General features: G+C 32.0%; 13 protein-coding genes across 25 annotated transcripts in view; 7 read left to right on the top strand and 6 right to left on the bottom strand.

The window, feature by feature from the left end:
* LOC137929533 (1-acyl-sn-glycerol-3-phosphate acyltransferase alpha-like) overlaps positions 1-3,425 on the top strand; it is a 3,902-nt gene extending 477 nt beyond the window's left edge. The window contains exons 2-5 of the mRNA XM_068772529.1: positions 667-800; positions 1,384-1,565; positions 1,655-1,823; positions 2,017-3,425. Of these exons, the coding sequence (XP_068628630.1) occupies positions 667-800; positions 1,384-1,565; positions 1,655-1,823; positions 2,017-2,189 (658 nt within the window). The 3' untranslated portion in view covers positions 2,190-3,425. The remainder of the gene's footprint in view (positions 1-666; positions 801-1,383; positions 1,566-1,654; positions 1,824-2,016) is intronic.
* Positions 3,426-7,318: 3,893 nt separating this feature from the next.
* On the bottom strand, positions 7,319-29,490 carry LOC137929582 (1-acyl-sn-glycerol-3-phosphate acyltransferase alpha-like). Of its 2 annotated transcripts, none has more exons than XM_068772602.1 (8): positions 29,298-29,490; positions 26,125-26,218; positions 25,591-25,679; positions 18,116-18,249; positions 16,326-16,504; positions 10,637-10,802; positions 7,822-7,988; positions 7,319-7,438 (listed from the first exon to the last, which is right to left on the bottom strand). In XM_068772602.1, the coding sequence occupies exons 2-7, from the start codon at positions 26,212-26,214 to the stop codon at positions 7,825-7,827; spliced, it is 822 nt and encodes a 273-aa protein (XP_068628703.1). In that variant the 5' UTR covers positions 26,215-26,218; positions 29,298-29,490; the 3' UTR covers positions 7,319-7,438; positions 7,822-7,824. The 2 variants fall into 2 exon arrangements, with proteins under 2 accessions (XP_068628703.1, XP_068628702.1); XM_068772601.1 differs by having other exon boundaries at positions 29,314-29,490.
* Positions 29,491-31,295: 1,805 nt separating this feature from the next.
* LOC137929770 (leucine-rich repeat-containing protein 57) lies at positions 31,296-32,289 on the bottom strand. The gene has a single exon (XM_068772864.1). It carries the CDS (start codon positions 32,127-32,129, stop codon positions 31,413-31,415), a length of 717 nt encoding a protein of 238 aa, XP_068628965.1. The 5' UTR covers positions 32,130-32,289; the 3' UTR covers positions 31,296-31,412.
* A 1,150-nt stretch (positions 32,290-33,439) lies between these two features.
* Pcl (polycomb protein Pcl) lies at positions 33,440-48,146 on the top strand. 3 transcript variants are annotated; one of them, XM_068772713.1, is made up of 12 exons: positions 33,440-33,744; positions 34,345-34,407; positions 36,419-36,631; positions 38,038-38,319; positions 39,392-39,537; positions 41,293-41,391; positions 41,479-41,561; positions 43,108-43,303; positions 43,758-43,925; positions 46,109-46,209; positions 46,300-47,218; positions 47,625-48,146. In XM_068772713.1, exons 3-12 carry the CDS (start codon positions 36,532-36,534, stop codon positions 48,021-48,023), a joined length of 2,493 nt encoding a protein of 830 aa, XP_068628814.1. In that variant the 5' UTR covers positions 33,440-33,744; positions 34,345-34,407; positions 36,419-36,531; the 3' UTR covers positions 48,024-48,146. The 3 variants fall into 3 exon arrangements, with proteins under 3 accessions (XP_068628814.1, XP_068628812.1, XP_068628813.1); XM_068772711.1 differs by lacking the exon at positions 34,345-34,407; XM_068772712.1 differs by lacking the exon at positions 33,440-33,744 and having other exon boundaries at positions 34,395-34,476.
* A 9,341-nt stretch (positions 48,147-57,487) lies between these two features.
* LOC137929742 (bromodomain-containing protein 3-like) lies at positions 57,488-79,346 on the bottom strand. Of its 5 annotated transcripts, none has more exons than XM_068772815.1 (21): positions 78,862-79,346; positions 76,951-77,007; positions 76,735-76,879; positions 76,572-76,628; positions 75,077-75,247; positions 74,794-74,988; positions 74,182-74,463; positions 73,000-73,098; positions 72,776-72,925; positions 72,518-72,697; positions 72,100-72,347; positions 71,585-71,928; positions 71,163-71,402; positions 70,797-70,955; positions 69,996-70,118; positions 69,084-69,200; positions 64,443-64,513; positions 63,277-64,299; positions 63,045-63,187; positions 60,530-60,716; positions 57,488-59,281 (listed from the first exon to the last, which is right to left on the bottom strand). In XM_068772815.1, exons 3-21 carry the CDS (start codon positions 76,777-76,779, stop codon positions 59,216-59,218), a joined length of 3,900 nt encoding a protein of 1,299 aa, XP_068628916.1. In that variant the 5' UTR covers positions 76,780-76,879; positions 76,951-77,007; positions 78,862-79,346; the 3' UTR covers positions 57,488-59,215. The 5 variants fall into 5 exon arrangements, with proteins under 5 accessions (XP_068628916.1, XP_068628920.1, XP_068628917.1 ...); XM_068772819.1 differs by having other exon boundaries at positions 72,100-72,272; XM_068772816.1 differs by having other exon boundaries at positions 76,572-76,632; positions 78,862-79,345.
* Positions 79,347-80,845: 1,499 nt separating this feature from the next.
* On the top strand, positions 80,846-87,903 carry Ctr1A (Copper transporter 1A). 4 transcript variants are annotated; one of them, XM_068772604.1, is made up of 7 exons: positions 80,846-81,061; positions 81,555-81,682; positions 81,934-82,026; positions 82,102-82,214; positions 84,041-84,163; positions 84,262-84,291; positions 87,528-87,903. In XM_068772604.1, exons 1-7 carry the CDS (start codon positions 81,031-81,033, stop codon positions 87,727-87,729), a joined length of 720 nt encoding a protein of 239 aa, XP_068628705.1. In that variant the 5' UTR covers positions 80,846-81,030; the 3' UTR covers positions 87,730-87,903. The 4 variants fall into 4 exon arrangements, with proteins under 4 accessions (XP_068628705.1, XP_068628707.1, XP_068628706.1 ...); XM_068772606.1 differs by having other exon boundaries at positions 80,846-81,002; positions 87,528-87,902; XM_068772605.1 differs by having other exon boundaries at positions 80,846-81,183; positions 87,528-87,902.
* On the bottom strand, positions 86,508-89,368 carry LOC137929587 (zinc finger protein 679-like). Its single transcript, XM_068772610.1, has 2 exons — positions 88,892-89,368; positions 86,508-88,812 (listed from the first exon to the last, which is right to left on the bottom strand). The coding sequence occupies exons 1-2, from the start codon at positions 89,137-89,139 to the stop codon at positions 88,500-88,502; spliced, it is 561 nt and encodes a 186-aa protein (XP_068628711.1). The 5' UTR covers positions 89,140-89,368; the 3' UTR covers positions 86,508-88,499.
* Positions 89,369-89,857: 489 nt separating this feature from the next.
* Positions 89,858-92,206, top strand: Coq4 (Coenzyme Q4). The gene is made up of 3 exons (XM_068772603.1): positions 89,858-90,442; positions 91,452-91,614; positions 91,682-92,206. Exons 1-3 carry the CDS (start codon positions 89,960-89,962, stop codon positions 91,762-91,764), a joined length of 729 nt encoding a protein of 242 aa, XP_068628704.1. The 5' UTR covers positions 89,858-89,959; the 3' UTR covers positions 91,765-92,206.
* csul (protein arginine N-methyltransferase 5) lies at positions 91,952-98,537 on the bottom strand. The gene is made up of 9 exons (XM_068772588.1): positions 98,094-98,537; positions 97,447-97,725; positions 96,397-96,576; positions 96,074-96,257; positions 95,436-95,603; positions 95,196-95,349; positions 94,239-94,477; positions 93,243-93,500; positions 91,952-92,251 (listed from the first exon to the last, which is right to left on the bottom strand). The coding sequence occupies exons 1-9, from the start codon at positions 98,492-98,494 to the stop codon at positions 92,096-92,098; spliced, it is 2,019 nt and encodes a 672-aa protein (XP_068628689.1). The 5' UTR covers positions 98,495-98,537; the 3' UTR covers positions 91,952-92,095.
* A 537-nt stretch (positions 98,538-99,074) lies between these two features.
* On the top strand, positions 99,075-101,652 carry LOC137929581 (surfeit locus protein 6 homolog). The gene is made up of 4 exons (XM_068772600.1): positions 99,075-99,298; positions 99,406-99,768; positions 100,852-101,066; positions 101,434-101,652. Exons 1-4 carry the CDS (start codon positions 99,184-99,186, stop codon positions 101,602-101,604), a joined length of 864 nt encoding a protein of 287 aa, XP_068628701.1. The 5' UTR covers positions 99,075-99,183; the 3' UTR covers positions 101,605-101,652.
* LOC137929580 (zinc finger protein 98-like) lies at positions 101,648-105,112 on the top strand. Of its 2 annotated transcripts, none has more exons than XM_068772598.1 (2): positions 101,648-102,056; positions 102,336-105,112. In XM_068772598.1, exon 2 carries the CDS (start codon positions 102,350-102,352, stop codon positions 103,496-103,498), a length of 1,149 nt encoding a protein of 382 aa, XP_068628699.1. In that variant the 5' UTR covers positions 101,648-102,056; positions 102,336-102,349; the 3' UTR covers positions 103,499-105,112. The 2 variants fall into 2 exon arrangements, with proteins under 2 accessions (XP_068628699.1, XP_068628700.1); XM_068772599.1 differs by having other exon boundaries at positions 101,731-102,052.
* Positions 105,113-108,199: 3,087 nt separating this feature from the next.
* On the top strand, positions 108,200-109,867 carry mRpL51 (mitochondrial ribosomal protein L51). The gene is made up of 4 exons (XM_068772613.1): positions 108,200-108,338; positions 108,414-108,533; positions 108,809-108,953; positions 109,653-109,867. Exons 1-4 carry the CDS (start codon positions 108,277-108,279, stop codon positions 109,794-109,796), a joined length of 471 nt encoding a protein of 156 aa, XP_068628714.1. The 5' UTR covers positions 108,200-108,276; the 3' UTR covers positions 109,797-109,867.
* Positions 109,868-111,883: 2,016 nt separating this feature from the next.
* On the bottom strand, positions 111,884-126,563 carry LOC137929575 (glucose dehydrogenase [FAD, quinone]-like). Of its 2 annotated transcripts, none has more exons than XM_068772590.1 (7): positions 126,343-126,563; positions 116,868-117,772; positions 115,797-116,013; positions 114,764-114,965; positions 113,836-114,047; positions 113,117-113,266; positions 111,884-112,195 (listed from the first exon to the last, which is right to left on the bottom strand). In XM_068772590.1, the coding sequence occupies exons 2-7, from the start codon at positions 117,749-117,751 to the stop codon at positions 111,983-111,985; spliced, it is 1,878 nt and encodes a 625-aa protein (XP_068628691.1). In that variant the 5' UTR covers positions 117,752-117,772; positions 126,343-126,563; the 3' UTR covers positions 111,884-111,982. The 2 variants fall into 2 exon arrangements, with proteins under 2 accessions (XP_068628691.1, XP_068628692.1); XM_068772591.1 differs by having other exon boundaries at positions 112,018-112,211.
* Positions 126,564-144,179: the final 17,616 nt, after the last annotated feature.

Genomic DNA, 144,179 nt, shown 5'->3' with positions numbered 1-144,179 from the left:
ATTTTTAACTTACAAGTTAATATTGAATTGAAATTAACATAATTTTGCTTAGTTTCCTTTTTATTAAGTATTTGGTAAGATTTTATTGTGTTTTGTTTGAAAAATTGTATAGGATATTGAAACAATTACTTTTAAACAATTAATTTAAATTAGTTACATGTTTATAACATAGTTATTATTAATAACTATTATTATTTTACATTTAGATAAAAATATTACAAACATTTATCTACATTCACTTATAAAATTATTACTTATGAGTTTAAATAACACAAACATTGTCATATAGATAATAATTTTTCACTTTCAAAAATATTTGAGCATAGTTTTTATTATTTCTATTACTTTTTTGAAGATAAATTTTATTCTCTTCATACTTTTAATTTTCACTATTTTTAAATAAATGTCTTGGAAATTCAATCATATCTCTATTAGTAAAGATTTAATGTTTTGTTTCTTGATTTGAAATTTTATTCTTACAATCAGCTTAGATTGATTTACTTTGGTTACTTAAAATATATTTCATAACACTACAAAGTTATCGACCATAGTGTTGTCATATTCTAGCACAATTATTATTTTTAACAAAGTAGGTTAAAACCTGTGTAAATACTATCATTTCAATGCATCAGTAACTATAAAATGTAAGTGTTCAATGTTTTACAGATTTGGTACACAAATTATAAAACATGTAACCAAAGTTATTGAAGTTAAGTGGTTTCTAAGAAATGGTAAAGTATTAGCAGAAGATAGAGGAGCAGTGATAGTGTCCAACCATCAGTCATCTTTAGATATTCTTGGTAAATAAATTATTTTATGAATGTATACCAAAAAACAGAATTTATTATCTGATGTAGTGACCAGCATTTGATTTCCTATATCTGTAATATCTTTTGTAAGAAATATTGTATAGTATACTAATATATGTATAAATAGTATGTATATAGAGTAGTTAAATCTGATTGTTTTATAAAAAAATTGCTTTTTTAAATGTTGAATATTACTATTTTGTTTTAATGCCTTTACTTGGTAAGCTTTATAGTTTAATTCCTTCATAACTTAATGTATTCACCTAAATTTTTCTATTTTAACCAGTTATTAGGTTATTGCATTATCAATATTGAAAATTAGACTTATCTTTACAGTAATAAATTAAAATAGGAATTGCCTGTTATTAGAGTAATTAGGGTATTAGCATTATAATTGCAGCATTAATTTTTAAAGAGGGCAACAATTAAAATGAACAAAAATGTTAAGATCTCTTTGTCAGTAATTTATTTTAAATTATGCATACTGCATGTAATACATTGGTTTATATCTATAATTATTTTTTCTTTTGTTTTCATGGATTTTATACTTATATACTTGTTATAAAAATTTCAGGAATGTTCAACATTTGGCATGTAGCTGTAAAAATTGCAGCAATAGCAAGAAAAGAAATATTCTATGTATGGCCATTTGGGTTGGCAGCATATCTTGCTGGAGTTGTATTTATAGACAGAAATAATTCAAAAGATGCGTATAAACAACTAAAGATTACTTCAGATATTATGGTCAAGAATAAGGTATTCATTTAAAAGATAATATTGTTATTGATATTCAAAATATGTACAAAAATTTTTTAAGTGATTAAATTAATAATTATCAATTCTAGACAAAAATATGGGTATTTCCAGAAGGGACAAGAAACAAGGACTTCACAAAATTATTACCATTTAAGAAAGGTGCATTCAACATTGCTGTTGCTGCCCAAGTGCCAATACTGCCAGTTGTCTTTTCACCATACTATTTCATTAATTCGAAAAAATTCATTTTTAACAAAGGTAAGAATATTGGATGTATTTTTAATGAAAAATTCAAATATAGCATGTTTGTTAAATATAAAACTTACATGAATGAATAATAAAAATCCCTGTATTCGTTTAAACACATTAATAGTAGATGTATTTTTCAATAAAATTGAGACATTTTTATCACTTATTGTAAACAAGCCAATTAATAATGATAACTTTTTAGGCCATGCCATAATCCAGTGTCTAGAGCCAGTGCCTACAGAAGGATTAACAATGGAAGATGTTCCAGATCTCATTGTGAAGGTGCGAACTATGATGGAAAATGCCTATAAAGAGCTCTCCAAAGAAGTGCTCAGTGCCTTACCACCAAATTATCCTCTAGCAACCATGGACTGATAAAATTAATCAGATACAGTAAAATGGGGTTCTCTTATAAAATATTTTTAGAGATTTGTGTATTTTTAAAATAATATTCAATGTATTTTCTAAAACACTTTGATTTAGAGAATTTAGTTATATCGAAATATATCACAGAAGCACAAATATTTCATGAAGTAAAGCGATAAATTCTATTGTTTTTCTTCAAGAATTACATTTGCTACTGCCAGACAAAATAAGCACCGCAATGCAGAAAACATTTATTATAATTTGTCCACATAATTGTTTAGTGTAAATGTTATTGAGTGTAGTGTTATGATAACTATATATCGCTAAATTATATAGCTATAAATATTCTTAAGTCAAAAAAATTATAATACAGTTTAACATTTATATTAGCGCTTTTTAATAATTAATATGTATTAAATGAAACTGTCCACCATTTTGAATTACATACATAATCTATTAGATATTTGCTTTGTGATAATAATTTTGTAACTAATTAACTTTAAGTGGCGAACTAAACATCCGTGATTATTTAAGTTAAAATGTTTAATCTTTTCTAGAATTTATGTAAGGATTCGTATTTCGAAGTTTAATTTATTTTTTTAAAAGGATCCTCAAGTGGGAAAAACAACATAATTCACGGAGGTTTATTTATTACAGTCAACTCTTTAGTATTCTGTTACAAGACAAAGCTTTTGTTGCAACAATCCGTATGCTAGGGCTACCAGACTTTTTATCTAAATAGTAGGACACTCAAATTCCAATGTTTTTTGTATGTAGCATTAATCTAAGTCATACTAAAGCGTTCAATTTGAACATATAACAACTTTACTGCTACTTAAATAACACTTTAATTTTAATTGACTGTAATAATTTTTATATCTTATATTAAGTACCGTAACGCATGGAAACCCTATTAGTGACAGTAAAACTTTCATTAGATCGCATGTTGCAATATGTAAAGTCAACAAATTCGAACAGAATACAAAACACGGGTTCGACATAATTTGAACCAATTGAATACAATTACAAAGTCACGTTAGGTCATCTAAATTAAACCACTGTGTCAATTCTATGCGATATATATTTCGAGACATATTTTTTGTGTCACTTTTTTATTTTTCCAGTGATATTAATTTTCGTTAATGCTATTATGTAATAAATATTTTTATTTCGCTTAAAAATTAATTAAAATGAGATATTGTCATTAAATAAGTTTTCAATAGTGACTTAAATCTGACATATATATATGTGTGTGTGTGTGTGTGTGTGTGTGTATGTATATATATATGTGTATATATACATATATATATATAAGTCATGTGTACCGATTTGTGGTCGTGAAACGAATAACTTCGATTAATGTATGAAATAATTTATCAAATAATGTTAAATGCCCAAGTATTATTTACATGTTTTTAAAGATTATTTTGAAAACTATCATGTGCAAATATTAATGTTACTTGAAAACCGGTATTACCATTAACTATTATATATCATTGCTCCACAGATCACCAACAAATTTTTAAAATTTAGTTTTATTTTTAAAAAAGAAGAAATTTTAAAATAACTTAAATTTTCATAAAATATTCATGGTTCTTTAGTTTAAGATTTCTTTTTCTCAAATTACACTTAAAAACATCCGTCTATTGTTTACACAACTCATTATTTTTTTAAAATAAGTCAATTTTTCGTCTGATGCAAGTGGAATCTTAAATGAGCTTTAAACGACGTGTAACTTCGTGCCATAATATTTTACTCCAATCGCTTCTTCTTTTCAGCTGATAGACCCCCACTGTAAAGCAATGGCTCCCCTCAAAGATCGCCATAATGACCGGTCTTGCGCTACCCGCACCTAATGGTGGGTCAACTCAAATCTAACGGCTCGTATATGCAACTCGAACACTCCCTTTCAGCCCTTCGGTTACAAGAACGACGTCCAGCTATGTCGACAGCCTATCCCAATCCCTTATTTATCATGAACCGAGTTGATAAACTTGAATCTCATGTTATTATCTATTAACACTAATGGCACTTTTTTCTTAACACGGAATCAATATTCAGTCTCTTTGAAGTAGTTTCATACTATTTAATTTATGACGGGTTTAGTAGGTTTTTTTTTTTCATTTTTTAATATTTGCACTTTACGTAATTTGTTTTTATCACATCTCTATTATATTCATTGATGGACCTATATCAAACATTCTTATGACAAAATAAAAAAAGGGGAATCATAGTTTTATATTAGTACCTTAAATTAATTATAAAATATTTAAATACTTCAAAAATTATATATTGTAACTGAAAACAATTATTTCCGTTTTATAGATTGAATTCCAATGAAAAATGTTCACAAAACACTTTAGTAGCTTGATGAAACGAGAAATAACTAATCCTTACACTTTGCCATTCACATATTCTCATACACTTGAAAATAAATTTCCATGTTTTTAACATCTGCACTTCCAGCCTTTATATTCATCAAATTATATGTATGTATGTAAAAAGGACTGGAATACCTTTCTAGGCCAGTGTAACCCTGCCAATATGTTTTGGCTATTCTACCAAAAATAAGAAATGTATGGCGTGCATCTGACTATTAACGCCATATATTTTTTTAACTTAACTTTGAATAAAATTGCACATTGTTAGATTTGTGGATTTTATAGCTTCATCCTACTTATGGCTCATCAAAGCGCTAAACTATATAATGTTATATGAAGAAGTATTATAAATATAATAGTCAAAGTATAGATTTAAGCAACATCTAACTTTTTTAATGTATAGCTTATAATAAACAATGTAATACTTTAATTTAAAAAAAACCTAAATGTTATAGCATAATCATTTATTATTAAATTAGGCTACTTTTACTCTAAATGATTAAAAAATTGTTCTGCAGATTATTTGTATCAACCAATCAAAATGGATATCTCGATGAACTAAATATTAAAGTCTGTGGTCTACGATTTATTTGCATGTAATAACTTCACAGTGAAAGGAGCCAGATATTAAGCATCCAAACCACAATCGTGTTTAAATAAGGAAAAAATTCTCTTTTGTCGTTTTTTGATATTGACAAACATTCCCTGCAGTTACTTTTGCGAAGTGGTAAAAATTGGGACATGAGAAGAAAAGTGATTAGTGTAATGAATTTTAAAATAAAGTTGTTCTATAAGCCAGCAGTGTCATTAAACGATGGGGCAAGTCCCCGGTTTTAATAACTTTAGTAAAAGACAGCGTTAATTGTGCGTACTGTATTCAAATTCCTATAGCACATTATATAGCCGGACTATATTTAGCGTGAATTTAGTTTTTATGGTGTTTTAAAATAGGTTTTTAATTCTTGACATTGAATTATACTAACACTGTAGAGAAAATGTAAATTAAAATTCTAAAGTAAAACATATCTATTGCGGCCATCAATTTAGAATAATCAAGAATTTTTATGTATATATATATTTTATGACATATTTTTTCTATGTACCCTCGGTTATATTATCTAAATGACTCCTAAAATTTGTTTTAGTTTACATTACATGGGATTTTAAATATAAAATGCTCAACTCTTTACTGGATGTGTAATAAGTAAATATTTTATAGGCATATAAGTTGATTAAAGTTTTTACTTAAATAATTATTTCAATTAACTAAACCAGTACTTATACTGCATTTTAATCTATTTACTGAACCTTGCATTTTTTTTAATAGGGGCCAAACAATAAACTTTAAATTTTATCTTGTAAAAGGATAAATTATTAGTTTATGACATAACTTATAATTTTATTCGATAAACCTTTACTCAACTAATGTCCCATCTTGTTTCATTATATTGATGAGTAACTATAGCTATTGAAGTAATGTATTAGTAACAAAGAACGACTGCTCCTTCGCGTTAAGAATGCAGTGGATAATCTTGTACACCGGCTATGCCACGTGTTGGGATCTGATATGCTTTTAACTAGTCACTGTAATCTCGACTTTCTTATTTGGAACGATTTGATTGGTGGATTACTGCATTCTTAAAGCAAATGGTCTATTTATTGCAATAGAATGTAATTAACCACTGTCTTATGTTTCTAATTAATAATAATTTACTTTATTAATATATTTTTAAATGATTCATAAAGTTAATATGAAGAACCTTTATGTATTTCAAATATTACTTAATGAAATTTATATATACCCTCATTTATAATTAAACTATATTTCACATTTTATATTAATTATTACGTGTGTATTTGATACTAAGTTATTATAGTCCCGTAAATTAGGATCTTTCTTCTATTATTATAAATTAATATGTAAAATTTATATTGGTGTGAAGATTGAAATCTCAACATTTTTATTTAATCATTATACAGTTTATTTTTTTAAATCAATGGATTTGATGCAATAAAAATTAAGTATATGTTTTAGAAATCATGAATGTCATTTCTTCTGAACAATATGCATTGTGGACATATAATATTGTGTATGTTGACAATATCATAGCGTGCTTGAATTGCCTAAATATTAATTTAAAGCTTTATTAGTTCAGTATTGATTTAGTTATGTATACCTAGTCTATATTATGGAAAACTGCTTATTCTAATTATTAGTATAATACTTTCATCAACAAATTAAATTTAATATGAAATTCCTTTGTATTAGTGACTTTAAAGTCGTTAATTTTTAATGCCATTTTATGTTACTTTTGACTGTGATTACTTTATAAATCAAAATTTAGTTTTTAGATGTCAAGTATAATTTTAAACCAAATACACGATTGTTTACAAATGTTTAGTGAAATTATGTTAAATTTAGTTACTTACATAGTCCTGCCCTACGAAATAGAACACAGTCTAATGGCAGAAGTCATTAGAACATTTATGATTTAATATGTCAACCAGCACACGCCTCAACTATCTTGTAATATAATCTCGAACATCCTAGAAATGTAAGCATATAACCTATCGATGTAATATTTTGTAAGACATATTCTTTACAAAAAATGCTTGTTCGAAATATTGTGATACGTTTTAAGATATAGTTTGTGTCCTATGTACCAAATGTATTTTCGTCTATTTTTTCAAATTTTTCATAATATTCTAAACGCCTTGTAATAAAAATTTAAATCAAAGACTGTGTTTTATTTAACTTTTTTTATTTAATAAATACGTATTCGTTGTAAATACATGATCTGTTAATATTATAAACTAAACCACAAACATTTGAAATTATCACAGCCCCTTTTTACATAAATAAAAAAATTATATTACCTGGAACAAGATATATAACCGTTAATAACTCTAGTTATAATGACACTTCAAATGTATAAATATATTTTACTATCTATGTATTGATTTCAAGTTAACCTAAATTGGTCTGAACACATTTAATATGTTCATAATTTATATGATTAATATATGGTTTACATGAATGTTAAATAAGGCTATATGGAAATTGCGCCTTTAAAATCATGTAATTATTGTTGTTTTAATTTGTTTTTTTTTTTTGTTTTCGACCAGATGAGAGATTTAATTAAATCATGCATGGACAGTAAAAGTGATTTGTAGGCTTTTTATATATGCTCCATCGATGTACTCGTATAGAACTAAGCCATTGATTTTGTCCTAGTAATTAAATGAAAATATTCACTTACATTTTAGTCGTCTTTATTTTCTACAGAGAGCCTAAGTTTCGTCTCGGCCGAGGTCTTTGTAAATACTTCTTGCATTATCATCTGCGTGCTTTCCATCAAAGCGGGAATGTCTTCTTTGCTCAGGTTTTCAGTCTCGATCTTGGGCAATATTGTAATAATTGCCTCCCCTGAAAATAAAATATTGCATTTATTTACAAAAATCCATCATTAGAACATAATAACACAAATTGTATTTATTTTAAAAAAATCAAACAATATGTATGTAATAAAAATCAAAAACTAAAAAGCGGTAATTATTAGAGTGTCATTATTATCTCATGTGTCCTACTGTGTCAGTACAATTAGTGCTGAACTTTGGAAAGACAGGTCTCCCAAGGCGCCCTTGGATCTCTTAGATACCACACCGCGATAAAAATGTTTCTAGTCTACAAGTTATTGAGATTCGTTTTCAAAAGATTACGTTTTGTATAAAGAAAAATTACTTATTTAGAGACTATACTTTTGAGGCACGTTCTTGTAAAAACTGATTAAGGCAAGTTTCTGTTTACTTGTTTGGAAAAATGACAATTCATACTAATTTAGAACAAATGCTTGAGTTATTTTTAATGTAATAAAAATACTAAAAATCGAATATTGAAATTAAAAAATTCCCCTCTCTAAGACAACCATATTTTGGTAAAATATGACAGAAATAGAGTCGTGGATCCCTCACAACAAATAACTGCATTCATCTGACTTTTAAGGATATCATTATCGGAGTATTGTGATACACGAGAACTCTTGGTAACCCCTTTTGGTAACACATTTTTTTTTTTACTTTTTTCTTCTTTTCTGCCGATAAACGCCTTCTGCAAGCCATGACTGGTCTTTCGCTGCCTACATACAACGACTTTCCGCCACCCTAACTATCTCGTCGGTCGCATGCCGCGTCTACTCGTGGTCTCCAATCGAGAACCTTTCAGCCTCAACGGCCATCGGTTGCACGACCGATGTGCCCTACCCACTGTCACTTCAGACGAGTAATTCTTCGAGTTAGATTGGTACCCTTGGCTCTTCAGCCGATCTCCTCTTTTCTAATTCGACCTCGCATCGATACTCCGAGCATGGCTCTCTTCTTTGCTTTATGGATAAGGTTCAACCGTTTTATAAGGCCCACTATAAGCGACCACGTCTCATCTCAGTAAGTTATCACCGGCAGCACACAATGGTCAAAGACCTCTCTTCAGGCATTGCGATATTTTGGACGATATGATTTTTGAAGCTACCCGATAGCTGCCCATCCGAATTGGATTCAGCGAGTGATCTCTTTATTGGACTTACCAAGCTGAACAGTTTATCAAATGTATATATAATTCTCTTCAACGTCGAATAGCGCTTCCTGCAACTACTTCAGTAAGTATGACATTGACGTTAGTCATAATTTATACATTTACTTGAGTAATATTAATGAAATAAAACGTAATATATGACGCTTTATTTTTATTTCATTATTCCCCGCAACGAAACGATTACAATTTTAAGTAACGCTGCACAATGTTGTATTGTAATGTGTATTTCTGGTTTGAGACAATAGATGGCGGAATGCGCTTAGTCTAGACTTGTAATAAAAACGGTTATACACTACTGCACTAAGCAGCCTCTTACAAAAAAAGGATCAAGATAAAATTATGAAGTCACCACGTAGTTAAAGGCGAATCAGAGCAAATAAACACTATGCAGTTCAGAAAATAGTATTTTTACAGACAAAAAGTTGTTAATAAATAAAAACACTGTCACAAATGTGAAATAGATCAATTTTATTTTTATTTCCCAAAAGTCTTTTTTACTTATAATATCTGATAAATTAAAAATTATATCTTCAGTCTACATAAAGCAAAACTGTGAAATAAAGTACATTTAGATAATGCTTCATACCTATCACGCGTCATAAAATAATATGTAAACAAAAAGATATACAGCTTAAAAGTTAATAAATTGATTTATCTATAGTTTTTGTTTTTACTTCTTTAAAATCCATTGTTTAAAACTCATAACATATCATCATTTAAACAAAACAAAGATTGTTGTTTTATAACTAAATAAAAAAAATAAATATATTGATTATCAAAATGAGTATTTAGTCAAATTGTTCTCTTTTCGTCACACAGTGCGCATAAACATGTTTATCCGACCAATGAAAATTATCTATTATCCAAATTTTTATCATGCGTCGTCAATAACGCACATCTATCGCCATTCGAGATAAGAAGCATAACAACTGTTCGTATTAGAGAACGCCACTCCTAAAAGATAAACTGCAAATGAGGGGCAGCGGCGGAAGTTAGTGTTTTAGCAATAACAAATGACTCTTATATAACCTATACGTTCATTAAGATAAACTTAGTTTGTTATATGAATAACACAATAGATTCGTATGTTTAATTTTATGTAAAAACCGTCAACGCCATTTCAGCCATAGAAGTCCCCATTTCTAGACATAGGTCTCTTCAATAGATTTGTGATGGTCGACTTTGTGGGCTGTACTACTTTAGGCCCCAGAAGTTATCCTCTCTGTGAGCAACGTAACCTACCTATACTTCTAACTACCAATCCGCTGGGCTATATCGATTTCTTTCGTTCGTCTATGGATCTTCTCATTTCTGATTCGATCTTGTATAGAAATATATTGTATAGCCCTCTTCTTGGCTCATTGAACTACAATAGCTCATTTAATGACAATTAAATTTTTTCAAGGTTTCTTTTGCAAGAAGATGCCTGAATACCTATTTTTGAGCATGCGAACTTTATCTCTTAACAAAATAAATAATAAACTTACCAGATCCAAAGCGTAGACGTTTTTCATCCAAAAAATGATATTTGGAGACAACCACTGGCTGGATAGGGGCACGAGCTTCCACTGCCACGTGGAATGCGCCTTTGCGGAATGGCAGTAGCTTGTCACCGAGATGGCGGGTGCCTTCAGGGAAGAGCAAGAGTTTCCGCTAGAATTTGTTAAGAACTAACATTAAAATAGTGAAAAGCGAACATATTTCAAATTGGTGACGCAATGAATACAGTTATTTTCCAGCTTTAACAATTTATAACTTAAGTTAAAATTCTGATTGACATCTCTTAGAACTGTAATCACTACATCCCACAAATAACCATAAGTTTTCTCAAATACAAATTACACTTACACAACATACGTACTCTCTCCGTAACCTTCGTCTCTCTAAATAATAATTGTTACGTATATATGTGCGTCTTTTCTGATAATATTAATTAAGTACATGCAATGCCCACAATACGAATTATAGGGGGCAGGGGGGGGGGGCGTTGCTACTCGTACAATATTTATTTTCTGTCCACGATAACGTCAACGCGTTCTGAACCGGGCATAAGTTTTATTGAAATTCGTGTATTTCGTTTTATGGAAATAAAGCAAACGTTTTTAAGAAAAGAATGGAAACTTGTCAATGGAGAACCAATTTGCTCGTAAATAATAAATACGGGTGTCTGATGGCAGACATTTTTTTTTTCAAATTTAAATTAAAAATGTAATAGTTATTTTAATAAAAGCTTTGAACGATAGAATAAAAACGCGAAATTCATTTTTAAAGAGTACGTCATTCAAATGTCTTCCCTCGAGTTGCACAAAAGACGAATATTTACTTTTAAATCCGCAATAGTTCGGGGATTGTTATTGTATATCTCTTTGAGGTAGTCCCATGAAAATCAATTGGAACTAAGTCGAGTGACCTCGGTTGTCACAGGAAATTTGGAAAGCGCCCGATCAGTTCTTGGTGAAAAGCTCTGGCCGTGTATGTAGTCCTGTTGGAACTACGTGTATGATGAGAAAGTACGATAGATAAGCTCGCAAATTCAGCGAAAAAAACCCGCAATCATACGTCGATAATTCTCATTATTGACTTTTGTCGACTGGCTTCGAGCATTTTGAAAAAAAAAAAAGAGTCCTATTATCTCATTCGTGGATAAGGAATACCAAACAATTGCCCACTCTGTAGCAATGCAATGGTTTTTTAAGTTACAGTCTATGGTTGGGGGTCTTGGAAACCAGAAATGGCAGTTTTACTTGTCGACATTGCTAAGCGGAAATGAGCCCAGTCGCTTCAAAGACTAAGAAATTTGTTTTTTTTTTATATTGCGGCTTAACTATTACATAATATATACTTAGATGCTGTAATATATTCATACCAAAATTAATTTGGCAGTAAGAATTATTGTGGACATAAATTTCAAATCGATCAAGTAATATCTCTGACGTCAAAGACAAAAAAAACTTTTTACTGTTTACGTCAATGTTTCCTGTGATTAGTTCCATTAAAATCATACGCGTTGTAATCTACACACGATTTCAGAATTTACATACCAGAGGCTATTTACGAAGGCTGCTAATGGACGCACTGCGTATTCTTGACATTTATACAAGAAACATTATTTATGAATATCAATAAAATACATTTGTTTAAAATAAGAAAAAAATCTTAAATAATTTCATCATATCAAAAATAAATTGAGAGAAAGTCAAATTTTGAGACCGATAAATACATTATCCTAAAGTTAACAATATTGCTTACAATTTGAAGGTAATGAAGTGTATACAAGTAAACAAAACTGATAAAGGCCGATTTATTTTTTTTCACAGCAAAACGAATTTATCAAAGATTACTATAACTGTAGGACAATGGTTATATTTCCATTGAATGGCTTAAAAAAGGCAAAGAAAAAAAGTGAGATATTTACAAAAAAAAAGGTTACAACAGTAATTATTTCACTGACATTATTATCAATGTCGACCTCACATTAACGAGTTATCGTGCATGTCTAAACATTTGAAGGAATTACTATCTGTATTCATAGCACGAATCGCAGATCCTAATGACGCTTTCTGAATAATAAATATCACACGCTGCGACTTGATGACCCACCGTGATAGGAAATTGCCCGGTTCCTAAAGATTAATATTAACTTTACTATACAAAAAAAAAACAAAGATTCTTTCTTTCATGAATACTATTAAAACTCGTTGCCTTGACTACAAATCAAACTAAAAAATATATATTTATACGCACAATATGCTTAAGTAAGTTTTAATAAGTTTTTTTTTTTTTAATTTTATATGTTGTTATCGTCTGTCGTTAGGTTTTATAAAAACACAGCGGTTTATTAAGTAAAAAAATGATTGTTATTTATAAGATGCGTGAAAATATAAAAATCGAAATTGTTTCTTTCCGTTGCATTTCTCTATTTTTATCGGTTAAACATTAAGGTAAATTAAAAACAGGTATGTATTAGGAATTTTATGCTGGACAGAGTACACTAAAAGGAGTCCGTCAAGCCGCGCCTTTGAAGTCTGTACACATTGTGAACGATTACGTCACACATGTGTAGATATACGGTCCAACTCGGAGCACCTAGGCAAGGTTAAAGGATACACTGAGTACCAAGAGGAAAACGTGCCAGTGGAATAATTCCTCTAATATTAACTTTGACACATGTGCATTCGAAAACAACGGCCGACCCGGTTTTAAATAGTCTTTACTGACGTGTACGGGCATTAATACAACTGAATTGAGTCACTCATATGCTATTGCGAAACATTCACATTGCATATTGCGCAGAAACACTTTGACAATCAAGTTCAAAATACATTTGGTAATAAGTACATACGTTTTATAACCTTATAAAGAATCAAAGTACTTTTACGAAGGGCTAAAAATAAAGTTCAGCGGTTGAACTTGGCCTTTATTCTTTAGGTTAATTATAATTGCAAACAAAGCCGTTAATGTGAACTTAACAGTTTTGTTTTATAAAATTGAACACTCTTACATTTTAATTTCATAAAATTGTCATTTCTTTAAACCTTTATTATTAATACTCTAACATATTACTATTACGCGATCCAGCCCTCGAAAAAAACTTGTAACTAGGAATGTTAAAAAGTTATTGATCCATATAAACAGAGATCTAATGCAAATTTATCTTAAGGCAATGATTGGGCTTACAGAAAGCAATTTTGTTGAAATTTATTAATAGAAATGTTACGTCGAAATAATAGTGGACATCCATATAGCGCGCTGAATAAATGCTCGCTGGGACTTTAAGTTTGTGGAGTGAAGACCACGCATCGACCACAAGGTGAACAGATGACCCCTTATTAAGATCGTTGAAAGACGCTGAGTGCATGTCGCTTCTTACCGGCCCTATCGTAAACCTATGGAGGATACCTATGTCCGGCAGTACACGTCCTATGGATAAAACGACTATCAAATAAAATTACATATACATTAATTCACATTAAAGTTTGGGCTATGATAGGAAAAATTTTTTAATAGAACAAATTCCGAGATCATTGAATTTAAGACTTCCACTGTGAGAGTTAAAAAAACATTATTAAAAATAGGCAAATAAGACGGTAATTATATATATCAAAGAAATAACCTTGACCTTTTTATGTTTTTAAATAGTGTGCGATTTCTGGTTTGCCGATCGTTAATTTAAATTTAGTGATTATAAGCAACTTCTTATAACAACAGTTACGAAAACTTTTCTTTTATACAACCAGTGTAACAACGTTTTCAAAACTTTAAACGCTCTGACAGTTCTAGCGCCAACAGTTCATTCCTCGTGCCTTAGACACGAATTAGTTTATACGCACCAACAACATTTGCAAATATTTGTTCATCCTCAATAATTACGTTCTAAAAATATTTAGACAATAACTAATTTATACCTTACAGTAATACATTTTCCACAAATATGCGATTTTAGAATGTTGTTGCTTGTTTACTACCCCGCATTATTCCGTACAAGTTTTTCTGCGCAGCTAGGAAATTCGAAATAATATACATATATATTATAGTAAAAAGTGTCCTTTTGTTAAACTATATATACCCTCAATGAAACGACCTCCATGATTCATTAACGTAAAATAACTATTTAAATAAGTCTCAGATAGACTGTAAAAGTGAAATAAATTAGGTGCTATTTTATATTTATTTAATTACTTTCCACTTAAAAACATCTACATTAACGACTTGTATACATGTGAAGAATACCAGAAGAACCCAAATCGAAAGAAACTTGAATTAGATTTAGTTCAACAAGTATCAACTTATAGCTACAGATGTTCCAAATGAGCTCTGAGAGTCCACACAAACTCAGACGTTTGTTTAAATATATCCTTGATAAACATATTTAATAATATACCTATAAGGTATGACTCATTCGTTATTCACGTAAATAAAATCAGATTGTTTACACCAATTAATAAGATTATGCGATTTAATAATAATCGAAGTATCAAGGTCTACGGGGCCATGACATCAGGGTTAAATTCATTTCCTCGTTGTACTTAAATTGTGCTTTTTTTCGCCGATAACTTTTTAAAGACCCTTTAGATAATGAGATTATTATAAGCTTCGCACAGATAATCAAGGTATTCTAACAGAATTTATGATATAATTACAACTGTAATTCTATACTAAACTTCTGTAATGTAAAAGGCGGAAGAAGGCCTTGATTTTAAAATTTAAATACTTAGTTTTTTAATATTAACTATTTAATTTCTTTTACTGTATTTTACTTAAATTTTTCCTAAGAGAATACAAAAAAACGTTCCGCTCCACGTTTGACTAGAGGACACAGCCGCATTCACAGTTCGAAACAACAATATAATAAACAGTCGATATAGATAATCTACTTATTTATATTGTTTATTGCTTCCAGTATCTGTTTTGGTGCGTCGTAAATATTATGCTTATAGAAACGCAATTGGTTTTAACTCCTCATTAGACATACATTACAATATCTGTGCATTGTGCGGTAAAAATAATGCTAAAAAGCAAAATCCAACCAGAATTTTACTTTTCGGCGCAATATGTCAAATGAAATGCCGCGTGTACACCTAGAGATAACATGTTCGGGCATTTCATACCAATGGGATGCTACATAGAAATATGCCACAAAGGTGTGTTTTTTGCGGATGTCGAAACTAAGATAATTACAATAGTTTCAACACTCGCAAAAAAAACTGTAATGTTTTCGGCTACGGTTGAGAAATGCATATGCTAATAGGTGACAGATATCGATGCTGTGACGGTACCAACCTTGACCTCTAGAAACAGAGACCTTCTTACGTCCATAAGGTTCACATGAATTTACTTCGGATCATTTATAATGACCACGCATGAACGTCATGAGTAGAATTCTAGAGGAACTCAATATGATAGAAACTAAAACAATTTGATTTTCGTCCATAATGACTCAAAATTAAAGCTTCGAGGGTTTTTAACGGATCTTGAATCGAAAAAAGCCTACTAATTAGTCGGGTTTCTTTTGTCTTTTTTTTAATAATTCGCCTAATATCTTTTTACACACTAAGATTACTCAATCTTTTTTTTTTATAAACTTTTTAAATTCCATCAATAAAGCTGGCAAGTATCCTGTGTATCAAAGTAGAGTTATAGACGGATGGCAACTTTAATTGTTTTGTATGTGTTTACCTTGTGATCCTTTACAGCGATGCTCTGTTGTCCAAGAACGGAGTGTGCTGATCGGGCTCCACGGTCGATGAACACCGTGCCCCAGAGCCAAGCGGCAGTGCCAAATGGTGCCAGGTACTGGAGCTCCCTTTTAGACACTACTGTGCATCGTGCCATAAGTGGCCAGAGTTGTGCCAACACTTAAAATAAATTAAGAAATCAATTTAATTTCATGTAATACCACCAACAAAAAAAATTAAATTTTCAAAAATAAAGTGTCCTAGTTTCAAAGAAAAAGAATCCATGGACAAATGACGAAGGCTAAAGATAAATAGTGCATTGATTATTGAGATGTTTTGTAACTTTGTTCAGAAATTTTGAAACGAAATTTTACATTATATATCAACTCACGGCTCACGTACCTAATGCGGCTTTTTAACGATTATTTGTGGCTCTCGTTAAATGTATCCGAGTGCGTTTTTTATTTCAGCGTTATATATTTTAAATTACTAATAAAAAATAATTATTTACCAAATTTTAAAGAAATTTGTTTTTCAACAGTAATGACTTTAATATTTTTTATCAGTTTTTTGTACATAAGTTTCATAAAATACAATTTTTGTTGACTTTTTAGTAACTTTAACTTCGCATACATTAAAACACGCCAAAATTTGCATACGGTTCTTGAAAATTTTATTTGTGGGAAATGGCTCCAAGTATCCCTGTTATATGTATCATAAATATAAATAATTTTTTTAAATTTTGACTAACAATTTAAATACACTCATTTAGAGACAAAAAGTGAATAAAGGGTATTTACGTTAAAAACACAATTCAATATCAATAATTCTATTATAACCGTAGCAGTACATCATATTGCTATTACCACATTCTCTAGGTTTTGGAAGAACGCTAGAAAGCACCACATCAGGAACCTCGAAATGTAAAATTACTTATTTCACCGTACTGGGACACCAAACTCTAGAGTTCCTTCCACGGATGTTTCATGTTTAAGTGAACTATCATTAAATATGCCATTGAAAGAATAAATTGAAAAAAAAAATCTACAAAGCAAATTACATACAATGACAGCAAAGGATTCATTGTTACAGCTTGTGGTACATCAATTGTTTACGACAGAGCAATCACCTACTTAGCGGCAATGCGTTTAGATATCAACTCTGTACATAAAGTACTCATGTTTCAATTGCGTCACTTTACATTAACAATACACAACATCTAGGAACATAAATTTGTCTAAGTACAAATAAATTATGTTTAGGTACTTATATTATTATTTTTACCACAATAGATTCTTCTTCTCTTATTTCTGTTATTAATACTAAAAATTATAAGTACATAGATGTGTAATTTATTATTTATTATAAAACTCGAAAATAAACAAACAAAAACGTTTGTTATTTAATTAGAAAAATCACAGACATTTAAATATGTTTTATTTCGAACGTAATAGCTATAAAGCTTATACCGGTAGCCCAAAAAGACCTCCAAATAAAGGTCAAAGCCCTCGGAAATAAGAAAGTCGGAGACAGTTAATTGGTAAAACTGGTTTAATTCCTGCCAAACTTTCATAACTCTGTTATTTTAATTGTTTAACTATTATACTAAGTACGTGTAATATTTTTATTATCACTTTTGTAAAAAGTAATATATAAAAATGATAACTGTAGTAGGCCTTTTCATTTATTATCATAAAAATAATTTATCATTGCGATATGATTGCATGATATCATTGATATTAAAAATTTTAATAATCGTAATAAATACTTGGTTAAGGAGGTTATATTCACCGTAAAGGTCGATACTGCTCTGATGATTAATCAGCACGACAGCACCTCGTGAGTCATCCACATTTTCCAGACCACGGACCGTCCATCTGATTCCCAAGAGTCTTGAAGTTAACCTTCCCAATGCTGCTGGTATCCTACAGGAATAAACAGCATATTTATAAAGCATTCGTTACCAAACAATGAAGAATTTTTCTCCGAATACATGTTAAAAGTAAACCTATATGTATATATATAAAAGTACATAAGAACTCTAGTGTAAATTGTTAAGTTATACAAATTTTAATTTATAACTAAAACTAAATATTAAGGTCATGGTTAAAGTGACAGGAAATAATGATATGTTCGGCACGTTTTCCTTCTGTGACACAATCAAACCATAAATACTACTGTTTTACCTAACCAGGTTTAAATTACATTTGAGAAACATTGTATCTATTTATATATATTTTATATCTATGTGATTTGCAACAATATATTTCTTAATTTTAATACGTGAATGTAATGTACCCAAGACTTTGTAAAAATTATGAGATTTGGTTCTTGTAATCTGAACGAACACAACAAGCTTTGCTTATAGAGGATAAAAATTATGTAACTTTATTCTTACAAATAAAGAAAACCAGAAATGAAAGTCGTTTCTGCCGACATATTTTACAGAAAAACCGATTAATATTTACCTCTCCGGCATTGAAAATTTGTATACTAGACTGCAAAAGGTTGTTGATAACGAAGGTGATTATATTGTTGATTAGAAATTAAAACTTGTCAAAAATGTAGTCGTGTGAATTAAACTTGAGAAAGGGACATTACTTTCGTCTCCCTAATATAAACATTGACTTGACATATGTTTATACCAATTAACTAAATTCGTAACTTTTTTGATAGGAAATTTTTGCACTTTTTGATCGTTTATTTTCAATGCTGGTTACGCCCTTCCTAAAAAGCCTTTCTCGAGTATTCGACGAATTAATTCCACAGGTCTCTATGACCTACTTTTCTGAGGCCTTCCATTATTGTGAAGTCCGTCACCACTCCCACATAGTCCGACCATGGGATTGATGATCACCCTTTTGTTTTCTTTATCACTAATCGGGACTCTAGACAACTAGGTAATCGTGACTAGTTGCCTGCCATTTTTAAAACATATAGTCTTAAATTATATGAATATTAAAGAAAACCCTAATTTGATATAAACATAAGCAGTATTCATACTATATTAAAAGAAATATCAAAATATCCTGTTGTAATTTAATCTTAGATTGCAGGTGTTTTTCTTAATATTACTGATTAAAATTAAGTCGTTGATATTTTGCGCGGCCTTGGCCATTTTATTAAAGAAGATATTTCATCAGATAAGTAGTAATAAAATGTAGACAGAAATCTATATCATATACACACTTATATACAATGTATATATATGTATATATATACATATATATGAAATTAGAAAATTGAAAACCAAACGCTAACAATAAAAATAAACGTGACATAGTCATAAAACACAGCACATACACAAGTATTGCCAATAAGCAGTCATGTTAAAACTTGCTTTCATTCTGGCTTCATTTAATTATTTGAAGCTTACCCTTACCCTTCTAAAGGTTATAGAATTCATAAGATCTATCTTTTCAAACACGTTCTATTAATCAAATCATTCTAGTTATTAGTTATACATAATATTATTATATAAAAAAAATTACTCAAAATCAAAATGGCACGCCAGTAATTGTCAACATTATTAATAAAGGAATAAAAACGTATATTTACATACGTTAACTTAGAACAAAAATGACCGACATAACCAAGCATATTGGTTAATTTAAAATAAGCAGTAGGCTGTTTACATAACACTGTAGCACTGCAGCACTGGTGGCTGCTGGAGCCTTAATGGTGGCCTGTTTCTAGAACGATGACTACGGATCACCCACAAGATGTACAACCTTGTTAATATCATCGAAAGACGCTGGATGCACACCGCTTAGTCTCATTCCTATTGAAAATCTATGAGAGAGGTCCGTGTCTACAATTACAAATAAATATATAAAAAATATCAATAACCATTCGCAAATTATAGTTACAAAAATTATTCAAGACTTATAATATCTCCCTATTACTTTAGTTCTCGATGATGTTAAATTTAACTAATTTATTTTTTAACTTCACGTAAACTTAAACTACAACATGAAACTGGTGCGTGTCTTATGAGTATAATATTTATGCAAATTGAATACTAAAAATAAAGTACAATATCAAACAAACAGAATAATTACAATTCAAGATGAAAACCAAGAGTAGATTAATCGATGGTTAATTCACAATCAGAAATAGTGCAACCAGCCTGCCTCGATCAGCTGCATTGTAGTTAAATGTTGTATGTATTAGCATAGTATGTACATTTGCTGTTTGTACTCTTAATACTAAAGTCCATTGTGTACATGCTCGCCCATATCAAAACAACTATTTACTATTAATTGTAAAACATCTTTCTCAGTAAGTTATTATTATAATATTATGAGATATAAAAGATACATAAACTTTAAACAGTTCGTTTTGTTAATTTATCTATATGCGACTTATTAAACTCGCACCTACCACCACCACATTTCCAACTGGACCAGTAGTAATTGGTTTTTTTGATTGGACATTCAGCGTCTTCTAATGACTTTGATAAGATCGTCTGTCCACCTTTTGGGGGTGACGTCCTAGGATGTGGCTATCAGTCCGTGGTTTCTACTCCAAAACCTTATGTCCTTAACGGCCCTCTACTCTGCGCGTCATTAGACTTGACTACCGCCACTTCTAATTGCCAATACGCTGGAATGTGTCGTTTATTTCGATCATCTAGATAAAAGCCTCGTTAAGCGACTGTTAGCTTGCAAATAAGGTCCAGAGTGAAATATCACATTAAAAAAAAATCGTTAAATATGTATTCGAATATCTACTCGTATCTGTAGCTGTTGCAATACTCGATGTATTGATGATTCAACCGTGATAGATCCTCAGACCTCTGAAGTATCCTTAACTGGGAATCAGATTTTATTAAGAAGTGATCAATTAATGGGACCATATTAATAGGAGCGGAATGGTAACCTTTGTTTAGTAAAAACGCTCCACGACAAGTCACTTTAAGTAGTAAATTTATTGTAATTGCTCTGTAATTGTGCGCCGTGTCAAGTGTTCGCACTTGAGTACAATTATATAGGCATGTGGGCGCGCCAGTACAGCGTAACTACAGAACTATAAAATATTTATTTTACAAATCAGTACTATCTGTAAAGAGTTTTACCTTTCAAGTTTCACTAATCATATTAATGTATTAATATCAATAAATCTAAAAACACAGGTGTAGGAAGATTTGTTTTAAGAATACAACGGTGAAAGGAAACAAATTTCATCAATCAGTTTTATTCACAAAAAATAGTGCTTAGCTTTTATATAATGAAAAACTACCAAAGATAAAAAAATTCTCATATTACTAGTTAGAAATTATCATTTCGTGTTCGGTGAGCAGTATCTTTGTCTTTCAACTTTTATTGTTGTTTTTTTTTTTACATTTCAATTGGATTATTGGTTCTCAATTATAAGATTCTATGAAACCGTAACACTAAAAACATTGATATTAGAATTAATATTTAACATAACTATCGATATGTTGCAATAAAATCTAAAGGCATAACCTGCGCACCACATACATATTTTTTATTATTTGATTTGCATTTTTTTATATTTTCGATGCGCTATCTTTCTTACTGGCCTATTACCAACCACCATTTTTCGATTCAAAAGTGTCTTTGATAATCATGTATGTATAATGAACCGACACTACAAAATCATGTCAGCCAGTAAACGCCTACTGCATGACATAAACCTCCTCCAAATTTCGCCACGATGATCTAGCAACTTCCCGCGACCTTGAATATGTCGTCCGTCCTCTTAGTTGGGGACAAAACTACAACTTTATGCAAATAAGCATCCGAGTGATAACTCTTTGTTAAAACAAAGCTTCCCCACCAGTCAACAGTGGACATTTTAATTTAATGACGGAATCAATTGTTGTTTTAGTTCAGTGGTGATATAGACTAAGGTAATAATAACTTTTAATACAGTTAAAATCGTGTATGTAACATTTAATTTTCGATAGAACAGAAGCTGTTCGATGCCAAAGAAAATTATAGATTTTTTTTAATTACTTCACGATTTACTTTATTATCGGGACCCAATGAGTCCCGGTAGCAGATAACCAAACCTAAATTAACCTTCGTAAATATTTCTCTTTTGAAATTATTAGTCAAGTGTATATATACATAAAAATTAATTCCTTTTTCTCTTGGCCACGCCATAACAGGAATACTTTACCGATTTTAATTATTCTTTTTCATACAAATTTCTTATTTAAAAAAATTCGAATACGCAATTTAGAGTTCGCTATTAACTTTGCAAAATCACGAACTGCAATTAAATATTGTGGTTTAGTAGGTGCAAGGGCTACTGTTGTTTACTGTTGTTTCAATCACAAAATTTATTTATTTCACATTTAATGTATAAAGACTCAATTTGAAATAGGTTACATTAATTTAATTTCTCCGTTAGAATGCAGCAGGTCAATAACGTCTAGCAGTAAACTGTAGGGACTGCTTGTAAAGTATAAATACTTCTTATTATTAATAACACATTAATTTTTGTTCTGGCCAACAAATATAAAAAAAACGAAAACCATTTTCGGCTAAATAAAATACTATATTCCTTTAATGTTACAATAATAGAAATAAAATTTCTGTTTCAAGGAGAGAAACTTGAATCATGCATTCATTAAAAACCAAAACTCGTTATAATAAAATATATTTTTCCTTATTAGGATACATAATAAGTTTCTAGCCAAATTATTTTATAGTGCTGGAATCAAAATAATTTATGACTTATAAAAAAATACAATATGAAGTTACATCATAAAATTACATAATAAAATTTTATTTTATTTGCTTGTATATCTAATTATGTATATATCTAAGCATCATTGAAAATTATTACTAAAATAATATTGAATTAAGTAATCAGTATCTTTCAAGGAAATGCATGCCCACAAGTTGACTAATAAAAAAAAACAGTAGGTTTAATGCAATCATGCAAATAAGTGTTATTGTCTACGTAGCGAAAATCCAATTACGCATTCTATTGTTATTATAGGTATATAAAAATATTACTTTGTGTTTCTAAATTCTATACAAATGTACTTTTTCGTAATAATTTAACGATGACCTATTTTAATTAGTTCACTTACTTTTAAAAATTGTCAACTACATTTTATCTTTGTACAGAAACGTTTTATTATCAATGTTTAATATCAAATTATCATGTCACTATTTCCGTGATGATTAAGAAACACTCCGATGATGTGATAATACTGATGAATATTCTTTGGAATAGTAAAAATAAAGTTTAGCCGCATAATTTAAAACTCGTGTATGATGAACTACTAGCAGTTATGATGATGAATGAATCGTCATCGTAATGTCGGCCGATAGACGCCCACTGCAAGGCATAAGACCTGCTCAAAGATCGCTACGATGACCGATCAGGCCCTGCCAGCATCTAGCAACTTCCTGCGACCTTCACTATATTGTTGGTCCACCAGGCGGTGGACCCCCCACTAGGTGGACCAAATAATGTCAATTAATTTCAGAAAGCAAAAAATTAATGTATTGGCTTTTATTTTATTCTAACTTTCTGCCTTTGCATTGTAAAATTAATATTTTACGACACATATGGCGTCATACCAGTAATTAAAAACATCTGATAATTATAGAAAAATAAAATATTATAATGTGATAGAAATCTTCAAGCTTTGTTCTCAGACTTTGTAAAAAGTTGTCTGAAGCACTTGAGAATTTTATACGGTGTACAATTGTTCACTACGCTTAACATGTTTCGGCGCACAAAAATCACAACATATTCAATAGCTAATAAAAAATAATGTAATAATGTTTATATATATATACCATCATCATTATTATTTTAGCCTAGGACGTTAACTGCTGGAAGTAAACCTCCCATGTAGATTTCCAACAACGCTAATTGGAAACCGACAGCATCCGGTGTCTTCTGATGATCGTGACGTAGATTACTTTCGGTTACACACTACGTGACTCTCTTCGACCGACAAATCCCATGGAAGTAATCTGTCAAGTATCTCGGAGTCACTGTCGACTCAAAGCTCCACTCCACGTCATTTATCGAGAACGTAAGAAACAAAACCGCCTTCATATTGGGTAGACTAAAGTTGTTTTTCAGATAGGTGTCAAGAAGATACTTCAAAGACGTCGAACACCATTCTTATAAACTAACTGTCACAGAGGCCAATTAAATACAAAGGTTTGCTCTATACTTTACTACCTTCCTACAAATTAAACACACAAAAAAAACTAGACACACCCATGAAAGCGAGCTACTAGAAAGAAGAAACCCAAGAAAGAAGTAAATTTTAACAACGAGTGCTGCAGAAACCGCGAGGAACGAAGACTGCTCTTCCAGATATAGGATAATACCAGAAAGGACTATAAAACAGTGTACCCAAGTCGCATAGACGCGGGCACAGCGTCTTTCAACCCCACCTCCGCGCATAGCACAGGCGATCCGGAACTCGTAACCCACCTTCGATCGCCGAGTAGTCCTCGCTTTAGTCTCACATTATACCTTCGTGCAAATATATTCGTTCATTGTTGCGAAATCGAGTTAGTTTCATTTTGTTAACTTCACGGACCCTTCAATTCCGCGAACTCTTATCTGATCAAGCTACATAAACTTGCCAGGGCAGCATTAATATTAATAGACACAATATGGATGCGCCACATAACATCTAATAATAGGAGAAATTTATCTTCGATGACTTTCGTTCATCTCTGGATCTCCTCTTTACCTCATTCTTTCTCCATGGATCGTTGAACGAATTACTCGTATATGTGTAAAATTTAAAAATTATGAGATACTGTAAGAATTATAACATACCGCATTCATTAAATTACGCACATTTAAAAATTGATTTTAATTACCGTCATCTGATTGTAGCTTTAGGTTATATAGCGAGTATTAAAAATTAAATGACAAAAAAAATTTTAACTCTGTCATATATTACGCCGTTCATTATTTTCCACTAACTATTGCTAAGTCACGTAAAGTAAACAAACTTATTATAAAAATCATTTCTAACAAAATGCAAATTTATTATTAACAGCGAATATTCTATGACGTAAATAAAATAAGGAATAAAACTACATCTCACTGACAGAATTGCCTTACTCACGCTATGCTCTGAGTAAACATTCTGGACGTACCTTGTGTTTGTAAATACATTATATTATATATTGACCGATTCGAATTTCATCATTAAATATAACTTGTAAATACGTATATAATTAAATGGTAAACGTAGAAAATTTTATTTAATTAATGAACAAATAAAAAAATTAAAGAATACTTACAAAGCATTCCTGGGATCAAATGGACGAATTAACATAAATGGTAAAGGTAACGAGGCCGAAAATAAAGAAAGCACGATGAACAAAGTAAACTGCAAAAGAAGAAATTAAAATGGATTGTGATTAATACTTTCGCCGAGTCTTATAATCATATCATATTTAATAAAGAAATACCTTTCGGTTTTTTTTTATATTTATTGGAAACAATCTATGTTGCGTTCATTGTATATTATTGTTTCATTAAAACAAATTCTATTTAGGTTCGATGCTAATTTATAATTTGTTTTAAACAAAAATATCTCTAGAAAAAATAAAAAACGCGAAACTTTCATTAAGTTTTTTTAGTAAAAATCGTATATTTTTAAAAACAGATGAGCTCTCAATGTACCACAGAACTGCTTAAAAACTTTTCACATTTTATATGTTATTTATATACAAAATAACATGGCCAAAATAATTTATTATAAATAAAATTTTTCAATAATTAAAAGAAACAAAGCAAAAGATATGCTTTTAATAAAAAAAAATATATTTTACCTTTATGTAATATCTGGCGATAGAGCTGATTGTGAACAGTATAATGATTAACGCCATTATACAACCCAAAACAACATTAAAGGCCGCCATTGTTCTGTAAACAAAATACAAAATATCAAAACGTTTAAATTTGGAACGGAATACATTAAATTAAAAATTAAGTTGAATGCTGAATTCGATCTGCACAATTTTTGTATCTTGTGCACATGTATTACTACAATTTGCAGACGGAAAGTAATTTTTCTCAACCTTCAACCTGATGCTGACGCTGACATATGCGTTATTGTATACCTGTTTGTAGAAAGTAAACGTTGGAGACCAGTACCTGACTTTCACTTTCATCTTAGTTGCTTTTATACTTCGGCGCTTACACAAAGCAACTTGTATGTTTTTTTATTAAAATTAAAATATGAAATTAATGAATGAATAAATTATGATAATAAAAAAGAAACAACTACAATAATAGATGAATCTTTTCAACAATACCGTTAACATTACGACACGATAATATATAACGATTTTTTTAACAAACTTATATTGTAATTTACATACAATTTATTGACAGAAACAATAAATAAAGAAGATTTAAAAAAAAAAACGTTGGTAGCCAACTGACGTGAACGAATTAATAATACAGAATATTCGGTAGGTTCACAAAAATACATTTTAATTTAACAAGTTAAATTTTTAATGAAGTATTACACTGGTATAATAAAAAAAATTGTCATTTTATTGTACCGACATACACCTGCTTACTTTCAAAATCAAAAACTATGTGTATAAGAATAGATGAAGTAGTCTCTCCTGATTTTTTTAATTTGTGACGAATACTGCTTGTTTGTTGACATACATAGCTTTATCGGGTATGGACTAGCAGACGGTTTAATGTGCTGAGTTTAAATATCTCTGCAGCAACTAGAGACAACTACCCTCTAGTAATAATCGCACGGCCTAACGCAGTACGAGTTGTTTTTTTTTGCTTGTTATTTAAAAATAAGTTTTAGGTCAACGTCAGCCATCGTCCTTCTTTAGAACAACTAGGTTAAAAAAACAACCGAGTATTCAATGTGGATGTGGAATTGTTGGTTCATCCGTACGTATCGACTTTGACTTTGCGGTTTCAAGATGCGGAAAAAGTGGTGGCAGAGTTCAAAAATGCGTGTAAAAACACTGCTTCTCACAATGGTTTATAATACGATGCATACATTTTCTAGGGGACTACTTTGAAAAACAATTAATCATTTACAAGTTCATAGGTTATACTAAACAATGCCCACGAAGTACTATAGCGCTGTATGACTATTATTTAATAATTATTATAATGGGAAATTTTATTTTGTCGTGTTTTATTTCTAGAATTTTATTTTAATATAATTGTATTACATAATACAGGAACTACCTTGAACAATAACTCTTATAATATAAGGAATTTTTACAACTACAAAGTTGATTACAGCACTAGTTACAGTTTTTAGTAACGGAAATGTCATATGAGTGGAAACCGCGACAAGTTCTACCAAATTATTTTTAACTATTTAAACATAGTAATTATCAAGCACATGAATTGCCAAAGTGGTCCAAGTGAAACCCCAGGGGTCCTCAACGGAAGACCCGACGGGGAGAGTTGAAAAAACGGGGGTCCACGAAAATGTATCTGCTTTCGATAGTTACGAACCCAAATGATGGCTTGACTTCAATAATCGAAGTAGGCAGATAATATTTTAAGAAGCTTAGCGACTATTACTTGTTAACTTTTATTTCGAGGTATGTATTCAGCCGCAACGCAAATCTCCGCAGATCTAATCTTCACATTTTTTTAAATGTAGCTGCGGGTGGTCCACGGGAACCAGCAAGCAGCTTATCCACGAGAAAAGAGTCTTGGAACCTCTGATTTAACATCCTATATATATACATATCAGTAATTTTATTGTTCAAGTAAAACAAATACTCAAACACCAATATTCCGATCTGATACACCTGTTAGAAATACTTCTTTTGATGCCTTTCTTCTTCAACCTTTATTAAATCATAATAGTAATCTTAAATCCTGCGTAACTATTATAGAGCAATCTGATATTTTTCTAGTTTTGTATATAAACCTTACATAGTATATTAAATGAAATTATGAATATCTTGGTTTAAGCGTGCATGCATGCATGATGCAGATAACCTATATAACGGAGTTAAGATACGATAAAATCAACATGCTAACAAAACGTACTTTCCGGCATGAATAATAAATTGCATATTTTCTCTCATTTTGATATTTCACTTTATTACTAAACAAAATCTTATCTTTGCATTTTATTGTTTTAAGGAAGCATTGCTTAAAAATATAACAGAAGTATCCACAAGTTCAAGAATAATAATAACTCAAGTGTAATAATTTTTATACTGAAAAACCATCATCATTGACCAATAGAGATATAAAATAGCCGTATCCATTCGTCAGACTTCCTTATCCCGATTTAAATTGACCAACGTAAGATAATTTGCCGACGTCGTCAGCAAATACCTCTAAAATGAAAAATACGTGTTTGTCTTTGCTTTAAAAGTATTGGCATAAATTTAATTTACATATTATTTTATTACAAACTAGGTTTATCCCCGTTCACACATTGCTGTGTATATATTTCGTGTAATATTGCAACGTACAATTACATGTAATTAAAATCTGAACAAAGAGGCAATTTTGATATTTCAAACATAAACTCAAAACAAATTCACGGCGATTGGATGTATGGTTTTTTGAATTTATCTAGCACAGACAGACAAACAGATACATTCATTTATAGACAGATAGATGGATAGATAGATTTCTACTTGTCGAGGGATTTACACCGCAAAAAATTTGTTTTAAACCCAAAAATTTTCAAAACAATCATTGTTTTTAGACGATTTGGAAACAAAGATATTAAAAAAATTAAAAGTAACGTGTAGATTTTGAAACTCTAAAGGTTTTTACAGAAATATAACATAGAATAACTGAATACTCTAAATAAAAAAATATAAACAGAAATTAATAATTTTAGACAGTTACGATAATCTACTTATTTGGTTATATCGATGTTTTTGTTCCAATTCGGATGAATATTTTGTCATGAACGTGTTAAAAATCTTTATCATAATCCATAGAACAAAATTATACTGCCGCCAAAATTAAAAAAATTTACCAATTGTCATACTCACTAATTTGCGAAATCTCCACTGTTCTGTAACTTTTTAATCTTAATGTAACAATATTAATAACATTTATTATTTAAAAAGAAGCTGTTTTAATATAACACGTGACACGAGTTACTATTTTGACCATCTACCACAATCCACCAACTCGACCGGTGGAATGACATCGACTAACTAATGTAACGCCGTTGCCATTGCGCGCCTATACCGCCGTGCGCGTCATCATTCGAATCTACGATAACTTATGATAAATACCAGCGCACACCAAGCTAGTGTTTTTTCTTACAATGCGATCGATGCACTTCTATAAATTACCGTTTATCACAGAACTTTGGATTTTAGATATTTATTTGATAAGCATTGATTATTATACAAAATATCTAACCGATAATCTGAGCGATGAAAAATAATAATTTTAATATTTCTTTAACAAATTTATCTATATTCTATAAAAACAATGTTATTCATCAAAATTAATATATATTAATAATATAAATTCATACACAAATTAAATATTGAAAAATTAATTTTTCGCCAGTACAATATACTTAAAACGAAAATATATTATATACCTTTGTTATTTCAAAATGTTTACGTCTACTATTTTAGACTTGACAAATCTTACCGATGATTAAACGTTTTTACTAGCAATAATATTTTTAAGTGCTGATGGTGTAATGTAAAAACCATTGCTTTATCTAAAACTCTTTAACGAGTTGAAATTACCAATGAAGCATTGATGATATTTAAAAAAAAAATGAGTCAGTTTATAAAAAAAAATTTCTCTTTTCTAATATTAAATAGTGCTAAGGTACCTAGTAAGGTACCAGGTAAGCTAGTAAAATTACTTTACTAGTGTTACAAAACTGGGAGTAGCAGAGATCATTGTAACAGACATTACGTTAAATTTAGTTATCTTTCATCATTACCATCACTTCAGCCGTAGCCTTTGCTGGATTGCCCCATAGATTTTCAATAGGAGCGGTAGGAAGTGGCCTGCATCAAGTATCTTCCGTCCTCAGTAATTTGATCTACTACCACTACAACTTGCCAGTCTGCTAGGTTTTGTCGGTGTTACTTTCGTTCATCAACAGATTTTACTGATAATACGATACGCAATAATGTTAAAGACAAAAAAGAAAATTTACCGCGAAAACAATTTAAGTGAAAACGGTACACTAAATTAGAAAAGATAGTAATTCGAAATTTTTGTTTACATTTAATGGAAAAGCAAAAATTAATGGAAATGATAACTGGCATTACAGTAACATAGTTTTAGATTGTGCCATGTGATCCACAAAGCTGTCTCTTACTTTTTAAATTCTTTATATTTATAAACTATGAGATGTGTAAAATATGATGCATCAACAGAATCTCCCAATAAAAATACAGTAGTGAAGCATCACCATGAAAGGCAAATATTTAAATAACTTTTAAGGAGTAAATGTAATTTTCTTTTAATTATAGTATCATGTTTCCCTTAATATAATAGTTATGATTTCTAACTTTGCCTACTATGATATAAGCTATAAATCTTCAAAAAATGTTTATGTTGTTGGCATAGTAAGCAACCCTTAAAAGATTTTTTGTTATAGCAACAATTGTAGAAAAAGACTTGACTATTTCAACATCTGCACTTTTAGTTAAACTCAATCTAAATATGAAAAAATAATAAACTATTAAATAATGTATAACTTTGTCCTACCATAAAATAATAGCAATATTGTCTAGCGTCAAAACAGTCATATCAATATGGCCAGATAAAAATAAAACTTTTTGTTTCTGGAATTAAGGGTGAAAGATTTTTACCTCAGGGATATGGTAAAAATTTATTGTATGTTCTGATACATTTTTCATCCTTTTTTGACACTAAATTACATAAATTTTACACTTTTGTTCATATAAAATATAATTTTACATTAATTAAATAATAAGAAAAACATTTTTTTTGTATAACACTTTATAAATAGAATAAAATATCTTTTACATTTAAGTGATAGAAAGTTACAAGCTTGGAAAAATGTGAATAAATTGTGCTTCTCTTTTTCCTAATTATGCATGAAATTTTGGATCAATTTATGTTAAAATATATAACACAAATTGTATCAAAACATTTTCTTCTTCATTGCTGTGTATCTTTCCGTGTACTCATTATATCCTTCTAATGCTGCAAGTTGCTTGGATTCGAAAAGATTGCCATCTAGATTAATAGTATGGATTTTGGAGTCCCTTAGTAAACTTGGTTGTATAGCATCTAAACTTAAACAATTCTCTTCTAATCTCAATATTTTTAGCCTGGGAGCCTGATATAAGTCTTCACTTAAAGATGATATCTCATTTTGGCTTAAATTTAATTCTGCAGCATAAAAATTTGACATTCCTTCAGGAATCTTAGTAATTTTATTACTTGAAAGATCTACAAATTCTAAATTGTTTAAGCCAAACAATTGTAAAGGAAACTCTTTAAATTTGTTATGATCCAGGTAAACTTGTTTTAAGTTGGTTAAATTTGCAAAATGGTGCGGTAATGTTGAAATCGAATTATATGAAACATTTAACAACTCAAGTTTCTTTATATTAAATAATGGTTCAGGTAACGTTTCTATTGCATTTACACTGAGGTTCAATTGTTTTAGATGTTTTAATCTATTAATTTCATCAGGAATGCAACAAATTTTGTTCTTTGATAAATTTAAGTTTCTTAAAGTTTCTGACAAATTCAGAACTTCTGTAGGTATTTCCTTCAATTTGTGATCAGATATCTGTAAAACTCCTGTTTTAGCAGCTGTGTCATAATGCTGTTTTAGTCCTGAATTACCCATTTTGAATACTGCTAATTAAATTAGCAAACTTAAAAATGTGTTATTGTTGATTGTTAAGTAAAATACTTCAGAATATGGTGTTTAAATAAACAAAAATTTAAATCACTGTTCACAACAAATTAAGATCGATAACATTTATTTTATTGGCGGATGACAAACGATCCGCAGTTGTCACATTGTCAGTGACGTTGGACATAGACAATGTCTGATTAGAAATAATTAGAAATCAGTGCAAAAACAATACCAAATTATAAACAAGATATCTATAGTAGTACTGTTGTTTAAGATATTAATATTTTTGAATTTATAAACATTACAAGGATGTTTCTAGTACAAAAAATATACTTAATACATATACAGTACACAGTACAATATAAAGTTTATCATTTTTCAAAATACTGTATACAGAATCATTCTTTTGTTACTAAAAATGTAAAATAATAATTTTTGTTTACTATATATTAGTTTTCTGTACATTAATTTTCCAAAAACATCTACAATAGTTTCTACGAATAATCTTATTAATCATTAACCGTGTTTCAAGGTGATTTATCGCTTGCAAACGCACAAAAACGTTTGTTTTCTTTTTTTTTCGATTTAGAGTTTTTTTACCACTTCTTCTCGAAACACTAACGCTTTCTGAAGTGGTAGTAGAGATATTAGGCAGGCAATAGAAACCGACCAAGACAAAAGGTTCAGCCTTCTCGGGCGCCCCTGTGTCGAAATATTATGCGACAGCACAAGCAAAGATTCCCTCGTGAGGATCCTTAAGCTTAGTCATCCTATGAAGCGTCCACCGAAGCTAACAAAGAGCTCAGCAGCTTGCCAATCCAGTGAAATAGTGGTATACAGTGACCGAAATTGAGACTCCTTTGGGAGCCCCCGAGCTAGCTCTCGACGGCACACAAAGGAGCCTCGAGCTGTGCTACTTTAAAAGAGACCTTAGGCTAGACGGCTACTGCTCCTTGACTCCTCGAACCTTCGGACTCTGCAAACGCCATTTGGGCAGCAGTGACAGTCCGGAAAAAAATTATTAACTTTACTTGACGTTAAATCAGCCCCGATAATCATATAATCGATACCCGATCATCGATACTGTGCTATATTTCTTAATACCAATAATATATATAAAATAAAATTACAAAAGAATTAAATGAAATGATAAATAAATACATTAAAAAATAAATACATTTTTTTATTTTTAATCTTTAATGAAACGGTTTTAAGCGCCCTCTACAAAATGAAAATGTTTATGATAACCTAGAACCATCAATAACGTTTTTTTCTATCTGTGCTGTGCATATCCGATTAGAGAATTTGAAGTGGTATTTTGTAATTTTTAGTAAAATTTGTGTATTAAGATTATTAAAATCGTTATTATTAATAAAAATGTTTACGAAGATGTTAATTTAGCAAATTAAAACTTATGTTTATTGAACATTTTGTCATTCATTATTTGTTACCGCGGGAAAACAGTGAAACGTTTGACTACTATAATGGCCGCAATAGCGCCAATGCTTTTAGTGTTTGTTCTTTCTTAATAAAATATTAGAATGGAATGAGAATTCTTGTATGTTGTGTATATCGAATACAAACGTAATTGAAATGGACGCTGGTAAGTTTTCACTTCGTTTCATGGAACGGTACATTTGTAGACAAATGAGTGAGAAACAGTGAAGATTTCTTTACTTGGGCGTTTAAAAAGACTTGCGATATTTGCGTAAACTTCTATCATATCCTTCATGATGCACTTAAAAGATTCAATAACGTTGTACAAAATAAAAACAATTCATTGCTATCATCATCTCGCTTCTTCATATCAATGAGTAACATACAACCAAACCTAATAACCGCTATATATGTATATATCAAATAAAACTATTTAATTGTCTAAAACTTACATTTTTCGAAATTAATAAACCACTTTCATAACGATCTTATTTTTGACAACTTCATTTTTAAATGCATCACTTCAATTAATTGCAGTGCCTTTTATTTTTTAATTCTTAATATTTGACAAATTAATTTGTGACTTATCTGTAATGTTTTAAAACCTCATTTGAGAAAATTTTGATAAAATTGGTTATTTTAATTGTTATTTTTTTCATATTTTAAAAGCTTTTCCTAAATGTATTAACACAATGGCACTAGATTTTATTTTATATAACTTTACTTTTGTTATAAAACATTTTATTTAAAAGATAAACATTTTTAGATTTCATACATTGTGCACAAGATAAATGATTGTAATTAAAGCTTTAATAATATTCAATATTTGGTGAGTGATTTTAGTGAGTAAAAAATAATTGTTTTTACTTTTCATTGCTGACCATTGGATTTTACTCATGTAAGTATCTGTAAAATATAAATCATTCAAACTATGAAGGTGTTAAATTATTGGTATATTACACTTATACAAGTTATACTTATATATCAGTTTACATAACTAACAGTTATTACTTATTCATCATCATACTGTATTTAATTTAAAAATTAATCTCAGTATAAAAAATTTCTGCCAGTTCCAATTGAGCTCAAATTGATATAAAACACCATACCAATAAACTTTTAGCTAAAATAGTTATTAAGATAGTTGTTTTAATGTATAAAAAGCTTGAGTATATTTAAGTAATCAGCTAAGGGAGTATCAACAAGCTTAAAATTCAAATCTGTGTAGAAATTTAAAATAATTTGTTGAATAAACTCATAGTGTATATAAAAAATAATTGTCAAATTACTCCTTGTTTTCTGTAGTATTAATATAAATGATTGGTATAAAGAACTTTGTTCTTATTTAGGTTAGTACAGTAATAATACCCCATAAAGTTTTGTTCAGATCTGTCTTAAAATGTTAAAAATATGACTGAATTAAAAGCAAGTCATAAAAAATACTCTACCTATTGGTAATATTATTGTTTAAATGATGCAACAAAAACATTAGAATGAAACAGAATGGTATAAATGGAATAATAAATATGCTTAACTAAAATATAGCTGTTTCCCTAACATATATAATTATTTTTCATTACAAACAATAATAAAGATTTTAATATTGCATGTAAACACAGTAATATCTCCAAATAAATGTTGATCTTTTGTTACATTTTTCTGTCTATTTGATTTTTGACAATAGGCAAAAACCTGCCACCAACTTCAAAAGCATTTAAAAACATACTGAACAACTCATTAATACAGAAGCATATTTGTGAGAAAGCTCCAGACTTCATTAAATAAAGATACTCACCCTACACAGAGTTGGACAAGACTATGTGATCAGAACTAAATATGAAATATGAAGTTTGCTAAAAATCAATCTTGACAATTTCTTATTCCTATTGGAGACTGCAAACAAAATATAGTGATAAAGAAATTTTAACATAGATATAAAAATTATGTACTGTCTTCACTTTAATAATATACTTTTTATATTAATTATTAACTATATGGTCTTTTAGAGAAGATTATCGTAAATTATTCAGCTTAACAAATTCTCTGTAATACTTTTAATATGGTATACATATTTTTGTGTTGAATAAAAGTATTACATTACTTAAACTATTAGTTGATTTGTAAAATTAGATTTTTGCATTAAAAATGATTGATTCTGAAACAACAATAATAAAAATGTGAGATCATCACTAGACATTTTCAAAGAATAGCTATTCACAAACTATATGAACTATTTATAGTTATTTTCTTAACCTTGCTAAAATTTGGTAAAATTTTATTGTTTTTATTTGAATTATAAGATGAAAAAATATTATCTTCTCAAGTACTACTAAAGTTGTAAAAGGATACAAATTTTCAACTGAATTTGATAATGGATTACTCAAGAGTTTGTTTTTATTCTAAATATGAATATATTTCTTAATGTTAGAGTAAATCATGTACATTATTCAAATCAAAATAATGTGAAATAAAGATATTTAGTTATAACCTAGAGATATTTGGTTATAACCTTTTAATTTGGAATTTTTTAACAATCCAAAAAGCACCTCATGCTGTTAATAATTAAAAATTATTAGAATTTCTGTGACAAGTTTATAATGTCTAGAGAAATAATATTTATCTAAACTATTTAAATATTATTCCTGTCAAGAACATTATTTTAATTTATAAAAATGGGTTACTTATAAGTATTACCTATAAAATGTTCTATGTTATCCTCAAATGCGACGAACTAGCATTTTTGCATACACATAAAAATACGTATTTCCTGTATTAGTGTGATCTGTGAATTGCAAAATGCATAAATTTGATAAAACTCATAGGAAATTATTTTTTTAAAGAGGTTTCAAAGCAGTTGTCCCTGATCGACGCTCTGCTGAGCGACCTTGACAAAACCATTACGCCATGTGCTAATAAAAAGAATGAGAAAAAAGAAGAAGAAACACAGGATGCAATGCCAGACTCAACGACCAACACGGAAAAAAATAATGGCAACCCATTCCATTGTGGAGATGATGTTCTGGTACCAAACAAAGATGGCCGATATTACTTAGGTAAATACGTATCATTATTTATTTCTTAGAATAGGTCATATCATAGCTAGCTCGTAATATAACTTGCCTGAAAGATTATTTCTGATTTCCTAGAAGAAATATATTAATTTAGTTAAGCAACAGTTGTAAATAATTATTCAACAAAACTAAAAAAAAAACTGATATTTTGTTCCGATCTTCTTTAAAGGTTTATTTGCATCATATTTATAAATCAAGTTGTATACATAGTTCTCACTGGGTATTGTTTGACCCTTGATACATTATTTCTGTAATAACATTGACATGTGATAAGATAGTTTACACAATTGTTCCGTCACTTGCCACAATTGCTCGCAATTTTTAAATGTTTCATTAATAATCTCGGTTAAAAAAAAAAACTATATTCTTGTTACAAATTAGTTAACGCCTTTTCCATTATTTGCACCACGACAAATTCAAAATATATAGCTTGTTCAATAAATCATTTCACAGGCCGAAATCCGATGATAGCGTACGGAAAAAAAAATCAATTTTAAAAATCTGTTCATGTCACGGTTTTTAAAAAAAATATTATATATGCCTAGTCATTGTATGAAATTATGTCTATCGTTTATATAGACAAAATTTTATACAGCGGCAAATCTGTATTTAGGATGTTACAGTAACTTAAAGTTGAAAAGTAAATTTCTGGAGGTGGCTACCTGTTGTGTCACGGGATTTCGGCTTCGCTTGGATTTATACAACATGCTGAATAAATAGAAAGCTGTCTTTCGAACGCCTCGCGTGGCCCGCGCTGTCTTTAATTAGTGTAGTGTGATTTCAAAAAATCCATTCTTGGTAATTTTTAATACACATAAAAATGTTTTCGCTAACTTTTATACTAATGCCTCTATTCGGAAAAAAAAATTCAAACAAGTATTGTCAGCACAAAGATGGAAATTTCATATATATATATATATATATATATATATAGATCAAGGTGCGGATCTTTGGATCACCACAATGACTCGTCGAGCGCTGCCCGCATCAAGTGACATCCTGTAACCTTGACCATGTCGACGATCCGACTAGTGAGGGCCCCGCACGGTAATCAGTTCCACGAGCGATGTGCCTCGCTCCCAACTACTTCAGACGACCAATTCTTTGACTTACTTCGGTTAACTTGGTTATTTTGCAGATCTTTTCATTTCTAATTCGATCTCGAAGCCCCTAGAATAGCTCTCTCCATTGCTCTATGAGTCACCTTGTACATTCTTATAGGGCTCATCGTAAACGAACACGTCCCTGATTACGTCGTCAGTCCACCTAGAAGGGTTTAACCACGCTGTGTCTACCGACTCGTGGTCATCAGTCGAGAAAATCTTGGCCCCCAAAAATAGATAGATAAGTTACATGAAAGTTTTACAGTTAGGATAAATTGGATTCAGGCACCATTGTAGAGCTGAGCACGAGTAATGACAACGACTCGTGTGAAGTGGGCACGGGCGTGGCGCGATGTCTGGTGAAGTTCGGCGACGGGACCCACGCGTGGGCGCCGGTGTCGTCACTGAAGCTGTTAAGTGCGCCCCCCGCGGACGATGGCCGCATCATGTGCGTGGTGTGCAAGCGCCGTGAAGACTCCGCCAGCAACGCGGTCGTCGCCTGCGACATGTGTGGCCGCGGTTACCACGCCAAATGCCACTCGCCGCCAGTGGAAGCATGGATACACGGTGAGCGTACAACAAATCCATCTTATATATCCCAGCTTTGCCTTCGAGTCTGGCAAAGTAACCTCACTATCACCTACGACTCCCGAGCTTTCGACAGCCGAATAGATATATCTAATTAATTACATTACTGTTTATGTTCCCGGCGTTACTATAACCCGACCGAAAGAGCTGTACCACGCATTCATCATCATTTCAATCAGGATATCCACTGCTGGACATATGCTGAAAAGTTTCAACAGAACCGATTGAAAGCAGCCTGCATTTAGCGTGTTCTGACGACCTTAACAAGGCTGTCCATCCTTCTCATATTTTCCTTCTTCTCGTATCTTCCTCATATTTCCACTATTGAATCGTCAATTATTATTATATTTTATACACCATAGACAGAGCATTTGAACTCTATCTCGCCTGATATTAAGTGATGATAAGGTCTGCGACAGTACATGCTTCCTAGAAGAAACCTTTCCACTATTGACTTGAATACTCCCAATTATTTTAAGGTTATGTAGTAAGTTCGGAACCCGAGTTCACCGATTCGGAATGCTGATTTGCTAAGAAGAGCAAGCCAAAAACTCAATAGCTGCTCTTTTTTTAAATAAATTAACAACGTTTAATAAATACATTTTATTGTTTCAATTTTGGTGTATAACAAATTTTTGATTTAATTAGTATTGTGAAGCAACTGTCTGTTAATTAAAATTAATTAATAACTAAAATAACCAAAATATTTACAAAACGACCGCTTTATAGCAGTAAAAAATCCATTAAAGTTACCAACGAACTAAGTTATTTTAATGAAAAACTTTCGTTTGTGTTACAATTGTTACTCAAAGTAAGTTTTGAAATCCCGACGGATTATATTAATCCGTGTTGGATATTACTGTTGTCAAAAGTACAAGAAACGTTAATTTTAAACATTGCCTAAAAGTTTTTTAATAGAATTATCGGAGATTATCGCACGTAATGTGAACTTTATTCGTGATGGAATTTTAATTACGTTAAATTCGTAATGTGCAAATGCTTATTATTTTATAACATTATTACTTTATATATGTTTGTTTGTTTTACGTAGGTGCGTCGTGGCATTGTAAGAGATGTGTGGACCAAAGGTACAGAGTGGCAGCGGCTGAAAACCGAGCCTTGAAACGATCTGACTTATTCCGGTTTAAAGGTGGCCAACAACGACGGCAACAACAGGAACTCACCCCGCCATGCGATGTGAGAAATAAGACATGAACCGAAAAACAAAAATTCCTTTCACAATATGTTTTGAATTAAGATCACAATTTTTGGTCATAAGCAAAGGTCATATATTCGAAAACATATAGTGGAAATATTTGCTTATGCACTTTGGTAAAAAAATAAATTTCAGTGTCACTAGGCAGAATAATAAGGAGAACTATCCATTGCTATAGTTAACTATGTATATTTATATATATTTGCATCCGAATATACGATCTCTGTTCATAAGACACACTATATCGCTTTCATTCAAATTAAACATTTAAATATTCCTGTGATAAAAAATACCTTAAAAACTGCTCTTCACCCATAAAATTACGTATAAAAGTTTTGTTATTTGACAGAATCAAAAAAATAAAAACATTGCTGCCATTGAAGGTTTTTAGAACTGGCCAATTTAAAAATAGTATTTGAAAAAAGTTTTCTTATAAAATTGAAAAATAGAATTCTTTACTAATCTTTTCACGTACATATTACGTCATCATTTTGCCATTTATTTTGACAAAGTGACGGCAGCTTCGAAAATGCGTTTCAGCGTTATCATAAATTTGCACGTAATTTAAACATAGCATTTGCAGTTGCATAGTTTTTATGATTTTCGCTGTAGTCTTAGTCAACAACAAAGTCGCGATATACTGGTTTGGTTTTAGTGATGAAGCTTGATTTCGTGCCTATGTATAACTGGTACAACGTTTTAAAACATAGTCGTGCTAATCTCAGTGCAGATCCGCGTGAAGGATGTCCAACAGCCACTTTTAAAACTATTATCAAAGTTTGTGGTACATTTTCTGGCAAAAAATACCTCCGAACAAATTTGTCAAAGATTCTTTTTTAGTATAGAGAGTCAAATTCAAAATATTTTTAAATAGATAGTTCAGTATTTTGACTTCTCAAAATTGCCGTCGCAATGATTGGCTATTTTCGAATGTTGCTGCAAGCTGTTAGTCGTTTTAGCTTTGGCAATGATTAGTGTTGTGAAATATATTGAAATTTGATGGCGGTGCCTCAAATTTTCTTTCATATTTTCACCAAAATAACATGAAAAATCATCAGTAGATAATCTTCACGCAGGATATCCATTAGAAAACTTGCCTAAAAAATATTAGAGAAGAATGAGCATAAGAGAAAATGTGGTTGCTTTGATCTTTTGTTGGGTTAGATTAGGTTAGGAAAATTAAATAACAGTAAACTCAGAACAGTACAAAGGGTTTGTTTTTCGGTTTGGTAAAACTTCGAGATAAACATCCACTCGTCAGAGGGTTCTATCACAATATGACATTGCACTCGGCCAAACATACAACCTAGCTTTTGACTATGACAGGTTTGGAATTGTTGGGTTATTCTTTTTAGTCCCCACACCTATCTCAGACTTTGCACTATTTATTTCCAAAAGTGAAATTTATAAATTTTTGAATAGTTTCAAGATGTCAAAGAAATGGTAACTCCAATCACAGTGACAGAAAAGTGTGTCTACAGGTACTCACAATGATTTTATAAGATGCAACAGCGCATTTATTGCCAAGGGGGCTATTTTGAAACATGATAAATCATTTGTAGTTTGATCCAAAGCTTCATTCTTGAATTTTTAAAAACTTTCAATGTCACCTCCAGTATACACAAGGAAAGTGTAAAAGGCTATGTTGAAGAGCAGTGCTATTAGATTGGAAAGTTATAACACTTAAGATTTTTAAATGTTTCATACAATTGAATAATACTCGGTTTATATTCTAGACTGGTTCCACTACTTCCTCATCCACGGCTTCTGATGGAGGCAAAGACCAAAACGAAACACATTGCTATTGTGGAGAGAAAAGCGATTGGCTTGCACAGGTATGTAGTACTAGTTATGAAATATTGCTGGCAGAGAGTATATTATCTCAAATTGATGTATAAATAAAATATTGCCATCCTTTTCAGATGTTATTATGCTGTCGATGCTCCCGTTGGTTTCACCAAAGATGTGTATCCAGTTTACAGTATCCTCTATATGCGGGAGATAAGTAAGTACAAACGACAAATAAGTTTTGACACAAGCGGTTAATGACATTAACTTGGAAACATCATAGTCTGTACACACTTTATGTTCCATGGCAACTTGTAAACTCATTAAAATTAAATAATATCTAAAACCTCCTTGCCTTAGTACCAAATATTATGTTACACAATCCGTACTAGGTGTGTTTAATTGAGATGAGACTAGTTACTCTCCCGATTATAGTAAAGCTGTGCTGAATTTTCCGCTACTTCACCCAGCGCTAACGCTTTCTATAGAGGTCTGCGAACCGACCAAATCGTGGTTCGATCATTTCCGTCACCCTTGTTATTTATAGGAGGATATTATCGACGAGTGACAGCAAAAGCTGAGGACTTGTCATGGGTCTTGAACCTAGTCACTTCTAAGCGTCTGCCGAAGCGATTTCAGAGCTCGGAGGCCTACCAAACCGGTGAAATGGTGATATGGAGGATACCGAGCCGAAACTCCTTCGATTGCCCTCGAGCTTTGCTATCCTAAAAGAGTTCTTAGATTAGGCGCCCCCTTGCACCTTGCTATTTCGAATCCACAGAATCCGTAAATGCCATTTGCGCAGCAGTGAGACTACAGTCCGAAAAACTGGCGTCTGATAATCAGATCCTTTTTTACATTTTATACCTGTTTTTCTTTGCCTTCATATTTATTTCGCATACTATTCTGTACACCAATATCTCACTTTATGCCGTGGTTACGTTCCAAAGGAACACGACGCAAAGAGAATTAATATTTTCTACAGTATACCATGTAAAGATTGAAGATAGGTTTCAGAGTTACGAAAATTATACTTTTTAAAAAGAAAGTTGAACAAAATAAACGAAAAATCTAAATAATATCAAATTTTATTACATACATACCAAAAAAAAAAAACATTTTCATTAAAACAAAACAAACTTAAATTAATTTATAAAAAACAAAATTAGAATTAATCACTGTCTGATTTCACATCTAAGTCCACAGTGGCTGTTGTCGCAAGTCAGTTTTCTTACACAAAAAATTGGTCCAAAGTTTTCAGAACACCTTTTTTTTCTACGCAAAATAAATTTCCTTGTAGCAATTTATATTCTTAGCTACTGCCTAGGACACTTTAAAACTCCTATTGCTGTCAGGATCGTTTTTGCATAAAAATTTCCATAGCTTCGTCAATCAAACACATCGCTTTAGAAATTTGTTTTGAGGTTAAATTTTGTACTTTGGAGATTTTTATTCAACTGTCATCTTTTTCATTAGCAAATAGCAACTCAAAAGAAAATTTCCAGCAAAAAATTTAAGACTCGACGCACAGTGAAAATTGGTACTAATTAAGCAGCGACGCAAGTTCGAAAAAACGCAAAGCGAGATATTGGTGTAATTCCTTGCAGAGTTAAATTTAAAAAAAAAAGCTTAAATCTGCAGAAATAAAGAAAAGTTCACACATATATAAAAGCTAACAACTGTTGAGACACTGGAGTCCAAAACCCCAACAATAGGATTAATAATAAATAAGGAAATGATTGTAAATAATGTAATTTTTTCAGATTGTATATATTTGCGTGTGGGAATTGCAATGGCGGCGCAGAATACTTGCGACGGCTGGAGCTGTGCTGGCTGGACCTTGCTCACCTGGCCCTGTACAACCTCACCGCGTACAACGCGCCCAACTATTTTGATTTAGATAATGTTATTATGCCCTACATAATGGATAACTGGCACGCGTTACAATTACCTGAAAAGGTAATCATATAAAACTTAATTTGTCTATATCTAATTCGTCTACAAATATAAAGGTTTCTTAATAGAAAATGAAAGTTGCTTATCTCTAGCTACTGTATTAGGAATAATTGTAAAAACTGTCATCACGAAACCAAAACCTGGTGCCGTACCAAATAGGACAGACTAAAAAAGAGTTATAATTGTTGTTTTTTCTCAAAATTCTACAGGAATGTCATATATCTAAATATGTTCTTTACATTCTTATCTAAAATCTCCCATTAACTCGCTGATTTTACTTGCTACAATTGTTTTAGATGTAGCTTAAATAACATAAAATATATCACTTGTGGTAAATAAGATTACTTAAATCCATTTACTTGTCTACAAAGTACTCCATGCTGCCCCGTAGCTTGCGTTATTAAAATATTAACTATAATGTTTTAATAGGAAATTTATAAGCCACTTGTAAACTCAGATGTGGCGGACGCCGGTGAATGAGCGGCGTGAGAAAATTCTGACTGCTCTGACGTCGTCGCGAAAGCGGTTCAAGTGCGGTCGCGAGATGAAGAAGCGCGCAACCATCTGGGGCCTGCGCTTGCGCAGACCGCCCCCACCACCATTGCAACTCTCTGCTCTCGATCAGGTAACTTTTATAATCATGACATAGCAACAATGGCAAATTCGGAGACCTACCAATCCTATTAAATAGTTGTATATGAAGGTCCAACCCCGCGGGTGCCGCGAGCTATTGCATCGCTCTGGCCCTGGCACCTTGAGGTTTTAGGTTAGACGCACTCTGCGTCTAGTCCACTCAAATCCTATGGAATCTACAAATTGCCATAGTAGAAGCATTGAAAATCTGTAAAACCACAACTGTCCCCGAAATAGAAAATTGCTGATGAATCTCTTTATGAGATGAAATAGCTTTTTATTTGTATTTGCATAATCAATTATAGTAAAAGTGACTTTAAACTCGTAATTATCATTCGTTGTAGTTATTTTCTGGTATTAAGCGAAACGTTCTATACCGACCACGAGCTGGTAGACACAACGTGGATAGATCCACATCTAGGAGGACCGATGACAGTCAAAATTGTGAAAAATCGCTGCTCGCGAGCGTAGGAGAAGGAGCGTAGGGCCGGTATTCGTGGCGATTTTTGAAAGAACGAAATCCTGAGCGTCTATCGGCTGATACGATGACAATAGAGTATGTGAAATTCGCTCTAGTTTCTCACCATGAAGTGGAATTTTTAAGTACAACTTCTAAAACATTTTTAAGTACTTCCTAAGTAGTAAAATACAGATGTCTCAAACAAAACTTTATATCCGTTTATATTACTGTGCGGATGTAACAAATACGTGGTATGCGGAGAGAATCTAAATGAATATTGTAGCTTTTACTTTACTACAGAGAATTATAAAAATTACCATAGGTGACTAAAATAAAAAATATCAAATAGGGCTTGTACTTGACCCATGTAGTAACAGATACAGACAAGTTTATTATTATCTTATTACACAAGATTAAGATGAAAATAATCATTATAGGGAAAAAGTTGTTGGCAAGAAGCAGTTAAAAATCAAATTTTAGGTCCAATGAATTCAAAGATGTAGTTTGACTCTGTCTAATCCAGTCTTCTTATTCTTATATTTATCATGCCTACAAAAAAAATACCCACGTATTCTTAACAGGCGAGGAACAATTATACACTAACGTCAGTTAAACTTAGGTAATTATCTGGATTTTATTATTTTTTAATTTATGATAATTAAATGATCACCAATTTCGATTTTTGTAAACTTCTATGCGATTGGGGTAATTTTTAATTCTTCTTCAATTCACTTAGTTGATTTATGGATGTATTATTATATTATTATATTTATAGATGGCTTTTTAAATATTCTCATAGGAAGTCTGGTGGGGTATAGATCTGGCTTCATGGGTGGGGATGGCCATAGAATGTCGCCTCGTCTGCAAATTAGCTTTTCAGGAAAGGTTTCTTTGACCACCAGTAGGGACTCGTGGGATGTGTGTCTAGTGGCATAATTTTGTTGAAACCGTGTATTGCCATCTTAGTCAGCAAATTCCAATAGAATCGATACCAAAAGCTCCCCGATCATATTCACACTAACCGAACAGCCGCGAGAATCTTAGAAAAAATACCATTCAGTGATTATTTTTGTTGAAGTTGCAGCCCATACGGAGTTACCTTAGTAAAATTAAGTGACCTCTCGTGTTTAGCTTTGAGATTTTCGCTGCGAGAAAATCCTAAATCAGCCGAAAGTTTGCGTGTCGATAAATTTGGTTCGCATCGAACTGAAGCGGAAACTCGCTACATGGTATCTTCGCTCCGAAAACTCCGTGGGCCGCTGGTTTGCTTCACATTTAGTATAACCACCCTCCTCGCGGCTTGTGTGCCTGGGACGTGATATTTAAATGTGAAAGGAATTTTTGAGCCATCATATATGATCTTTATTAACTTTACAATGTTCTCCGAAGCGCGTGATGCGGTTACCGCTGTCAAAAGCCATGCTATGCACCTTCCCCCATCCCTCCAGATTAAATACAAGCTGTATTTCATTCAGGATATTCGCCGCCGTTTTTATAACTTTTTACCAACACAACTGTATGTGTGTATTTCGGAATACTTATATTATCAATTTTTGGAAGTACCGTCCTGTGCAAATATTAACTTCAATAACATATATTAACATTATACCCTTATTAAATGTTAGATTCTTCGCGACTTAAAATAAAATTATATTATTTAATCGAAGAAACCAATACTGGTACAAGCAAACTGAAATATTGTATACTTTGTACAGATCAAAAAAGGGGAACCGCTCACCGACGAATTAGTAAGAGAATACGCACCGCGACTGCGATTTTTATCGCGTCCACCATCGCCAAATACAGTTGATGACTGGTAAATATTTTTTTAAAATAACTATTGCATATTATTAACCTACTTCTTGTTAAGTATATTGGGCACTACAATTGTTTATTTCACTTACAGTTCACAACCATCTAGCAGTAATAACGAAAAAAGTTCCTATAAAAATCATAGTCAAAATATGATCGTGCCTGTCGACGGACACTGGTTGAACTTGATGATGGGTAAACGGTTTCACGAGAACATTAACTCCAACTCGAACTCTGAGAATGACTCCACGAGTTCATACGAGTCCGTTAAAACGACAGAGCGCGACGAGCAGCCGTCGCCTTCCATCTGCACCTCCACTGCTAGAAAATCCGATGCCAAAGATGATGACTTAGAGAAAATGTCTGAAATTAACGAAACAGAGTCCAACGAAGCAAAGTCGAACTGTGAAAACCCGCCAGTGCCATTACGCAGCGTACCTCTACTCCCGTGTTCCGTTAAGTTAGATAAAATACCCAAAGAAAGCGTAGAGGACGTGAGTGTTAGCAAAACGAACGCCAGTAGCATTAATATTAACAGTCATACAACTAGGATAGCAACGATGAACTTGGAAGTGTCCAAGTTATCAACGAAGAACATTATCGAACATTCCAAGATATTGTCACTGCAGCACATGGACAGTGTGCCACCTTACAGCAATAGTTTTCACCACGAGATGGAGTCGTCGGGTGACGAAACCTCCAGCAGAGGTACACTCGACGCAATCATACCACCGCTAAAAGACTTTCAGGGTAAAAACAACCCATTTCTAATGCAGAATAAACGCACTTCGAAAACTCCTTTCTCGTCGGCTATGAATTTATGGAATAAGCAGAATGGGAAGCAGCATCATTTCCATTCAAGATTTTCTTTACCGGGACAGTTGAATCCATTAATGGGTCCCATGATTAGGCCAATGAAACGAAAGCTTAGTGAAAAAGATATTGTAATAGGACCAAATGGAGAGGTCAAAAGAAGGAAATACAGGCGACCGAGGAAGTACTTACAGATGCAGGTGGGTCATAAAACTTATAGTGATGAGTGTCTGAAAAAATATAGACTGTTCCTTGATGAAAATTAATTAATCTATTAAGATTAATTAAGTTGGGTATTAACCCAACTGTTTCGTTAGTACAGTTTTAGTTATTTTATATTTTTATATAGTTCATAGACGCAATAATATTAATGTATTTGTTGTATTATCTCTAAGTATTACATTTAGCTATCGACATTTCTTAATATTTAGGTTATAGCATTGAACACGAGTATTGACTGATTATTTATAATAAAAGCCGTAATTCCCTAATAGAATAAATCTTTGGTCTACAAACCATAAAAAAAATACAGCAGACGCATTTTATGAACAAAATTACTTTACAGGAGGTTTTTTTACGTATTTATCATCGTGTAAACCTTTCCAGCTTAACAAATCGTGCCCACTGCCCGATGAAACAGCGAAAACGGCCGCAGCGCAAAACGAACCCGGAGACATCCCGGCGCCGGTGCCTCACAACGTAACGAGCAACGTTAAATTTCACGGGAGAAGACTGAGACAGCGCCAGGAGAAAAACTACTACGAGAACGCACGTAGGAACACCAGCAGCAGCGCCGGCAACAACAACAGCGTGAAGAGCTTGCAACTGAGCCCGCACAAGGCGAACAGCGCGGCGGCAGACGTGGACGCGCAGCAGCTGTCGGCGCTCAAGTCCAGCGTGCAATCCTACTTCCGCGCCGGACAGACGTTCCGCGTGCTCGCGCGACGCCTGGCCTCCGGCGCCGCGCCCGCGTACCTTATAGAGTGGGACTCCAACGCATCCTAGTGCGGGCCACACATGAATTTATTTAAATATACATACTAATGTAATAATATATTTAAGTGCTTATCTGTAGTCTAATTTAGTTGTACAGTACGTTCAAGGAATGTGATATATTATTATTCCAAAGTGACTCGTTTTATTTTGTACCTGTAGTTGTGTAACTCTTTCAACTTTACTGATTGGTAGTACTGTAGATTTTATAGTGCTACCAGCATCACAGACGTTTAATGTGCGGAGAAAGCCAAAGGTCCTGAGAAAAAAATCAATTTCAATGATGTACTTATCTACTTTTTTTCACTTAGTTTATTTCTGTTTTTAGATTCAATTTACTTTCAAAGCTCTTATGGCTTAGTTCAGAGTGTAGCTCTTAATAATGATCACGATTAAAAATAGAACACAAACAATACCTTTTAAACCTGTTATGATTAAAGATCACTCGAACTTTCAATTAGAATTAGGGCAAATACCATCAGCAAATTTCTTTTACAGCTTTTTGACAATAAAATCAAAAATTCTCACGAAATGTTTTTAAAATTCAAAAAACATCATTTATAAAAACTCGAATCACCTTTTTAAATGGAAGCAATGACATTTTGTACTGGTGTACCAATTTACCATACGTTTATATTTTATGTAATTATTTAATGAAAAATCGGTAAACTTTTGGAGAAAATATTTTTCATTAGAGGTAAGGCAAGTTATTTTTATGGGCTCCATTTATTCCACCACCCCCATACACGAATTATTATTTTTTATTCAATTCGACGTAAATTAGCCTATGAACATAAACTAAAACAATGTCATTTTTTTCAAATTTAATCCTTACCCAGGTCGAAATTTTAATTAGTCTACAAAATTAGCCGCCCATGTGGCTCGTGTCCAGCATGCAAATACAGTCTACTATCTTTTGACAGCCCGAGGGCGTTAATTCACGTCCGAGCATAAGAACCGTTGCGACAAACGGGCATAAAAATTCACGCTCGAGTGTCTTCTTTGATTTTTCTCTTTTTTTAACATTACCCTTTATTTTTGTCCTCGGAAACTTTTACAAAGTATGCATTATAGAATCAAGTGGCAGTATGCAATTTTACCTTAAGCGACTTAATACAAAAAAAAAATATTTGACATTTTCGTTGGCGGATTTTGTTAGCCAAAGATCTTTTTCAGCTGCAATGGGAATTTGTGATAATTTTATTGTTTTTCCGGTATATATAATATCCGTAAGTTTTGTTTTTGTCTTTACTAAATAGTGTTTTAGACCGATGTTACAACAACAATATTTTTGTAATATAAGTGATAAAATTCAAACAAATAAACGCCTAGTTGACCAATTCTTTTCAGTCGCGATTTCTAATAAGATAATAAAGCCTTTATTTCTTACTGCAAAACGATTTCAAGTGCGTTATAGTTAAAATTTTCTAGAATTTTATTAATGAAAGTCCGTACTTTTAATTTAAAAAAAAACTGTGCAACGTATGAAATTTCACTCTCAAACGCGTTGTTTTGTTTGAGTGCGAGCTTTCCAAAACGGCCGTTGAGGCGATATTTGAGACAGGTGTTCTTTTTTGTTTACTTGATATATTGCATTTCATAGTGATGTTGTATTTTGATAGTTTATTTCAAAGAACCCTTACATTTCCCGTGGTTGGTTTGAGCTTAAAGTTCAATATATGTACGTAACGTCTGTGCCAATATAATAATGTGGTAATTTGGAGCTGGTCAGATGATGAAGCCAGGAAGTGATGCGATGGAACTCCTAACCTACACGCCTTATCTTATCGACTTTTGGTTCGTTGGGTTTGTCGTGTTAAGAACTTTCTTTCTGCATGGTGTCCAGGGTCTGATGATGGAGCCTAGAGGTGATGCGACGAAACTTTTAAACTACTCGCCCTATCTTATCCCGTTTGGGCTCGTTAGAATTGTCGTGTCAAGAGCTTTCTCATAATTTTATTGAGTTTATGCTTGAAGAACTAATTTACATGTCTTTTTCATCTAAGCAAAATGTCCAATAATGAAGACCAGGCTGGATCAAGCGGGTCACAGGGTCGTCTTCTGCATTACGCGGAGAGAGGACGAGTACGTATAAGTGTACATAAAAACTGTGCGTTTAATGTTTCTGTATATCTATTGTACCTAACATAATTTGCTTTAATATTTTTTTTAGCCATGTAAATTCGTTAGCACTTCACAAATGGCGATACCGCAGTCCAAAAAACGGCGTAAGCGATCCTCCACAGTTGGGGGGCCTCCTTTAAAGAATCGTCCCTCCCTGCCTAGTAGAGAAAAAAATATTTTAAGTTTTTTTACGACTCTGGGAGTGACGGCGATGATGCCGATGAAGAGGAGGTTGACTTCATCACTCTCCGCAGGCACGCCCGTCGACTGCGGAACCGCAGCGTAATGGAGGACTCAGAAGATGGATGGAGATTCACCCATGAATGGGTAAGAAATGACTGCTCAAAAACAGCTGATAATGTTAATGTGAAAGAGAAAATGATGCATGTGCACGTGGAATGTGAACGGATGAATGAAAATATGGATGTGGTGCGTGAATGTGATGAGAATATAAGAGGAAGGCCTGCAAGTGATGAAAGTAGTGAAAGGTCTGCAAGGGCGGCGCCAAGGTCAACAGTAGGCGTAAATCCGAATTTCTCTTGGTCGGAGGATTTTATTTCTTTCTCCGGTCAGAAGGAGTCATATACACGTGTACCCGGCCCATCTTTTTCTTCTCATGATCCTATAGAAATATTTTGCCGAATTTGGAATCGCGAATTTTTGGAGCTGGTTGTCCGAGAAACTAACCAGTATGCGTGGGAGGTTATTTCACAACTCTCCGATCCTGATCTCGGTTCCGGGAATCCAGCTTACTTGGAATCTTGGACCGAACTCACGGTCGAAGAATTGTACAGATATTTAGCCATGCTTATTAGGTTATCTTTCTGTCACCGTTCCAATATTCGCGATTATTGGACCACGGGCGAAATGGAGATGCCAAAGTCATGGGGCGGAACAGGTTCCTCCTGATCAGGAAATTTTTACACTTCACATCTAATGAAAATTTGCTGGCCAGTGGGCACCATCGCAAGATCGAAAAAGTGGCGCCGGTAGTGGCACATTGTAATGAAATGTTTAAAGCTCTATACACTCCATCGCAACACCTCAGCTTAGACGAGACCTTGCTGTTATGGAACGGCCGTCTAAGCCCGAAACAGTGGATTGGGTCGAAAGCGGCACGGTATGGCATTAAATCCTTCGAGCTTTGTGAAGCAGAGACCGGTTACCTCCTTCAATACCGTCTGTATACCGAGTATGGTATTGATCAGCATCCAGATCCAATATATCGCTTCCAAGACCACTCGGCCAAAATTGTCTTGGCCCTTATACAAGATTATCTGGATGTTGGTCACGTTCTCGTCATGGTCAATTGGTATAATCAATTGCCTATGACAAGATACCTCAAATCCCGTCGTACGGACGTACTAGGCACCTTAAACCGCCAGCGTAATGGTGTACCATCAGCAATTAAGGATTTAATGCAAAACGTGCAGAGAGGAACTACGGTATATAGACATTGCGGTGACATCGCGTTGGTTGCATGGAAAGACGTGAAGTTAGTCACCGTAATTTCTACATACCATAAACCCGATATGGTTCCAGAGAGAACCGCGGGACAGGCAGTCCAGAAGCCGACAACGATACAGGAGTATAATAAATACATGGGGGTGTCGATCTTAAAGATCGAAAGTTAACAATGTTTCGGGTTGAGCACAAGCGAAACCAAAAATGGTACATGAAAGTGTTTAGGAAGTTGTTTAAAACGAGTCTTCTAAACGCTTATATCATTTATACAAAAAATCCCATGTATCACATATACTCCCAACGCCAATTTCGGCAGAAGATTGCCGACGGGCTTTTGAGCCGGTACCCGCTCGTACCATCGGGACCATGCAGAGCACCGAGCACAACGCATGTGCTTCAACGCCTTCAACCCGGGAATCATTTCCCAATATACACAGAGCGTGCGTCAGAGAACCGTAGGGCGAAACACAAGCAATTGCGTTGTGTTCGGTGCACTGCCCAAAATCGACGGGTTTGTGTCACACTAATGTGCAGCTTATGCAAGGTCGCGTTGTGCGTAGGGCAATGTTGGCATGACTACCATACTTTGCTAAATTTGTGAGTGAGAGTTTGGGAGTGAATAGCGGATGCATGAAAGTAGGATAAGCAAAGAAAGAAAAATATGGTACTGCAATACCTCGTTTGCCATGAGGGCACACGCGGCCAGTGCCCAGGGCCACCATCTTTAAACGGTTCCGAAGGACCGACGATTTCTCTTACATTTGGTTTCAACATATTTTGGGCGGGTGCATTACACTTTTCTAGTTGTCCGAACGTTGATCATTCTCAGATTTATTAAATCTATTAATAAAGCAGAGCATAGTGAAAAAAGTATAGTTCGATTTCTTTATATTCCAAAAGGGCCCCGCCTACTCAAAGACGGCCCTGAAAGTATAACACATGAGGTCTCTCCTGGGATCCAATTTGGCTGAGCAGCGTTCGAGAAGTTCCAAAGCGCCTTTTCTTCCAAATTATCTCAGTGGATGGGAGGCCTGTGTTTAGCAGTGGGCATCCTACTGCTGGGTAGTGATGATGATAGTACATATGTGGATGGAAGAAAATTATTTGTGTCGTGATTTCTTCAAAGGCAGAGCTCCTTTAAGAAGGTTTTTTGCAATGTATAAAAGTGTACGTGTATACTGCTAAAGTTGAATAAAAAAATTCTTTAATTAGTTTTTTCTGGATGTATTTACATTTGTAATTTGATATAATAACTATTGGTACTGTAAACTTTGTAAATAAATAAACTGTATAAATAATGAGGTTATTACCTGGCAATGAGGCCGCCTTTTGTGCACATTTATATTCAAGTTCTGTAGTATAATTTTTTTATGCATATAAATGTTTTAGTAGTGTATTTGTAATTATAAAAATGTTGATAATTAAGATATTGTTTTTTTTTTGTTAATTTCGCCATAAGTGCGCTTTATGTCTCTTATTATATTTTTATGTGTTATAACAATAAATAGTCCATACATATATAATATTTTTTATTATCCCGTCGTATATTTTTTTGTACTTTCTAACCATTTGGCTTGCATGCTAATGCAATTTTTACTTACAAAATTCACGCGGGTTACAGCGCAAGTGAGCAAACAAGTAGCGGACGCCGCCCATACTGTCATTCAAATAAGCCTGGCGTGACCTTCCTTCGTGATTTTTCTACTAGCTTTTTGCCCGCGTGGATTTTGTTTTTCCAAAAAGAATTAAATATTTTCAATTCAATCAATTAAAACAAAAATATCTTCCTCCCACCTAAGGAACATACGCATTTATAAGTAAGGATAATATTCTCTTATTTACTATTTGAAAAGATGTTAAAAAAACACGCGGCCAAAATATTACCAAATCGAAACAAAACAGAATCATCAAATCAAACCCACCCTGATATGTATTATACATTTCGCTATAATCAAATATCACCCGTTCAAAAATAGAACATGCCGTATAAGACGGTGTGTTTACACGAAACATGACCTTTCAACTTAACCGCCACGTGCCGTCGCACAGGAAAAAACAAAAAGTTTGTAAACATTTTGAGATAAGGTTTTCGTTTATGCGTTATACACCAATGACTTCAGAATGTCTTCTTCTGAATGAGAAATAAATTAGTTGACCGAAGTGAGACGATTATCATACATAAATTCAATCAAAACCAAATCCTTATGCTTTTTGTGGAATTTTACAACTTTTGAGATGTTTAATCGCATCGTGAAAAGTCTGTCGCTTTCGAATCTTTATGATGAATACGCTATAATTTATTCAGAAAAATGTTTGGAAAATGATCGCTCAATGCGCGCGAAAACTTAATCGCAGAATTTGAAGCATATATTTGCGAATGAAAAAGTATTATCTCTAATAAGATTACATACATGTTTTCATTTTATTTTTGAAAGACTATATTATACAGAATGTAAGGATATAAAAGTCAAGATAAAAATCATATATACATTCATAAAACAAAATTATTGTCAACAAAACCGTTTTTTAATCCTTTCGAAATAACGGGCTGTTGAAAATTAAATATACATTCAAATGGTATTGTTTTTAATTCTTCTAATCGGTTATCTTTCTAGCTTTTAAGAAAAGTAACATGAACTTTTAAAAACATAAAGCGAAATGATGTAATGGCAGCGAGCATTAGGCGTTTTGGCCTATTTTGCCGGGGGGCCGTGAAGGGCTATGAACGATACCTATTAAAATTAATATCTCTTTTACGGGTAAACGTACGTTAAAGAAATTATACTTAGTCTGGCCATAAATACTGTTACTATTCAAAAAAAGAAAATATTACGTTTGAATTTGGAATCTGTCATTTTTATATGATTGCTTGATGTGTTTTCTTATTTTCGCGCCATTATATTGTTAAATATTTTGTTATATTAAAATGGAGTGGGGTGATAAAGAGAACCGAATCGCTGTGATTGCCTTACATAAAGTAGGTATGGAGAAAAGTGCAATTTTTAAAACCCTCCACCCGCTTGGTATTAGTCAAATGTTTGTTTACCGGGCTATTGATAGGTACAATGATACCTCCTCTGTTTGTGACAGAAAAAGATCTGGCCGTCCACGTACCGTTCGTGTGAAAAAGGTGATTAAAGCAGTTAGGGAAAGAATTCGAAGAAATCCTGTCCGTAAGCAAAAGATTTTATCTCGGGAGATGAAGATAGCTCCTAGAACCATGTCGCGTATATTAAAAGATGACTTAGGACTTGCAGCCTATAAGAGACGTACTGGTCACTTCTTAACTGATAATTTAAAGAAGAATAGGGTGGTAAAATCCAAACAACTACTTAAGCGGTACGCAAAGGGAGGTCACAAAAAAATTTTGTTTACGGATGAGAAAATTTTTACAATTGAGCAGTATTTTAATAAACAAAATGACCGTATTTATGCTGGAAGCTCTAAAGAAGCTTCGCAATTAGTAAACAGAGTACAACGTGGGCATTATCCCACTTCAGTGATGGTTTGGTGGGGTGTTAGCTATGAAGGGGTGACTGAGCCATATTTTTGTGAAAAAGGTATTAAAACGTCGGCACAAGTTTATCAAAATACCATTCTTGAGACGGTAGTTAAGCCTTTAACTAACACCATGTTCAATAACAAAGAATGGTGCTTTCAACAAGACTCGGCACCGGGTCATAGAGCTCGATCCACCCAATCTTGGTTGAAAACTAACGTTCCGGACTTTATCAGCACTGAAAACTGGCCGTCGTCAAGTCCTGACCTAAATCCATTGGATTATGATTTATGGTCAGTTTTAGAGAGTAAGGCTTGCTCTAAACGCCATGATAATTTGGAGTCCCTAAAACGATCCATTCGGTTGGCAGTGAAGAATTTTCCTCTAGAAAGAGTTCGTGCTGCTATTGATAACTGGCCTCAACGTTTAAAAGACTGTATTGCAGCCAATGGAGACCACTTCGAATAAACATTGTATATTTTTAATAGTTATATATTGATGTATTAAACTAACTCACTATGAAAGGAATAAATGTTACGTATAAAAAAAAAATCGTGCTTTTCTTTATAACAATATTTATGGCAAGACTAAGTATATTTATATTGTTTTTGAGGAATAATTAAATAATAATTTATTTAAAAAAATAATTAAATTAATCATAATTTATCGTCTAAAAATGAATTGTGGCAGCATTTATTTGATACCATTACACAGGGTTGGGTAGGGCTGGCAACAATATAGCGTACTGGCCGTTTTAGCAGTATGCCGAAATGTCATAATTTAAAAAAAAAAATTACGAACTCTTCCCGGTAACCCAACAGACTCATTTAAAACATTATTTTGTTTCACATATATTTTGTTAAGAGATTTTTAATTTTTTTTTAATACACACATTTTAATTTTTGTTTCAATGTTAAAGTTTTCTAAGGATTCGTTTAACTAAAGTGCAAATAACAGTTTGGATTTCTTTGTTGCTAAGTTTGTGGGGTACTTGCATTTTCTTATCAAATGTAACATATTAAATAGAAGTCACTGTAAGAACACACTAAATCATAGAAATCAATCCGAAAAGGCAAATGCAAAGAGTACCGATGCATGTAAACCCATTTTTGTCTCGTTATCGCTAACCAAAAAAATACTATGAACTATGTGTGATGAATGCAATTTTAGTTCTGGAAAAGTGCAAATTCAATTTCGGTTACGGTACTAAACGGAAGAATTTCTAAATAGCTTATCGACCGCGACGGTCCCCAGCTGAAGAGACACTTGGCTTCAGTCGGTTTGCAACAGGAACTACGTGTCCATTTGTTTGGACTTAAGTACTACAGAGACCGTGGTAGTAGTGGTCATTGGTGTCGGATTGGTTGTGGCTATGTGGTTTATTCTAGACGTCGATCATGTTCGTCTGCCTGGTTTAGTTTATGGCTGGTCGGTCATCGACGCGCGGAGTGAGTGTTCCTCTTCACTGATCTTGCGAACGGGACGCATGGCAGGTGATTGCGCGGGTAGAAGCAACCGTTAGCGGTAGCTAGGTTGGCATCCGGTGGGATACCGCAGTTCAGGTACTTGACTGCTCTACTTGATATATACTACTACTATTGATATATACTTGATACCCACCGACGCCGGGTCTAGTATAGGCTAGATCCCGTAATGAGAATCTGGAAGTGAGTGTACCACCAACTTCGGTACCATATCCGGATAAGAAAACTTATCTGGCGGTCGGAGCGAGGATTGAATCATTAGTGCGTTTTTAGTGACGTAACGGAAGCGAGTGAGTCTAACAACTTCGTCACCTTCTTAAGGAGTGAGGTTTTGCGTTCGCGCGCGGGGCACTCTCTTTAAACGATACTGCTGTCAAAAACGGTCTTTGCAAGACCAGTAAATATTCAGCCAATAGTCAGTAATCAGTAAAACCGTAACAGTTGGGACCTTTGGACAGAATAATCTACAAAATATAGGCATTGAATGGGTTCCTGTCATTTTTTTTATAATATTCTTTAGTCTTTCAAGTCCGAGTTTTTTTATATATTTAGTTATTTCAAGGGTTGTAAAACTAAGCTCTAATCTTTCAGCCGTGTATATTAGTTTAAATATTGCATTATTTATTTTATTTCTTGACTTATATTATTAACTGGTGGGTGAATTTTATTATTTTTAATAATAAATATATTTTGTTAAACACTATACTAAGAAAATTTTAAAATTTTCCACTGCAAATTTCATTATTCATTAAAAGATTTTGTTGTCAATTTTTTGCACTGCATGCAATACAATGTAACCAATGCAATATTAATTGATAATGCATTGTAGAGAATGGCTAAACATATAATTTAGCCAATAATGTATACTTAAAGAGGAAATTCCAACAAAAAAAAATATTCAGCCAAATAAATGTTTATTTATAAAAGTGATTTCTTGAAATTGTTTTTAATAAGAGGTACATGTTGTACAATACGGAAAATACATAATATTATGTACATGTACATATATATCAGTGTAGACAGCGCCTATCTGAAACTGTTAACATAAGTACCTATAACATATCTTTCGTAAACCACTATACTTCGGTAGCAAAATATACATACAACTGTGATGTTTACTGTTACATGTGAAGCTAAACGGGGGATCATAGACACAAGATCTCTGTGGTAATGTTTAGGGTGCCACAAGGGATTGATTTACTTACATTTAAAAATGTGGAACATGTCAATTTTAATTTTCTACAAAGCCAATTACCAGAAATATGGCATTTTCAAAATATGCTAGGCAATTAGAACAACTGTCAATATTGCCAAAAAATTAATTAGGAGACTTAATAAAATATATTCCCATATTCGTACAATATTCATAATTTACATGTACTATCAGGTAAATATAAAAAACATTTACAGTCTCAGGTTCGAGTTTATTAGTTTTCACGATTTTTCAATTTTTAATGTGCAAACTTGACAAATGCTTTTGTCTATTCGCTACAAAAAATAAAATTACTGCTATGATATTTGGTACATCCCTGATAAAAAAGCAAAAATTGATCTAGTGGTGGTGTTATTTTGAATAGCTAATTAACATACTCCTTACAGCCTGCGATACGGCCTCCTTTTGAACGACGTATTTACATACATACACATCAATTTAAACAATAGGTTTACTATATGGAATGTCAATATATTTTACTTTATATCTACACTTCATTTATTGTTTGCGTAAGTGACTGCAAAAAATTTGCTTAACAATATACAATCTTGGTTTTTGGGTCATAATTGTATCCAGACCATAAGATCATGAGCATGCTGCACTTGATTATTTAAAAAAAAAATCCACTGGAGTTATCTAACTACAAACATAAAAAAGACATATTCCAATGTAAAATAAATATATTTCAAATCAAATGTATGACATTTGACCTGTTGCATGACTTGATGACAGACTGATAAAATATCTACTAACATTAAGCAATATTTATCGAAAATCAAACACGTAACAGAACTTTTCACTATTAAATACATAACGCACGCTCTTGTCCCATTGCATTTTGGCAAAAGAGAAACTACTCCAATTGCTATGCATTACGACTGCAACACTCTACAACATTAATCTTCAATAACCGCCATGCAATGCGAAAATGCATGATGAATAACAGTTTCCATGGTTTCAGTTGATTATCTATTTACCAGTACATAAAATAAAACATATTTGATTATTTTATCAATTTAAATTTCTACAATTCTATATTTAGTACATACTATAAAACAAATATGGAAGGTAGAAGACATTTCTAGAACAAAATATAAATATAGGCTTACCAATGTAAAGAGAGTTTACATTAAGAACTTGCATACAAACTTATATATTACACATTATTTAAAATGCAACCCTCTCAAACGGCCGTCTCGTCTGACGGCCGCTCGAGTCAAGTTTGATGGTACAACAGTTTTATTTAACATAAGTATATCTATTCACAGCACTTAACCACATGTTAGTCAACAATTTCACACATAGAACAATCACCAAATCACTCCGGCGTCACCACTATCACCGTCAGTATTGTAAAGATTGCATTGACATTTTTTTTTATATACCGTATTTACAATTAAAATATCGTTTGCAAAGCACTTTACAGCGACTCTTCAAATGCAGCCATTAGGTCACTCTGCATGTTCATATCTATTTGTCCAGCCATCTGAAACAAAAACATAATTTATATGAAAATCATTAAACTTTATATTGTAATAAAAACAGTAAGGCTCTATTACGTCCTACACTACACACGCTCACACGATGTTGTTAAATGCAATCAAACAACTGCGCCACTAAGTCCTTGTATTAAAAATGTAATCGCAAAACAATAGATCACAAGGCGCAAGTAGAATTGTAATGCCCACGTTATGTATGGCTCCGGCTGACTCTATATACCGAAAACAAACTTTGGATTGCCATCTTCACGGGAAACGTAAACGATAGCCATATCAAACTATCCTGGCCGTCGCGAATTATGGTACTGGCAAAATGACGCGCATCTGCAAACCACGGACCCAAGTGAAGTGTGAAGTCGAAAACAGTCTTCTGCCCACGACACGCGATGCAAGATTATAAGTGAAAGGAGGGTTAGAACAAATTCAGTGGTATTCATTCTCATTATTGGCCGATTAACTCTATTTTGGTAAATAAATAACAATATGGTTACATTTGTAAAGTCAATAAAAAGCTGTGGCAACTGTAGTGGTTTGCTGTGAAACCCGGCACCATATCTTTCATCTGGCCGTCAGTGTTGTTTCGGTGCCTGTGTGACATGAAACACCGTTTTCTCGAAACCACGTGTCAGTGATGTTAAGTTCAAAAGGGTCAAGGTCTAGATAAAGGGTCGGCTATCTGGGGTTCTTTGTGTGTGAAGCTGCGGTTTTGAAGTTTTATACGCAAATGTTATTTATAATAAGTACAAATTAGTGTTATTAGTAAAAGTCTAATTGTTTTAATTTTTCACTTAATAAGTGATTATTAATAAAATTGATATGTGGAAAAACGTACAGTACTAAGTAAGTACTATGAATAAGTAAATAATTCTAGTTTTAACAATAAAGTTCATTTACGCAAATACCATTTATAGCTGGCAAAAAAATTGTAGTTCTCAAAAACTAACAATATAACACACAATAAAAGTTAATTGATAAAAAAAATTATTATAGAACAAACAAATATTTAAATAACAGAAACCTTGGCAATAACGACGCTTGATTATTTTGTTTTAATTTAAACTATATAAGTCAAAAATAAATAACAGTTAAAAAAAATGACGATTAATTCTTGACAACTTGACTTGACGATAGATTCTTAATGAAAATTACAATTTTGAACAAATTTATTTTAGCTTTAAATGTTGCAACTCAAAAGTTTGACGACCCGTGGCCTAGATAGTATATCTAGTACTGACCGCCTCGCGACGACGACGCTCCTGCTCGCGCTGGCGCAGGCGCTCGCGCTCGCTGGCGGGAGGCTTGTCAGGCGCGGCGGCGGCGGCAGAGGCTGCGGCGGCGGCGGGCGGCGACGCGCGCGCCACCGGCGATACGCTCGGCGAGGACACCTCCGCGCTCTCCGCCTTGCGCGCGCTCTGCACCACCCTGCGGGCCGACACAAATACTTCCAAATCAATAACCTTCAACACACTATTTAACAAGCTTTTGAAATTACCCCATTCAAATTAATTCATTTTGAATTTGCCACCTATATACCGCCTTGGCCAAAAGTATTAGGCGTGTGCCGTGTGCATGGGTGCCGGCGGCTAAGAAGGTGTTGGTAGGCAGGCAGCTAGACATGGTACGGAAGGGCTTCGCGCAGAAAACTGCGAAGATCTACAGGACCGCGTCCTTGTACTCGGCTCATACCCTTGCCGAGTTGCTTTCGCTAGACCTTCGGGGGTCCATGAAGCAGCCCTCTTGTTTGAGATAAAGGGTGGCCATCTCCGGCAGGCGGTGGGGGTTGGGACCTGGAGGTGCCGGTTAGCTACTTGAGAGTTCCACGACCATCTGATTAATTTGCTATAGAATTCTCCTGCCCTGGGAAAAGTGCGAAGTAAGTCCAACTTGCCAAATCGGCGATTTACACCGACGGCAGCCGCATCGAGCATAAGGTGAGTGCAGCGTTCTGCATTATACGGGGCGCCGAACAATTGTACAGTTAAAAACAAGTCGGGCAACTTCTGCACTGTATGCCAGGTAGAGCTGGTGGCATTGGCGAAAGTGACAGCGCAATCATGCACGAATCTTAGTGACTCGCGGTCCACTCTCGAGATCACAAGATCAGAAACCCTCCATCTCTTAGGGTGAAGAATGAAAGAGAATATTATGAAAACAAGAGGACAAGGGAAGAATGTCAGGTTATATTGGCTAAAAGTGCACGCGGAGATTGAGGGGACCGAGAGGGCGGGCCAGTTGACGAAGGAGGCCCAGAGTACGAAAGACGCCATGTGTTATTCGTCAAGCGATGGCTTAGGTTGGACGCGCTTGGCGAATGGAATATGAGGCAAGTGGAAGGCACGACGGCTTTGGTTACCCAAATGGTTATCGCCAAAATGAGCTAAACACGGTTCTAGTCCAAATGTTCACGGGACGCGAGGGATTCGCTGAGTACGTGCATAGGTTTAAACTCAAGAAGAGTCTCTCGTTGACCTGTGACCCTGCGGAGGACCAGACCGTGGCGCACGTAATCACCACCGGCTGTCTAGTATTTGGCGTGTTAAAGACAGATTACCAGTTCCGGTTGCAGCAAAGGGTCAGCCTAATAGACAAGAGTCGCCAGACCTTCCAGAAGTATTACAGGAAGGTCATAAGAGCGATCATAACATGGAATAAATAAGTATAGAAAACAAAAGCATAAAAAACAAGATGATAAAATTGTAAAAACCAAGCGATATAACGTAAGAAAAGACGAAGCACGACTTAAAAAATAACGTAATACAATGTAAAAGGAATATAGGTGTGCCAATAAAATCAAATGAATAAATAAAAACAAAATGTAGACCTGTAACATTCTGGTGGGAAGGCGACGAAAGGGAGGTGATGAATCAAAGGAATAAAAGAATTTGTCATGTTTAAAATAAGAATGAGTAACTGTTATTGAGATTGAAAATAGATGACAACGCAATCAAAAATTCTGTGAAAAGAATTATTGTTGTCAAAAATAGTTCCTAAATACTCAAGACAGAGGATGTGCAAGAAGTATCCAGAAACGGAAGCCATAAAAAAGTATTAGGCACTGGAGGTGCGAAACACGTGCACGACAATTGTAAAACTATTTAACTAGACAACAATATAATAAGGTAAGTAGATAAAGATCCATAAAACACCAAAATATAAAAAAACTATGTTTTTCGAAAATTAACGTAACGTGTTTGTCAGTCTTTTTTTGACTTTCGTGGACAGTTTGTGATACGACGAAACGGAAACGACGTTATGATGTGTAAGAATGACTCGAAAAAAACAAGAAGCTAAATGAATAAAGAAGAAATCTCAGGTAGAGATTGCTAAATGAATCGCAAATCTCATCTCAATACCTAATACTTTCTAACCAAGACTGTATATACGAGACAGTTTTTTCGAAGCAAAAATGTTATCATAATCTTCAACAAGTTGTATAATAGAACAAATAGAAAGATTTTTTATCTATGAATAATTATGCCTGTACTAAACTTCACACACTATTGATGTATCACATTTTTCTATATTTATCTATTTAAATCTTCTAAAAAGTGATCATAAAAAATCTGTTTTTCCGAGCACCGTAGCAATAAATTCCAAGCAAGTTGCATCCTCAAATATAACTTTGTTTGCCGCGCCTATATTAACATCTTTATGACTATCTCACAATATGGTAAATTACTCAGTCGGGAAGAGGAAACCTTTTTCTTCCTACTCGCTTCTATAATCGGTGTGATGTTTTATATATAATACCTTAATTTTTCGTCTTCCGGATGTCGCCTCTCCGTTTCTTGCCTTTGCCTCTCTCTTTCAGCTTGTTCTTTTTTTCGTAATTCTTGCTGCTCTATGAGTGCTCTTTGCCGATCTATTTTTTCTCGTGCCTGTTTTTTGAAAGCCTGAAACAAAAGCAAATCAATTTTTAAAGTAATTTATGTAAAATGGCAAACGCACGCTTAAATCAACAATAATTTATGCGACAACTTACTTGGAAACAACTATCCATGACTGGTTTCTGCTTTATTTGGTTATTTGTGCCTATGTTGGGTATACTCTGCGGGCTGCCCGCCTGAGCTAGTGACGACCATGAACTTGCGTTCTTAAGGTTTTGCTCTTGTTTTATTTTAAAAGGTTGGACAAAATTTGAGTTTTTTGAATCTTCCATTTTTTTCTCCAACTCATATTTTGTTCTTTCTGAAATGTTATTCGATCCCATATTTGGAACACCCATGAGATCTTCGATGGGTTTGGGGGTGAGTAGAGGTTTGCTGTCCTCCTTTTTTATGGGAGGCGTTATTAGACTGGGAGCCGTGGTGATGCTGAGGTGGGGCTGCACGTTCACGGAATGCGAGGTCGCGTACACGGGGTTAAAGATGGAGGAGACCGGCGGGGTGCTTGTCATGCCGGTCATATTGGAATTCACTTCGGGCCGCAGTATCTCTCTCTCGTGCTGTGGATTTTTGTCAACGAAGCCGTTATGCGGCGCAACATACATCTCACTTTTGATTTGGTCCGCAACGTGAGTCATGTCGGATAAGCCGCCGAGCTGCGCCATCAGATTGTGATGCGAGGCATCCGGCATTAACGGCGCTTTAGGTATTGGAAAGTCGTCCATCCTAATAGTCGGTTCGGCGACACTCGCGCTCACGTCCATTGGAACGTCTGCTTTAAGACTCCTCTCGAGACTCGCGAGAGACCTTTCGATGGGATCTATGTAGTGTGAGGTGTCCATTTTATCCAGGCCATTGCGAGGTTCCGTCTTTACGATAGGTTTCTGTTCCTGTGTGTCCGCGAGAGGAGTCGGGTTGGAGGAGTCCGGCGGGGTGGGGACGCGGGTTGCATGCGTGGTGTGTACGTTAGATGCTGGGTTGGCGGGAGGCGTGGGAACGCGTGGCAACGTGTCCCGGACGGGCGAGGGTGCAGGCTCCGGCGCTTCAGGTTTTTCTTCAACGGGCGGAGCCGTTTCCTCTACCTCTACCGTCACGGGAGCCACTACCGGTGGTGCAGTTTTCTGGAATATGGAATCAATTTAGATTTTGTTTACTATTTGACAATAACTCTTATATTTTACGCAAAAAATATATACTTATTTATACGATAATGAAAAAAATATATTTTTATTAAATTCAAACGGACATTCTAAAATATGTTTACCATTTGCGGAGGGGGAAGTTGCTGCATTTGTTTCTTCATCTTTTTTTTGGAGGGCTTTCCCGAACACGTACCTGCAAATATTAGTAAAAAATGAATTGTAACTTACTAACGACGTACTGACATTAAAAAAAATTGTTATACATACCGCTATTACTCGCAAGGTGAAAACAGATTCTTGATTATTTGCGTATTTTAAAAAAATTGTCCTAGAATAGATGTGTTTTGATTTTTTCAAACCATTAATTTCTGTATCTTAAATAATAAACCTAAAATGTATCCATACGAAACAATGGTTCACACGTCCCATTGTTCATTCAAAATTTATCCGTGTTATTCCATTATCCGAGCACTGTATAATTATAGATAACTAGGAAAGAAAATAAATTAAAGCAATAGGTTAGTTAGGGTATTCAAACATTACTGCTAAACACTTCAGATCTCAGGGCGTCGGAAATAAAATTCAAAATATGTTACTTAAAAGTTTTACTTAATTTCTGTTATATATATTGAAGTATATACAAGATTTATTTCCACTCAATCTTATCGACTAATAATTTTAAGTCATGAGAATTGATTAAATAAAACTTACACAAAATTTATTACACGTTGTTCCTGTTTACGCTTTCGGTACATACATAACAAATGTAAGGTAAAAGTAATTATTGTGGCAACTATTACTCTCCTAACAAACTTTACACTCTCAACTCAACAGAACATATCTACACAGGACATTTATCAGCAAAATTATGAACTGTGAGTACACTCATTACTTGACAAATATAATCTCTATTCATTTAGTTATCTGCGAATTTCTACTAAGAGTATACATCGGCCTTGTTTGTTCGTTTTCTTCTTAACCCAAAAAATAAGGTATAATAAAATAAATCGGCAGTGGCGCACAACCGACCGAAACTTAAAATCTAGCTAATTTTTTTAAGATCTTCAATATCATTAGGATTTTAATATTACTGCTGTATGTTACAGAGTGAAACCTTATTCTAATATATATTATTATGTACGTATTAGATAACATTTGCAATATAATTACACAATACCAGTTGCTTGATCGTACTAGCCCGTTGTGCCATCGTCTCGACGACACCGCATCGATCGCTAACGCAACTTGCACAAGTTCAGCACACCTCGCGGACGAATAACAATATAACATTTTTGAATCGTCGTCGACTGTGCATCAATCGGTTTCGACTACATCTAAACTTAAGTTAAAACCTTTAGAATAATCGAATTGTACTTGGTAAAACATTCCTAGTGCGCGACGATTCTCTGCAATAAAGTAGGCTACTTTTTAAAACCAAAAGGAATGTACAATTGCAAGTTGAGTAATTTAAATGGACCAATAACTTATTTTAAAATACTGATTTCTCAACTTTGATAATTTCTCATGATGAATGATATTACGTATATCATATAAAATAAATTCGTACCGTAAATGTATCTAAATAGGAAGGTATCATCAATATTGTACATACATACACAAGTGTATTTATTCAATAAGTCACATATCTTGCAACCACTGACCGTCTCGAAGAGTGCAGGTTTAACCTCAGCAGTATTAGACCTGATAGTCACGTATTAACTAACTTACTTGTTTGGAAAATGATATTCGACTTTTTGCATTTACCATTAATTACGCGTAAACGTACAAATGCGTTGAAATACTCTTGGGCCACAATTGGAAGATATGTGTGATCAGTTATTTGTGATTCATTATTTATTTAACATACATCAATAAGTTAACTAAAGATAAGTACCAAAGCCTAAATAAATAAGCTGTCCAACTAGTATCTCACTTCAGATATCTTCGACAATTTTTTTAAGAACAAAACTGTTTTTAGAAGTAACAAAGAAAATGATTTATTGAAACAAAATAAAGGCAAAATCAGACCGAAATCTAAAAATAACATGTTCGTATTTACCCTTAAAATGGATGGAAGAGAATTGATTTTTACAATTAAGCTATTTACACCAATAGATGCATGCGTTGACAAGGGTTTTTGATTAAAGATAAAATATAAAACTTTTCCCCGCTTGGACAATCAATGTTTTCATCTATCGTTTTTTCATATAACATTACTGTTAACTTTGAAGTTATTGGTGTCGTACTAAAACTTTTCTTCTAGAAATTCCTTCATCACTTAATGTGGTGAACTGTGATTGTTTGTTAATAACATTACGATAGAGAAAACATTAATGCAGTCTTGTAATAAGAATCATTACACAAAAATGTATCAATTCACGTCGAAGAGCACCGGCCTCTTACTTTACATAACCTATTGCACCATTCTCATTCTCCTCCCTCCTTTTGAATACATTACAGAGGCATTTGAACAAAATAAATATAAGTAACCAGCTGCCAAGCATACAGTACATAGTTTCTTATGAAGTAATCAGAGAAAAGTAACAGTTGCGTACAGTTTGAATTCGACATGGACATTAAACTCATAAACGCTAAATACAAGATAAGTTTTGCAAACAATTTGTGAAGGAAGGAGGCCAGCTTTAGGTATTCGGTCATTGTAAACAATTTGGTCACGTGTCACATGAAGTTTTTGAGAGCAAGCATCAAAGTATCAAGCGTTAAAACCAATAAACCATACCTTTTCAAACAAGATAAAATTTTTAACTACAACATGTCACAAGATTACGTCCTCGCGGAGAAGGGGGCCGGGTGCACAACAGGCCAGAGAATTTTGCTTGCCAAGTGGTATCCATCCTTACACAATTGTTTGCATTGACGTGCATTGACGCGCATCGCGACGGGCGGGCGGCGCGGCGGCGGCTGCGTGGGTCTTCTTCGCCCGCGACTTAGCACTACTTGCCTTCAACTGCCCACAGAGTTCACCCTACCCATACTTATTGTCAATTTCACACTCAAAAGAAGCAATTAGTACCGTGAGATCTGAAGTTCCAATAGAAATTTGTAAAAAGATCGAAGTTCAAGGATGCAAATGAAATAACACCGTATTTGAGGACATGATATAGTTAAAAATATTAATGTGAAAAGGTATTTCCTATTGGTTTATGATATCAAACCAAACACTATATTCCTTACCGACGCCAGTTACACTGTATTAGCGTACACCAAAGCTGGCTTCACCTCCATATTGACTATCAAGTTTTGTGCCTTTACTAACATTTATCAAAACGCTCAGTGAGCAACAAATCAAAACAGGAAATGAATCCAAGCTAAATAATGGTTGGTATACACTTTTCTCAATATCACAGCAATGACAAATCAATCGTAACTCAATACTACATCCCATATTACTCGCTTTCAAATTCACACGTGTTACTGCGCAAAGATTTATAATGATCACGAAACACAAAGCCTTAGGAGCCCGGTTTAGTTTTAAATCGCGCGACAAACTTGGTTTCTGATAAATGTTTTACATATGCAATCTCCGGGTATCATAAAACCACATTCACTCAGTAATCATGCACTCGGCACTCTGCAATAATACACAATTTAACAAACTATCTCAAAGTGGATGAGCCAGTTCAAAATAACAATCATCAAAATAAATAAAAATATGACGGATTTATAAATAGGATATTTAAAACTTGAGGTCTTCAATAAATAAACGCTACAAAAACATATAAACCATCCACTCTGGGACAAAAATATAACAAGCAAATCATTCCCTATTTAAATACTATTTCATCTTTATCTAGGTACTAAGTCTCTGCAAACTCTACCAGATGCCATGACACTGTCCATGGATATTCTCAAGTCATTCATTCTGCCGTTGACAATTTTTAGACTAGAATAACATTATTTAAGGGGGGTTTTAAAATTGTAAAATCGCATTTCATATATTCTATGAAACATAAACGAATCGCAATCAATCAGTCACACTATAAAAAATACTGGCAAAGGTTTTTACCCTTGTATTATATTATCTATTTGAAAAGAATTAAAATACTAATTATTTTCAAAGATCTCAAGCATTTAAATATACTTCTCATTCACATCAAAATATAACAAGTATAGGAGAGTCATCAAAGTTTAAAATAAATATTAGGTTAATATGGCAGTTTCTCTGATATCGATCGGAAAACAAATTTGTTAAATAAAGATGTACAGTGAAAATATCAAAGATACTTTGAAATACAATAATTTTTGTATTTAATAATCTTAAAGATCTGTACGTAAATAACACAGTTAATAAATAGAATAATATTTAGAGATAAATGGCTTATAAAGAAAAAAATTATCATATACATGATGCAGTTTGTTTCACAATACCAAAAATAAAGGTAAAGCCAACTAATTACTTGACAAGAAAATTGTATTTCAAAAGATTTTCATAAATTACGAAAAAGTTCACATTTTGTGAATAATGTTATAAGCTATCTCCTACAGCTACCATGTCAATAATAAAAATTTTGTTTAATATTACAAATAATAAAAAATAAAACTCTTCCATACTTGTATAATCTGATGCAAAAGCTTGACTGATTTGTCTTATTAAATGCATGTAATAAAATAATCTAACACTAACGATGTAATTTACATTGTATGATATATTACCATACCGATCAGTGCTTATTTGTTTTTACTAATTAAACAAATTGTTCAGTTTAAGATGCCAGATAACATATGCCGCAATAAAGTCTAACCTGCTTCACTGTCACTGCTATCAGAAGAACTGGTATCAGTGCTAGATGAGGAGTTTGATGAGTCTGAAGAACTAGAGGATGATGACATGCCTCCACCCAAGCCTTCCTTGCAGCCTTCTGTACAAAACAATAGTTCTTTTTTACATATTCTGTATGTCAATTATTAAACATTATAAATTCTCATAGAATTATCAAATCAGTATAAGTTTGAGAATAAAATGAAATGTCATGAACAGGCATCCCTATTAAGAGTTTGGGGTTTTATGTTTACTGTAAACCTGAGATGGATTGGTAGATGCACACATATTTGTTTTAAACCCTAACAGAAAGCAGTAACAGCTTTCCTTAAGGGTTCTTTTCATTTCATGTTTTGTAAGCAGAGATGATGGTGTTATAATTCTAATCACATTGCATTTGCCATGAATCCAATTTGCAATCTGTGATTATCATCGTATTTAACAGCTATGCAACAACTGAAGAAATTATTATACCCAATATAGTCAATTGTTGATAAATCTGATAAAATAAATAAATTCCGGGCATTCATTTCATTACCAGATAGATTTCGCATGTAAACGATAGCCAATCATAATGTAAAATAATTAATAATTATTATCATGGAGCACACATAAAACAGAAACTCATACAAAGGTGCAGGACACACCAATATAAAATAGTAATAACAAGACATTAAACTTACTTCAAGATTAAAGTTTAAAATTATTACCACATTACTGAATATATCATGAAATTTGTTTCATACTAACAATATAAACATCTTTTAGCACTTATTTATTTTTCGAAGGTTATTTATAACGCCTAAATAATTAACCTTATATTTTATGTGATGACAAATAGTTTTAAAGGGAATAAAACTTCTATACAACAATTAAATAAACAATTCATGCATACCTTTTTTCGGTTGCTGTTTTTTATTGGATCCTAATTTCCCAGACACATCTTGCAATCTCTTTTCTAATTCTTGTTTTTTCTCAGCCATTTGTTCGTCCTTTGATTTACCCGAAACTTTCCGATCTGAAAACGTACAATTGATAAATAATAATAGAAGAGGAAGGACCTAAGATGAATGTTTTTAAGGTGTTGAAACAGATTACCATGTTGCAGGGAGTTTTGAATGAATTTTTTTTTTGATGAGTGTTCTCTGTTATCCTATTGACATTTACAGATTCCCCAAGTTTGTGGAGAGTAGGGGACAGATGGTGCACAGCTTTAACCTCGTTTTAGTTCCATAGCTAGTTTAGGGCTATTTTATAGTACTTCATTACCGGATTGAAAGGCTGACCACTTAAATCAGATATATATATACAGCCCCTAAGAAACTCTGCTTGGGCTGTCACTCAAAATTCATTTAGCATTCAGACTCCAGGTCGCCCAGGAGAGCCAGTTTTGCTGTTGCCTGGCTTACAATACGATTAATTTGGAAAGTGATGTTTCTCTTTATGATAATAGGTTTTTGTTCTCTGCAGTTTACAAGCCGACCATGCTGGCGAGGGTGACTTGTTTTCAACTGGCTGCGAATTATATATTTTGCTTCTCTTATTGTCATCATATAGTTTAAAAGCTACGTTTCACGATCTTAGGAGGACGCGACTTTTATTGCTGTTTCCATCTCCCCCGTGGTTTAATGTTGCCAATATTGTATGTACTTAACAATAAAATAGGCAACATATAACATGTTAACATTGTACTTACGGGTCTTTTTGCGCAGACATGACGCAACGTAGCTTTCCAATTCTCTTAGAGTTGATGGTTTCAAAGTTTCAAAGTCTATTTCAATTTCATCAGGATTTGAATCTCTTAGGGAAGGCTCCCGACTCTGAATGATATGCACCACTTGGCCGAGCTTGTCACCTGTAGAGGGTCAAGTTCCCTTATTTAATTAGTTTATGGTAACAATGAATAGAAAGGTGAAGAATGCTCTCTCTATATATATCAAACTGAAAGTTTTACCAATTTAAGCATTAGAACAGTTCATTAACAAACATATTTTTTATATAGATAGGAATATCTGTGTGCAATAAATATTATCCATAAAAAATATATAAAAATGTGATTTACCTGGCAACTTATTAATATCGAGCGAAAGCTGGCGTTTCTCATCGTAGGACATAGGTTTGGCAACATCCTCGTCATCAGTATCGGGATGTGGGAGCTGGTGGGGAGCGGGCGCGACAGTCGGCGTAGAGCTCTTCTTCTTAGCCGGGGTAGCGTTCCGCGAGCCCGTCTTTGTAGGTCCACCGCTGACGCCTCCGCCACCGCCACGCTTACTTCCCGTCTTACCTCGTATGCCGCCCGGTGCTAGTAAACAAGATACACGATTACCTACTAAACGATTGATCTGCATTTGGGAATAGTTGCTTGACATGTAATATGTTTCCAACATTACTTTTACTAAACATATAACTAAATTGTACTTCTAAACATTAATATTTAGTAAATTCACTGAATGTAACAGTAATAAAACTAGATAAAATACTTACTTAAACTCTCACTTATATTATTTGCTTTTGTCCCATATGTTGTAACTGTGTTTGCTTTAGGAGTGGTGGTAGTAGCGCTACTGGTGGTTTGTTTCTTTTGCTTTTCTTTGATTTTCTTTTTAGCTTTTTTCTTATTATTAGATTCTTCTACAAGTTTTCTCATTTTTTCTTGAAGGGCAAGAAGTTCTTTTTCAAGCAATTTAACTTTATTGTTTCTTTCTTCTTCTGAGTCATCAGATTCCGAATCAGATTCGGACCCTGATTCAGAACTAGACGCCGAACTTCCCTTATCCATTGTATGAGGTACTCCAACATGGACAGGTTCATCGGGTATTTTAGCATATCTGTAAGAACACAAATTGGGTCTCTCAGTGAAGTATAACATAGCTCTATAAAGTGAGGACAATAAAAATTAAACTCAGCATCTACATAATTAAAATTATTAATCATGTTACTAATTTTTGAATTACTAAGTACAATACTATTAATAAAAAGGAATGAAATTAAATTGTTACCTCATTTCGAAAACATCTTGTAATTTCCTTGCCATTGCAACAACATCATGATCAGGTGGATTATACTTGTAGCAATTGGTAAAAACTAAGCGGACATCAGCTGCAAATTCAGCTGCCGTTTTGTATGCTCGATTATCCATCTTTTGCTTCACAGTCCCAAGATCCATTGGTTTCTTAATAATATCAAAATAATCATGAAGACCGAGCAATTCTGCATCTACAGGTTTGTAAAATGGCCACGCATATCCCTGTCGAATATTTTGTTGCTTTACTGTACACTTAATAACCTTTAATAATTTTGGCATGTACACAAACTTGATGTTAATTGTTTTAAATAAATATAGCCTAAGAATGAAATCAAAAACTAACATATTTGTTTTATTTATTAGTAACCAAAAATAAGAAAGTCATTACTTACTGAATGTTTTTTTGAAAACAATTCTTTCAAAATTTCATTACAACTTTTGAGAGCATCAGACAGCTTTTCTTTACCCTTTGCCATCTGAGGTGTCATACCAGAGTGATGGGATGCACCTGCTGAACCCATGCCTGGTGATAATCCACCCATCTTAAAACTCTCCTCTCCTACTCTACCCGCCTGATATAAACAATACAAAATGGTTACAAATTAAAGTTAAAAAATAAACCAAGCTCATCATTATAATAAAATATTAACCTTTTTCTGACGTCCACTTTCTCTTCTTGTCGAAATTTTTGCTGGTTTAGGTCCGCTTGTTTGATCAATTGTTGGGGTGGTATAGCCTCCATCAAATGAACTACCCATAGGAGTAGTAGTATCAGCTTTTCTTTTCACACCTTTCTTTACCTGATATTGAAAATCAGTTTTTGAAACTGTCTCACAATATAATTACCGATTCATAAAATTTCTGAAAGTTATACCTTAGCAGGCTGCGTCTGGGACAGTGTTACCGCTGGTATAGTGGAAACCGGAGTAGCAGCGGATTGAGTAACATGAAAACTTGAAGGTTGTGTTGCCACCTGTAACAACATTCTCAATAAATATTCCTAATTTTTTTTCAAATAAAAAAAGAACTCCTTGAACATTAAGATTTACGATTTCTGGTACGACGATTTACGAGTGCTGCAATAAACACAATTTTCGTTCTGCAGATACTGCATAGCTGTAAAATTTAAAATATTGTTGCTTCTTTATTTGTGTAATAAAAAAGGTTTTCTGTATATATGAAAATATTACAGAATTTCCCAGGAACTGTGACATACACAATATAAATTACCAGAAGCAAAAATAAATTCTGTGTACATTAAACTCAATTTGCATGAGTTCAAGCGAAAAAGATTTCGGTATATTTGTTTGAAAAAATAGAACGATCATCAAAATTCCAAAAAATATTCAGAAAACCTCCATTGCTAGGTTTAAAAAAATGTGAAACAATATTTGTATACCAAGGATTACTATTACATACATAGTCTCACTGTTTCTTTCGCCTGTTCTTTTCAGGTTTGAGGCATTTTATCTGAACACTTGGTAAATTCAATTTGACATCAACAAGAAATGTAAACAATCGTGTTAAATAAAAAAAAATTGAATTTGAATCTCGAATCTCGCTCTATTTGGATCATGGTTAGCTATTCTTTTACCTATTCCCACTGACATGGAGATGCAATGTCCTATGATTCTTTTCTTTATGTTATTATCAATTATGAAAATATTCTCTGCCATGATGCCATATCACCAACTTCATACTTCAACTTTAACATCTTATATTTATTACCGTTTTATTTTAAATGTATTTGTATGTCTTTCTAATTTCCATTTCCAAACATATCCCCAACTTTAATTATATTTACATGCTATATTCACTTAATATACTACTTTATCATCATATCTCTACATATAATCAAGTCAAAGACCCATATATTTGTTCTTTTTTTTCTACATTTTGCTGCTATTCCTTTACAATGTTTTACAAATTTCACACCATATTACTGATGAATTTTACAAATACCTCACTTTCAATGCTTCATCAATTTTATTCTCCAGATCATACTTGTCTCATGATGTTGATTGAATGTAAAATTTTATATAAAACTAAAGCTTACCTGTTGTGGAAGGCCGGTGTGCGTTGCGGGCGGTGTGGCGGCAGAGGCTGTGAGCGCAGGGGTGGTTGTAGTATTAGTGGACCCAACAAAGGTAGGAAGTGGAGTAGCAGGCGCTGCCTTGACGGGCGCACGAGGTGGCAGCGCGCCGCCCGGCGTCGCACCCGCACCCGCGCCTGCGCCTCCCACTGATCCACTCGAACCACTTGTCCGCTTTTTTACACCCGCCTTTGCGCTATTTGATGGTACTTCAATCTCCTTCTCTTCTTTATCCATTTGCGCTATCTAAGAACATTTGGAAACATATGCTAAGTCATAACGTATTTCTCAACATTTAGAATTCAAGTAATCTAAAATTACATGTAATTTTTAAAAATAAGAGGTTAATTCTCTGTCGATTAAGGAAATTTAATAGTTGTAAATAATTCTATTTGCAAGAATAGAATTGCGACAATGGTCGGTATTTTCAATACTTCTGCCTTCCTAGACAAGATATTTTTATAAATTTATAACACAAACAATTTCTTAAAATAAATTTGCATCACTTGCATCATAAATTGTAAATATAATGTGCAACAATTTATTTTCGCACTTTAAAATTACCATATGTCTTACCCGATTTAAAAATAATTTTTCTAAAGTTTGTGCCATAACAACTACATCCTCCCCTGGTTTGTTGTAAACATAGCAGTTTGTGAACATTGTATTGAAATCTTGTATACATTCTTGGGCAGAATAGTAGTAGTTAGATTCCAGACGCTTTTTTATTGTACCTAAATCCATTGGTTTTTTTATTATTTTATGATAGTCCTGCAATAAAAAAAGAAATTATATTTACAAATCAAACACAACTTTATACAATATATATATTTATAAATATTTATATATATTATCATACTGGGAGGTTAAGTTTCTTCGCATCCACAGGCTGATGAAATGGCCATGCAAACTTATGTTTCCAGACAGCCTTGATCACATTTTTCTGAAGGAACTGTAGTTGATTAGTTATCCGTCCTTGTCGACGCGGTGTCTCCTCTGGTGGTGCTCCATTAACAGGTTCTGCCATTGGCTACAATAAAATAGAAATAAGATGTGTCTTTTTCCTTTAAATACTTTAAATTATTTTAATATCTTTATTACCCCAAACACGTTTTTATAAAATCTAGGTGATTGTATTTATAATTCATTTTTAATATATAGGATAATAAGTAATTACTTACTTATTATTATATATATGCTTACACATTACCATATATTTATTACTTAATTGTTGCTGGTAATAATATATGTATAATCTTGCTAGAAGCTGATCCAGGGCCACAGTATATTAGGTTGAGGTAAAAGAAATCCATTATTTTTCAGAAGATGGCTTTAGTGATAGATATCTCATAATGTTTCTATCAAACAATTACAAATTCATCCTCATTGTTGCTTTTGGTCCATTCAATTGTGGGGGACAGGAGTATGTTAAAAATGAAAGTCGACAAAGAAAAAATACAATACTTTTTACAGTTTTTCTTTAGCAAAGGCGTATAAATGCAAGCTAGTCAGCTAAAATTGTGAAATATTTGTGGTGCTGAAACTGTAACAGCATGAAATTTTGGTTTCATTCAATCATATTTGATGTGTTAGAGATACACCATTCACAGGCAAGCACTTAGTCTTAAGTGGTGATAAAATCACAGAAATAATAGAGGTTAACAGGCATGGCTGAGTTGTAGCATAATCCAGGAGCAAAAGATCCACCATAAAACAATTAGCGCAGAGTTGGTTTTGAAAAGAAGCTTGATGTTTGGATGACACATCAATTAACACTAAAAAACATGACTAAATTTACACCTGTAAAACTTACGTTAAATGGAACCTTTTTCTCACATTAATAAAAGTTAGTAAGTGATTAATAATTGGGATCAAGGGACAATTATAATAATCCATTACCACATACAGCCAATGAAAACTAAGACTTCTTTGAGAGAGACAATATGAAGCTGCCTTTGAAATAGCAACAAACTGTGGAACAAAACACATATTTGACTCAAATGGAATAATTTATAATAATGGAATCTTTTTCCTTTACCAGATACAATAAGAATACCACAATTCCAAATACCATAGTAAGCAAAAATACTAGGTTAATCCTAATCAATTTAATCAAAGTGATAGGCATATAAGTTATTGTGAACGTCCTTCTGTCACAAAAGTACACTTATGCAGAAACCTTACTCTTTATGAATAAGTGATCCTAGTTGTCTGATCACATAAAATTACAAAATTATTCAAATAATGAAACCTATTATTACAGCAGTGGTGAACAGGATATTTTATAGGTTATTATTTACAATCAAAAAAAGAATTTAACTCCTCATTTTATGGCAAAAAATCAAAATACTTACAGTACTGGTAGTTGCGAGAGGATCTACTGCCTGTTGCATTGTGCTGGAGTCTGCAATCTACCTACCAAAATCACATACCTACTATAGTACATGTTAGAGAGAGTGAGTTGTACTCTTTAGAAAAGTAAATATAAAGACAAGAATAAACATGAATAAAATTCACCTCAATTGTTACAAGAGGTTCATCCAGTTTCTGACTATGAGGCATCAGCTATATCCTCTAATTACATTAAACCGTTCTGTCATAATAAATTTTGGTGCGGGTGCACCTTAGCAGAGCCACATGCCAATCATTGAAAAATAAAGACCTAAAAAAGCCATAAAATATTTTATAATTTGAAAGATAGTAAAAAAATATGAAAGTAAGTTATTAATTTACCTGGACTTTAAATATGTGCAATATCCAGGAAGGTTAACACCTAGGACAGCTCCAGGTCTGAAAATTTAAAAAATATTTTGATTAGGTTTTGTTGACATGAAATATCTTTGTATCATGTTTTTATTACTATTGGAGATCACAATGTTTAACTAATTAGGATGTAATAATAGAATTAATGTCCATGAACCCTACACAAAATTTTTGACCTAATTTAGACAAACACTTCCAAAAAATTGGAATGGAATTTAAGAATCTCACTTTTGCTTATGTAAATATTATATTGACAAATTTTGTTTAATCCATAACATTTAAAATATATTATTATACAATACAATATTTTTTTTAGTATTTTATGACTACATAATGAATACACATGCAATAAGTAATGCCTAGAAAGCAATAATTGCATTTTTTTATTTCTTATTAAGTTTAAAAAGTCTTTGAATCAAAGTGTTTTGAAAATAATAATAGATGATCCAGCTAGTTTTCATAGGTTTTGAGACAATGTCATTAACATTAACAATTAATGTATATGAGAAATTTTATTCAACTTTAATCCCATTTTTTATCTGTTTAACTAAAACTTATTGTATTAAGCTCTTTACACATTAAATATTCCTTTTTATGTATTGTATCTATAGATTTGACTTTACATACATTTCTTAATGTAGTTCGGATCAATATAAACAGAACTAGCATTTTTGTGATAAGTAGCGGATAAAAACAATGAGCTTGGCCATTATTTATCAGCAAATAAACACTACTGCTAAAAATAAAAATGTGAAAAATGCAAATGAAAATAATGGTAAAAGTAACATTTATTCATAATAATTATTGTAAGTATAAATTATACATAAACGTTATAAAAAATCTTTAACATACAAGGTATAATTTAGTTTATTGCTAAACAGTTATTTTGGAAAATTTATTCGAACCAAAATTTAGTACCATTGAAATTAATAATGGATTATACAAAGACAGTTTAATCAAATGTTAAGAACTTTGTTGTATAAACTGTTGCTATACATTTTGTATGTAGTTTGAACCAATAACTACAATATAAATAAAATTCTTTAAGGTTTAACTTCATAAATGAATAATGACACTGCAAATACTTTTTATCTTTCTTTTTCAAAGCAAGTAGTTATCAGATCATGCTGAATAGCTTATGATTCATCTTGTACATTCACATATAACTGTTATTGGAGAACTATCATTACTCTTCAATAAATTTAAATAAACCAGTATCAAAACTTCCAAAGCGTAAGTTTTTTTTATAACCACATTAATACCATGCATGGATAATGTATTTCATGCAGCTAATTATTAGCTTAGCTGTAACATTTTAATGTCAAGATCTCTCAAATGTGGTATTTAACGAATAACGCGGATAAAAACAATGCGTTAGTAGAAATTTTATTCCAGGATCTATAGAGACCCTGGAATTAATCTAGAATATTCTCTGATCATTTTTGACTTTATTGAAATTGTGGTGTAAGGACTTCATAGGGATAAACGATTGAATAAAAGTTGTTATAATTGAAAAAATATATATTTATAACTAAGGGTTTTTACAATTTTATCGCAAATTTTAGTAAGAGAATGCATTCAGACAAAATTGATATTACCATTGAAAACATACATTAAACCATATTAAACTATTTTAGGCAAATCAAAATTTAAGTAATTCATTAAATTATCAACTAATTATAGAACGAATAAGCTTGATAAAGATTTGGAGAAAATTACTCGTACAGGCCAAAAACAAAAAGTCCAAAAATTACTTATTATTTGCAACATGCATTTTCTACTTTTACACATATGAAAGTCCTAACAATTGGGCAACAGAATAGCATAAAAATACAACAATATATTTGTGGTAAAGCCAAAAAATTATGAAAAAAGACTTACGAAGGATATTAACGCCAATATGGCGGATGAACTAAAAATACGATGTTGGAGTAACTTCTGCAAAAGTAAACTCTATCGAATTGCTTGAAATTATCAAACACTCCACATATATCAAAGTTCATAGTTATTGACTAAACATAGTAATTCATTGTCTATAAGAAACAAAAACCACTGTCCTTTTTATACAACAAAGAAAAGCACAACCCGAACTCTTATGTTACAGCCGAGCTTCAGACATGGCGGCCAAACATGAAGCGAGTGACGAGCGTCCCTAGTCATACCTAAAATTTATTTGTCACTTATTCGTTCTGGAAAAGAAATATTGAAATAACAGCATTTGAAAACGTAAAAAACCAGGATATTTCAATTTTTGTAAAGCGATGACATAAGGTTTCATAGTATTCATGGGATTCAGTCTTAGAAGATAAAATTTTCAGCTTCCATAGTAAATCTAGCTCACGATGTTCGAATTTCGAGTGGCGCCCTCCATCCGACTTTCATTACATTATTCAATATAATACGATTCACTGGTACATTTATAACTATAAATACGTATTGCTAGCACGTAATTGTAGAAATGTAGTTTTTTTTAGCTTTTTTGGTAATTTGTTCCTTATATTGAAAAATACATTATATTACTAATAAAACAATTATTCAAAATAAATTATTCTTTTTCAGTGTATTATAATATATGATTTTTTTATCTCTTACTAACTTAAAATTTTAAATGAATGAAGAATACATATTTTCAAGTGTTTTATTTATTTTATACAATAGCTTTAACCTTCTATTATGTATCTGTATTACAGATAGCCTCAGATTTTTGCTAACGTCAACTTTAAGAAATAAATTAATAAAATCTTCGAAAGTCCGGTAATTTAAATAAAAAAATTAAACTACTTAGAGACGTAAGTGATTTTTTGTGATTGTATCGTGTAGTATGCCAATATTTAGTACTTTACGATTTTTATCAATTTGCTAGACTACGGAGTTTTTCATTTATTTTAATAAGTAAATAAGCTATATAAAGAGAGCTATCTGTAGGTGATACGATTGGAAAATACGTAAAAGTTGATCTTTTCTAAAATACATTCATTTATCATTTTTACATTTACTAAATATCCAAACTGAAAGCTAATTTAAATTATGCAATGCAAAAGAATTAGGTGTAAATATAATGAACATTTTAGTTTTAAGTAAAATGTAATCTGTAACGGATTAACGAGTAAATTTAAACTCACTAAACATGACCTAACAGAAAATGATGTGTTAAAATTTGTTTACAAAAATTAGTAAAAAAATATTGGAAAAACAATGGACATCTTTTTAATAACGTTTTAAATATTAACAACTGTAGTTCAATCCATAACACCAAAACCTATAAAGATGTGTTCCTTTTACGGACGCCCCGATATCGTTGCTTAAAAACACATGAAATTAATGAAAAAAGGAAATATCTGTATGTAAATCGAAATGAGAGCCAATTTGCAACAAGTAGTTTGTGTAACTACACAAGTTCATTTAAAATTATTTAATCAATGTTTTTAAATACTGCTCTTAAATGAATCGAGTTTATGATGATGCCTCATAATTTAAAACTGAACTTAAAAAATAAGTTTCTCATTGCAGTTATGTTTTTATTAAATATTTTAACGACCTTTTGTGATAAAGGTTTCTAACAAGAAGCTACAGGCTCTAATCAATCACAAAAACCTAATCAAATTCTATGTCTTTAAGACGTGGTGAGTCTACAAAGTAATTACATGTTCTATCGAATTGCGCGAGATATATATTAAAATAAATATAGCTATGTTTTTGGTTATTGTTAAGAACACATTTTATTCATAGAATACTAAATAAGTAATATTTAGGTTGATTTTGCAGTCAACAGAATATGCGTTAGTTTTAAATGTATATACTCTTTATATGGCATTGACAGATAAATACTTGGTTAAAGACATGGTCATAATCTGTATTCTTATAGTAACCAAATTACGAGAAATGTTATGTTGAAGTTGGTTTTATTTGCCCTTGTTTTTCTATCATAATATAATAAAACAGCGCTGTAGAAACTTTATGTGTAAAGTAATGAATTTTCAAGTTTTCCAATATAAATGTGGCTTACACAATTAAATTAACTAGTAAGCGATTGTTACGCCAATTACATAAATGTTTCTACTCGGAACTAAATTAGAGCGAAGTAAGCTACACTTTCAACAAGTACGCGAAGTGTAACAGACTTGTCTGCGAAGATTGAAAAAGTGAAAGTGCATACGCATTATATTTTCCAAAAACATAAATTGTAAATTTTTTAACTTGACGGTATGAAAATTAGAATCCTCTGTAACTTACTTTGAGTTAATTTTACATGTGTTTTACCGCTAACTTGTTTTTAATTCGAAATATATGAGAAAATGTCATGTATTACTATGTCACTGCATTTCTAAGCGAATTTAATTTTTCATTAAAAAAAAACTTATTCCGAATAATGATTTTTTCCTGTTTGTAATGTAAAACTTTACACATTATAATGTTATCTTTACTACTTATGATTTACAAGAATGTAACATCAGGTATATTTGGGTGGTAGAATTAATAATTGTTGTATAGAATTCAGTTGAATTACTATATCATTGGTCTGGTGATATGTATAATAACATATACTTTATATTATCATGTAATGAATATTACAGAGATAAGTATGGAAGATCACAATCATATGAACATGGACCATTCTGGGCATCATGGCAATCATATGGCCCATAATGAAGCACTTAGGGAGCATCAAACCCATCAAATGAATAATTCATTGGACTTCAATGTATGTAATCATAGTCAATAAGTAGAAATAACTAGTGACATGTACATTATAATGTTTAAATTAAAATTTATGGATGTGAATAGCCTGAACATATGTTTTAAATTAGATTTTTTTTGTTAACCATATAATATTATAACAGGAAGCAATGTTATAAAAGTTAAAGTAATGAACTATTGTAACACAAATTCTATTAATGACTGTTATATATATATCTTATGTTTAAAGTTTTCTCATATTTATGTTATTTGCAGAATATTTTTAAAGCCAGCACAAACTTAAATGATACTATTAAATTATCTCATGGTCACCATAGCAGCCACAGTTCACATGTAATGTCTATGACAGTAAGTATTCTAAACTAATATGAAATAGTAAAAATTTGAAACATATCTGAATATATTTAAAAAATACAAATTTAGTTTCATGGAGGCTGTATGGAAACCATTCTCTTTTCATGGTGGAAAGTTGCAGATATTGGTGAATTTGTTGGATCCTTTTTAGCAATATTTATTATGGCATTATTGTATGAAGGGTGAGTTTTTATTTAAATAATTACACAATTTTATTTATTAAAATATAATTTAGTACTAATGTATATTTCTGCATATGGTTATTATTTTATATATACACAATTTTAATTGGTAATTAATTCTCTTTGCTCTTTTACTTTGTATTTTTAATCAAGGTATAACTTATTACTCCAAAGTATTAGCAAGGTAATTAAAATCTAAAATGAAAACAAGCAGAGCTAAGGACATTGAGCTTCTAACATAGCTTAATTTAGCAAAGTTAAGTAGGGCCAGTAATAGAAACAATATCTTGAAAATTTTCCAGTTATAAATGAAAAAATTTAAAGTCTAGAAACACCATGCATAACAGTAAAAGTATAAATTGATATTATTGTGTCATAATTTCAAAAACATGTTTCATTGTTTCGCTTTGGTAAGTATTTGTATGTAACCAAACCAAAGCAAAAATTTATTGATAACATAAAAGACATAGTATAGTTAATTTTAATAACTAATGTTATGTAATGAAATAATGTTAAGTTTACAATTATTGTGGTCAACTTTCATATAATTTTATTTCATTTCTACTGCCACTACTAATACTGATTAATATTTTGTATATAAGTGTATGTGCATATATAAATAAATAAATTATATGGGTGCGCCATACATCAGTCTTTGCTGGTCCCTTGATTGGGAAGATTTTTTCAATTAATATTCAAATTCTATGTCACGTAATTCAAAATTATTACCGTCCAAAAAAAATTTTTTTAGCAGTTTTTTTCTATTACTGTGACTAAAATATATATATACTCATTTAATTTTTTAACATTTAATTTTTATGGTTTCATATTACCATAAATTTGGCTTGGCATTACCGTTTTTGGAACAACTTTTGCAGTAGTTTTGTTCTAAGACTAAATATTGGTAACTAAATAATTTAAATTTCTCCAGAATTGTTTTGAAGAACTTTTTAAAAGCTTTCTATAATAACTTGCATCACATAAATCATAAAAGTTAATACCAATAGCATGTTATCCTAAGTTTATGTTATTTAAGAACAGCATTATTTTTGTATATGAATTTTTAATAAGTAATTTAAATTACTTATTTATATTAACAACATAGAACATTAGATACTTAAATATATTAATTGTGGTATCAGAAAAGATCAAAACATGATGGCCCATAACAATGTGATATAGATAGTTTACTCATTAAGGTGTGCAACACTGTTAAGCTTCTACACAGATACAGTAGTGTTTGTGCCACACAATGCAGTTACATTGTATGCACACAGACATAGACCTATTCCCCCAAGATTAGTTGAAGTACCTATATATAATTGCATTTGCATATATATATATGTATATATATTACAATAATTAACACTAAACCATTTATAATGTAAATTACTGATACGTAAATATGTATGTTTAAACAATATAGTGAATCATTTTGTTATCAATGTTTAAATTTAATTAGATAATAAAATATAGTAATATGTATTTTCCTGTGATATGTAGTATGTGTTTAAATCTGGTGACTTCTAGCAAAACAATCATGGAATATTATAAATCTTTTGGCATGGATCTTTCATAACAATGGTAGGTTTCTGTAAACACAGTGGAATATTTTTAAACATTCTTTGTGTTTTGTTAGGGGTATATTTGACAATAATATAATGTTTATAGATATTAATGTTTGTAAAACTTAATATCTTTAAATTATTCAATTAGTTTTAGGAACATTGAAGAAAAATACTAACTAATCTTTAACTCCTCAGGGATAAAAAACACCGTAAACAAATTATCAAATCAATCAGAATATCATTTATCTATTTTTACAGGCTTAAGTATTACAGGAAACATTTATTATGGAAAACTTATACAGGATTACAATATTGTGCTGTCGCTCCACCTGATAAGGGTGTTTCAAATATTTGCACAGCAGATGAACCTCAGGTTATACAGTTGAGTAAATATGAATCAATAATTTTTATTATTTATGTCCTTCATGGTTTTATAAAAAAATACATCTATAGATCATTAATATGTTTTATTGTTTAAGGTCAATGCCACATGTTTTGGAAAGGAATATGTAAGTGAAAATATTCAATTATGTTTTTAAATGTTAAATGAAGATCCGTGTATGTCTGAGTGTTTACATGTATATAATAAAGTCCCACAACATATCTCAACCTAACTGTGAATCTGAAATTAAGGGTATATTATAATGTCAATCTTATTATAGCTTTTAATAATTTTTCCTTGATTGAAATGTGTGGAGCTTGGATTATTTTATTTATAATGGTTACATAAAACATTCTTAATTTTAAAAAGAGGAACTTTTGAGATTCGGGCCGGTTCTCGCTACATTAGCATTCCAAGCTGGTAATAGATTATCACTTATAATGTTACAATAATAGAAGTCAAAAAAGTTTGAGTAAATGCTTACTTGAATAAAGATATTTTGAATTTGAATTTAAATGGAATAATGCATTCTAATTTACATTAGTAGAAGTTATATATAAGGAGAGATCATTTATATGCACCAAAGTAGCAGTTAGTTCGCACCACATTAGTGCTTATATATAACAATTTTCACTTTGAGACTGCTATAATTAGACTGAGCTAATGAAACAAATCAACTTATGACTCAAAGTGATAAGCAGATGTAGTATGGTGAAGAATTATGTTACAAAATCTCATGTTACACTAGACCCAGCAGATTGCAACACTGCTTGTTATATCACTTTATATAATAAAATAAGTTTTGATCTTGTCCCACATTCCTGTTTAATACTAGTATACAGGATTACTTTTTATGTTTCATACTCACATACAATTTTAACCAAGAATTAAAATTGAATTTGTACAAATATTCCTTGAAAATTAAAGACAAATAGATTTTAGTTATCAGCTCAGCCCACTGCTTGGCAGTTTTAAAGATCATTAGATATTTATTAGATCAAAGGACACAGGCATTAAAAATTTTTTTGCAGTTTTAAAACATAACTTGTTTTATGAAAGTTAAAATATTTCTAATGCAGAATGATTAAATCAAAGAAATAATAATAATGTAGTTGCAATAATGATTAATAATATTTTATATATGTAGATAGATAATGACCTCAATTTTTTGTAACACAACCAAAAGTAATGCAAATAATTTTCAGACTATTATGAATAGTTAACATTCATGTGTTGAATATAGGTAACTCGTCTTTACGTACGCAAGCTCGTGCTCATGCTAATCCGTACGTCATTCACAGACTCCAGGTCGTACATAACAAGTTCACGCGTAGGTAAAGACCAGCATGTCGACCTAGAATTGCCAACAAACCGCCCAGTTCCTAAAGCGGACATTAATTCAATACTTTTACTTAGCCGCTCAACACACAAATTTATTGATTATAGGTGCCGCCATCTACAATACTATCACATCCGGTACATTGAAACGCCCCACCGTTCTTAGACTGTGACACGTACTCGACTCAAGTTTCTGAATGTCGCGATGACAATAAGACAAGCCATGTACATTGCACACCGTCATCGTTCGCCATTCGATAACCTACCGGTCGTCGGAAACGTGACTGGATAGTAAATAACAGAGGACGCCAACCCCTCTTCATACTAGATAGAAGCGTTGCTGGAGATTCTTTGAGTAGCTACTTCTCCCAACGTTAAAGATTTCCGAAATGCTAGTAGTGATATTAGCCAGGCAATGGCAACCTATAATCTAGAGTCGGAGTTCTCGGGCACCTCTCCAGCCCAAGCTAAAGTCATCTCGCGGGAGCCCTAGAACCTAGTCACTCCATGGAGTGTCCGCCGAAGCGATCTAAAAGTAAAATGTAGCAACCCGAACAGGGGCTCTCCTGGGAGGCCACGAGCTTCCATATGTTAAAGGAAGTCTTAGGCTAGGCGCCCTCTGCCACCTCACATTTTTAGAATCTTCAAATGCCAATTGGACAGCAGTGTAAGTCGGATAAAAAAAAATAAGCTATGGTGATATTTATTATTATGATCACTTTTAATTCTTTCTTATCCTCTTGGTTATTATGTTTATGAAGGGGATGAATAATTTCCTTTAATAATTACATCATGTAACAGTATAATTCCATCTTTTCTGAGTAGCCATTTATAAGTATGTTTTATGTGTAAATTCTCATTTTAATTAAAGCTCTTTATTCGCTGGATATATGCGCCATAAATAAGACGCGAATACAGAAACCGTGAATTCGGAATGGTAATTCATATGGAATTATAAGGGATACGACGTTCCTAGATTACAGTTTAAAAAAAAACTAGTTTAATAAAAATCAATTTAATTAGAGTTTTTAAAAATTTGAATTAAAAAACTTAATTTTCTTTTGCTTGTCAGTTTTTGAAAGTTCTGACTGGTACGTAGCAGTCTCATTTGCAATTTGCCTTTTAAAAATAAGATTTTGTTTCATAGGCGGATCAATGTTCATAAAGAAATAGCAAAGCTCATTTGTCATTCTTCCGTCATGCCTTCACTAAAATTGTCCAAATAAATAATACGTTTCCAGTGCTTCTTGAAGCCTCTTCGTCGATGGGCTGTAAATTTAACATTTCCTACAAGTCGGTTTTAATCAAATCTTAATCTTGCGATTCAAGCAATTCTTCAATGTCACTTAATTCTATCTGTTCGAACCCATCACGGGATTTGGGCTATATTTGTAGTGAAAGTTTAAACTTGCATAAATTATTCGTCATTTTTCGCAGTCTGAGCAGGCCACAGTTTATCCAGCATAACTTCAATGTGTATGGCTTCGGTTTTTCCAATGATTCTTTTATGTTTACGAAGCATTTTGCTATGTGAAATTTCTTCCAGTAATGTACTTTATTTGTCGAGTAATAAGGTTGCTTTCGTTCTGTTTGTTTATATTCTTAAAAAAAAACCGTTCGCGGCTACGGCGGCTTATGTCAAAGTCCTCGGCGATATCGTTTAACAACATACTTGAAACAACTTTTTTATTAGTTCATTTAACGGCATTTACAAAGGATATTAGGTTGGATACTTATTGTAATCTTTTTATTATTATGTATGTACTTATTAGGTCCACGAATAAAGAAAATTTTAGCCGCGAATTGGGTTGTATTTTTAAATCCGCCAATTATTGTATTACAATATTTCTTTACGTGAATTTACTTGGTATATTCGGAAATCATTTATAAATGTTATTATATGCCTTATTATATAATAAAAAATTAATTTCAATTATGATTTATGGAAATTTATTTGAAAGTCTATAAACCTACTCATACCAGTTGTTCATACATAAAGCATGTAATGTTTTGTTGTGATTTCAGCCCTACTATGATGAGTGCTGCACATGCGTGGCAGACTGTTTTGCATGGAGTGCAAGTTCTAGTGAGCTACATGTTAATGTTGGTGTTCATGACTTATAACACATGGTTATGTGCTGCCGTGGTACTTGGATCTGCAACCGGTTACTTCCTCTTTGGCTGGCGTGAATCTGTAGTGGTAGACTTTACTGAACACTGTCATTGACCAATATTAAAATTGTTAAGCCAGATTAGTATTATTATTGGTAATGTATCCTCGCAGCTTATCATGTTGTAGTAAGACAGCCTTTTTGGGTGATTTAGTTACATTTATACCAGTTATATATTTTTTAGGTTGTAACTTGATGAATATTAAAAGCTTTGAAATATAAATTATTTTATTACTAGTATTGGACTATTGGATTACTACCCATCAGTGTTTCCTAACTTTTTCTGTGTTATGCCCCACTCAAGACTCTGAAATTCTTACATTCACCTATGTAATATAGATCATTTTTATGTTAAAGGAAAAGGGTTAAACTCTTGTTAAGTCTATTATCAAGTTGCCCCCCCCCCCCCCCCTCCTTAACAATCAAATTACTTCTCTATCGGGCATAGGCTCCATGTTCTGAGATCCTGACCTCTTACTATTAATACATGCACATGCTGCAACCTGGACTATGTCTGGAGCATGTATTTTTCGCCAAATTCGAAATTTAGGTAAATTGAAAAAACCAGGAAAGTAATTATCAGATTTTGTTTTTTCTTTGTTATATTACTTATTAATATATTTGAAAGTTCTGTGGACATTCAAAAAGTACACTAATATATAGTTATATATTAACAAATGATCCCCATTCTACCCATTACAGATTATTATAAAGTATCAGATAAACTAATTTTATTATATGTTAAATAAAAATTTTCTGTAAGTTCATTATAAATGGGGCAACTGGAAACAAGAATTAAAGTTTAAATTTGATTAATTTCTGGAACCTACGGGGAATTTTTGCGGTGTCTATGATGACAATGTTTTTTTAAATTTGAGCTACTGTTACATTTATAACTACAAAACCTGCAAGCATACGGCTTTTCTGCTGTATGTATTCTTTTGTGCACTTTTAACGAATTTATGAAATTGGTCCTAAATGTACACTGGTCACATAAAAATGGTTTTTCTGAGGTATGTTTTCTTTTATGTTTAATTAAATTTGATGACAACTTAGTACTATAGGTACAATCAGGGTATTCACATGAATATTGTTTAGGAGTACTAGTGTCTCTTCTGTGGTTTTTATCCTTACACCAACTGTGAAATATGCCTCTAGTTAATATGAAAAAAACAATAATAAACACGATTTACATAATTCATTAACAGCGTTACTTACGAATATGAGCAAATAAGACATGACGAATCTGTTTCTTGATCCTTAAAAATTTGTTTTGATTCAATTTGGTCAATAGTTTTGTTAGTTTTCGCTTTGTCTCGATTTTTTTGGAGCAATTGAGAAATTATAGATTTTGGCTCCGCACTGAATTGAATAACTTTTGATTTTGTTGGTCTTCCTCTAGGATTATAAAAATGGGCTGTAGCATGCTCTGTTGCCACTTCTAAGTGTTTCATTGAATATTCCATACTTTAATTCATAAATACTTTGAATTTTGATAACAAATCGATTTACTCACTCTGTTGACAATATTTTTTTTTTGTCAAAGTGTTTAGTTTTTTTACCATTCTGACAATTACTTTACTGAATACTTTAGAAACTATTTAATCAGATGTTGCGAAAGTTCTGGCGGATTTCAACTATATGTAATGCGGCAAACAGATAACTTTTGTTAATGCTTAGCCTAATTTTTATGAATATTTTTAAAAATCGAGCAACTTTTATCACAGTTGTAGTATGGTATTCAGATTGTATGTGTGTGGTATCATTATCCAGAATACACTATCTAAAACTAAAACAATTGTTTCATAAAAGTTTACTGCAATGATTTTGGATAAAAGAGAATAAAATGAAATTTGAGTTGGATATATTTTAGACATTTAAAATTGATATTGGAACTATTCAACTGATATAAATAAAACATGTTTTAGTAATAGAGTATAATCGTTATTTATTTAATTGTAATAAAACTAGTATCAACACATTTTAATAATTTTATTGGAAAGATGTTTTTAAAGCCAATTTAATTCAAATAAACAAAATGTAGGTAAACATTAAAGACAAACTATATGGCTTTAGATACATATTTCTTTAATAACTATATTGGGATCTGAGTATTCTTGAACGTAATAAGACGTTATTGTCATACATACGTCAAAATATTATGATTGACAGACTGTGCTTATCTTAAGAAATAAGGAAATTTCACTTTTTGGACATATTCTCACTATCAGCCAGTAAAATAGCACCCGCTACTTCTATTTTGTCAATTTTAAAGTCGATTATAAAATGATTAGAAGATTTTGTCATTCCCACCAAAAAGGATTGACGTTTTTAGAAGAAATGAAAGAGAATTTTATACCTACAACTCAATTTCAAAGAACTATCCTTTCTATAGGGTCAGCTGCTATCGCTCTCTTAAATCCTCATAGAGGAGATATGATAGCATGCTTGGGGGAAGTTACTGGAGAAAGCTCCTTACAATATATGCGTGAAAAAATGTTAGAAACAAACGAAGGCGCGAAAATACTAGCGGAAAAACCACGCATAAATTCTAAAACTGTGTGTTTAAGGAATCTATTAGATATGCCCGAAGGTACAATTGGCAATGTATATGCCAACTTTATGAAGGATAATAATATAACAGCTGATTCAAGACTGCCAGTGCAGTTTATTTCAGACCCAGAGCTAGCCTATGTTATGCAAAGGTATAGAGAAGTCCATGATTTAGTTCATGCAACTTTGTATATGAAAACTACAATGTTGGGTGAAGTAAGACTATATTTTATCTTTATTCATGTATTTTACAATATGGCCTAAGTTGATTTGAGATTTAGGTGTAAAATCTTTAGAGGGGGGGTATTGTATAGCTTATTTGTCTACAAAATGTTTTGAAACTTCTACCTATTTCCCACCTCCTTGTATAAAGGGATCACTCTGAAATATGTTACATTCATTTATAATTTCTATTAGAATGCAGCAGGCTAATAACTTCAGGCTGTATAGTCAGCAAGTACATACAGTATACATAAGAAAAGGACCATTATATAGCTACTTCCGCACATACAGTTGTAGTTGTGCAATAAAGTGCACTGCCCGCCAGCTTGCTGAGAAATGCGCATGCGACAAACAATGCAAATTACACAACTATGACCGCTAAATCACTCAACACCTGTTTCACCCCTCCACGGGGCATCTTCAGAAGTAATGTTACACCGATTAGTGTTAAACACAGAGTCAATGGTGGAGTGTGTAATTTGCATTGTTTGCAGCATGCGCATTTATCAGCGGGCTTGCAGGCGGTGCACTTTATTGCACCACTACAACTGCATGTGCAGAAGTAGCTATATATTGGTCCTTTTCTTACTGAGAATGGACTTCCACAAAGTAACGCCTGATTCCATTAAATAAACAGTATACAGTATTTAATTTTTTAATATGGAGTATCCAAATTATGAAAATGCTTTTTCTTATTATCATAGATTGTATCATACATTTATTGACAGCATATTAGCTATACATACACCCCTTTATGATTTCTCTTTGACCGTGCATACAGCGGTGTCCACCTTTGTAATAGAGTGTGGTTGCCTTTCATCTAGTGTTCAGGCAACATATTCCATTATGGTTACACAATCAATAAGTGACAATATGTCAATAATATTGAGATAATGACTTGTAATCTCAATATTATTTAGAAATTATTCAGAACACTGGGATTTGTTTTACCTTGTTGGAATTTAAGAACCAAATTAAGAAAAACTTACTTAATTTCTTTCAGGTTGCAATTAAATGGGTAGAAGGTATCCAAACTAAGCTACCAATGTGCATTAGCGGTGGAATATGGGGCGCAGCAAGATTAAAACCAAAGCACAGACAAATGTATATAAAGCATTACTTACCCTGGGCTATTAAAATAGGAAATAACGCAAAATTTCTACAAGGTATGAACAACCATAATTTTATTATTGATTAAAACTTAGGAATACAATAATTCTTTCTTATTTACAGGTGTGTACTTTGAAAACCGTTGGGACCAAGACATTGACGATTTTCATAGAGAAATGAATATCACAAAATTAAATTTACACTAATAGTATTTAAACCAAAGGATAGTTACAAAAATATTAAACATTTCCTTTTATTTACTAATAATAAACTTCTATATAAAAATGTAAATACCTAAGACCATTGCAGGATTATAAAATATTTTATAACTTTTTTATTATTTAAAAAATTTAAATAAGTGTTCATCCAAAGTTTTGGGTAAATTTTTAGTCAGAATAGAACATGTGTAATTCTTACGTAAGAAGGTAAGTAGTGGTGTAAATATATTAAGGTTGATTTCAGAAGTTATTTAAAAATAAATATTTGAATGCAAAATGTATACAAAAATATACTTTTATTTCTGTTATTAAGTTACAATCATAACAACATTTCTGAGCTGCGACCATTGGAATTGTGCAAAGGGGTAGTACAATTACCCACTTCTACTATCCACTCATACCAGATTCTTCTTGTGTTTACACAGCGCCAGAATGTTGCTGTTATTTTATCTCCTTTACATACTCTTAAAGGTGTCTGTAACCAACAAACATTAATTTTTAAATCAAAGATAAATAATGATAAACATACACCATTCCACAACCAAACAGTAAAGGGTCCTGTCAAAAACAAAATCGAATTGTATATCAATAAATAAATAGAAGCATTGTTGGAGTTTCCTGCGCCGCTTCTTCTTCCAGAGTGAACGCTTTTCGAAGTGTTAGTAGTGATATTAGCTAAACAATAGTAAGTTTGGCCCTCTCAATCGACCTGCCTATGTTTGCGTATTGCTAAGTGGATATTACAAACGAGTGACAGCCCAAGCCCAGAAATTGTCATGGGCGCTCTTGGACCTAGTCAGCTAGGCGCCTGACGAAGCGATCCAAGAGCTCAACAGCCGCTCAAACTAACCGTAAAATAATAGTATGTAGCGAACCGAGGCGGAAGCCCCCCGGGCTTCGCTACTTTAAACGAGCTGTTAGAACCTTTCAACCTGCGGAATCTGTAAATGCGTTTTGGGCAGCAGTCCGATTACAAAAAAAACTTATATTTGAGAAAAGACAACAGATTCCAAAACAACTGTAAATGATAATTTGTTTATCTTGTCATCATCCTATCAGCCAATAAGATGCCCCCACTGCAAAGCATATACTTAGATCGTATCATTTTTGGCAGGAGGCCTTCCAATGGTTCGTCTACAGCCTCGTCGTCGCCACTCGAGATCTCTTCGACCAAAACGGCAATCGGTTGCATGAGCCATGTGCCTCGCCCACTACCACTTCAGACAAGCACTTCTGGTGGCTTGATTATGTCGATAACATTAATTGGTTTATCTTGTAACTTTGAGATATGAGTCGTTAGATTTTCATCGCCTAATAGTTCCATTGGGCATGGCATCATTCACAACCGATAACTTCAATGGTTACAATACTAAGGTTCGAAAGCAAAATCATGTTTCAATATTACAAGACAAAGCATAAGAACAAAAAAATTATGATTAATACCATATGAATATATGTACAATTACCTTAATTGGTATAAACATAGGAAACCATGATATCATTCCTGGACTGTGTGTTGATGGAACAATACTTATCATTTCACCTCCATATAGTGAACAATCAAAATATCCTCCGAAACCATGCATCACATTATCCTGTTCAACAACCCATGAAACAGTTGTTGATCTTCTATTATCTGTCAATGGTTGACCTTTATAGTCTGTTATATCTTCACCATCATGATCTTTAACTCCTTCAGAAGGATGTTTAAAAGTAAACACTGGCTGTAATTTTAAGACAAAAATTAGCTGCACCTAATCTGTTAGTTAATCCTATTTATTAGAGGTAGACTAAAGTTTGCTTATTTTGTGCGCTTTAATGAATGCTACAAAAGTGAAATTCAATAATTTTACAGTTGTTTCTAAAACAGTTGATGTAAATTCTTTAGTCAGTTTTAAATATTTAGCATTTTATTTGTTCATAAATTTTTCGTATTCTGGGACATCTTTTGAAACAATATAATAGATGTAAGTATGTATTGTTATTTTGAATTACAGTTCAAGAGTTTGATTTATTATATTAACATTTGTTTTCTGAACTAAGAAGAAAAATGTTACCTTAAAATTATTGATATCTTTCCTATATTAAAAACATTATTTTTGTAAAGGTATGAGTTAAGTTTAAGTAAAAGATTACAAATATCAATGGTTTTAAAGCAGCCTGAATGAGATATTAAGTGACGATTTTGGTATATATATATTTGAGCAGTAGCTGCTATTCTTATTTTGTAGCTATTGTTTCTTTTCAACATAAGTCTGAATGTGAAGATTAATAGAATTAGAATTCAATCAATACAATAATTAGTAATGTACTTATTAAAATGTAAGAAGTAATTAAACTTCTGATACAATACTTTAATAGAAACCAATACTTTCATTCGATCTATATTTTGTAATACAATATCCATAATAATTACGTTATGAGTTGCTATTTAAGAACTATTATTAAAATTTAATACATACTTTTGTTTCACCAATGTCATGTTTATTTTGCATGTATACAACCCATAGAGTTTCAAGATTCTTCTCCTTTTGTTGTGTTAAATTGGGTGATGCTGATTTTGCAGCCGCCCAGAGTCGAGGTGATGATATTGGTGCAACATATGAACTGTACTCTTGCGGAATTGATATGCCATCTGGCTTTAAAAGACCTGCTGCACCATCTAAGCACTCTGGAGAAAGCTCATTGTCCCCCCATGAACCTAAAAAAAATAATTTACTTATTATTGTAACTGAATAAATTCAATACATTATTGCTATTTTTTCAAATTAATAAAACCATTGTATTACTAATTGGTGAATTACTGTCATTTTGTATTGATATAAAATTGCAGCTGACTTACAATCTATTATATCAATTTTGTTAGATTCATTTTGGCTCGCCAAGAAACTAAAATTGGAACTGTCGTGGTAGGCAACCGCAACATGATAAATACAAAAAAAATTAAGGAAATGCTAATTATGTACAAAAACCAACTATTTTTTAAATTTTTATTCAATAGTTTTTTATTATCAATCAAAAATTTCTTGCTTAGAGAAAGACTGGTTTTGTGATAGTATGTAAAGATTTTATTTTCATATCTAATTTATTAAAAACAGTTGATAAATAAGGGATTAGAGAGTGCTTCGCACATGCAATAACAAAGGACTAGTAGCATAGCATACTTAATATTGTATATAAGCGCAATAATGTAAGTGAACACACTGGCTCAATACAAAGCCATGAAATACAAATGGGCCATCCATATATATTTGCCTTTCGTGCCACTCTTTCCCATTCTACTCCCATCACACAATTTACCGCCATCATTTACTCTTTGAGGCACATCTTGTAAAAAGATTCAAGGACAGATCCATTGGAGGTAAAAAAGGAGTAAATGTTCATATGGTAAGATGATTCTAAATTTACTTATTGCATACCCAACAATTCTGAGACAATAATATCAGCTTTTGGGGAAAGATTGATTTGTCTCATGTCCCCAGGAATTACTACCACGTCGCGATCTCGCCATACTTCATTAACCTGCGCTGTTAACACGACTACCGCACATGGATTTTTTTCTATTGCTATTATCTACAAAATAACAAAAAATGTGTTGAAGTTATTTTAATTCTTTTTAATTCTAACATTTAGCAATAAATGAATTGCTTATTTGGTACCTTTACTTTAGTTTGTGTGATATCAGCTGCATTAAATGTAGCTCTCACAAGAGGACCTCTCCCTGCACCTAACACCATTACTGTGATAGGTTCTTTTTGTAGTATATGGTTGTCACCTTGTCCAACCTCCTCTTTTTCTTCTGAGACTGAACATTCTTTTACCTCAGTCTAAAATAAAGCATTATAAATGAAGAATAATTCATTCAATTACTCATAATTGATAGGCTTAATTAATAGCACATTATAAAAGTAAATATAGGTATTTCATAAGCAGAGAATTGGAAATAGCCTCAGCCTATTTTATGAAAATAACAGCATCAAATACAAAGTACCTTTTATATACTGCCTACCAAGGGACTAACAAAAGAAATAAATTCTTGTGTCGCAAAAATGAGAAAACATAATAAGTATTCATATACAAAGGATGGATTACAAATTTACAAAAATATTTAATGAATGGTCACACTAAGTATAATGTAGTTTAATAGGGTGACATGATGAATAAGTTAAGAAATACAACATAAAATATAAACATTAAGAATCATATTAAAATTTGCTATAAAAAATGTAGATTCCATAATGAATAATGAGAAATATTACATTGAATATGTATATAGAATATGTAACTAGCTACTTACACATAGTTCATTAACCACTTCTGCATTATCAATGTTTCGCTTCTTTTTAATATCAATCAAGGCTTTTATGATTGCTTTTTGATATTGGTCATATTTAACAGGGTCTTTTTCAAATACATTATATGTGTGAGTGTCTAAATTATCTGCGAGCGGCTGTAAGGGTGTTTGGAGATAATCTTCCCACCTATAAGCATTAACACCTACATAAGTTATATATACAGGAAATGTCCAAAAATTATATAAAAAAAAATAGCTTACATTATTAATTTCCAAAAATTACACTTTCGTATTCTACAAACAAATATATTTAGAATTTACCTTACCCTCTTGCATAACTCAGCATAGGATCATCAGCTTGATGTGGCCTCCGTTGCCACAGGCGGAACAGATATTGTTGATAGTATTCAATATTAGATCTTCTTGCTCCACTAACAATTATTTGGGCTTCATGGGCTACCATATTAATAACCAGTTGCTGATGTGCTCTTGATAACACTGGATACCTGCAAATATATTATTTAATTTAAAATTGCTTAAGCTGGACTCTAAAAGTTGTTTATATAGAAACTTTATATGGAAACTGCCATAAATTTAGCAATGTATATCAACATTCTTAGCATAAGAAAACACGTTATTAATATGAAGGTCCATATTATTAAAATTTTATTACTGGCAAACATGTCCTCAATAAAGTTTTTTTTTTTTGTTTAAAGATCTGTTTGCCATATTAATACATTTTTATAAGCAGATTCTGGTAACTGGAGATCATGGGACATAAAGAAAAGACTAAACTTTGTTTTCTGTAACTAGCTTGTGGGTGCTGAGCGAGCCTTAATTTGGACAGATTTTTCACCAAATTGGGAATCCACCTTGCTTTGAGCGGATGCTCTATGGAGTGACAAGGAGAATGAACTTGAGAGTAAAGACCTTGCCCTGAGCAATCATTCACTATGCACTTAGTTTTCAGATTCAAAGATGTCCAAAAGGAAGGCAGTGACAAAACTTAATTGGTTACTGTTAACTGGCAATCATTACTACCACTTCAAACTTAGTGCTAAAGTTTTTATGAATTACTAGAGAAAACTTGACCATTATCTAGCTAGGCTATATAGTGTCTCATATTTACAAAAATTCTCGCTGGTCAGAACAGCATAGCATTGTCTGGCAGCAATTTAGTTTAAGTTGTGTTCAGAAAGCCAAGACCTTGTGTTGGTATCAGCATTGCATTTGAAAGACTATGAAGGGATTGCCTTTTAGGTGGTGACACTGTGGATACATTGGAGACATTAGGTGATAGCTATAGCACTCCTTACAGTTATTATTATTATTATTACATATAACTATGTTAAAGTTATCGCATAACCAATATTTACCCTTTTTTATTATTATGGAAAATAGATGTTGGGATAACTATGGCCTTTACTGGTTCCCCAAGCCATCTTCTTAAAATCTCTTGGGATGGCAAGTCAGCAGACAATTCTAAGACTACCCCCACACGTTTGTCCCAATCTAATCGTTCATGAAACTTAGACCACCAATGCCACGTCTCATCCCACGCACCTTCATTTTCATTATCATTTTCTTGATTAGTCCTCTTAGCGTTTCTCATACAAATCATTGGTACAGATACCCAAATAAAGGAAGGATGATGGCTAAAAAAAATGACACATTGCATAAACAGAATTATCACAAATACATTAAGGATTTAAAATCACTTAAATCAAGGCTGAATTAGTGACTAAAAATTTACTTTTATGGTTTGTAAATTAACAAGTTTATTATATTGAACAAAGATTCCTTTTGTGTAACAGGTTTTAAATTAGTATTGTTCCAGGAAAATCATGTTCATAATTTCAAGCAAAATTCAAAATTTAACAACATTTTCACAAACGAGACACGAAAACTAATGTGAGAATTATTTCTTTAAGACCTTGATACAATTAAACACAAATTATTTTAGGTAAGTTTTTTTTTAAATATGTGTATAAGAATATTTTTTGTTTACTTAGTTTTGACATACCTGGTTTCATAGTATGTTTGGAGAATTCTGGTCAGGTTTCTAGTATTTATTGACTTTAACGATATCAATATAGCTGGTACACCAAGTCCCCGACAGTAAGATAACTCCTCGTTTAAGCAGTCCTCGTGTCGCTGACGAACTACCGGAGACTCGGAGTCGACACAAATGTAGGGTGATATTTTTGCAACTATTCGACTTGTCCAATCTTGTGGCGACAAAATCATATCAGATCGAGTAAATCCACCAACTTTACACAAACCTGAAATATATGGACGACGAAAACGTGGATGGACTACGGGAGTGACAATAAATGAATAATTGCAATGCAGAGCTTCTGACAGACATGCTTGTAAATCTGGTGCCGTAATATATTCCAAACCACAAGATATATCTTGCGACATTATGTATTTCTATATTTTTAAAGTTATTCCTACTATCAAAAGTTTAAAGTATCAGCCATTGGGTATTACCATTACACAAATAACTTTCCTCGTAATAAGTTTTATTAAAAATGAAAAGAAAATTTCTTAAATAATAAAGTTTGTTAAAATTTAAAAAAAAAACCTTTCAACAGCACATAAATTCCTTTTTAAAATAAACTATCATAAATTTTTGTCAGTAAAATTTATAGTATTTGGGCTTTCAAAATAGGTCTTAAGATAGTAGACTATACATATTCTACTATCTTAAGACCTATACAATAATTTACTTACAAGTAAATTATTATCATTGGAAATATTATACCCATATCGTTGCATATTTTTTGCTTTGCATCTGCAACCGACCTAAAAAAGAATTAAATTTTTTTGTTAAAATACTCACACACTTATTTTTTATTTATTTTTGATCATAAATAATATAACAATAAAGTTTGCTTTTCACCAATAAAGATATTATTACATACCTATTAGTTATACTTAGACATTAAAGATGGTATTACTAAGAAACTTAAATATGTCATTGTCAAGTGAAATATGTCACATTACACGTGCTATTCATTAAAAAACACGGAATATATTCATATTTAAAAGCCTTTGATAAAATTATATTTAACAATTTGGCGTTGTTTTAAGATAAAGTGTAACCAATCATGATCTCACAAAAAAGACCTTTGAAAACGAATCAATTAAAGAAACAGCTATCTACAGAGCTCCAATTTATAAAAAATATATTATCATGTTTACCCATACCGATTCATTTAAAAGGTAAGTACATTAATAGTTTTAACATCATTTCTGGTCGTAAGCAATAACACATTACCACCATACATTTAATTATGATTAACTTAAAATAATGGGCAATTTATTTCCAGATGATGATTCTAACAATGACTTTGAATTAACCGCTAGTGAAAATCCTGAAGAAAAGAAAGATCTTCCTAAACGAGCTGCTAGTATTATTGAATTAGAAGAAAAGCTGCAAAAACTTAAATCACAAAATAATTTCCATTTAAAGAATAAATTAGCAAAAAAAAGCATAAATAGTAAGTTAAATAAAAAACTCAAGAAAAAAGAAAGAATTAATAAAACAAATGTTAAGAAATTACCTGATTTTCAACACAACAACAAACAGCAGTCAGATGACAAAGCAAATGTTAATCTAGCTAAACCTATTTATAACAATGAAGGAAAATTAGTATTTTCCAAATTTGACTTTGCCAGTTTTGGCAAAAAAGGTAAGATATGTTATTATTTTATTAGTTTAAAACCTACATAAGTATTCTGTAAACAAATACCAATCTTTACTTACAGATAAGTATTATTTATAATATTAATAATATTTATTCTTGAGTTGATTTACAAAAAATAATACTTCAGGCATAGAGAATAGCCATTATCAATTAATTCATGACATTCTAGTATTTTGGTAATATTTTGTAACATAATCAATACTTTGGAATTATAAATTTCTGAGTTAAAAAGGGTTTATTTCAAACATATTTTTATATAATTCACATGTGTAAATATGTAACTAAAGTTAATTAAAATCACAAACTTAATTTAAGCTAATGTATTAATGGTGATGATTATGTTTAAATGCATGGCTACTGTATACATAACATAATTAAAAACAAACAGGTGTGATGAATATATGAAAAATTAGATTTCTAGATTCTAGATTTTTCTTTGTTCAGTCATTGTGGACTAAAAAAATATAAATACATGGAGCTGAAGAAAGGGGACAATAATATTTTTACTTCATTTAAATCTTAAAGACAAAAGTTTTTAATTTTGATTAGAAATATTTGGTACTATTTAACACAAGAAGATAAAGTATTTTTATGATTTCGTTAGAAAGGGCATGGAGTCCAGCTGGTGAGGGTTAATGCCAATGGGGTTGACAGCCCCAAGCATGGTACCTAGCTGAGAAGGGCTGGGGTGGCTATGCTGAAAAATTATGTCTCTGTAATATTTAGATATTTGGAGCATCATGTTGATTATTTTGAAAAACTAGTTTATTAATGCTAATATGCATTTAGATACTTCAACAATATTCTAGGAAAGATTATAGTGTGCCAAAGATAAGAAAAGGTTTCAGAGAACTGTCTTATGGGATGTGTCACAGAACATAGAAATTTTTGCACTGTCTATATTTTTTTTTGGACTGTTATTTAATTTTTGTTTATAAAACACTTCAGATTGTGACACTATGCCTATATGTGTCCAGCATTAATGAGGTTAATATTAAACATATTACACTATAATTTAATTACACATATACATATATTATACACTATAGTTAATTTATGATTTAACAGAAAAAGGTAACAAGGTACAAAAAGATCCCAAAAAACTTTTGGATGAAATAGAGCAGCAAGAAAACAAATTCCGTCAATTACAAGAATCGGATCAAGGTTCAAATAAAGTGAAAGAATTAAAAGAAAAAATTGCCTGGAAAAATATACTTCAAAAAGCAGAAGGTCAAAAAGTCAAAGATGATCCTATTTTGTTGAAAAAATCAATCAAGAGGATGGTATGATAGTTTTTTAATATATGATGTATTTGTTTTCCCTGTTTTTTAGGATCTAAAATTGTTGCATTTTAATTAAATTGGATTAGAAGTCCACAAAGATGATATTTCTAAATCCAAGATATAGTACATTATTATTTTTTTAAATCATGTACAAACTTTTGGCAGAAGAATCACTTACATTTTAGCCGATTTTGTATATCATTGATTCTTAGAAAGACCAAAGCATATTACACAAATTTATGTAATTTTTTTCATATTTGATGACTGAATATTTGATTTTGAATTTAAAATTTAATGTAACGCTTTCTATTTTCATTAAGGAGCTGGGGTGTTCATCAAAGATTTAACTTTCTATTCTTAATTACAGGAACAAAAGAAGAAAGTAAGTAAGAAACAGTGGGAGAATAGAATAAAGACTGTTGAGCAAAAGAAAGATGAAAGACAAAAGAAGAGAAGAGAGAATATTTCTAAAAAGAAAAAAGAAAAGAAATCTAAAATTGTTAAAGCAGCTGTGAAAAGAGGCAGGGTTATTGTGTAAAAAATAAAATTACCATGAAAAGAAATAAATGATCATTACAAATATTTATTACGCAATTTATTTTTCTACTACATTTCTAATTTTCATGGTCTAAAAATTAGATCACGTGTTAATTTTAAGTTTTGTTGAAATGGTATAACAAATATTTGTAAGTACTCGATTATCTAAAAATCTCTATCTAGTTAGTGGAACACATCCTACGAGTTGCGCGCCTTTCACTTTTTGCAAAATCTGTTTTAAATAAATATTTTGGTAAACAGTTTATCACAGGAATTTTTTGGAAGAAAAAACAGGGAAGAATCTGAAAAAAAATTATACATTATTAATTACCTGTCATTCATTTGTTTAAAAAACTTCTACGTAATCTATGCTTTACAAAATGAACCCAAACAAAATGGCCGACCAGTTTTGAATTTTGTCGAAATTTTGTATGGAAAATCAATTGTTTGTATGTATGTATTCATATTAAATACATAAACAAAAAGAATAATATTTCAATTATGATATTTAATTTTAAGCAGATGTCATACAATTCTTATTTAATATTTTGCTGTCTGCATTGTTTGTTTACTTCATAACAAAGCATCTCTTTATTTTAGAGTGACAAAATATTTACTTTTACTATGTTAATGATTTTACATAACATTTATTTATGTAAATAATACATGTTGAATATTATCATGAAAAGTGTTATGAAATTTTTTATCTACCACCTCATTAATTAATTTCAGGCACTTCGTAAAATATGTCTAAAAGAGAGGGAGGAAACGAGAGAAATGAAAAAAAATTAGATCCTAGCGACTATGAAAATTTAATATCTCAACACAGTATATTTGAGTCGTCAAGATCTAAACACGAAGAATTGCCTAGTTTTCCTGGATTTTCAAACGCCGAAACTCAAACCAAGCCTAGCGATTTAAAAGGGCAATCCTTACAGTCAGGTTTGGGAGCATGGCATTACAACCCTTGGTGGATGTTAGCTGGTACCTCTCGAGGAGTTTCGTCACAAGATGATTTTTCAGAGAGTAGTGACCAAGCAAAAGTTAAACAAGAACCCAGTGGAGCTGGTACTCCGGACCATGATCCTCTACAAAGTGAGTTAGAGCATTTTCAAACTGCAACTCCACCAGCAGGATTAGATTCATTTTGTGATGATTGTTCGGATCCTTTTTGTGATTCCAGTGTAGCTACATGTCGTAAATTATTTCACTGTCCACATTGTAGAAAGAGCTATCCTACTATTCTAGAATTTAACACACATTTGACAGGAGTACATCCTGCACAAAAACCATTCAGATGCCAAATCTGCTTGGAACCTTTTCATAAGAAATCTCATTTAAGAAGGCATTTAGATGCAAGTCACACTCGTAAGGATGTCAACAAATGTTCTGTTTGTTCAAAATATATCAAGGACAAGAGTAATTTACGCAAACACATGCAAGTACACACAGGAAGGGTACCACAAAAACAATTTAAATGTGATTTATGTAACAATAAACGTTACATGTCCCTAGACAGGCTGAATAATCATAAAGTGGTGTGCACAGGTGAGAAAGTTTTAAAATTTTGTGACATGTGTACCAAAGTATTTGATAATTCAAGATCACTCAATAGCCACAAAAAAGTACATGCAAGAGAGTTGAAGTGTGAAAATTGTGGTGAACAGCTCCGTTCATTAGAACAATTTACCAATCATAAAATGATTTGTTTGGGCACATCCTCTGATGTTGCTGGTATTAGTGGATCAACAAGTACAAGTGCATCTATAAACCGCTGTTGCACCCAGCCTGGGTTGTGTGAACATGATAAGCCAGCCTATCTTAACATACCAGGTTATGCCGCAGCTCGAGTTCTTGATGCCAGTCTGTCATCTTTAAAAAATGAGATGAATTGATGACTTATGGTGCAGAGGTATAAATTTACTGGATGTCATATAACCTTATTTTTACAGATTACCAAATAGTTAAATCAAGGACCGTAATGATTTTTTCACAATTGAGAATTTCACAAGACTGATGCAAATATCCCGCCTCACAACTTGCTTTATAATTACCATTTAAATTAAGACATAGAATATAAGATAAATAGTTTAAGTTTATATTTATAGGTGGATGAACCTGCTCATACAGTCATAAATGTTTGTAAAATAGCAGTCTATGAAATGTATGAATATGTTCAAATCTTTATCAACCTTTAATCTTATACTTAATTTTGTAAGTTTTCTACAAACATAGCTTTACAACATACAATTGAAAAATTCTTATATTTTGTATATTCCCTTAAACAATAGAGACAAATTATTTCTAATTTGATGTTATCAACACCTTGACTGATTTAGAGTAATGATTAGTGTGCAGTATTATACCAGACCTTTTTTTATTTTTCTATTTTTAAAATGTTATAAGAGCTCTATTTTTTTTATAGATTTTAGACTTAAGTTTTACAAGTTATTTGTCTGTGGAGATGTGTGTGTACAAGAGCACATTCTATATTCCATTGCTCTAATGTACTCTATACTCCAAAGACTAAGAATAGATTCTTGTGCATATAGTATGAATTTTTAATATTTCTAAAAACTTTTATATTTGGGACTGTTGTTTCATGACATTAGATCTAAGTGAACTGCAGAGTGCAATGACCACTGGCAAAGCCTGAGCATGTTGAAGTTATGAAGTTTTTTTTGTTGTGTGTACACAAAATATTTATTCTTGAAGTGTTATACACTGAAGTTATACATGCCTGTATGGTTACAGAGATCCCGTTACATTCTTCGAACAGACTAGAGGTCCTATATTCCTTAATCCTTTGTATGGGATTAGAATTAGTATCATGTTTAAAATTTTTTAATTCATGTATTGTCTTCTAGATGATTGTAATAGGCTCTCGGAGTATATATATACTTTTATTCATATAAATATATAAATCAACATATGTATCGTTATGTAATGTTTGCGATTGAGAGATCATGTAGGCAAAAGTTTAAAGATCCTATTTGAATTTTAATAACATACCTGACAATTTTATTAGCCACAACAACTGAAAACATGTTTTATTCTTTTACATTATTTTATTTAATTTTATTTGTTATTAAGACTTGTGTATCTGAAAGTTGCACATTGGTAAAATGTTGTTGCTGTTTACAATTGTTTTCCATACTTTATTAACTTGTTTAATTTTATTCTTATAATTTTAATCAGCTTATTAATATATTTACTTAAGTTTAAGGATTGAATATAGTTTATATTTTCAAATATTTGAAATTGTTAGGATGAATTTCCAAAAAATGTTGGTTGTTTTTGACATCACATTTTTATGGCTATGATTTTAATTCATATTACGCTTAAGTTGTAACATTTTTAAAAGCATTTAGTGCCTATTACAGATATTCAGTTAACAATATGAAATATTTTACTATTCATTAATTAATTTTTTGTAATGTCAATTAAAAAACTGACAATAATTGCTGTACTAATTGTTGCATGTCAAATACTGTTTATTTCTACATTATTTTACTTTAGTTTCCATAAGATCTATCAGTTATGATAACCATCAGATAGATGTAGATAATCTAAAAAATATGAATTGGATTTCAGTAATACTTCATACATTTTTTTTATCATTCAAATTGCATAGTATTATATGAAATTAAAATGTAAATGATCATATTAGATCCTATATATCTATTGTAAAACGCGAAAGATCAGATTATGTATACTAGAGTACACAATAAATAATAAAATTGTTATAACTTTGGCAGGTGAAATAGTTGTACCATGCCTAGCTTTATTGATAAATTCTACAATTATTTTTAATACTTTTATACATAATCAGTACAATAATATTATATATTGAACATTGAATTAGAATGAGTTGATCTTTAGAGTCTGCACAATGAATATTTTGTATAGACTTAAAATGTTTAATGGGAACTTTAGATAATATTGGCCATACATTACCCACCATTATAATTATAAGTTTATTTTGAATGGCATCTTTGATAAAGTGTCAAAAAACGTTTTATTTATTATTTATATGAAAAGTAAATTTGATGCTAATTTAAACCTGTACCTGATGGTAACACTTGAAAGTTATGTTTTATATGTGTATTTAAAGTAAAGAATATGAGTCTTTAACAGATCTGCAATGCCTGTTTTTATTATACTCTGATTTATGCATTAGATGTTGTTTAAGAGCGTCAATGTATTCTTTTTACTCTTTTTTGTTTTTACCTAAGAAACTACCAATAGAAATAATTTGGCTTAGTACTCAAAAGTATTAAGATTTACACAATCACACCAAATCATTAGTACTATTGTACGTATAAATTCATAACAGTGTGTACTTTTATACACATATATATATATGTGCACATTGTAATATTTCCTAATGAAAAAATTCATAGTAATTGATATTATATGTGCTCATTTTGCAAATAAACTGTATTTTGTTTACATTTTATCTATGAAATGGTTGGTCTGTTTTCTGTATTACCTGCTTAATTTTGTAAATGCAAGACCCAAACCTAAAAATGTTTTTTTTTTCTAGACAGAATCAACTGCCGCAATTAAAAGTATTATTAATTTCATAGAGCATATGTATGTTTATACATAAGTTTTTTAAACATATGTATTTTTGTATTACAGCAACCGTTCAGTGACATGCTTTATGTTGTTATGGTAATGAACAAATAACTAAATTAAAATTCCTACCTAAAATATTCTGGTGTGAGTCATGGTACTCTCATAGTTATTTTCTGGATATATTGACTATTTACATTGATAAATGTAAATTCCGAAATAACTTAAATGGGTGGCTTTGTTGTTTTTGCTGATTTATAGCTATAAAAATTTGGCAAATTAGATTTTGATAATAAAATAATACTAGTTTCTAAAAATAACACGTCAATTTATTGCATGTCATTATTTTTTATCATTGATTTTTTAATATATAAAAAGAAAATTTGGCATTGACATGTTCACGATATTTTTACTTGTGTTAATGTTCCTGTATTTACCGTTACATACATTATTTTTTTAAGTAGTAAACATTCAATGTTCATTATCATATCAACGGAACACAATAGGCACAATGCAATAGTGTAAATAAATAGCTATAGTAGAGACTAGTACAAAAAATTTATTACTTTTATAATCAATGCTTCATATTTTTATTGATATTATAGTTTATGAAATTTCATTTGTAATTTGTAAGTATTTAGCCTGGTGTGTTTCTTTTTAATGCACCTAGATCTAAGAAAAAAATGTGTTCATATGAATTTAGTTATTTACTTAGGATAGATTATCGTTAGCACCGTAGCCTGTATAACAGCGCAATTCCAATATTGTATTGATGCTATATTTTACGAGTATACGTAACACATCCGTTAAGAATTTTTTTTTTAAAAAATGATGTCAATAGTTTAAAAATTACGTAATTTGGGTGCAGCTGCGAAATTACACTGCGGCCTTTGTTACCAATAAACACCTTTTTATCATGTGGCATACGGACTAAATTGTTATACGAAAATATGTGTACACAGACTCGCGAATAAATAAACTTTCTTTTTATGTTGCGTTTTTTTACTATTTCATTATTGCACTAATATTTTGGTTATTTATTTGTTTTTTGACTACAATGTTTTATATATTAAAAGAGAATAAAATAGACGGAACCCCATTAAAAGAAATTGTCAAAATTTGCCTTATTATTTAAAAATTGTGTACGAGTAATTAAATTTATGGGTTTGATTATTATAGGTCCAATTCCTGAAAAAAATATGTTATTCACACATACACATACTTTTATGACGTCATTTACTTTCGTATTTCCTTAAATTTTCAGAAATATTACAATAATTGTTAAGAATATGTCGCAAGAATTATATATATCTCTTAGTAATTTGTTTGTAATAAGAAGCGGTGACGTATAATGGAAATAACTTTACATAACGACTTTAATTCTGTGTGTTGTTGTAATAACATAAAATTATTATCGATCTTTTTTATATTTCCTGAATTGTCAGTGTGCATTTATAAATCTGTTCTTATATTTACATAGTTATCGATTATATTTGTTGGCTATATAAGTTTATAATCCACATATTACGATGAAGAACTAAACTACTCAGAAATAATCCTGTTTAACATTATGTTTAATCTGTATTATCCAAGAGACGAACTTTTTATTTGATTCAGCCGGACTTTGCTAAGAATTTCTACGGAGAAATCATAATTTGCTTGGATATACAAAAACAAATAAATGCGAGTGTAGGTTCTCTAGCTCTCTTCTTACTGCCATATTTGTGTTCACAGATACTGGTTGCCAGCTAATATGGTTTTGTTGATAAGATTTCTGCGTCTGATTTTTTGATTAGTCAAAGAGCACAGTTTTGGCGATAAAGAAAAAAATATTCCTTACGTTGGGCCCCTGAAAATCCCGGAATTCAACAGAGGCTTAAATAAGAAAACGTTTTTTGAATCTTCTGATTATATCCTCTTACAAAAATTCTGCCTAGATAAAACTATTAATTTTTTTGCACTAAAATTAAAAAAAATCAAATATATACAGGCAACATTTACAATAAATCGAGCCAAAAATATTTATTCTTTGTAAATGCACCGTTGACAGTTATATTGAAGATTGCGAGGTATAGTTATTTAAATAAACACAATCATGGAATGGTTAAGCACCACAATCTTGAAAACTTTATGGCGACCAACAATAAATGTAGTAAGGTTATAAATTTATTACATTGAGTAAAGCTTGACTATTCGTATAACCTATAAAATTTAACAAGTTTGCTTTTATAGATTCAGGTATCATGCCGATAAAACTAGACTAGTAAGAAGATATGGATATGAAGAGAAACTTTGGTGTGGAGGTCTATTACCTAGATCTGAAGGAAAGCGATTGCCCATGCCAGAGTACAGGTTTGTGATTTTCCTCTCCAGTTCATTATAAAAAAGAAAGACGTGATTTTTGTGTTACTATCTCGTTTGGCAAATTTTTATGTTGTAATGTTCTAGTTTGATATATTTAACAACCGTTGCTTTTTAATTTGGTTTATAACAACTCTGTTTAGTTGTTACTTTACATATTTTTTGTAACACTGACAATGCATCCTTTTGGAATCTGGTTGCCAAAATATGTAAAAGAAATCTTGATTAAACTAATTATTACTATTGAATGTTTGTAAAAATTTCAGACCAGCAAATCCATGGACTGAGCGAAAAGCATTGTTTGGTCAAAATGATTATATTGATATCTTAGGACCTGGCAATCTTCACCCAGTCAAAACTCTTTACACTGTACCTTCATGGATTAGAGGAGTTAGTGGCCATGAATACCATGTATGTGTAATTATACTATTTTTTTAAATAATATTGCAATTATTATTATAGCATATTTTTACCTGATAGAAGGGGTAAAACAGCAAATCCATTCAAATTCATGCAATATTTTATTGTGATTTTAATGTAATCATAATTGTTTCATTTAATGTTATGAGAAATAGATGATAATGTTATAAAATGTAGTTGCTTTATTATATTTTAGCATCAATTCACAATGCACAATAAAGTTGTCAAAGAAATATTAAGTAAATCTATATAAGTTAAAATGAAACACAAAATGTATTTTTAAGTGCATAACTCAGGGACAACTTGATCAATTTGGCAACAACAATTTTTTTTATATTTTATTTAAGGAACAGGGGAACCTCCCCTATGCCTTAATTAAAATCATGGAATATATAAATTTGTATTCAACTTTAACTATGAAAGATATCTAAAATAACCTCATTGTGAGTTGAATATGGTCGGCTATTTTTTAAAAGAAATATAAGAAAGAAAGAGACTAATATATAGCTACTTCTACTATGCAGCAGTAGTATAAATATAAGATGTTTTTATATCAAGACTGTTGTCCCAACAGATCACACAGAGCTTTATATATGTAATGTGTATGTATATTTATAAAAGATGGTTTTGATATGAGACAATAATTTATTTTAAAACACATAAATATTTAGCATTTTATTTTTGCCGCAGATACTGCTTAGAAAGAAGAAAATGTTTGCTAAAACTGGCTCACCGAAAATAAGGCCCACGAAGTGGAAAGATTTGGAAAAACGACTGTCATTCTTGTACAGAAAACTGAACAGGAAAACTAAAACTGGCCCATCTCCTGATTAACATTTAAAAATTATTTACTTTTAGATAAATTATGTAGATAATGTTAGTAATAAAGCTTTGTTATACAGTAATTAAGACTTTTTTTTTCTATGTACAAATAGACTGCACTGTATTTTTATTTCTCATGTTTTGTACATTTCCTTTAAATAAATATTTGATTCCTTAATAATTTTTCTACAGCAATGTTGTTGACATCGATCTTTTGTTTGATAACCTTATGTTTTCTTTATACCTGTGTAAATGTTGCCACTTGTTTATTACAATTTAGCTTTATTTATGCTTTTGAGATAAATTATTAATAAATTGAACTGATAATTGATATGAATTTCAATGATTTTTTGAAAATTTTCCGATATATGAAATTAATCCTTAGCCAAATGGTGTATATTCTCAATAAAGTACTTTAAGGACTAAAGTTAGTTGACACTTCATAGTAGCTAGTATCTTATTGGGATCTCGTCGGTGGACTATAATGTCATATCATCAGAGTATTACGTTACATCATCTTCATCAGTGTCTCTCAGGTTCTCAATATCGTAATTGAAATGGTAATGTTGTAAGAAGTTAATCAATTGACTGTTTCATATGGAATGATAGTATTGATCAAATATCTTGGCTCTGATAATAATATAAAAGGTTAAATAATCGCACGGTACATCGAATGACTCGCTGTTTGTTATGGCGATGTTGGTCATTGCGACGTCTTGTTACGTAGGCGTTTCTCGAAGTGCTTTAAAGGCGAATCGAATGTTAAATACAACGAAAATTAGAAAATTGACGTGAATCCTGAAAAGGTTCGAACTATACTCTTCACAAAACTCTAATAACTTGCACCCGCAAACAAAAACGCCGCGCCGACCAGGGCACCCTATCCCTCTTCGATCGACTTATCCCTGGGAAGGACTCGGTTAAGTATCTCGGAATCACCTTTCACTCCAAGTTTTGGTTTCACAACCATATTCGGAGTCGACAATAAAGTTAGCTATATACTAAGCAAGCTTTGTTCTTTTATGCTTTTCCAGCAAACTCTTCTTTCGACGTAGTGTCCATCTCTATTAAACTTGCATAGTACTCGTGTTCTCCCATGCAAATGTTGTTTTCGCTTACGTCCTGGCGTACACACTCCGTCGACTTCAAACCCTACAGAACCGCTTCACTCGAATATCGGACCGGAAATTATTTCAGGTTTACTCAGAAACAAAATTTTTAGACAGCGTCTTCACACCTCAACTCCCTCAGCGAACGCGTCTTGCTGTTCCTATATTAAAGACGTTCTCACCGATCCCATCTCATCATTTCCACAACCCAAAGGTTACACCACATTCCTCTGACACTTGCAACATTGCAAGTACTGATCTCTCTACAACAACATTTACTCCAGTCGACACATTGCACACAAACACCTACAATGTAACCAAATCAGACATCACACTTTACGGGGGCGACCACCTCCGCGTACCGCTAAATCGATCCGAGGTAGGATCTCTTCTACCTAAGATTGCCGACTGGTCCACGTTGCCTTCTCAAGCTGAACACTCATACATCACACTATATACTTACATGTGTAAATCAGCTACCTTCGTGCGAACGTCATCATGCTTCTGGAATACGATTGGTCCAGTAGAATTTTTGTAAAGTTAACGGGCTCTTCCGTTCCGTGAACTCATCTGCGATGTAATTGTATTAGCCCTCCAGGCTAAGAGCGACAACATCATTAGAAACAATAGTCGACTTCCTTAGTCGACGTGTGTGCGGAATGTGTGTGTAGCTTATGCTTATTCAGCCATTTATTTATTTGTTATTATTCAGCCAGTTACAGTAAATGAAAATTGGTTTTGACATATTGAAAATACATGTCCGCGTAAATCTCTGTAATTTATATTTATCGCTCTTTTCTCGCTTCTTTTCTGTAATTTATATTTATTGTCTTCCAAAACAGTCGTACCATCGGCAGTTTTGTAATACTTATGCAAATTATCTGCAGCTGTAATGGAGTAAGCATTCTTCATTTGGTTTCAGTAAATGATACAAATTCTTTAAAGATTTTTTTTTATTATCTAGATTTTTTAATAATTCACTAATGACTAGTACGCCGGAGCGATATTAATACATTAATCATGTAAAGACAAAAATTTTACGAGATAATTATTAAAGTGAAGATATTATATTATAATATTTATATAATTTCATAACCCAGGAGTATAAATTCCCCAATCTTCTTTAATTAAATCCGCAGCCTTCTCTGCTATCATGACCACAGGCGCGAGAGTGTGTGAAGCTGGGATCCGTGGTATTATTGATGCGTCAGTTATTCGTAAACCAGAAACACCATGGACAAGTAACCTTGGAGACACGACAGCGGTGGGGTCTGTCGCTGGTGACATTTTGCACGTTCCAACCTGTGCACATTATGGACTTAAATAAAAATATTATTATTTAACACAACAAAATAAATAATAATTGACGAGTAAGTCTTTCCTTTTGTAACTCGACCGTTTGCCCTGTTGTTAATAGGACAACATTTAGCAACAGTCCAACTTTTACACCCAACAGCCGTAATTCTATACCTTCTTTATAATACTTTTGAAATTTTGCAATAAATTTAACGAGAATTAAGAACTTGCTTTTGTAAATATTTTTTGCTCTAGGGTCCCCACCGGGGACTGTCGTTACAGGCGCTTAAAAACAGTATTTGTTAGCAACGCAACGGTATTTGTTAATCCGTTATTATATGTCGATATTCTAGTTTCTGAACTTCCATATATTAGCCCAGCGCCCTTAGCTCAGTATAAAATTGCGTTAAAGGGCTTGTCTGTCATATATATTGGCCAGAATAGAATTTGAAATCTAGAGCGTATCCTTCTGTATCATTACTTGTCTTAGGTCTATGACTAAAATTACCGTAACGGTGACGGTTGTTTAAATTTGCGGAAATTTTTTTATATTCAATTCTTTCATTCGTCACTTTAAGTTCAATGTTTACAATAGTGTTTTTAGGTGATAATTTTCAACCAAAATGCTACAAAAAAAGTTGTTAATACCAAAATTTTTAATGTCCAAAAAGAAGTATGTATAGTGTTTTTACAAGCATCTATTGTCTTATACGTAAATCGTCCATTTATCGTCTACTATCAATAATCTAAACACATTAAAATCATACCTATGAGCTACAAATATTATTTGCATATGGCAAGATAAAAAAAAAAATTCGTTGGTTTGGACCAAAGACTCGTGCTCTCTCAGTGCCACGGTATCCACATTGTTATAATTATCGGATGCGATATCGTTAACAGTCGTGTAAAGTATAAATTTTAACTTACTTGATGATCTAGAGTTATTGAAGTTTGCATAATAGCGCATTCCCAATAATCGTCAGTGTCGAATAAAAATTCTTCACACCCAGGAAATGGTACGTCATGAATTCGAGTAGCAAAGCGTTGAAAAGGATTTGTAGCAATGACTTTCTGCACCTTTTGTTTAAAGAAAATTATTAGTAATATTAAGCTGGTACGTAACCAGATCAATAGAGAATGCGTTGAAAGGATCAAAAATATTATAAAAATTCATTTACATTTACATGTATCGCATAGCTATATATTAAATATAATTAATCCTGTGATGATGCGTTTTATTTTTAATTTTCACGTTATAAAAATGAAAAACCTAAGTTTGATTTGTGCATCCATCAGGACTAAAATATGTAACTCTTTATTCAACTGTAATACTTGCAAAAGTATGGAACCTTATTTTTTTTCTTCCTCATTAACATATTTACATGTCAAGAATGAAAGATAAAGAAACTGCAGTGTACGAACGTGCGGAAGAGAGCGTTAATTGTTAAATGTTTGTAATATTTTCAAGTTAATTTGATATTGAATGCTTATTATGAGGAAGGCCTATGTCCAGCAGTGAATTTGTTCTAACTAAAGTGATGATAATGATAACTTTTCTTATAGTCGTCTTAATTTAATTTAAACAGAAATGTTTTTCACATTGTTTTCCTATTTTTTTAACTTTATATGTATAAACATGTTCTTACCAATCGTACGCCTTCTCTCAAAGCGCGAATATCATCAGGGTGATCAAAGTAATTTGGATGTATCTTTGGATGATCAGAGAACCTTGAGCTCCGTAATTTAAGACGGCCTATACTGCGAGGGCGGATCAATACAGGGTTCATCGCAAAAGTTCGTTGTTTCACGTCGGGTGGTAGCGTACCGTATACTTTCCAATACCACTGATCTGTTATACCTGGTATAAATTAAATAAATTAAACATTTAACGTTACACGATTTTGCATATTTTTCATATAACATAGAACTGTGTAAACTTTTTACCAGGTGGAAAATTGTATGTCCCATTTATATCAAAACAATTTTTAATAAGTTTTTTATAATCTAATTAAAAATTAAAATGCATAGTCAAATGAGTTTCTAAGCGCAAAGTTGGGGATTAGCTCGATCAATTCGGCTATTTTTTTCATATTGTTTTACGTTACGAAGAAATTTGAGAAGCTTCGAAAAAGTAAGGGGAATATCTTTAAGACAACTTTTATTCTTATAAAATTATAGAGAGAATCAAAACACCTGTTCCCAGATGCTATAAATTCGACGTCAATCAAAACTAAAAACGGCGTGTGAAAAGTACTTAAACTCTTCAAAATGCTAAATTGTTTATTTGTAACAAACGTCTTCGAAGTAAGTTCTTTTCACACATTACGTGAGTTTATTTTGAAGCATGAAATTATTAATTAAATGGTTTTTAATTAAATGGTTTAAAAGAACGGATATTCAATCGCAAAACTTTTTAATTTACTGAAAATTCTAATTTTTTTTAAATGTCATTTTAATCTAATTATACATTTAGATTTTACACGTTTCAGCGTTTTTTGTTATTAAAAAACTTAAACAAAAAAGAGACAATTATTTTTATTTAGATAATAAAAAAATTTAAATACTAAAGCTTACCAAGCAGAGATCGCAAAATCCCCAAAAAGTCGCCAGCGAGTGACCCGGCACCCATCACCAGTTCAATATCAGGACGACCTTCTGAAAGATCTGACGCGACTGATGTGCGGGTAAATGCCAAACCTGTGGCACCACCTGGTATTGTTAATGGTCCTTTTCCTGCCAAGTAAGCTGCCGCTGATAGGGGCGAAGCAGCTGTTAACTAAAACGTTAATTGTTTTAAAGTTATTTGCTACTTTTACAATTATCCGATGGGACTAATTTTTTATTGATGATTAGGTTTACTAAGTTAGGATTACTTAGTTTGTTTGGTGATATTTGTAAAATTCAGACAGACGATGACACGTTACAATATTCCAAAAAGTAATAAAATTCGAAAGTTGTATGGTTTACAAACTGCAATAATATATTAAGATTTTTCTAATAAGAATCTGTCATTTTTTAAACTATTATTTACTTTGTCAATCCTAAGATTTAAGTTACGAAAACTATACTTGAGAGAATAGTTCGTAAAAAGATTATTTGTTGTTATCGGAAAAGATTTAACTGGACATATACATCTTATTTTTTAGGAGAAAATTCATATTCAAATTCACAAAGGCATTTAAATGCATACTTAAAAGTTTTCACTATACAAAGGACGGATTACATGTTTTATTAGCGTTAAAATCAGTCTACCATCAGATCGGATGATAAATTCCTTAAACCTGAGAAGAACATTCAAAAGAAACTCCGCGGGACTACACATTTTTTTAAACGTTATTATATTAAATATTTAATAAACATTAAAATAGCCTAGAGGCAAACATATCATTGTCAAGGTGTCTCTCATATTCTATGAAGTCATTTTCAGTGTTGTAACCGTTAACACAGAGCTTCTTTAAAATTTTTGTTTAAATCAGCATTTTATTTATTAATTTTATGTGGCACCTTATAGTAAATGCGTCTACATTGTCTATAAAAAGATACATACATGTCTACTAAAAGATACTACTACATGTCTACTAAAAGAATTGAATAATTGTTTACTTACGTCATTTACGCAGAGGTTCGAGTCATTAACTATAAATGCATTTCCTGAGAACGTAACGTGATCTTGTAGATTGTAACCCACAGGAAGATTTACTATTGTTTTGATGCCAACTTCTGTCAGATGCTCTTCTGGTCCTATTCCGGATAACATTAATAATTGTGCTGAGCCGATGGTACCAGCAGCTAGAATGACCTCTCGTCTCGCAATGACACGCCGTCTGTGAATTAAGAAAATGGATATAATATGTATATTTACATATAAGTGAACAGACAATTTGTTACGGTCATCGGGAGGCATACTGCATGCCGGAGGATTCAAGTCGCAATCAGTCTTACTGAAAATCTATGGAAGAAGCCAATGTCTAGCAGTGAACGTTCTATGGATGAAGTAATGATATTGATATAATATATTACATGAATATAAGATAAATATAAATTTTTGTAATTATATTGTACATTATACTAAAAAAGCGACGATATTTACAAACGAGTTCTCATTGTATCTTCTGTCTTATTGTTTTTCAGACTCTTTTCAGCAAAGTGTGGTGAAAAATTTACGACAATTTGTGGTCATTTCTGAATTTTCATTACTAGCATTTCGGTCTCTTATATATTTATCTCACCTTATTGAAACAACTAAAAATTTCGATTGATATTGTCTTTAAACAGTGTTGCTTTACTATTATAGTGCTACCGAAACAATTGTACCGCGCTCGCAGCCAAACCGAGTGTCAAAGTCAGTCCGCAACGCGGGTGACATTGCTTTTTTTCCCTTGGCCCCTTCCGCTCCGCGCTTTTCTAAGGCACAGTAAAGCTGTCTCGTTAACGCAATATTAAATATTTTGCAGAAAAATACTCACTGTGGTGAAATCAGTAATGTAGTTACCTGTCAAAGTTTCCTGAGAATCAAGAGCACACACAGCTAAGAGGTTAAGGGTATTCACCTTTAGCATTCGGAAAGATTTAAACCTTTGCAGCTCTAAATGAACACGGTCAAACGATATCCATTGTTAAAAAATACACAGTATACCTGAACGTATTAATAAACAAGACAATAATAAAGAAAAATTACCTTTCGCCCCCTTTAATCAATTCAACTCCAAAAACTTTTTTGGTAGTAGGCACGATCAATAGTTTTATAACCGTTGAATATTTGGAAATCTTTAAGTTTTTTCTGAACCGCACAGGTTCTAAAAAGGCTTTAGAAGTGCTGCACCGTCGGCCTTTTCTTATAGTTGCTTGAGGTTTAGAAAATCCTATAACTTTTTCTCCATTTGGATCGTTCCATTCGAAACCTAATTCTTCACCAGCTTCCTTGAAAGCAGTTTGAAGTGGTGAAGAAAAAGTAGCATAATCTATATCAAGATAACCGCCTGTTCCATGATAGGTTGAATTTTTTAACTCATCAATTCTAATGTTTTCTGATTTTTTGAAGTAAGGCAGTATTTCTTGATAGCTCCAGCCTACGTTGCCCATCCGGGCCCAGTCATTATAATCTTCAGGGTGTCCTCTTTGGTATATTAAAAAGTTTAACACGCTACTTCCACCGAGTACTTTACCTCGGGGCATGAAACACACCTTTCCTCTAAGATCTTTACAAGCTTTTTGTTCATGTTCGGAATTATAACCCCAATTCATGGGCGTAAGGGAGAGAAAGGGGGCAAATATTGGAACGTCAGAAAAGAAGTTTTCATTTCCTCCGGCCTCCAAAACCAAAACTTTCCAATGGTATACTTCAGTTAATCTATTTGCCAGAACACACCCCGCGGAGCCCGCTCCTACTATTATAAAATCAAACTCTTCTAAATCTTTGGGATTATAATCAGGTACAAATCCTTCTTTGGGATTTCGTGGTATAGGTCGAAATAAATTCGTCCAAAAGTCAAATAAATTCGTGAACTCCTGAGCGCTTGCAACACATAAGGTTGTTATAAGTATTGAAAATATCCAATGCATTTTGTTTGTTTTTGGTCATACCTGAAACAAATATGTATGTTGTTACACAAGTACACATGACCGTGTTAAGGTAAGAAGACATTTGACGAAGGCCCCTTCCGACAAGTACTATTGGAAATTTACAAGGGAGGCTTGACCTACGTGTTACACATACTGAAAATAATGATGATGATGATAATATAATCGATTACGATAATTTAAAATAGATAAAAATTGTGAAAGCATTACAAAATGATTATTTTAAAAGCCATATGGATGAAATAAAACATTTTTTTAAGGTTACATCGCGGTTTATTTTTAAACGAATAATTGAAATTTTTCAGCTCTGCAACATTCCTTTTCATGGGGAAAAAAAGAATGTTTACAATTTCGGATAATAAGTTTTTCACCTATATATATATACACACCATATATATATATATATATATATATATATATATATATATATTTATATATATATATATATATGTATAACATTTGTCATTTTTGTCACAGTATCTTTCATGCTTTTTATTTCTTTCATACATCATAAAATTTTTGAGTCCATAAGCATTATTGTCATCAACTATTGCCTTTCACCCTTCTCCATTGCCAAAGTAACATAGATTATTTATCACATTATTGTTTTTACCTTATATTTTATTACATTCGGCTACTAATTTATTATTACTCGTCTTTATTTCTTTTTTTTTTTCTATTATTAAATATTTTTACACTCCAGTTCCATCAACATAAAAATTGTTTTGAAAAACTAAGGTATTGGGTGTTCGTAAATCATAGGTAATCCGAGGTACTTACAAGATTGTCAATTATTACTTTTGGTCTAATCTATACCGAACAGGTTCACTTCTGATCTAACTCTTGGAACTTAATTACAAAAATAATGTGCCATAATATACCATAATATATAAAATATCTGTTTAATTTCATTAGTACTAATCGTGTGTATCTAGGAACTGATTATACGTTTAGAAACGTACATTTAGTATGCCGTCGTTCTCTGTTCCAAAAGTATTTCTAAACGTTTTATGTATAATGTAGTGTGTAAATTCTAATATTTCTTAACCAACAAAAAAGGATATAAAAAACTGGCATAGTAGACTATTTGTGTGCCAGTTGGTAGCTATTTAAAGGTTGTTTCCACAATGGCACTCAGCGTTCTAGATTGTACGCATACAAATGACCATTTAGTCATCGTTCACATAGGTGCCTAATCAGTCAATCATATCACATTGCGACTGTTGAATTCAATTTTGACGGAAGGTTGTGTGACGGTTTTATTTGAAAACGTCAAGGCTAACTCTAAACGATCATGTGGTCAGAAATAAAAATAATTTTAAGTAGTAACAAAGGACTTTTAAAACAGTATCTTTTTATGAGACAGCATTAATCAATCAATCTAATAGTTAAAGCGCTTGTGTACTGAACTTATTGTATAATGTAACAGTTTTTGATGGAACAAAACTCCTGTGAATTTATTTAACTAAACATATTAGTCACGTACAGGTACAATTACCTTACTATTAAAATTTGTTAATGGCATTAAAAACTGTGTGTTTTTTATAATAACAAATATAAACAACCAGATTATGTGTTATAAAATGAATTATATTATAAATAATAAAAATATAATGACGTAAAGTTAATCAAAACAAAGTAAAATTTTATAATAAAGATTACAAATAAATAAACAAAAGTATTTGAAAGATGGAGACAGAGCGCTTCAAAAATTATTTTCTATCTAAAAATTTTATGATAGATTTTTTATAAATTTATTATGAGATTTAAAACCAAATCGATGTCAGGAAACAACAAGTCGTGATTATTACTAGCTCGTTGTATCTATTAATTTGTAATTTATTAGTATTTCTTAGATTTAAGGTTGCATTATTAAGATGAGTTTGAAACCAGGCTTTCTTTAAAGCTTACAAACAGTGAAAAAGATATTGCGAATACACTGGCATATCCTAAGACTGAAAATACTAAAGCCGCGAACACTTTTACTAATGCAAAATATTGGGTCAATAGTTAAGGCAAAACAAATAGAATATGTTTGTGTTACTAAAACTTTTTATACACAAAATGTTCATAAGTAGTCTTGTATTGGTTAAAACAGCAATTCTGTCATGGGAATGTCCATCACCTAGTAACTGAAGGTCACAAAATTAATATAATTACGTCATAGCAAAGGAAACTATTAGGTGTGAGAGTTTATCACGATTATGAAATCCATTATTGTATGCACAAAAAGAAATAAAATTATTTAAGAATTCCGAATGACAAAATCACGTTTGTATTTACCAGTTAAATTTGGAATAACAGTATATTTTATTTTTAACGAAATGCAATTTTGAGAAATCTGTGAACTTAGTTAAATACTTGGAACCGAAAACTTTACAGAATCATTGTAGTTTTACCATGAACGCAATTAACATGTTTCGTAAATGCAATTGTTTTATGAATAACGTACCGATTTGTTTACAGATATAAGTTTTGCAACAATGTAACGTAATTATTTTCATACTTTTTAATTGGTCTTTAATTAGTTTTTGTTATGGTATGAATGGTGTAAAAACATTATCTAGTTTATGATGTTATTTTTAGATTTAAGAATTCTATTACGCACTAGCTCTTTCAGCCTAATTTTTCTTTTTTGTCGGGTCGCGGGATATATCGCATTAAAATGAAAATAGGGCAAACTGTTTTAGTTTTTTTAATTGGTACTACAGAACGCTTAAATTCGAGTGATAAATTAAGACGAGGTCCTTTTTCAGGAGCTTTTCCGACCAGTCATTCTACGGAGAATCCACTGATGTAAGTTGGCGGCTTCCTAATTCTTTTTTTCTTTAAGGTGCCGTCAAGTTTGGTTATTGTAAAGATATCTAGTTTAAGCGGCTTTTTGATCGGCCATTTGAAACTTCACTGTTGGAAATAGGCCTTCCCACATATTACCAAAATGACATTAAAAGTGGCTTAAATGTAGGCCAATTTTAGCGTCTTCCGACGACTTTCAAAAGGTGTTATTTCCCGCTCGTGGGTGGATCTGCTATGCTGTTTTCACAACCTTAAGGCCCCAGCGATCTGTTTTGCGCGCTTTATGGTCTACTCAATGCCATTTAAACTTGCCAATCTGCTGAGCTATGTCGGTTATTTTGTCTATTGTCGTTCGTTTACGAATCTTCTGATTATTGTCTGATTCGATTACGTAGAGAAATCCAGAGCATAGCGCTCTTCACAGTTCGTTAAAAGACTATGAGCTTGCCAATGAGCCCAGAGTGAGAGACCACATTTGAGTGCCGTAAGTCATCACTGCAATAGTTCTAACAGCCGTAGTCAATGACTAAAAAGGGATTATTCAAATATAAATAAACTAAATGCATCAAAAATGACGAAACAAAATACATCGTTCGTGCGGAAAATGTCTACAACATAGAGCTTATTTGCGCTTGTTTCAAAGTCCAGCAAGTTTCAATATCCGAAATTAGCATCGTCTAGGGACTCCATTACAGTAAAGTGTTGGCGTTTTGGTACATGCTTTACTTTTGCGTAGGATTTGTCGAGTACCAACCAGCCTTGTTCATCACAAAGGTCGCTATTTATTGTTATTATCAAATAAAATAAAAGTTCGACTTTTTGATAAGTATTTGAAAAGAAAAGAGATAGATTAAGGAAGTCTTCGTAATCAATATAATACGAGGGAAATGTGTAAAGACATCTATTTTAATTTTGCAAAAAAAGAGAATTAAAAAATGCTACTGCAAACATTTTTTAATCGATACAATTATTTAAATTCAAATTCTTAAAAAAAACTCATTAAAAATTTACTCTTCACCAATTTTCACTACATTTACTGCTCTGTTTAAGTAATAAACATAATGCAATAACATAATTAATTACTAACGTTTCTAATTAACTAGTACGTGTTGTTTTAATTATGGTTCCATAGCTTTATAGAAATTTCTCAATCATTTGCTGCTCGACCTAGCGTACTTTCAAAAATGTTAAGGAATGTTTGTCAATAAATGAAGGTCATGTTGTGAAATTATAGTCAGGAAACTAGTATCACCAGAGTTGCATGTTATCATGCAATGGAATTTGTATCGGACGTACGAAAAAGTTTGTATCGAAATGTTAAAAATCGATTCAAAGTAAAAAAAAAAAATTGAACAATACACTTTGAACATAAACTATATTTAAAAAGTGGCAAAATATTATAATCTGTGTTCTGATTCCAAATAAAGTAGAATAGTAGAAGTTATATAAATAACTTTTTTATGACAGTAATGTCATATTGTAAACTTTATTTTATTGCTCTCTGTCAGAGTAAAACCTTACGAATGTTTTTACTCCTAGTGAGACATTTCACGGAGTCATCCTAATGTACTAAGAATAAATAATATTGCCTTGGTTGAGCCTATAGCTAATTTATAGTTGTAGCGTAACAATAACGTAACGAACTCATGGACACCGAAATAACCTTGATTCGGTAGATAGTTTGTTTTGATTAAAGTTAAACTTTTTAAAATTTTATAACAACATTCGATTCGATTTTCGCCGTGACATCTAACCGACGTAGTTCGAACAATTGCTTATCTGAAGTTGGCGGGCCACTTCAAACGACCGAAAGGTTGAGTGAGGACCACGAGTCAGTGGACAGCAGGGCGTGGGTGGGTTCTCCACCAGGTAGACCGACGACATAGTCATGGACGCGTGAAGTCGCTGGATACGTGCAGTGCAGGATCAGTCGTTGTGATTTTTGGGGGAGGCCTTGCAGGGGTGTTTACCGGATGTCAAGAAAAGGAAATCGCTTAATTTGTACTATTGGTATTAGCATTGCTTTTGTACGTATTGCCTAGTTGTAGAGGTTCCAATTCTGCAATAAACAATTATTAATGAACGTGAAACGAGATGCTTGAATTCTCAAAATGAGTAATTCCTATCCATCAAAGACGAATTAACAGTTTCTACCTCAAAGGAAGTAATAAATGGGACGCGTTCAGTTTGATATTCCCAGATTAAACTTCCCATTAAAAATAATAATATACTCAAACTACCGATGTACAAAATACATTCATTCGCACCTATTGAAGAAAACATTTTCAAATTTATAGTTAACAATAACACATGTATAATTTAATATTTTAATGGCGATTTTTATTGTAACTTACGGTTATGATTTTTTATTTTTCAATCAATTGTGGACGTAATTATAATTACAATTCTTGATTACTGTATTTGTAATTTATGTGCAACATTGTTTAGTTTGGTTTTTAACATATTTTTTAAAATATAGGCCCTTCAGTTTATTCATCTTATTTTGGTAAACATAGTCATAAATATAAATGTGAATGAATGTTCTGCATGGGAATTCTAGAAGCTAGTAAATAAGGATATAGATAATTTAATAATAAGTGTTTATATTGCAATTATGCATTGTAGATAAACATATAAATTTATTTAACACATGAAACACAAGAACGTAAACTGTCAAATAGAATGCTAAACAGCATACGTCAATAAAAGGTTAAGAGAGTTGTATAGCTGTCTATTCATGTCCTAAAGTTACTCAACATAGCCTTTACCTATTCGTTTTGCACTGTTATTACGTACATACGACACTCATGGCAACATTGTTGTTAGCCTTGTAAGGGAAATTTACTATTGGGATTCAAGGTTTCTCCGGGAAAGAGGATACGTTGTGATCTGGGTTCCGTATCGATTGGTGATGAAATACCTTTGGATTTGAGTAGCAATGATGTTATATAATATACCATGAGTGGTGCTCGCGCGATGAACAATATCAAGAAAAATCACATTGTTAATACCCCTTTTAGTGCCAATAACAGTTTCTTTCCACTAAATTTATTTATATATTTATTCACTTTTTTATAACTTGGGTCATGGCGTAGTAGCGTGGTGTAGAGAATAAGCAATGGTGTAAATGTAATATATATATATATATATATATATATATATATATATATATATATATATATATATATATATTCCTATTATTTTAAGGAACAACTTTAAGTTTTTTAAATTAAACAACGTATGTTCAATTTGTTTGTTTAATAGAAATATTTAATTTTGGTACGTTGTATATAAATAAAAGGGATTCAATAGCTATTTACAAGATATCCGTTATATTATACATTACATAAAGGAGGATGAAATGGAGATGTTTGATACAACCGAGTATCTCTTATATTATTCAACAGATATGTTCTGGTGTACTTTTCTCTGAGCTTCATAAAATCTGAGACTGTTTGTGGGCAACTGTTTACTGTTTTACAATACTTTTTACAATGGAAATAATGTATTTTTACAACAACCGATGCTGTCTATAATATAAGAACTAGGGACAATTTTCGAAAACAAATTTGTGGTAGAAAATAATTTGGCGGCACACAGTCGATGTATATACAAATACATCTAATTCTATATATGAAGATACCTATTCACTCTCGACTAGAAGACTCCTAGATTATAGCTATTTGGAAACAACGACCTAGGAAGGTTGTTGCATTCTTTGGGTATTCGCACTATATAAGGAGTACGCAAAACGCTTAGTGAGGGTGGAAAGGATTTCAACCATGTATGGCTGTTGGTAATCCGTACGTCTTGACTTCCGTTGGAAAGCTAAGTCCGTAAGATGGCTTGATAGACATTTCCCTAGGCTTCTTACAATTAAAAAGCATATAATGTTATTAAATTTTATGGTGTGAAAGATTTTGACGTGATAATAAAGCTTGAATGAATTGCTATGCTACTGTGAAAGTGGCCACAAATGAAATTACTCTGAACTTGTTGCGGACTTCTCAGTCCAGGGCGCGTTTGTAACCTTTGTAGGTTTAAATTGAAGGAAACTATTTTAGCGAAGCTCATCAGTGGTTACTGTAAATTATTTTATGTGTATATTAATATGAATAAATAAAATGTAATAGATACGTAAAAGCGTACTGACGTAATTGAACGTGTTAGCATACTTAACATTTCCACTAATGCGCAGGTTTCATTTAGTTCATTAGGAAATACGCATAGACATTCAGTTATTTCGAAACATCTTAAGCGCTTGTATCTTACATATTTGTTAGGTTAATTTTTATTTCACATAGAGGATTCCGATAAAAAAGGACAGCTTTCATAATTCTTTTAATATTCGTTAATGACCTGGTTGTGTTAACATTTTTTGGAAATTTATTAGTTTTGGTATAAGCGAGACTTAGAAAATTACAAATCCATATATTATACATATTTATATGTATGTACCAATTCGAATAAGGCCTTATGATGAAATACGTTTTGTATCTAAAAGAAGACTGTTACATCTATGAGCAATAGTGTAATATAATATTTGTATTAAATACTTTAATATCATCATCATTTTACACCCACTGCTGGGCATAGTCTCCCTCATAGATTACTATATACTATACAGCTTCCTAGCGGTATCATTCAAATGAGCAATCAAGGAGCCCGCATCCAGCGTTTTCCGACAACCAAAAGAAATTCATCTGTCTACCTTATACATGAACATCCTGAGTTGCGTTTGCCGGTCCTTGGTATAATATAATTTTATTATTACATATACATATTCATTATATTTCATATTATACGTGCCATGTGGCCCGCCTTCTACCACTGCAACTTGCTAAATCGCTAATAATTTATCTTTGTACAGAACGAAAACCTACACAAAATAAAACCATCTACCAAATCACACAAGGTGTGGTTAAAAGTATGATTTATAAAAGTTTATAATAATAATATGGATATATAAATTCCGCAAATAATTTTTTGTATTCTTCTTATACCTATATGATAGAAAATTAAGTAGGAAATTATTGCAGGAAGCTTGTGTTTAAAAAACATAAAAGCTTCTCCGCAGAGAGAGAATTGAACACGATGGCTTGATTCTTAGAGTGGATCGTGTTTAGATTTATGATTCTAGGATATGCGGTTCAGTCACCGTTTTTTACCTGTATAGTATATTGATAACATTATTATTACATTTTGATATAATTAATAATCCACAAATTTAATCACTGCTCTCTGTTATACCTATAAATTATTGTACACTTTAGCAAAGATTTGAAGTACTTCAGTGTTATAAAATCAATTTATACGAATGTTAAAAAAATAACCCTAGTTTGATCGATTAATTTATGTACAAACGATGAATAAACTAGAAGACGAACTAGCGTAAGTTCTATGTTGCAGAACGAAATAATATTTAATGAACATACTATTGTAGCCCTTGTCAATTCGAGATATATTTTATATTTACTAACAACGTTGTTGTCATAAAATCTCAGCTAAGTAAACGAGTTTCATCTAAGTGTTTTTGGGTGTATGCTTAATTTTTTAATCTGAATGTTGTAAATTTTTTAAAGCCATTTGGCCAAAACTTAAATTATTTCTTTATTCAATTCAATTCAATTCATAAGATTTTAATTAAGTAGGTAAATATTCAACATTTAAGTTTCGCTGTGTTTTTCATTATGATTAAAAAAATACAAAGTAAATTTGTAATAAAAAACGTATTCTATTATTGCATGTACAAATGCGAATAATAATATTTAACTTACCTTTTGGCCCCAATAAAATTTTCAATAACTCTCATTCAAAAATATCAAAATTTTATTTTAACGTCGATCAATTGTTTTAATAAATAAACTTTCCGAAACATCGCAACTGTTTTCGAATACAATCTGAATTTTTCGCGGGTCAAAATGAAATAACTGTGTCGATTAGTTGGAGTAGGAATGCACGCATGATGCACGAACTGCGGCGTAAACACTATTGGTCCCGCGATCACTTCGACGCACTGTTTGGACGCGTTGGATTCAATCGACCTTGTGACTCGGACTATTAAACTATTGTAATCTTTCTACAAAAAAAATTATCTCTATTTTAATCAAGATTTGTTAGACGTACATTTCTTATTTAAAATTGCTTAAAATTTATTCATTCGATACTCTCTTTTGTACAACTGATGAACATATTTTTATTTTAAAAATATTTTTATATATTTACTTTTACCTATTACCTTATAATCAATTACCATGTAGAATGTTTTCTAACATGGTAATATTATTAAATGTAGTAAAATATTTATAACATTTCTAATAAATGTGTAGGCGATTGACACGAAAATTAATAATTATCACTACAAAGTTTTTTTTTTTAAAATTCAACAATAATTACGTCGTATGTCTTATTATAATTGGCACAAAATCTTTACGTTATGTTATAGAAATTGATTGCCTGTTTTAAAATACTCTAGGCTCACCAGTCTAGTCATCGCTTAGTTTTTAATTGATATGCTGGCTATGTGTCCATATACGTGAGAGACGAGGAGATCTGCGTGTACCTGTAAACTGATTAATATATAGATCACGTCGGTGTATTCGCTTCTACAATCTATACTAGCTATAAATAGAAACGTAAAGCTTTTGAATTCCTATCTCTCATAGGTAAACAGATACTTCGGTTTTTTTTTTCCACTCCTTTCGACAATTTTTTTCTTAATAAACTATATTTGAACATTAATAGTCTTTTGTTAATTACTGTGTACCATGTACCGTATCTTTACCGTTATTTTCGGTTTTTGGAGTCAATCGATTTGTTCATAATCTATACATTCTTAGTAAGCTTTTTTGTTTAATAATCCCTTCTTTTCAGGCGATAAACGCCTAATGCTTAAATAATAGTCCCTAATAATAATAATATCTAATAAAATACAATTGACATTAGTGCACTTTTTATCTAGGTAAATAGAATTTTCGAAGCAAAATCATTTGTCGTTTATGCATAAATATTAAAGCTGTCGACCGTGTTTATAATTATTGGGTTGTTAATTTGAATTTAAAATCTATATATTAAGAGAGCTATATCTGAAGTTATGGATCATAATGTAAGTAGATAAATATTACGGTCATTGTACTTCACAATATCATTTCTTATTTTAATTGCAATTCCATTCTATAGGTTAATGCTTAATTTTGGAAAGGATATATAGTCCTCCAAGTCTGTGACAGTTCGATTTCTTCTTATCATAAAGTTAATTTCAAAATGTTGTTATATATTTAATAAATAGGGGTGATAAATAACATTGTATTTTGTTAGAAATAAAGAATGCCGGTTTGTTTAAAAATGTATGAAAAACTCAATTTTCTTATCAGCATGAAATGTTTCAGAAATTTAACACATGATTATGTACGATAAAAAAAATGTATCTTAAAATTCTGTAGCAGTGTATTGTTCTGAGTAAGAACGCTCTCTGTAATTCACTAGCCACTTCTGCGAACAGAACTTCTTGTATGTTAAAATTTTCATATGAATTATAATTCTAATATTCGTTCGAACTTTGGCACTCCGATTTAATGTAGCTGCCATTATTATATTAGTTATTGTATAATATACTTTTAGATTCATCTTTATTAATCAATTTTCGACTCAATGCTCGGCTCTCTTTTACGACTACTCGCCTCAAGGGATAGTGACCAAATATGAGCGCCGTCTATGTTAGCCATCCAAAGTTATAGCGTTCCGACAAATTAAAATACATAATAGATTCAGATAGGCACCGTTGAAAAGGCTATATCTGCCGGAGAATAGGGCGCAAGTAATAACGTATTCCGATTTGTGGACGTCGTGGTAAGTAAAATTTTTGGGTGAGTAAAATGAACTACAACATGTTTTAAGGCACCGAGCTGCATAGATTTATGGCTAGCATTACTCATTTTCAGACGATTTCAAGTGGTATTTTCATTGACTATAATAAAATATATATATATGAAGCCATTCACAACTGTTAAATGGTATAATTTATTTTAAAATCTGGCCTTTGGAATTAGATGCAGAGTTGCGCTGTTAAATATAAGAATCATTAATCATATGATTGCTCACGTAAAACTTATACCTTGACACTGGTTACGTCACAATTATCGTAGATGCAACACAAGGTCGAAAGCATCTAATCGCAATGTAGTTTTTTTTTATATAAAATACTTTTTACTGTAAAAAGTTAATTTAACGTCTCTTTTAACGAATTGATTAATACTCTTAATTGTACACGTAAACGATACAAATATATAGAGTTATAATGACTAAAAGGAAACTACAATGGGCGGTTTTATCACTCGAGGAAATTTCTGCAGGTTCTTCTGATATAGTTATTATGGAAAAAGAAGAAGTAAGAAGCGGATGGTCAGTGTGTACAATGTACGAGATAGTTTAGAACATCAACATCATATGTGGTAAGGCTGGATTGAAATTATAGGTCACTGCTCACTAGTTAATTAACTAAAAAAGTCTTTTACATACAAAATGAGTCTTCACCTATTTACTACTTTTTTAACTGCCATAAACTGGTAAAAAAAAGTTATTTTTAATAAATCGAGAATGAAATAAATTTATAAATGAAAAGAAAAACTAGTTTTTAATAACACAATTTGCTTATGCAGGTATCGTGATATATATATTTATTGATATATATTATTTATTGTATAAATACATAAGAATATTATGACTCATGCGATTAAAGAATCAACGTTGAATAGAAAAACATTAGCTAGAAATCCAGAATTTAAATTAATGAATACGTCATACCATACTATACCTTGAAAATATCGTTAAATAAATTTGTTCCTGTTAAAAAAATACGTTTCTTTGTGTTTATCATTCACATTATTATTATTATACTTCTTTTTATATTAGATGTTATCTTTATTTACGATTAAAAACAGGAACTTAAGAATATTTATGTAATAATTTTAAATAGTTTATGTAGTTTTTATTTGCATTGAAATTTAAATTATGTCATTCATTCATAGTTTTTAGTAAAAAAGGTACTTTATATAAGAAACAGCAAAAATAACAATACAAATATTTTTTAAAATTCATTTAGTCTAGGTTACGCAAATAATCAGAGCTTAACAAACGTGCTTGTACTCGCTTGACTTCCGATTGTTGAGAACATTTAATAAATTTTTTTAAACTTTATGTTTTAAAAAAATTGAAATAACAATATATAAATTTAAGGAATAAAATTCTGCTGAATACTACTTCTATTTATTTCGTAAAATTGTCGCAAACCTCTTGTGCGATTCGTATACTACGATATTTAATTGGACATCTTTTGCGTTTAGAGTGTAATTTTGTCCTTCAGATTAGTCACAATCGTATCCAATTGAATTTAACTAAACTGAATAAAAACTTATACTTATTTTAACAAAATGAAAAATCAAACGAACCCTGGTGTAACATACTGTAGAAAATATTAAGACGTGTTTACATGCAGCTATTTTTTTCTAAAAAAGCAATTTAGAAAAAATTATATGTATTTAAATTATTATTGCCATTTTTATAATTGTTTTAGATCGTCTTCTCGGTTAAAAACAGTCATTACAAGCTCTTTGTTGTTAGGTTATTCGATGTCTGATGTACTCACGATCGTCATCAATATACTGAGTGTCAGATTATAACAGATCAATTAACAGGTGCTTTTCAATGCATCTTTAGTGCGTTTTCTGGTATTAACGCAGTTCGGAAAATACAATGAAAACAAACACCAACATGCCAATCATTTAAAACTGTACATATCGAAAGCATCTATCATTCACTAGGGTATGCTTAAAGAACCTTATTATAAAGTGGACTTATATCATAATAGATATTACAAGATTAATAACTCGCAAGTGTGTTACATATTAAAGATGCTACTGAATATAACTTACATACTTGTATTACACACCGGATGGACAAGGTTATAATCTAAAATTGGGCATGCCGAATGCCACGTGCTTAAACAAGTATTACTTGCGATTTCTGTGTGTAATTGTGAAATAAATTGCTTAATAATTTATACTTATTGTCGTGTTGAATGTTAAAGTGGTAATACGTTATTTTAACAACATAACTTTTTTAACCCGCTATAAATTGTTTAAGTTATAATTCATGGGATCCTTTTAAGGTTTTTTTTTATTTTCTATCATAGCTAATTTCTATGATAAGTTTGTCTCAATTACATACATATAAATAAATATGTTAATGAAGCGAAATAAACGTTACATTACTACGTACCAGAAAGAGACAAGCCAAGTTGGATATTTCAGCATATGGTCAAAACTCAAAACTTAGTTTGCTAACAGATGTGAGTTTCATATCATTTATTTTTGAGTCGAGAAAAAAATTAACATAATGCAAGACAAAGAAAAGGTCGAGTTTTTTTTAACTATACGTAATAGAAATCTATCATTTTGAAACAATACTTTTTGTATCCAGATATACATATACATCTTTTTACTTGAACGTGTATGTTTATGTATTGTTATGAAATGTAGAGAGGTTTATCGTTTTTTGTCAAGTGGCTATATTTCGTCAAGAGGCCTTTGTAAGTATTACAAAATTGATTATGTTAACATATATTAATAAGCAAGAAATCTTTATGTTAATCACCGCAATAAATTTTAATAAATTATTTTTCGTATTGGTATAATTTTGTAACATTTTAGTAGGCTATAGTATGTTTGTTGAATGACGGTTTACATACACGCTATTTACTATGCATTTAAAATAATATTCTGATTAGACATGTTATTTCTTCTTTGTTAGCACAGTCGGGATAGTGGCCTTTAGATATAAAGTACTAACAGAAATTCTGCTCAAGTCGCAGCACTATGTTTGCGAAACCTCATTATTAATATTTTTATTATATTGACGGATAGGAGATTCGTAGACCCACTAGACTAACCGATATAGTCCAGCGGATTGACAAATTGAAGTTATAGTGGGCAGGCCATATAGTTCGCTGAACAATTGGCCGATGAAGTCTTAGGTCCCTCACGTCGCCACCAATCCGCAGCCACCCGCCTGGAAGAATGGTTCAGGAAATGAATGATTGACGTCAATCCTGAAAAAAGCAAGGCGATAATATTCACACGAAAACACAAAACCTCCGGAGCGCGCATGCGCAGGCATCACGCGGAACGATGCACTCTCTCCCTCTTCGACCGTCCCATCTCATGGAAGGACTCAGTCAAATACCTCGGAGTCACCTTCGACTCCAAACTACTCTTCCGCCAGCATTCGCTAGGTCAGGACTGAAGCCAGTCGCATCCTCAACAGGCTTTATTCCCTAATCTGCTCTTCAAGCAAGCTTCCCCTCAGGCACAAACTGCATTTGTACGAAACTTGCGTAAGATCGGTCTTTGTTTTACGCAAGCGTTGTATTCGCGCATGCCGATCAAACCACTCACAAATCACTACAGATGCTCCAAAACCGTTTTACCCGGATAGCCACCGGGGCGGAGTGGTATCAGCTTAATGTAGATCTCCATAGCGACTTCAAACTCCCTAAGGTCCAAGAATTTTTTAAGGCTTGCTCAGAGGTTTATTTTGAGTCAGCCTCTTCTCACCCAAACTCTCTCATAGCGAGTGATTTCCACTACTCCTCCCGTACCTTAGCAAAGGTCAAGAGACGTCCCAAAGACTTACTCCTTACGCCCATTAGGACGTCTTGACGGTTACCCTTGATTACAAGGTTCCCACCGAACATGCACCACACCACATCCGATGTAGACACTCACAACACTACAAGCGCAAACCACACAGCACCAGCGACCACTTCACCTGGGCCACTCTACACAGGACATTGCGTCATTCACAATAGAACAAAACTCTACTAACCACACCACAACACCCGTTCTTAGGACCGCCCGCTCCCTAACATCGAACAGCGTAGGTGAACGGAGGTTGGATCCGGATCCACCCTTGGCTCACCTGTAGTCCATGCTGCCGTCCCAAGCCGGATACACAACATCAACCCTACACAGCTCTACTCGGGTAGAGCGGTTTACTACATGAAACGTTATCGTATGGAATGCGTCTGTCCAGCTTCTGTTTTATTTTTAAGTTCACGGACCCTTCCGCTCCGTGAACTCAGTTTCGATGAAGCTGTGAAAGTCCCCGGCTAACAGCATTAACTTCAACCAAAACCAAGAAGAAGTCTTAAGAAGTCGGAAAACGCATCGTTGGATGTCCACCCATAAGACCTTGTTAAGTCGTCAGCAGACGCTGGGTATAGACAGTTAATAACCGGTCTTATCGGGAATTTATAGGACAGTCCGATTCCCAGCATTGGACGTCCCACATCTGAAAATATGATTTTGATGATAATAGCTTTGCTTATCGGAACTATATCTAAGCTATAATAATTTTTTTTTATCAGTCTTGGCCCAGCTCTTCACGGGTCACAGAGGGTTCTCTGAGTACCTTCACAGGTTCAAGCTCAAGGAGGACCCCTCGTGCTTCTGTGAACCGGGCGTGGGCCAGACCGTGGTCCACCTTGTGGCCCACTGTCCGGCGTTCGGAAGACTGCGCGCAGATTCCGAATGCCGGATGGGCAAAAAGATAGAAGGAATATCTCGGCCATCATGCAAGACGAAGGGGAGAGAGTATGCTTCCTCAGCTACTGCAGGAGGGTGGTAATGAATGCAGTAGGTAAAAATAAATAATGTTGCAAAATAGAATGGTAGGGAAACCTAGAATGTAGTGGTTGAGGATGAATGTATGGCTAATGGAATGAAATGAAATGGGAAAATTGTAGAATGAAAGAAATAGTACGACAGATAAGATGATATGAAAGAGAAGAATGATAATAATTACTAGAATTAAAAAGTCCCTGTCCCACACGAGATAGGGGAACAAGAGGTCACCAACAGCGGGGACCATATAAAAAAAATATATTTTTTTTATAATAATCTTTGATCTTTACTTTTTGTGTACGTTCTTGTTTTATCAACTTTATTTCCTAGCACTAATACGAAATTTCCCAAAATAGTCGTTATTGAAATTAAGTACATAATTTTAATACCGACTATTTACATTCACAATGGACATTTCATTTATTGATAGCCATAGATATCACAATACAAATAGATTGATGGAAACTGATAAACTGCGGTTAATTAAATTAAATTATCGCTCCCGTCTCAAACAGATTTGAGGAACGAAACGATTTATCTTGGTAATTTCTCCATTTACAGACGTTATTGTAGCGGTGACTCCTAATTGAATTTCCTTTAAATGTTTAAAGAAAGATCGTTAAAAGCTAACATGCGCTTCGTCAAATATTATTAGTAAAGTTGTTAATATTAAATTTATCAACAATATATCAAATGACAATGCCAGCGTAATATTACTGATATACTTGCGCACTGTACATTGTACATAGTAACGCAATTATCATATATTATATTAATCATATGGTATTACCCTTTATTAGATATCTATTAGAGATATACTATTATTACAAAAGAGGCATTGTAGGAGTTTCTTCCGCCATGTTTTCTCTAGCTAACGCTTTTCAAATTAGCAATGTCGGTCAGGCAACAGCAACTGACTAAGTCAAAGTTCAGCCGTCTCGAACACCATTGAGTTGGAATACTAAATGCGTATTGAGTGAGTCCAAGCCGAGGTCTCCTCTTTGAGACCCTTGCGCCGGGCTGTGGGGCGCCCACCTTACGCGGTCTAAAGAGCTTGGCGGCCTTCTAGCTGAATGCTATGACTCGAGCCGAGGTTTAAAGGAAGACCTCGAGTTTCGCCAAGGTTTAACGCCCTCTGCACCTTACTCCCTCGAACTTGCGGTAACTGGAAATGCCACTTGGACAGTAGTTCAATAAAAATATACTTATAGAGTGGTCCAACTTCTATGCACCAAAGAATTATGATGTTTGACAAAAAATTGTTGTGTCTGTATGCACATAATGTTATGAATTATGTTTTAAGGGTAGAAAATATCATTTGTACGTATTCACCAATTAAATGATATTTAGATTTTGAACCAATTTAAAAAATGTAGATGTTAACAGATATATCACTTGATTAACATATTCATCTAGTAATCATTTTCATATATTTATCGATAATCGGTTAAACAGTAATTACGTCATTCATCGCAACTGGATCAGCTTTTACTGGTACTACACGTTATTAAAATGTGCATTCATCCTTATATTGAGGAGATTAACTGGAGCTTTCATTTAATCATTAATCATTTCTTTTGATAGTACATATATGGTGGTGACTTTTTTTGTAACTCACTATTATGCAGTATCGTGTTTACGTTCGCAATATTCAACCTTAAGATGAAAGGTTTATTATTCCTAGTAACATCAATGTTTTTGGAATATCTTTGGCCATTTCGTGATAAAAATCTACATGAATATGCTGTAAAGAAGATGCTTTATTAAGTATACCTTTAACTTTACAGGAAAAAGTTCATTGACAGAGAATATTTGACGATATTAATCTATTGGACGTTAATATTTCCTGTTGGAGAAATTATCTTTGCCTTTCCGCTGGCAATTTTGTGACCTAGGCCGGCCCCTATGTTGCCCTCACTGGACTCTTTGTGACTTTTGGATGAAAACGACATCAGTATTTACAAATTCATAAAATATTCATATATTATTAAAATTAATGCGACGTAGCTTGTGGCGTCACTTTATAGTATAAAATATAATATAATTCTGTAAATGAAACGCTGATTTTATAAACATACTTGCATAATTAAATTATTCTTTGATGAAAAAAGGACGTTTTGTTATAGCAATAACGCTCACTGATTTTGACTCAAGTAGTCTTAATTAAAGGACACAAATAAAACAAAATTAATGATTACTACACAAAAACAGGGAATATCAAAGCAAGTTTTATTTTTTTCAAATTAGGGAAAATGATTTTAGATATATCAAAAAAAAATTCCGAATCAACTGTGTAGTTAAACAAGCTTTATATCCTTTCTAAAATATCGAAATGAAGGTTTTTTTAGAAATGGTTAAAATGTAGTCTGTCTAATATTAATAGAGCATTTTGGTGAAATTACGTCAGTGAAAATTTTGTACGATAATTGATTGGTCGTCGCTTCCCCCTAAGATATCTATGGAGGGGGGGGGGGTGTTGGGTTACACCTTAATCGCCACGCTTGGTAGACGGCTGGCTGGCGATCGCATTGTAGTATTATTGTACGTAGAGGATGCTACTGCCCATCATCTGGTAACTTGTTGATCAGTGGCAATCCTACATAATTAATGTACAAAGTGTGAATCATATAGGATTATATCTCGGGATTCAACCCTCTCATCTCATCCCTCTACCTTTGGGCTACCATTGCTCAGTTAATAATTAATTATGATAAGGATATAGTTTCCAACAGCATAACCTTTTTGATTTTTTATTCGTTACCGTGAACAAACTATGAAGTGAGAAATTGTTAGAAATTTAAAAAAAATATATTTTTGGTTGTTAATCATTTGTCCATTAAATCAGTAACTTTGTATCCGTTTTCTTTATTCTTTTTCAAGTAAGTGCGAATTTATCTAAATTAATTTCATGTTTTTATTTACTGTTGCATTTATAATTATGTAGGTATAATTAGTATTATATGTTACGAGTGATACTATGTATCTACAATATTTTTATGTTCTGACATGTACAAGAAAGAATATTAAAATAGAATAATTTATTAAATTTTCTCTACGTTTTACGTTAAAAATTATGTAAAATCCTTCGTATCAACGTATCTACCTTCGTCACATGAGATAACATAGTATCTCTCATTAACCCAGTATTTTAACTAGCTATAACGCTCTGCGAACTGGGACAATTGTATTCTTGCAACCACTATCTGATGGGGAAAAAGAGCGCCTTACAACCCACTTATGCAGAAACTAAAAAAAACAGTTGCTAACATTTGTTCCTGTGGAAAACGAAGCAATCTTGATGTCTTCTATTTCCAACCACACTCTTACGATAAGCTTTAGTTGCCTGTAGGTAAGCAATACGGGTTTTCATAGGCAAGGCACAAAAAAAAAATTGATAAAGTTAGTAAATATTTTTTCTGACTAGTACGAAAGTTTGGACATTTTATTGCGATAATCGAATACACATTGTGAGGTTATTAAGTACATATTAGCGAAAGCTTGTTTTTCTTTTTAAAAGAGAAATTCTAAAGAAATATTTACTTCCATTAATTTATGAATTATTTTAGGCCAAGAAAGTTGAAACGCAAGAACAACGATAAATTAATTGTGCTCCGCAATGTGTACTTATAAATATTGAATGAATGATATGAATCTTGTATTTTCAGCAATGCTTTGCTGCCAGTTTTTCTGCTCAGGTATTTAAAAAGATTTTTAAATTACGTCTGAATTTATCATCTCGTTAAACAACATAATTAGGTCTCGCTTGAAGTTATGAAAGGAATAATCATCCGACAAAATTTTGTAAAGGCGAGATAGTTATTGGGTTAGAAAATTCTTGCACGAGGGTTTTATCGTATTGCTAGAGATAATGATTGTATAAACATCAAATGTACGAATTTTTCTTTTTTAGGATTCTAGTATTTTTGATAAGGAGAGCATTCTTTCGAGATGATCTACATTAATTATGTTAGACAGAAAACTTGTACACTGGATACCTCTGCCCAGGAGTATAAGTATGATAGCAATTTTATTTTGTAAATGGTAAATTAGGTAAAACGTGGTTGCTGAAGGAGTTATAACGACAAAATAAAATTAACTACCGATAAGCGATGAAACAAAATGTAACTCAAATAGGAAAAATCATAACATGTAGTGATTATATAAGAGAAAAACTAGTTCATGCATGCTGTTAAATTACCTTTGACATAAAAGCTATGTTCAGCAGGATATCCAGCAAAATATGAGGACAAAAGGTGGACTCTAGAAACTACAAGATAGAAAGGCACAATAGATAAAGAAGAAGCCACAGCCACATAATAGCAGAAAGGGAATGGAGAAGGAAGCCGAAGAATAACGAAGTTTGTGCTGGCGGGGGCTTATACCAAGTGCGAGGTTTCAGTGGCATAATGTAGATAAATTTAAGGAAAAATGTTGTATAGCTTAGAAAATAAAGGCTTATTATTATCTTATAACAGGCTTATCCAAAAATCAAAGATCAGATGTAAGTTGTATGTAAAGCAAGTAGTGGGTTACGCCAAAAATTAATTGTAAAAATCCATGTCACGTATTCTCAAAATAATTTATATTTAAAATGTAAGCTAATTTTATACATATTTCATGTTCTTAATGTTATTTTTATTATTATAACAAATATTATTGCTTTATTTGAATAAAATTTTTTTCTGTGTACCAATGTGACGAGACACGATAACGCGCTGCATTTGTTTCAAAAGTCAGTACATTTTATACACGAAGAAGTCAAGGTAACTATCTGTTTGATAAATAAAAATATTATAAATGCAAATAATGCAGCACCACATTATAATATTTTACTATTAATCATATTTTTTAAGGCACGAAAATTATAAGAATCAAAAGAGCAGAAACAAATGGAACGAAAAACCTTTATTTATAGTTAATTCAATAAAGAACTTTTTAAACTTTCTTTGACAAAAAGAAGCAGCGTTGAATGTTTAAATCAAGACAGTCTTGTTACTGTGCCAATTTGCCAGTGCATGAATGAAGACAGTAGTTTATCGACTATGTAAATTTTGTTCTTGGCTTCTTTTCAAAGTGCAGTGTTATTAGTTTTAATCCAAAAGTCTACAAGTCAAAGATCTTGCGGATATTAAAATTGATGAAACTGGTCAGCTTAGTTTAGCAATAGCTAAGTCGTGAAGGAGAATGTTATAAGCTTTACTTTATGATAACAACATTCATTGGTAAAGAAAAATTAAATGTATAAATTTTGCTAAAACGTCTATGACATTTCTCTAGTACAGTTGCCTATAGTATCAAATATTTTCGTAAATTTAATAGTAAAATATTGCTTTAAATTAGAGTTTGATTACAGAAATGAATATTTCTGTAACACTCTCCTAAGTAGGTCGCTGTAAAAGTAGGTCAAAAACTGGTTAATTTTAATTAAATTTATGTCGTTGCTTATTATAGAATTTTGCCCTAAAAATCAAGAATTACTTCTTGTTTTTCAAAATAGTCTGTTTGGCAATTATGGATCGTTGTATCTTTTAAAAATAGTTTGAGAATCACCTTAAGAGAAATGTTCACATCACATGAACCACCGCTTATTCGGCATTTTAAAGTCGTATACCAAGGTCTTTTTATTTAAGGAATAATTTAATGTAGCATGGTGTAAGGTATGGGACAAGAAGTGTGATCCAACAATTCCACATATGCTATAGTTTAGGTTAAATGCTGATAAAAAGTATTGATTTTTCATTTGCAGAAACACACTATTGCTAGAATACCTCTGTGCCGTTACTTTTTCCTTACATTCTATTACAATTATTGCATAATAGCCTGTTTCTTCAAAAAACGAGGCAGACATTTTTACTATACGTTTTTTTGCTGTGGGAAATTCTTCTAACAGAATCACCCACCGTGTAGATTGTCTCTTGCTTTCACAACAATTACAACAATAGATCCAAGTTACGTCACCTGTGACTATGTCAAATGCAGCGTTTGTGGCATCACTGTAGAATTTCGATATAATTTTATGGCACTAATCAATGCGATGACGTTATAAACGTGATATTTAGATTGCCGTTCATTTGCGATCAATCTCAGAATGATGTAATATTTGATTTTCGTTTAATAAAGTTTGTTAATAATATCTCTTAGATATTTAAATCTATAAACTTTTAGTGGCAACAATGTAATATAATCTTTACGACTTCTAGCGAATATTTCTTCAATATCCAAAACAGAATGATAAGTGGGAGTAAATAAAAATATTCGTGTATACGTAAAAGTTAGTAATGTCTCTTTTTTAACGCTTTCTTGTTCGTGTTTGACCATCAACTCGCCTGATGGAAAGCGATGATGTGGTCGAAGATGAAGCACTCAGACTTAGTAGGTACCTATTCACTCTGACCCTGTAGATTTGAGTTATAAATAAGGAAGGAATTGGCCAAATTAGAAATAAGGAAGCTGGCAGATATTTCCATACTCGGGCTTTACGGATGCTGACAGACATGTAAACGTACTTTCTAAATATTTATACTTAAATCCAAGCTTATGAAATATTCTTCATAAATAAGCAACCCAATAATTTGAATAAATTAAGATATTAATACGATGTGAAAAGGTAAATGCTTTCCATTAATTTTGCAAGTAATTATTTAAAGGTACTAGAGGTTTAAAGGTACTAGAGACCTTCTCGTAGATCAAACGAGATTTGAGTTAGTTGTGTACTCTTAAAGATTATTAAAGATGCCTACACTCCTTGTATTTTAAATTACACTGTCTATTATAACGTTTTTTTATTTTTTTTTGTTTTCTCTTTATATGGCATTTATTTTTGTATAAATAGATCAGAAGATATTTTTTTAACCCTATTACCCCTATTTTTTAATATATTCACTAATGAATTAGTTATAAATGGTTAAAAATAAGAAATAATACTTACAGTAATAATTTTTATATTTTCATAAATTTAAACGTTAAAAGTACGAATAAGAATATGTTGTATAGATTTTTATGTTGCCGCTTGAAATCTTAAGAACATTTTATTTAGTAACTAATGTCACTTTGATGTTTTAGGTATTCGAAACTTTTATCATTTTCCTGTTACGGTATCATCGTGATACTGTTAAAGTAAAATAATATTATTCAAAAATAAGTGAGATAGTAATCATAACAAATTTTATTCAATTAAGTTGTTTTATACCACAAAGGCAAAATTGTGACACTTTTATGTTATTTGTTATATTTTTGGTATTGAAATTTCTTAACATACACAAATACACATAAATGCTACGGCGATTCATTAAAAGCAAAACTTGTTTCCTTTATTATTAATACGTATATTCGAAAAAATAATATGTACATGTTTTTGTCGTTAAAAATATTTTAATGTTTAATTCGAACTATGTTTTGCGGTAATTTTTGTTTAAGTTCTCAGAGACTCAAAAATTTTTTACACAATTTTTAATGACCATCTATTTCATTATGTATGTAATATTCTACTAAACAAATGTAATCTTTTTGTTTTTAGTTCTTAGAATTACCTCTTAAGTTTCGGCTTGATTTGAATCCATGTTCATACAACATTTTCCATGAGTCTACATAACGTGATAACTAATATGTCGTCGTTTCTGTCTATAGAGGCCCACTGCACAGGCATCTCCCAAAGATATCTATGGGAAATATAACATAATCGCCAAGCTTGCAAGGCGGTTTGGTGATTGCAGTGGGTTCTATGGTACGCAGAAGAGGCTGCTGCCATCATCTGGAAACGTGTGCGTGAGGAATGACGATCTTATATAATTAATGTTCAAAGTGTGAATTATATAAGATTGTATCCCGGGAATCGAATCCGCGACATACGATCGCAAGTCTGTCCACACCCGCTGAGCTATGAGAGATGATTTAAAAATAATATTAGGTAGGTATTAGGTAGTAGGTAACAAAGCAATCTGTGTTAGTAAATACTAATCGTTATCTATATCCCTAAATATTAGATATTTCATATCGTAACGTAATCATTTTTATATTAAACATTGAAATAAATTTTCTCTAAACAGTGGATGTGGCAGAACTTATCTGCGCTTAATTAAAAGCAAACAAGGTTCAATTACCAGAATGGTTCATGTTTAACAAGGTTATTGTTTGTGTTATTAACAATGCCTTTAGCACACATTGTAAATTACTTATTTGTGGTAGATTACTAATAATTAATTTATTAATTTATTACTATTCATTAACCAATTATTAAATAAAATTAACAAAATATGTTTAATCATATAATATCAGATTAATTAAGGATTCTGTGTTGTATGTTAATAGAATATCATTCGCAATCATATTAATAATCAAACTTGTATCGGGATTATGTTCTTTACAGTGCAACCAAATCTGGTATACCTCGCTTTAAGTATGCGCACGGTGAGAAGTGAGTGTCGGCCGCTACAATTAGTAGTCCACCGTCACTCCGGTTTATCAGTCGGTATTTATGCTTTTTTTTCTTGGGCCCCACCACGACGCGTTTTCCTTTAGCGGTGGTACAGCGGTTTCGGTACTATATTATTATTACAAAGTTTTTGTGGGCGCTTTTGCATAATTTGATAAGAGGAATTGATTTGGCACCCTTTTGACAAACTTTTGTAGCTATTTAATGTGGCTAAAAATTATATTTAATGAACTTATATAAAAAGCTCAATTTTTAAATTTCATTTAATTTAATTTTCTCTATTGATATATACTATAGATCTAGGTTTGTAATAAATCTAAAATAATAAATATATTTAAGGAATAAATAATCCGATTATTTTTATTTCTCACAACTTATTTCTATTTTACGCTTAATAGATGTGTAAATATTCGATTAGTTAGAGTTTTCTCCCTGCAGATGTTTATAGTAATTTCAATAGGAGTCCCAAAAGAAACCTTTATCCTTGATTTATATCAATCCACGTGTGTACAGTTTTAACACTTTGTATTTGTTTCATTTTACGAAAACTAATTGTTGAATATAGTTTGAGTTGGTGATAACAAGTTATTGTTCTGTTTTTACCCGTACTGTTTGCCTGTTAGTATTATTAGTTTCACCGGGTAAAAGATGCTAGAGGCAACCTCCAAGCATCTTTGATCAACCTGGAGCTCCCTGAGAAGTCTTTGTCCGGGTTGAGCTCTACGGTCATTTAAGAGACTAGGCTTTGAAGTTAAGGTAACGTAGAAAGTTTCTGGAGGGTTTTCCAGTAGATTCCAGCTTCTAAAGGATTTTTATGTAAGATATTTTTAAATAGAAAGATAACAAAGCTAAAATAGATTACCGTTAAAATATGTTAATATGTAGATAACCCATTTTCACACTTTCAGATCTAAGTTTCAATTGTGTTCATGAATTTTTTATATTTGATGTTCATATATAATTTAGACTATGTCCACATGGAAATCTTTTTGGGAGCCTACGTTCAGCCGTGGACGTCCTATGGCAGAATTTATGATGGAATAGTTTTGAAGTTTAAGACTTTTTATTAGTCAATACAAGATAGTTAATTTGATTGGTTTTTAACGTTAATTAGAAAAGCTAATAATTTAATTTTGACATTATATTTAAAAAAAACGTTTACGCAATGACACAATATATTACATTGTGTTATATTGTTGATATTTATTTATAACTTATTATATGACTGTAAATGAAATAAATAAATTAGTAACAAATTTCTTATTTTTTCACAATACAGTCATTTAGACTGAATTTCGTCAATAAAGAACACAATACTGAGTTTAGACCTTCCTAGTTGTAACAAATACGGTATTGTTTACTTAGTATTTTTTATTATCTACCATTAAAAAATGAAATAACTTTATTATTAAAAATAGGTATGTTGCACTTAGAAAAACTCTTATCGAGGCTTCGGTTTACAATAAAAGGGTTTCCATAATGTAGGTATGCGAAGTAAATATAAAATTGAATCGAGTTTATATGTATGATACAGGTAATGGAAATATTGTGTTCATTGTCTGTATACTCTTCTAACGGAAAAATAAAGTTATCTATTTTGATATTGAACAATATTTCTATTTAATTTAATACGATCTTTTATTATTTATTCGTATACAGGTTAATAGTTATAGATGTACAAGATTTTAAGGGGTGAATGTATAGTTCGTTTGCTACTTATGATTATAGAAATAATAAATAACGTAATGATAATAAAGTAAAGGTGTTTGCAGAATTCGTATTGCTATATATTAAAATAAATGATTATTTACTATCTGACACTGCAGATTTAGTACTGCCCGAAGATATTGGCTTGTCGTATGCCAAATGAATGTGAGGTATGTCAGAGTGATTGGAAAAAGATGTCAAAGATAAAAAGCTTTTTGCTGAGAAATGAGGTGTAAATTTACGAATCAAACTTTGACATCTATAACCACTCTGTGTAATAAAAGCCTTTATGTAGAATCTTTACAATTCAATGCCTGTAATATATTCACAATGACGTTGAAATTCCAGTAATTGGTGGAACTTATATAACATTAATACCTTTAAAGGTTTTTCAAATTGTCAAGTTAGGGTAGCCTTTGATGCGATCATTAAAACAAATTTTTAATAAAAAAACGTTTACTCACAGAAAGCCTAAATTGTACCAACCATTTTGATTAATGGAAGCGAGTAACTAGTTACTAATTATTTCAACTAATTGCAAAATGAAGAGCCAACAACTGGTGTGTTTCGAAACGTTTATTTTTAAAGAATTTACTTAAAGCAACAACTAGGTTAAGTACCCATTGTTGCCATTAAAGCAAGGATGATTGTATCAGAACATAAAGATTTCATTTAATCATTGAATAGCAAAATGTGGAATAATATCTCTTGAACTTCAAATGAACTGGAAAAATGATGAAATTTTATTTTTATATTTCTCAAAGTCGTACATGCTAGAACAGTATGTACTCTTTATTAA

This window comes from Battus philenor, unplaced genomic scaffold, assembly GCF_028537555.1.
Source record: "Battus philenor isolate CCGP_79_NKW_IND1 unplaced genomic scaffold, ilBatPhil1.0.hap1 SCAF_5, whole genome shotgun sequence".
Taxonomy (NCBI): Eukaryota; Metazoa; Arthropoda; class Insecta; order Lepidoptera; family Papilionidae; genus Battus; species Battus philenor.
Note: the sequence above shows the minus strand (reverse complement) of the source record. Positions and strands in the feature narration are given on the sequence as shown.

Excerpts from the sequence above, each read along its gene's own strand:
- LOC137929582 (XM_068772602.1), bottom strand. The coding sequence starts at position 26,214 with ATGGCGGCCTTTAATGTTGTTTTGGGTTGTATAATGGCGTTAATCATT. Across the intron at positions 25,680-26,124 it reads TCGCCAGATATTACATAAAG|TTTACTTTGTTCATCGTGCT; the intron begins GTAAAATATATT and ends CTTCTTTTGCAG. Across the intron at positions 7,989-10,636 it reads ACGTCTACGCTTTGGATCTG|GGGAGGCAATTATTACAATA; the intron begins GTAAGTTTATTA and ends TTTTATTTTCAG.
- LOC137929770 (XM_068772864.1), bottom strand. The coding sequence starts at position 32,129 with ATGGGTAATTCAGGACTAAAACAGCATTATGACACAGCTGCTAAAACA.
- Pcl (XM_068772711.1), top strand. The coding sequence starts at position 33,702 with ATGTTGTGTATATCGAATACAAACGTAATTGAAATGGACGCTG. Across the intron at positions 38,320-39,391 it reads AGTGGAAGCATGGATACACG|GTGCGTCGTGGCATTGTAAG; the intron begins GTGAGCGTACAA and ends TGTTTTACGTAG. Across the intron at positions 43,926-46,108 it reads AACTCTCTGCTCTCGATCAG|ATCAAAAAAGGGGAACCGCT; the intron begins GTAACTTTTATA and ends TACTTTGTACAG.
- LOC137929742 (XM_068772815.1), bottom strand. The coding sequence starts at position 76,779 with ATGCCTCATAGTCAGAAACTGGATGAACCTCTTGTAACAATTGAG. Across the intron at positions 74,989-75,076 it reads CGAAGAAACTTAACCTCCCA|GACTATCATAAAATAATAAA; the intron begins GTATGATAATAT and ends TTTTTATTGCAG. Across the intron at positions 70,119-70,796 it reads ATGTCTGCGCAAAAAGACCC|ATCGGAAAGTTTCGGGTAAA; the intron begins GTAAGTACAATG and ends GTACGTTTTCAG.
- Ctr1A (XM_068772604.1), top strand. The coding sequence starts at position 81,031 with ATGTTTCTACTCGGAACTAAATTAGAGCGAA. Across the intron at positions 82,027-82,101 it reads CACATGTAATGTCTATGACA|TTTCATGGAGGCTGTATGGA; the intron begins GTAAGTATTCTA and ends ATACAAATTTAG. Across the intron at positions 82,215-84,040 it reads ATGGCATTATTGTATGAAGG|GCTTAAGTATTACAGGAAAC; the intron begins GTGAGTTTTTAT and ends CTATTTTTACAG.
- LOC137929587 (XM_068772610.1), bottom strand. The coding sequence starts at position 89,139 with ATGGAATATTCAATGAAACACTTAGAAGTGGCAACAGAGCATGCTACA. Across the intron at positions 88,813-88,891 it reads TGTCTTATTTGCTCATATTC|TTGGTGTAAGGATAAAAACC; the intron begins GTAAGTAACGCT and ends CATATTTCACAG.
- Coq4 (XM_068772603.1), top strand. The coding sequence starts at position 89,960 with ATGATTAGAAGATTTTGTCATTCCCACCAAAAAGGATTGACGTTTTTA. Across the intron at positions 90,443-91,451 it reads AAACTACAATGTTGGGTGAA|GTTGCAATTAAATGGGTAGA; the intron begins GTAAGACTATAT and ends AATTTCTTTCAG. Across the intron at positions 91,615-91,681 it reads TAACGCAAAATTTCTACAAG|GTGTGTACTTTGAAAACCGT; the intron begins GTATGAACAACC and ends TCTTATTTACAG.
- csul (XM_068772588.1), bottom strand. The coding sequence starts at position 98,494 with ATGTCGCAAGATATATCTTGTGGTTTGGAATATATTACGGCACCAGAT. Across the intron at positions 96,577-97,446 it reads TTCCATAATAATAAAAAAGG|GTATCCAGTGTTATCAAGAG; the intron begins GTAAATATTGGT and ends ATATATTTGCAG. Across the intron at positions 96,258-96,396 it reads ATGCTGAGTTATGCAAGAGG|GTGGGAAGATTATCTCCAAA; the intron begins GTAAGGTAAATT and ends TAATGCTTATAG.
- LOC137929581 (XM_068772600.1), top strand. The coding sequence starts at position 99,184 with ATGATCTCACAAAAAAGACCTTTGAAAACGAATCAATTAAAGAAACAG. Across the intron at positions 99,299-99,405 it reads CATACCGATTCATTTAAAAG|ATGATGATTCTAACAATGAC; the intron begins GTAAGTACATTA and ends ATTTATTTCCAG. Across the intron at positions 101,067-101,433 it reads AAAAATCAATCAAGAGGATG|GAACAAAAGAAGAAAGTAAG; the intron begins GTATGATAGTTT and ends TCTTAATTACAG.
- LOC137929580 (XM_068772598.1), top strand. The coding sequence starts at position 102,350 with ATGTCTAAAAGAGAGGGAGGAAACGAGAGAAATGAAAAAAAATTAGAT.
- mRpL51 (XM_068772613.1), top strand. The coding sequence starts at position 108,277 with ATGGAATGGTTAAGCACCACAATCTTGAAAACTTTATGGCGACCAACA. Across the intron at positions 108,339-108,413 it reads CCAACAATAAATGTAGTAAG|ATTCAGGTATCATGCCGATA; the intron begins GTTATAAATTTA and ends TTGCTTTTATAG. Across the intron at positions 108,534-108,808 it reads TTGCCCATGCCAGAGTACAG|ACCAGCAAATCCATGGACTG; the intron begins GTTTGTGATTTT and ends TAAAAATTTCAG.
- LOC137929575 (XM_068772590.1), bottom strand. The coding sequence starts at position 117,751 with ATGCATTGGATATTTTCAATACTTATAACAACCTTATGTGTTGCAAGC. Across the intron at positions 116,014-116,867 it reads TTGATTAAAGGGGGCGAAAG|ACGGCGTGTCATTGCGAGAC; the intron begins GTAATTTTTCTT and ends CTTAATTCACAG. Across the intron at positions 113,267-113,835 it reads TGAGAGAAGGCGTACGATTG|GTGCAGAAAGTCATTGCTAC; the intron begins GTAAGAACATGT and ends TTTAAACAAAAG.